Here is a 121,896-nt window from a genome sequence, read left to right as displayed (position 1 = left end):
AATTAAGCTTGCGCTTCTTTTGCAACTCCCAGACCACACTGAGAGTACACTGTGAATACAAACATCGGTGTAATGGGAAAAAACATAGCAGAAAATTACCACCACTGATGCAGAGTCAATTCAAATCGAAGTGCTGGTTTGGCTGGAGAGATTTCATTTGCAACTCTGCATTCTTGTTGGTATACGTCAAATTCTTATTGGCCTCTTTTTGGGTAACCACATTAAATGCCAAAAATGTCACGATCAAACGGCATATTGTATTCTGACTGCTCGGCACTATTTCTGCTCATAAATTCACCACAATAACACTGCTGCCAGCCAATGGGAGACTGAGACGCTGGTGGCAGTAGACATGCTGGTCCTTTTTCTAGATATTGCTCGTGCTCAGAACTATGCACGCATGCTCAAAACAAGACGCTCACGCTCAGAACTGATAAAAAGGACTGGCATGTTTGTCGCCACCAAGTCTCTCAAAGTCTCCCATTCTCTCCTACGTCAAATTCTGCGTGCCACTGGGCCTCATTCCAGTTCAAAACCCATTTCACAACAGGATCCCGTTTCGCCTAGTCCCCGGCTTGATTTCCAGCTCATCACAGCAAAGAGACTGGGAAGCCTAATGTTGTCACCCTGGTCTGCACACACCTTTGGACAATTTGGCAGACCAGATATATGCAGAACAACAGATCACTCTTTTGGGCGGTTAAACTAATATAAAACAGTGTAGGTCCTGTGCATCTGTGCTTAGACATGTTCCCTCATGCAGACCAGCCCTCCAACCAGTCAGTGATAATAAAAAAAAAGTGGTTTTAGTGTAGCTGCTATCCACTGTGCTATTTTGTTGGATGCTGAGTTCAGGGCAGAAGTAGGTCGGGTTTACTAGACCTTTCCCTCATCTTCATAAAAGAAAACCGACCAGAACATGCGGGTTGTTTACTCTCATTCGTTTGGAATGGTGGATCTGCAAACCTGCTCAAGTACAATCAGACCTCTAACGGGAGAGTGATTAGTGAATGATGACCCCCATCCACAGACACCCCCCCCAAAAACATAATTAGGGCATGGAAGAACTTGATCCACTTTGTTCATAGATAAAAATTTCTTCTGAGTAAGTGCTGATTCAAGTTGCAAACAACCTCACTTTAAATTCAGAAACCAACAGAAACGACACCAGGAAGCAGGCGCAAGTCTTCAGTCTCTCCCAATCGGATGCCATATTTTACTTTCAAATTTATTTCTCTTTACTCAAGACCAGCCCCACTCCCCCTTCCCCAAAAGATCTCTGAGAAAGAAATCCCCCAAACACAGTAATATCACTGGAACAAAAACTCTCCGACATTTGTACACAGATAAGAAAGAAAAAGTCAATGAAGTGTCCATCATACAACCATTGCTGACATGAAAACAAAACTCTTCAAATTGCTTCAGATTGCTTTTTTCCACAAAATATTCTCTTCTGATGGATACAGCATGTGTACATGTACGCAAGACTAACGCTTACCACTGAAGCAGCTTTCTTAACATCAACCCAAATTTACTGTCCCCCTTGCCTAAATATCACGCCTTCAGTTTTTTTGTTGGGAACCACCCAGCCACTTACTTTGTCCCCATAAAGCTATGTGCACATTAACTTTTTCTAACCAGTTCCAAATACCTGTGTTACCTTGACAACATTTTGACAAAAATCTGATCCTAGATGGACAGGGTACGAAAAATCCGCTTAAAAGTGAAAAAACAACAAGGGGCAAATTCCATGTAGCTGCCATACAAGAAATACTGCTGAGCAGGTTTATGCACTAAGCAAGTATCAGTAAAGAGCCGATCACAAGCAATATACACTGCATGGTAACTTAGCCGGTAACCTGTTCTCACAAAGTAAAGTACATGTAGTTCCCGTACGGAGCAGCTCCATGCAACTGGTCCCCTGTGCTCTGATAAATAATGCGAGCAGGTTGCAAGGATGGACTGCTACAATTCGTTTCCGGACAAAACGGCACCACCTTCAGCTGATTCAGTTAAACATGCTGAACTTGTAACATTGCTCCAATAAACTACATCTCGCAGAGAGAACCTTTCCACACTGCGAGGGTGGACTCGAGGTCCTGCTGTACATTTCATTGAAAATTCTTGTCAACGCCTTGGCAAGTTTGCCACAAAAGCAAAGTTGGACTGAGAACGAGCTTCCTGGTGTGCAGGCTACTTAAGGGTGTGGTGGGATTGTGGAAGGGGGCTGGCCGGGTCAGCTCGTGGGGGCTTGAGCAGCTCACTTCCCCATTCCCATCCCATCTCCACGTGGACACATAGGTCAAATGACAGCCCCTGAACCTGGGCATTCAGCCAATGCAACACAGGAAGTGGAAAGTACTACCAGAGAGTGGACTCCAATCAATGTGGGAAGTACACAGCGTCAATAAAGCTGGGCACGACCAGATACATTTGGTAACAGCTACCTCTGTCTCGATCCAGCCAGCAGACATGAACCGTTGGTTGATAGCCTATAAAAAATCCCCTTGAACTTTTGACTGGGACCCATCACTGAACATGAGCAATAAAATGCACAAGAACATAGGGAGGTTAAGAATAACATCCACTGCCAATGTATACAAGCAGTTGGCAGAAAAAGCCACTCTGCTACTGCTTCATCAAATGAAGGAAAAAAGTCGATGAAAAGGATTTTTGTGTGACTATGAGGGCAAACTGAGGTTATGAGAGAATTCACATTAACAGAGAAGGGACTGACCTGCTTTAAAAACTAAAAAAAAAAAAAATCTACAGTGTCCTATACTCGCTAACACTATTGAAACCAAAAATGTCTGACTCTGTTTAGTGAAATCCAATCAAGATGAAACTGGGCTGAACCAGTTCCAACCAGTGCTGGTGCATTCTCACTGGTACCCCGCTGATGTCTCTAATGATGCTTTCCTACAGCCAAGAGTTCTGAGATTCTGGTCCAGTCTGACCAAACACGGACTGAGCCACTGATCTGCCCTCGCATCAAACGACACCATCCTTGCTGAGTGCAAGTGGCTACTGACAACTGTGATTCCGTCGTCTACTTTGTCTAATACAAATACAGGATATTAGTGTTTCTCAGATTTACGCAGTGACAGTTGGAAACGTCGTGTCAAACTTGAGTCTACCCCCTAATTGATCCTATCATTAAGCCTAAATAATCGCTTTAAAAATAAATGAGAAATTTCAGGAGCTTTTGCTCTTGAAAATGAGGCACAAATATGTTTATTTGCGAGTGTGTTAATTCTACTATACACTGGTTTCATACACCTATGACATATCTAGTGATAATCAAGGTAGGTTTCGTTCGGAGCCAATAAGAGCAAAAAGAAGTCTGTATAAACCATTATCAGCATCTTATTAAAACCCCCTTCCACTTTAGGCTTATGTGCAAGGTTTACCGATACCGTTACTCAAACTGTTAACCCTCAACATCGCAAGCGAAAAAAAGGCAACTGAACTGGAACATTCATCGGGTTGTGACCCCGATGAATGACGAATTCATTCGCTCAGAATTGGTCAATAACCACTGTCAACTGTGGACAGAATCCAAGTAACAATCAAACAGCCCCGTGGCTTCATAAATAACACAAAAAAAGTGATATCAATTCATAAACCTCTAAACGTGGTTAATATCAGGTAATTTATAATTATTTTTACTGTCATAGAACCGGTTGAAACTGGTATAAAGTATGGTGATGCATTACTCCAAACTTGTTGAATTCAGCATCTCGTTTTGGTAAGCGAAGCCTGGACAGTGAGGTCCAACCGAATGTACCACTCATCCAGTCATGTCCAGTGACACACCAGACGACGCACATAGTGACAAACTGGTTGGCAAGTCCGGTGACAGAACAGGCTGACACACAGTGTGCATGCAATCAGCTGCTGCCCGTGCAGTGGCATAACGTTCTACACATACCGCGACATATCCGGTGATACAGAGAATTCCTTCTATCTACTTATTCTGAATCAAGCTCTTTGTTTCAACCACAACAAATCATATGCATTGATTTTACTGTTCTTGTTTTTTTTGGCACTTCCCCCAAACCAGGCGATGATACAAACCTGGTTTGAAGATTCAAGTGAGATATCCAGTCACGAGCAGGGTGACAGACAGGGTGACACACACACACACATACACCCCCTTGACAGACAGTGCGACAGATGAGACATGCGCCTCTCACTCTCCGTTGTCATGGTTTCTTTTTTACGTTGTTTGCTCCATTTGGTTTCTTCGGTAGCTTCCTTCACCTCTGGTCCGTCATTTGCTGGCGTTTCAGCAACTCCTCCAGAGGGGAAGGCTTGTGGGCGGAGCTTCCCAGGGGGCTGGACCAGATGGACTGCATTGAAATGACAAAAGGACTGACATGAATTTCACACGGTTTGGCGAAAAGCCTTTCATTCCAAAATCATCCGCTTTGAATTCAAACAACGGAATGAAAACTTACCCTAAAAAGACAATTGTGCAATTTCATTTCAAATATGAATTAACTACAGTACATGTATTTGTCCACATCCAAAATAAACAGAACCAAAATTCACCAAACACCAATGATCAAAAACTGAGTTCAGCATTCATTCAGAATATTACAAATAGATTCCATAGAAAATTCAGGTTTCACCCTCACTTTATTAATAGCATACACAGTGGCTGGTCAGATAATTCACTACTAAAGGTTATTGTGGCACAAGTCAAGAATTATGCTGCACGGGTGGAATTTGTGGGTGGATTTGACTCTGACTTTGCTAGAGGAATAAATAGAATATGGTTCCAAAAATGTATCAGTTTATCAAATTTTCAGAGAGATTTGGAGGAAGCCACAAATGTCACACTTTTCGATTTGATTCAATCAGATTCAATCAGGAGAACATCACTTATGTTTCCATACTTGTAAAAAGCAGGCACTATCACTAGAAGGACTAGTTTACATGGAATGAAGATATGCACAGGCATATGTCAGGGTTCCCACAGAGATCTGAAAACTAAATTCCATGAATTTTCCCAGGGCTTTCCAGGGCTAAAATAACATCTCCATGACATTTTAATGTCATTTTGCAGAGAAAGGTTGTTTGATATTTTGAACTAGGAGACTGCCACAGTCATTACTACCAACTGACAAGGATAGCCTGCAAAATGTATCATTATTCCATTATTGCATCAAAAGTGACCCATCAAAAATAACCCTTATATGATCTTGATTTCCATGATTTTTTCCTATGACTTTTTTCCTCGGACAACAGGATTCCAGGACACCCTGTTTTATCCCCAATTTTCTCATGAATTTTCCAAGACTGTCCAGGACATTTTTCCCCAGATTTTCCATGGCCGTGGGTAACTTGCATATTGTTATAAGCAAAGACTGACATTTCCCCCTCTACCCACCTGTATGGAGTCCGGCAGCAGGCCGCTGGTTGGGGAGCTTGAGAGCTGGTGGCTCCGGGCTGGTCGGCTGCTCCAGGTCCCCGCCCCACCTGCCACCCCCCTCTCTGAGCCCCATCCCAGGCCCCCGCCCAGACCGCCGCCCAGCTGGCTCTTGGTCTGGGTAGCGGGGGACTGGGAACGGGGGGAGCTGGGCGAGCTGGAGAAGGGGGAAGGGTTCAGGTTGTGACCTGGCGGAGGACAGGAGAGAGAAAGGGCACAAGTTGAGCTGACCGGCGGTCAAACTTAAATGTTCATGAAATTAGGAGAAACATTAGTATACCGGTAACAAAGCCCAACAACTCGAGTAAAACGGCAATTACCAAAATCTTGCGTTGGTGTGAATTAAAAGGAACACAAACATTCTCCACTCAAACCAGAAGAACATAAATCTGTGGCCATTAAAGCCTACATGTTGTCTCTAGACACAGCAACAACTGCCGAATATGGCCTGACAATGGACACGTCAAGATGGACTGGTCCCTGGTCCCTGCGTTATGGACTCTCAATGGACAGGAGCAAGATACATGTCCCCTGCTAACACCTCCCATCACACAACTCTGAATTCTCCTCAGCTGTCTGCTCTTAGTGAAAGTGATTGTGATACTTTGTAATTCATTCTTAAATATAATTATGAGGGATTATCCATTTTTTTTAAAGAACCCTTTCATGTGTTTGACACCTCCCCAACAGAAAATGGAACCAGCCGTCTCCTCATGATAATGTGGATGAGGACAAGGGTCGTTCATGATCCCCATTGGTGATTGACGGTGAAGTTATTAAGAACTAACGAGGTTCCTCCATCCCACGCACCAATCCGGAAGCTCGGCCTACCCCCGAACAGTCGTGACATTTGGTCTCCCGTAACACACCCCCCCTCCGCCAAAAAAACCCACCCAAAATATCACCAGCCTGCCTGCAGCAATGACGTACTTGATACTTTTGTGCTCCAGTAACCCCAAATTGCACACATGAATCAATGTTTGTCCGACAGCACATGACGACAACGAGGCCAATCGGTCGGGGCAAAAAAGACTGATAAATTAGGCTGGCAAGGTCAATTTTATACAAGTGAATCCCATCTTCAGCGATGCCAACATTATCAGACATAGGAAAAAAAGAGTTGGAGCGCCGCCTCTGCACATTTGACCCAAGAAATGGAGCAAATTCTGGCCACTGTAAGGAAATTAAGAAAGAGAATCACTTGTCTTTATACTGAAGGAAGTTTCAAGCTTTTGCATTCTGCTGTTTCATTCCACCAAAGTGTGCAAATTAATTTGCCGCCTCCTGCCACTGCCAGCAGATGTGCTGTAGTTGTGGTTTTAAAAAATGTGGCCAACTTGCTGGTAGAAATATTGCACAACGGGATAAAAAAAAAACCCTAAAAGCTTCTTCACTGTTAACATCATTGCTTTCTGTTAGAGTTTCTCTGACCATGGAGGATTCAACTCATTTTGTCTCTAACGGCAATGCGGTAGCATACCAAAATTGTGCCCACAGAAAAGTGTGCTTTTGTACTGGAAAAAGCTGTCAATCTGTTTTGAATAATTAAAACCATCTTTTAAAAAAAATTGTTACTTTGCATCTTCTTTGATATCTCCAACAATGTTACTACTGAATTCTGTCAAAAAGTCAATGTACTTTTGCAGGACGAAAGGAGGACACTTTAACTGAACTGAAGTGAGCTGTGAATGGAACGCTGTGCGGCCCAGTGAATACTGAACATTAACATTTACCAATCACCTGCCCATCCAGCCTTCCCATCCCCGATGCCAAGCTATTCTTATTGCTGCTAGGTGTGAAGGGCCTTAGGGTGTTTCCAAATTGACCGAGGGGCCTTTCAAGAGATTAGTTTTTTTTTTTTGTTCCCTCGGTGGTCAGACCATATAATACAGACAGACCACGAGCGCCGTTACAGGAGGGAGGAATTCCACTGTCCAGTTGTCTATGAACAGCAAATGATCTTATCTTTGTCGTTAAAGACAACTGATGCGGAGCGGTCGGGGTGGACGTCCCAAGTGCACCCCTTGAGTCTGATGTAAGAGTCTGCCCAGTCAAGATATCAGTTGTTTACATTTCATTGAAAATATGTAAAACCTAGTGTTGTATTCGAGTCCATCATGAGTCCTTTCACAAGTCTCTCCACAAGTCCATCACAAGTCCTTTCGCAAGACCAGTCTTGGGCATAAGGGTAAACAATGACAAAAGAATGCTTTTGTCACAGCTCATTTGAATAGCTTGAGAGTTGGTTTTTAAGACTGAATGACTAGTGATGGACTTGAATACAACACTGTTAAAACCTACTGTTCATGCACATGTTGACAAACAATGAACTTACAAATCTTACATTAATCTATGTGCAAACTGTGTCCCTGAGCCAAATTTTTAATCTAGGGTTGAGTAAACATGAAAGATAGAACACCCTTGTTTTCTCTCTCTGTGCATAACATTTCTTTTTTTCCCATCGTAGTGAATACCCGTGGAAACTTAAGCCACCTCAGAACTCCCACGGATTACCGAACCTGCCAACGTGCACTGCACAGCGGTTAATCAAGCAAAGCCACACAGACAAAGATAACAAGAAAGGGAAAAACTCCAGTACATGTTTCTTTTGCCGTTCATTAAATCTTTCATTTCGTGGGCTCCTTTTGCTTGGCTGACCATGATCATCAAACGATTCACCCAACTGATCTTTTAGAAAATACAAACCTGACAAAAGTACATGTTCACTAAAAAGTAAACATGATCTTTGCTAAAACCCCCTAAAACTCTTCTATGTTCAATAAAACTGCTCCTTTGGAAATTATCAACAAAGGATGCCACTCCCCCGCAGGTGTTTTTTTGCTGCCGTCACTGTCCGTCGGCCCTGACTCTTCATACTTAGGCTGCATCCAAATCTCGTCTAGAGCTAGGTCTAGGTTTATGCTCCATTGGAAATACGCAGGGAGACCCTAACAGTAGCTGTACCTCTCTAAGCCTGTTTCGTGAACAGCGTTAAACTAGCAAACTTTCACGGGTGCCGAATCCCGTGCAAAGTAACAGTGGCTGAAGAAGTCCCTCCCTGTGACAGGTATTCAATGACAGGTGGACAGTCATTCCAGGGGTAAGTTGACAAGTGGCATGACAATCAGGGGTAATACCCAGTCCCTCAAGTACAAGAGTGTGCAGGGGTTTGTAAACCAATGATGGCAAAGGAAACTCGGCATCGAGTCTTGAGCGCCCAATTGAGTGCCACGGTGAGTGACAAACCATGGGTTATTTACCTTCTTGCTTGCCACCGGACCACGGAGAGGAGTAGCTGAATAAAGAATAGCCTGATGACGTGCCCAGAGTGCTGTCTTCAAGGCTGCTCTTTCTCTCTGAAGAGTCCGGGAACAGACTGTTCCTGTTAACCAATCAGAAGAAAATGATACATACATCAAAAATTTACAGTCGGGTATAGTAGTTTTTTTTTTAAAGCCAGGATGAATGAATGAATGAATGAGAGTGAGAGAGAGAGAGACAGACAGACAGACAGACAGATAGATTTCTCATAAATAAAAAAATATATCTGACTAAACAAGAGACTTCTCTTCCTTGTTAAATTTACGGTTACTTTTCTTCTCTTTGGAGTCTGACAACAGGAGAAGCCAATAGGATAATGAGAAGCTGGAGCAATTACCCCTTATAAGTGTATTACAGTTAACAAACCTCAATTAACACATTGTCTACTGCAGGAACATAAAATGTCAGATAATTAGGCAGGTACATGTATCTAATGACCAGAAGAAAAGATCCACAGCATAAAACGTAGCATATTACTGATATATTACAAATTTCTTATGGGTGTATTGCTCGCATGAAGGGTTTGTGAACCCTCCGTCACTGTGTGGAGGGGGGGAGGAGGGAGCGGGACAGGGGGGGGGGTTGAAGCTAGCAGCTGGTTACATGTTGTGACCTTGAGCAAGCCACTTTACCCCAGCTGGCCTCTCTCTCAATCTAGGAGTATAATGGGTACATTGCGGGTTGAGCCCAGGTGTGCCCTGATACCAGACGCTCAAGTTGGTCTTGTGGCCTGATGAGCGGGGCTAATTGTAATTAGCACTATGAACAGGTGCATATTTGTTCCTAATGCATGCACGTTGTTTATCATTACTGTAAACTCCAACCTGCATCTGTTGCATCATCTGATGCTGAGTTTTTACACAAAGAGCCGTAAACAGCCCGGGGGTATTTACACAAACTTTCCCTGGTTCTTTTCAGAATTTGCTTTAGCCTCCACTAATGCCACGGCCAAGGCTGGAAGGGGGAGAGAGGGAGGAGGTATCAGATGATTTCTCTCCCCAAGCTCCGATTGAATAAGAGATCCCGGAACCGTCCATGATACAAAAAGCTTGTGTAATTTTCAAAACGGTCATGGCTGGTCGGCCAACCGTGAACCAATGCTGGGCTTGGCATTTGTTGAGTACGGGACGGGATTTCAAAGGGGCAACTGGAAAAGAGACAGATCGGGAGAAAAAAAATTTATGGTTGTAGATTTACAGCAAAAACAACATGGCACACGCAGATGGGTTCAATGGCTCTTCACGGTGACCTGCAGTTTTCATTTAATTTCTGAAGTGGGAAAGGGTAATATAATAGCGGGAGGCCTTGTGGAAGTGTTAGGGTCAGTAGATGGTATCCCAGGAAAGACCGGGTAGAATTTTACAGACAAATGCAGCTCTGTGGAACAGAGGGGAGTTGATCAATTCATTATTGGATCGGTCTGTTTTTCTCATTAATCAGGCGTGAGAAAGTGATTTTTCCCTCAATTCTGTACTATGGAGAATATTCACAATTTCGGTTGCTTTACTTCAATAAACCCGAACCACACCAATGTCCTAAATCCAACAAAGATACTGTGTAATTCTATGATTTGATTTACACTCAACCTCAGGGCCACATCTTCACCAAGTGTGAATGCCTCTTATGTCCATTAATAGCAATAAAAGTACATGTATATGCTCAGCCAATATAGCGGCTATTAAGCCAAACACCTGCTGAGAACCAGCCACTCATCCCACAGGCAACATCTGACATTTTAGCCGGTAACCGCTTTCTGCTGAGCAAATATTGTCTGTGTGTAAGTGAACTTCTGCACATAGCACAGCATCCCCCCCTCGACACTCTGCTTTATGACAGCTGCTTCAGAGCATTCCTGAATGGGCAAGAAATGTGGCATTATGCTTTTTTCCAGCTTGGAAGAACCAAATGCTACACAACTCCCGACACAGCGAAGATCTATGGGCCTCGAGCTGGACCACAAAAGGGCGCTATTTTCTGACCAACAAAAGCTCCGTTGGTCGGGACAGACTTTGGCTGGTTCACAAACGACTAGGAAATGTAGGCGTCAGGGTTGCATCATTACCAACACACTGAACACTCCCCCGCCAACATGGCTCTTTCCAACTGATGAGGGGGTGCTTCTGCTCGAGGTAGATACACCCGATGGCGACAAAGAATCTTAGGGTGGGGGGGTGGGGGTACACACAGGTACACATGGGCCAGGAACAACTCGGAGTACATGTACTACATGTACGTGCCATCTATCACAGCACTTGTCTCTGCCTAAACTCAAATATTGGCTTTGTGATAGCATAATTGCAGTACGCATGGTGAAGTGGGTAAGTTCAGTACCCCGTCTTTGGGATAGCACCTCCTTGTACATGTACCAGACCATTGATCCAGAGGTAATTATTTACTTCCACAGTCAGTGAGCAAACCCAGATCTTGCCAGATTCAGGGTGGGAGGGAGGGTGGGTGAGACCCATTCTTGCAAAATTTTACCCGTCAACAAACAAACAAACAAAAGGTTGCTTTCACTGAGGACCATGGATATGCATGTATCCTGGAGCAGGATATCAAGCCACGACAGCCGTCATATGCCTGGAAACAGACTGGGCCTTTGTTTGAGCTATCGGACTCAGAGTGGACTGGTAAATGAGCTGTAGGACCCATTGAGCGCCCTACTCTCAAAGAGCCATTGAAGGATACACTGAGCACACAGTCTGGTTCCTGCTCAATTATGCGTAGAATATGCAACTCATATTTTCAATAGAATGTGCACAAAAAGTAATGCCTTTTGCAGTGTTTACCACTGAAGGTGAATAGTTTTGTGGGAGTCAAAATGTCCGCGACAAACACATTTCCTGAGGCCCTCAAAACAACATTTTCTTTGGTATTCAGGAAACAGGCCTTGGCACATTAACTCATCGCCGGCAAAAACGACAACAGAAAACGCAGCAAAACTACGGCTACAAGCAATACATGTAGTTGCTGTACTTTGCTATTCACATCCAGCATCGTTCTCCTCTGCTCCTTTGTAATGGAGCAAGATTAAAATTGATCACACTGAATTGACCCAGAATGGACGCTAGCTCTCTTGCACGGCACACCTAAGGGTATAAACAGCCTTTCTGAATATCCCAAAATTGGAGATAAATTCCAAAAAGCAGCGTTCCACACGGGCAACGATGACTGGTACCATCACAGTTTATAAAGAGCAACACCATCACGATTCACTTTGAGTCTTCCCCCCCCCTCCCAATTCGGACATTTTCGGAAATAAGTCTGTATTCACATGCACATGTATCTTACAATCTCCCTTCCACTGCCAAAACCTCCGTGGGGATACTCTGAGAATTTGGCTGTGCAATGGCATCCCCCACACACTGTGATGTGAACTGCACCGTGTACACAGCACGGGAACGCATGCCCCCCCCGCCCTAATTTTTCTACCAAGCTGCCATTTTCAACCTTCCGTCACCCTGACAGAAAAAAAAAAAAAATCCTGGTATCAGACTGCCGTATAAGATCGATACAAATGGCCCAAAGGTAGACAGAAGCATCTATGGTCACCCAAATATTGCCCATTGATGCCTGTGCGGCATTCCTCCAACCCAACCCCATGAACAATTGAAACATTTCCAGAGTAAGATGGATGATGCGGATCTATTAAAGTTAATTCCAGTTAATTCCGACAGCTAAACTGCCTCCGCTAAAGAAATGTAGGAATAAAAGAGATGATTCGACAGGCCTGCACCTGGCCTGGATCGCATGAATGGCCAGGCCTTTGTAGCTTCCACTCTGTTTGCCCAATTCTTTCAGTGCCAAGGACACTGACAAAAAGGGGAAAAAATACAAAATACAAAAGGGGGAAAAATACAAAATACAAAAGGGGGAAAAATACAAATGACAAGCAGTGCAAAGGAGAGAAAAGAATGACTTCCCGGTACTTGCAATGGGTCTCTGTGACCCACCTCAAAGGTACTGAAGGGGGAATTATTTTGGGGATCAACTTTGCAGTTCAAGGTTGAAACTCAAGATTTTGTTTTTTTTTACAGATTGCTGGTCGTTTTACATTTGATACATATTTAAAGGGCCACTCCCTCCACGCAGGGTTAGGTAGTTTTTGACCATCTGATGTTGTTGATTTTCAACATGTACATTTTTTGAATGAGTACACCCGTCCTTGTTACCCTGGTCATTATGAGGACCAAAAACATTATGGGGACACATTTTGTCCTCACAACTGGTCATTACAAGGACCAAACCATTATGGGGACACATTTGTCCTCACAACTGGTCATTACAAGGACCAAACCATTATGGGGACACATTTGTCCTCACAACTGGTCCTCTTGAGGACCAAAAACATTATGGGGACACATTTTTGTCCTCCCGACAAAATCTTGACTTTCATAACAAATGAAACTGCCCCTAATAATGAAATGAAGGCCAACCCGTACGCACTTACGGCACACATTACACACCTGTTGAATGCTAGTTATTATAGGGACAACATTTTTTATGGGGACATGTGAAAGTCCCCACAATCCGGTCCAAAGTGTCCTTCAGTGTCCCTGCAATGTAGTACCAGCCAGGGGCAAGATTATGAACAGCTAGAGACAACGGACAAGAAGATACAGAAGATTTGGGTGCTTTTGCATTGAACGCAAATACTAGGAGCACTGTCACAAAGGGACTGTGTACCCAGTGAGATGAGTGAGCCAAACTGTAAACGGACATGCGAACAGAAACAAGGATGGAAAAGCCGACACATTTTAAAAAGAACATGAACCTCAGGGGCAAGAAAAAATAGAAAAAAAAATTTAAAAAAAATAAGGAGAAGAAACAAAAGCAAGAATGTTTATAAACAGGACTGTGACTGAACAGGACTGAAACCCAGTACAAAAGGTAGAGTTGATGATGGGCGAGGTCAAGGAAAAACGACGCATGCGACAATGTTAAATGGAATGAAAACAAGAACGCCATTCAGAATGTCAACAACTTTGGAAACAATAACCGAATAGAGAAACAACGCGCAAACATCCAACCACCAACAAAACCAAACCAAACCAAAACAGACAGCCAACATCTGAGCTAACACTTCACAAGATGCTAACTGTCAAACAGAAATTAAATTTCATCTTCATCACACATCCCTACAGCCAACATCACTCAAAAATGTTTGGCTAGAGCAAAACAAACCAAACACAGAGGCTCATAATTAGCTGTCAATTAATGATCAAATGAGGTGGGCAATCAACAATTACTCTCATTATTTCAGAGAGTGGACTTTAATTTTTTTCAACATACAAAAGAAATGTGCACTAATGAAAATTTAATTTGTTCAATCTGAACTCTCCTCTCTATGGGTGCACTCGTTACACTGCACGCCACCCGAGTAAATGAAAAAATGTGACGACGGAAAAAAAAAATTGAATACTAAAAAGATATATTTGAGAGGAAAAGGGTTCAAGTACAAAGTACTCTGTCCTCGGTCAATGCTCTGTGTGTTCGGTGAAGCCATTCACAGAAGCTCCGCCCATATATGACCCACTTCAAAATGACACACAGTGGGGGTGTTCATAATAATTCTCCTGTCTCTCCTGGCGCGCACGGTGTTGTATGGGGGGAGGGGAAGTCAGAACAGGGGAAAAAAACCTCTGACAACAGGGTTAGGTCTGTGGGTTCCCGGGGCCAGCGGTGCTATGCACTAGTTCACCTTGACAATGAAACGCAGAGTGGGAAAAATAAAAGAGATAAAGAGAGACAGAGTTCTTGGGGGAACAGAGAATTCGTGATCTATTGTTCCCACTCCATGGGGCTTGGTGAGGTAAATTTTTTCCCTACATTTCTTTCCTTTTTGTCTCTTTCTCTCTTGATTGTCTTTCTGGTCTGTGTCAAGGATAGGGCACGGTGGGAATCAGTGGGCTCTGAAGCGCAGCAAAGCCCTGGCAGCGTGGGGGGGAGGGTGGAGGTTGGAGAAGAAGGCAGGGGCTGAATAGTGCAAGACCGAGATGTCATTCCCGGTGATTGCACCTTTCGTCTGTGTATAAGGAAGGAAGGAAGCTTAGCTGTGCATATGTGTGCACGTGTGCAGACATGCTCATTAGCACGTAGGACTGCGCTTCACCGAACTGAGTCTGTCTACTGGCGGGACAAACAAATTGCACTAAGAAAACCAAATACAAACCCTCCAAAGCGCACAAATACGGAAACACAACAACAACAACAACAAAACCCAAATAGTGTTGAGGCAACATGCATGGGTTTTTTCAGGTGGAAAAACACGGCCGTGTCCAATCAAACCCGATGTACAGTCATCATTTCTTGATTTGTGCGTGTGAATTCACACCAAACAAAACCGGAATTTTTGAAAACAATTAGGCTGTGATTTTTATCCTTAATGTGGCGTTTTTGAAAGGGACATGTATTTTTCTAGTAACTCTAATGAATGCCATCAAGTGTGTCCAAGTCAATGTTGTCCAAGTCAGCTGGATATCTACATATCTGCAATTTGGGCAAGATTTCTCCACTTCTATTTGGGCACATTTTACGGCCGCAATATCTTTTTCTTTCGGTTATTAGGGAAAGAACTGAAGATCTGAAAAAAAAGGCAAATGCAGGGTTCCAAAAGAAATCTGCAAACCAAATCTCATGACTTTTCTAGCACTTCCCAGAATTAACAGATAACAATTTCCATGACAATTAATTAACCCTAACTCTCCTCAATCCTTCACCTGTTGGAGGACTGAGGAGTGTTAGGGTTACTGCCATTCTGCAGATACAAGAAGTCTGGTATTACGAACTAGAAGACTTGCAAAAGCCAAATGTATCGTTCTTCCATTACGACATCCAACGTGGTCCATTGCCCATGAAAATAAACCTTGCATGATGTTGATTTCCATGACTGTTTTGCCTGTGACAACAGGATTCAAAGAAATCCTATTTCCCCCAATTTTACTTTTCAATGATTTTCCAGGATGACATCTTCTCCCGGAATTTTCCAAGATTTTTCATGAATGTCTGAACTCTGTGAATGCGTGACTATGAAAACAGGCCAATGCTTACAAGCGAAAATGAGGCTTTGTATGTGGAGGCTTTGTATGTGATTTTACTTATAAACATGGAGGCTTGGAATAGTTCTTGATGTCTTGTCATGATCTGTGACGGTGTGGGACGTTATATGAAATAGATTGGCCTCAAATTTGTAAAAAGTCACTGGGGGAATCAAAAAAAAGAAAGATTACATACACGCCCTGAAAAAAAAAAAGTAGCTGGTTAGAAAAAATGGTTGCCAGTAGTCATTTAAATACAAAATATACATGCAACACTTTTCACTTGTGTAACACAAATTTTGTATTTTGTAAGGGAAATGCCTCGGGTGAAAAGTGCATTATTAGTACCAATGCATACATTAACACACTTTACATGAACTTCATTTATTTTTCTGCGTCTGTCCTGATGAAAGATTCATTCACCCTTCAGTAAAGAATTTACACATAAAGCCAGTTCGCAGCAGCTGTCCGTTACCTTGGGAAAGGAGTGGGCGGGGGAAAGGAGTGGGCGGGGGAAAGGAGTGGGCGGAGGAGGCAACAGTTGTTTATGGGGAGGGTGTGTAAGAATCATACTCATCTGATATTGACTACGATAAGCCAGCGTTAAAGTCAAGTCCATCACTTCTGAGTCTGAGTTTAACTGGTTTGAGTCCGAATCTGAGGCAGAAAAATCCAAGTCCAAGTCAGAAATGCCCAATCCGAGTCCTTCCACAAACCAAATATTCTCATACATACCAACAACGACATGACTAAAGAATGGACATGCACCCTGGTAGGAACAGCAGAAACTAAGTCCTATTTATGATCAGTAATTGCCAAAAGTTCACAGCGCCGCTATAATTATTCTGAACATACTTTTTATACAGGAGACAATTTCACAGGTTGGAGATGATAGAGAGGGGTTGCTGAAATTCTATGTTCATTTGCTTGTGTAATCAGAGCAGTGAAGGGACGCTGAGGAAAAAAACACAGTTGTGCCGGGCTCCAGTCTTTTTGGAGTTCCAAACACCAAGACCGAGTCTGTCACAAAGTAGACTTGAGTCTGGGTCTAGGCTCAATTCCTACAACATTCCATTGGGAAATAATTCTGTGATTTTTGTTTTGTTTTGTTGCATAACTGTTCCTCCTCTGTCCCAACTAAACTAGTCACGTAGACACCCCCCCTTGATCTGTAACCTTGTGAAATGACTTTTTATTCTTCAGTTAATTGCATTTCCAAGATTTGAAATTCTCCGCTCATGGTAAACAAAATCGACATGCAGGCAGATTCAATTAGTCACACCTTGTGAATCTGCATTTAACACAAGCAAATTTGCTGGGTGTCTCTTTTGTTGCCATTTGGTAACCTTTTTGAAGTTCATGTATATATCCTCTTAGAATTAACGCCAGGTGCAGAAGCCCACGTGTCAGCAAGGCAGTTCCTATTGCTAGCCAACTTGTTGAGCAACAAATAACTGTTGGTTGAACCCAGACGTGTCAGGTGCAGAAAATACCATGCGCCATGCGTAGGTGCCTCCTTTATCTCCTCTGGGAATATTTTACACTTTACCAGCATCACTGGCACATATTCAGGAATTGGGTCCGGGAGGAGCAAAACGAATTTTTTTTTTTAAATGACGGTCTATCCGTGAAATTTCTCATGCCCTCCCTGGTGATAGTACCATTTCAAAAGTGTCAGCCCTTTCAATTCCTTATAAAAAAAAAAGACTGCAACATGTCATGGGGATGAGGGAAGCTCCATGCCCCCTCCCCGGATGCACCACTGAGCATGGGACCATCAATTGGCCAATCAGGTAATAGGAATTTATTCAGGTATTGTTGATGCATGAATTTTGAACGAATGATATTGTTCTCCCTTTAGTCTTCTCAAAATAGACACAGCGTCACCTTCTCAAGTTTTTCTGGCACCTCCAAATTGATCCAGCCACAGGTAATTAGGCGTGGCATCACATCTGCATTCAGTTAGACCTTTCACACACTGGCGGCTGTTTTGGGGGCACACCTGTTCTCTACCTCCCCTCCCCCTGGAATCCATCAATATTTATAGTCTTGCCATCCCTTCAAGCAGGAGAAGCATGAGTCAAAGACTCCCCCCCCAGCCTCGGAGGAGGGGAGGAAGTCAGAGAACTGGGTTCTTTACTGATTGGCTTGGGGGGTAGGGGTAGGTACATGTGGGTACAAGGTTGAATGGTGAGGGCTTGGGATACATTTTGGGGGTGGGATGAGGTATTGACTGGTCACGACCTGACCTGCTTAAAAAAAAGGCCGCTAATCTGTCCCTCGTGGAAAAAATTAAACCAAACAGGTCATGATCTTGGAGTGCTGGGCTCATCCAAGGGGCACAGGTGGCCTCTTTGTAGCTGTCACAGGAATAGCTCATTTGGATGCTTATGGTTTTTGCTGATGGGGAAGCTGCTCACTCTGCCTTCCCTTTAGAGACGTGCCTGCCTTCAACTGCTCACCCCCCTCAATTCTTCATGACTTGATGAGTGCATTTCATTCTAAAGAAATGATCCTGAATGCTTAATCCAGTATTGGATTAAACAGCCTGTACAGGGCACAAGGTTTTCACTTCCTCACACAGAGGAAATCTCGTATTTTCATTTGTGTTCAATTTTGTATATTACAAATGAAAACTTGAAACCCGAAACCAAAACCTTCCGCGACAAGGTGTTCAGCACTACAAGGGCGTCTGTTTTGCATGTGAAAATATACCCCAGTTTAGTTGACCTTTGTCTCACTGAATTGGATACCGGTGGTGGTAACCGGCATTCTTCACTGACTACCGCACACATACATGTAGGGCCAGTTCCACGTAGAGAGGCTGAGCACAACGAAGTGAATAGAATTCCTGCTTAGCAAAAGCCGGTTACCAAGCAAACCAAGCAAAGATATTATACTATCTTTTGACTGGTTCATGGCTGATTGGTGCTTAGCACATAAGCAAAAGTTTTTATATTGAAAGCTCTTGAGCCTGGTTGATATAAATCAGGTAAAGGGCCAAAAATGTCAGGTGATATATGCAAGTACACTGCATCGGATCCTTTCTCTGATTTTTATCTTCAACTTGAGAAATGTCTAAACATCTGGCCCTGACAACTTAACAGGGGAAAATAATAGGGTCACGCAGGGAGACAAAAGTCAGAGAGAATCTGGGGGTAACAACAAGGTATAAAATTGCTAGACCTACTGCTTCCCTTGGCCAAGAAGACTGCGTGAGGCACGGCTCTGTGACTGCTCCAGACAGCATGAGTACAGCGATCTTTCCTAGAATCGGTGGCAATTCAAATCTTCCGGGAACGTCCAACAATAAGCCTGCGCCTTGGCTGCCAACTATAGTCGTGGCATTTGGGTCTCAAAATCCCCATGTCCCCCCCACCCCCACTAAATCTACGACTACTACTTTGAAGAACCCACTGTTCCCGGAAGCTCAGATGGCAGGATCGTTCCAATCTCAGAGCAAATTAGTCATGACAGTCTTGACTTCATTTCTGATCTTTGGGGGGGGGGGAACCGACACACATCTTGAACTTGTGAACTCCAAAGAGACAAGGTTCTGTGGCATTCCTAATTCTGAGTCCAGTCTTTGATTGGGAACTTCCTTGAAGAAGTCTGTCACTTTGCCTTGTTAGATTCCAAATTACATGTGTGCGGAATCTCAAGAAAGCCATCACTTTAAATAAAACAAAAAGGGGGGTGGGGATCACTGGGGGAGGGGCATTGATAGGATACTTTCCCTAATCGTAGATTTTAAAATTGAGTGACTGACTGACAGCAAAATACGTCACTGTAAATGCGCCGTTTAATGATGGAAGATGTTAGGAACCAAGCATCTTGAATGGTAGCACCCAAGTCAGCTGATACCCAGCCAAGGGCCCTCCCCCCATTTGGGATCCTTCACGGTTCGAAATTTCAACCAAAAATTACTCTGGCTATTTTCATTCTCGTCCAGTATGGGGCACATGACCAATTCTTGTGGTCACAAGCCCCATACCTCCATTCAGTTTGGTCTAGCGATGCACGAGCCACAATACTCACAAATGCAAATCCTCCCCCTCAAATTTCTCCTAACACTCATTCCAATGCAAACGGCATGTCACAAGGCGCCAGTCACCTCAACCACCCAAACCTGGCCTTGCACTTTATCCACACCCGGCCAACGATCAAGGGAAAAACCAGGGCGTCTCTGCACTGAACTCTGAAAAAAAAAAACACTCCTGGAAAACGGATCAAAAGGCGGATTTTGCTCCACTAATGAATACAACAGATGCGGCGGAAAGTAGCCATTTACTGCAGGGGCAAAGGACTACCAAGTGTCCCACATCTTCATATAATGCACATACAAATGCGCAAGTGAGCCCCAGGTTTAGAACCAAAGACCTGGAGAAAAGAAAAGGTTAAAAAAATCAAAAGCCTGAATATTCCACTTCTCATCTTTCTTTCTTTTCTTTGCTCAGGAGTTGGATGGGATTTACATGTCGTTACATGTCAGACAAAAACCACAGTCATCCCTTGTATAAAACTCCCATTTTGTCCTCTGCTCAGTTTGTGGATTCAGATGTACCCCTGCGCTAAGATTTAACTCTCCTGTGGTTTGACCTTTCAAAACCTTGCAAAATCTGTTTGCTAGGTGGACGGCTAAAAAAAAAAAAATCATGGACCTTTTAAAACACTCCAAAATTTGTTGCTACTGCACTACCAAAGCTTTCAGAACCCTTTGAAAGGTACTGAAATGTAGAAAAATTGAGCTATGGTACAGGCCTACCCCTACGATAAAGGTATGGAAAGTCTCTCAGAAAAACGGCCACACCCTCCAAAACCTTTCGAAAGGAATTGAAAGGTGAAGGTATTGCTTAATGGTTGAAATGTGCCTACAGTATACATGTACACGTGTGTAACATCAGACTGTAAAATGGTACGGTTGCCATGGTTGTGATGGCAATAATACAGGAGGGAATGACTGTAGATTCCAGCTGGGATGCCTGAGCATCTGAAACTGCAAACGCTCTCTGCTGTGTTCAATTTTTTTTCTCTCTGTCGATCTGAAAGCTGACAAGTTACACAGGTGATGCTGACAACCAGGCCTTGGGTTCAAACAGCATTGCTTCATTGGGGGTTATTCTGACATTCCACATTTGACCTTAAACTAGAAGCAAACCCGTGGCCGAAGCAGCTAACGTTACTGGACAGAATTATGCAAACTTTGACGGCTAGCAACAACCCCCGCTAAGTTGAAACAAAACATGGGGTGACAGAGGGCTGGATCTCCCTCCCCCCAAACAAACTCCACTCCCCTGGGGAAGACTTCACAAGCCTATTACCCTCTCCCCCCCCCCAAAAAACCCTTTTGACTGCAGGGTCACGTTTGTCTGGAGGCTACGGGGTCGGCAAATCCACACATTATAGAGCCATGGACCCTTCCCATCAATAATCAAGGGACCAAGCGACATTAACAGATGACTGAAACACAGGGAGAGGGCCACAGAGAGGGAAGCGATTGAGGCTGGCTCATGCATTTCATGGAGGGCCGAGGGCCACAAGTCAGATTATCACACCTCGCAAGGTGCTTGACATTTTCCTGGGCCTGGAAATCTCTCCAACCTGCTATTAATTGGGCCACTTTTTCTCACTCACTCCCTTCCCCCCCCCCTTCACCACCTCTTTTCCTTTCTCAGTCGAGGAAACTAACAAACTGATCCATCATTTGGGGGGCCGCTGACCCCAAAAACTGTTACCTTAGAATGGTTCTGACACCTTCCAAGGTACAGGGGGGAAAAAAAACCACATTCATAAAAGAGGAGAAACAAATATTCCAGCGATAATATGCTCAGGGCAAGATTTTCTCTTTGCAAGTTTGGGTGAAGATCTTCACACCCCTGACAATCTTCCACGGAGAAGCAAATTGAACAAGACAAATGCTTCAGCATATTTTTAACAAATGAAGATAAGTAACGAGCAAGTCTGGAATAAAACACAGACGCTAACAAAATAGCCCCGGGTCAAGGAAAGCCGCAGGAGTCTCCATCACAACAACCTTCAACTTTCCAGTCAACGCATTTGAAATTTGTGCCTACTTTGCAAGACAGAACTACCTTCCCCCAAAACAGTACTCAACCAGCAAACAAGGTCATTTGTTCCACACACAATTTTCAAAATACATTTGGAACATCAGTCTCCTTACTCCAAGAGGAGGCTAATCGGAATGGACAGTACCATGCATGGAAAATGTTTCAGGATAAACACTTTTGCGCCAGTTTACTGAATTTATGTTTGAAATTAAGTTAGGAAACAAATTATTCTACCCCTCCTTTTATATCCCCAACCCCTCCACCCCACCCCCCCCTCCACCCAGTACGAATTGACCCAGATCAATCTATTCCCTATTGGGTGCTCGATCCCCTGAGCGACAATCGCATCAGTCAGCCAAGATGCACATTTCCTCCTTCTGCGGGCACCTCCGAGAGGACGTTGCCACATGAACTGGCTGGTTGACCGTGGATTGCCAAGGGGCAAGTATTCTTTGTGTTTTTAATGACACAGATGAAGGGGTGCGCGGGCCCTTATGGTTCGACTCCACCAGACAATCTTTCTGGGGCACACCTTTTGTGTATGTGACCTCCCTAAAGTGACCAAAGTGACCAATGGAATTCACAATCAAACCCTTATGAAAACTGCATCACACCAACCTTTACTCTTTCAAGGCTGGTCAAGCTGGCAATAACAAACATGCCTGAGGGACACGGTCGCAGCTGCTAGCCAGTGTCTTCCGCAAGTGCACATGCTTTCCAAAGCCATAGCCAAGTAGCTTTTTTATACACCACAAGTGCATCGGCAAAATACATGTGCGGTGCTGGCACCTATTCTACCGGAATCTCTCTACATTTTACTGTTTCAACAAGGTGCAAAATACGGACCTTTGTTTGTGAACACTAAAGGACAGTTTGTTCAGGCGGCCATCCGTGTAAAAATATCAACCGCGGCTGACAAAATTTTAGGAGCCAAAAGGGCTACCATACTGAAGTAGAATCTTTCCATTTCATTTTTAGTGGCCTCCTTTGCTTGTACAGCGTACGCATTCTACAGCTGGCAACATGTTAAGACTCTCTTTGAGTTAACAGTTCTCTTTCTCTTTTTTTTTTCAGAAACTGCCCAAACTTTGCCATCCCATGGCGGGAAAAAAATGCACTGTGACTTTGAATAGCAAAAGCGTAAATTGCTTGACTTTGATGCGACTCGTGGCGTATTCAAGGTCCTTGCCAACAGGTTTATTGGCTAAACATGAATATCCCCTGCCCCAAAAAAAGTAGGGAATGAGCATCAGAATATGATAGGTACCAAGTGAAAGCGTCATGACACAAAGACCAAGAAATGTTGATCGCCAAATTTTGTCTTTTATCTGTGGCAAAGCCTGTAATGCTAAATACCAGAATAGACAGGTCTATTTTAGTAAGGGAATAAATGTGTGCTTGGCCGGTCTTGAAAGTGCGGTCAAGATCGGCTCAGGAGTGTGACTAATGCCTGAGCAGCAGGCAAAGGCATTATCAGCATTCAATATCTTGGGCCGCTTTCAAGCACATAGTCATTCCCATTCATAAATACTTTTTTCAGTCAGAGAGTCAAAAGAAGTTGACATATGGCAGATTTCTAACGATTTTGTTGTAGAATTTTACTTTAATTTTCCTGAACACCCCTGTCCATTTTATTTTATATTTGTCCAAAAGAATCTCCTTATACGGACTTGGCACGCATGTGGCGAGCCGCGGGCACACAGACTCTTGACCAATCAGAATTGTCAGAACCGTCTCGTATCCAGGCGCCAGTGTGTGATTTATGATTTACAATCACTTCTCAGCGGGCATTATCAAATGTTAATACACGGTCAAGTTGCATGTTAAATAGGGAGACTGTCTGAGGCATTGTGAAAAATGTATTAAACTACAAAACAGAGCATGACATCACAAATTTTTTTTTTGGGGGGGAAGGGAGAGACTTACAGTGTATCTGTGAGCCTTGTAATTTCAAGGCTTGTTTCCAAGAAGGAAAAAGGTTAGTAGATTGAACGGAAAACACTGTGTGCGCTCGGCACAATTACTAGAAAACCAGTTGAGGGTGCATTAGGGAAATCCCACAAAGCACGACCACAGCTCAACCTTGGTCAAAGTATCAGGATTTGTTTTCTTTGTCCTCATATTTATCTCCGCTTCCAAAATGGCTGAACCTCTGGACAAGCATTAGATTGCCATTTGTAGAGATATCTTTGGGTTTCATGGGGAGGGGGGCGCGCCAAGGAGGGGAGCTCCTTTTCCATGGCTAGCATGGACAGTGCACTGGTAAGTGATGGGACAAATCACGCCCTCCAACACAATTACAGGAGGAAATTAATGCCATCAACTGTATTACAGGTATAACAGTGCCGCACCTGAAGCCAAGGGCCAAGGTCATCATCTGTCATTTGATACAAATGACCCCGGTGGCCCATTTACAGTGGGTGCAATCATTGCGATGGTTGACCTGTGCCACAATCGGTCCTTTGGAATTCGCGCAAGACTGAGCTCTTTGATGTCAAGCATGGGTAGCGGCTGGCATGCCTGCCATTTCAGCGAGGGGGTGTGAAGTCCCTTCTAAAACTGGGGATAATGACACCAGTTTTCAAGGTGACACGCTTAATGGTTCCTGATCACGCCACCATTCACTTCAACATCCCCCCACAGAGCCTTTAAGAACAGATCTGTTAAGACTCAGTTTATCTGTGGGGAATATCTACAGGGGAAAATTTGGACTTGTATAAATACATATGCATATGTACATGTGGACAGTATTATTTTTGGATGTAAAACCCGACTTTCAAAAAACAGTCAATACGTCCTCTCTTAAGAAGCAGTCAAATACTGCCTTGTGAAGGGAATTTGAACACTATGCATACCAGGTCACAGTTTGTCACAGTCTGAGGACTCGACATGGAGCAACCGTGGCCAGAACAGGCCCATGTACAGTACATTGGTCAAGTTCATATTTAGCACACAGTCAGCCTGACTGGCCAGGCTTGAAAGTGTGCATGCTCCCACAGAATACAGTGTCTCCAGGGGTGTGGGGTGGTGGTGTCATGCTGTCAAAGCTTCAGGAGTGAAAGTGGCCCGAATTAATTGATATTCGCCTCGCGAAGTTGGTGGCACAACTGAGTGCACGAATATGTGCAGGAGACCCATATCCCTGCTCCAAGAATGGCATGACGGCAACTACAGATGTACCCAACACGTCCTCACTTTACAATTGCTTTCTCATCAAGAAAAGGTTGGAGTGTTTTCGAGGGTGTTGTTGGAGATAATTTCTGTACCTTCCTCTACAAAACAGGATCGGTGGGAATACCTGAAGAGAACCCTTCAACTCCCCTCCCTAGGAAATTTCGCCATGAATCTCTCTGAATCCTTAAAGTCAACCAAAATGCATGAAAACCCACACTGTAACCCTAACCCCTAAACTTCTGTACTAGAAATACTACTGGTACTGGACCTAACTAAGTTCAACAGAGACAAGTTGTATCTTCGTGGGGGTCACTCTAACTACTGGCATGCGACTGGACAGAATCCGTTCAACTCCTGAAGATCAACAGTGTTGAAGTTTGAGTCCTTTGGTATGGATAGGTCTCTGCTGTTTACAGGTGCCTTGCAAAGTACCAGTGCCCAACCCGACAAAATCAAGCACAGTTTAATACACGGCACCCACTAACCAGTCACTCCATGGGGCAACCCGTTTTGTGTCCCCACTCCAACAGAATCCAATACCATTACCGCCGGCTTTTGCTCCTCAATCCGATGAATTTGAACAAGTTCATAATGCATAGTAATAAATCAGCCAAATCCTGACAAAACCTACAGTTGAAGTTGGAGGGACTTGGGGGTAGTTAGGGTTGAACTTTCACACATGGCACCAAGCCAAGGCAACAGGGACTGTGCTCTGTCGCTCAGAACTTCCTGATTGAATGTTGAAAGATATGGCAGGATTTAATAGAGTTGGGCAATGGACAAACATGTGGGCGGGAATGATAAAGCCACTAACATGTGAAGAGTTAACAGGTACAGCTGTAAGGGGAGAAAACAAACTCACTAGCCCAACCCTTTGATTTTATCGGTTAATTTCCTTTGGGTGAACAAACCACCACACCGTTCAATGTGTGCCAGTTTGCCGTTCCGAGGCTATTTACAGGCTTGGTCGACCAACCAGATATAAGCGTTATTTACAGGTGAACTAAAAACCTTTCAAACTTTTCTGGAAAAGGTATAAAAAAAGGGCAAAAAAAACCCACAAAAGGCTGACTGTTGACAAATTTCTCGACACTCTTTTACTTTGTATAATTGCCTGCACGACTAACAATGACAATCTTTGGAAAGACTGTCAATTCCACAACACAAACTATTACACAGCTTCAGACTCGTCCCCTTGGACTTTTAACATTAAAACCTTACAATTATCACAGTCAATAACATCAGTAAGAAAAAAAAAAAGAGAGTCATGCGTAACATCCCAAGTCAGAAACTTCCAAATTATGGTTTTTCTGGCAAACACAGACACATATTTGGCATGTTTCCAGACTACACATTGATCTTGCATATTCATGACTTCTGAAACCTGTAACTGCCAAAGAAAAGATATGTCACTGCGATTTAGATTACAAAAAAAAGAACCCAAACTTACCCTCCGGTGTCAAATCGCCCACTGGTGGACTGGGTGGAGCCAAAAGAGTCCTGTCCAAGAAACGAAGAGGTGGTTTGACGGGATGGCTGGGAGGACGGGGTCGGGGACAGTCCAAGACTGCCGCTGGAGCTTGCAGTGCTCTGCCAGAGAAGAAGGGAATGGATTCTATCATTGTACTTCTGTAAGGAAGAGAAGTACTGTGGTCTCTAGGGTTGATGTGGAAGGCCAACCACGAGCCTGAACTGTTCAAATCCAATCCTGCAAGACACATCAGTGCAGTGGGCATAGAAGTATGGTGCATTTTGTTACAATTAGGCAATCCAGCGGCCGAACAAGCTACCCCGTTTTGAGTCAGTGAGAGCCGGTCCCATTAAACCATGCCACTGTTGGATCTTGTGGTGGCCGGCAACCAGAGACTCCCAGGGACATCCGGCCTTGGGGATGGTTGACCTTGTTGGATCTTGTCACGCTGGGCAGGCAAGCCAATTTGAAAAAAAAAAAAATGATGCACACCGAGGCATATGGCAGCATCTCTAGCCAATATGCCCAGGAAGGGTTTACACTTCTCTTGTCCACTCCCTCTGTCTGTTGTCTGCCTAACTCAAAACCTTCCTGACTGGAGGTAGGGGCTAGCTATTTTGGCTTCACATGGGGGTTCACACCCTTTAGCCGTTCACATACAAAGCTTTTGCCACTGGTTTCCTATAAAGCTGTGGACACTGAAATATTCATGTAGGTTCCCTGCATATTTGCCCAGGATATTAACATTAATGTATTCATGTACGATGACATTTTATTCCTTTTTTCTGATACACATGGAGATGACGGAGGTGTTTCACGCTGACTAAAAAACAATGACCAAGGTCAATGGATTTAAATATGGCAGAAATTTTACATATTCATAATGTTACTGTTTGCATTGAGAGATGTCAAAATCTTACTGCACAACTAAAGCACTTCCAAGATTTAAGATCAGAATTAAGATCGAGAGATTCCCTCTGATCAAGATTATTGGCTGAGATTATATGCTTGACAGTCATAAGTTTAATGGAACATAAAGGTTTGCTCACCAGGAGTGTGGGCACATCTCTGGTTCTGTGTGGTTGGTATTCATCCATGGAGAACTTGTCTGGCCAGGTTGAGAACCCCGGCATCTTCTGCATCTTGCTGACCTCCTCGTTGGTTGGGAAGAGAGTAGGGGGTGAGGAGGGTGTCCCGCGCCCGTTTGATCCATCCTCGATACTCCAGTCGGGCTGGAGTCGCTGCTGCTGCGGCTGCAGGTGGTTGCTGGGACTGCTCCGGAACAAGCCAGACTGATCCTTGAACTGAAGATCTTCGAATTTGGATGGGTAACCCGAGGACTTGTGCTCCGCAGCGTGCTGGGGATAGGGGAGATGCTGAGGGCTCCGGTAAGAGGTGCTGTCCTCTCCTGAGAAGGGGAAATCAGACGAGCTCTTGGAGAGGTCCGAGTCGTAGCTCCTTGGGGAGGAAAAAGCACTCGGGTAGGGTTTCTGGACAGGGCTGGGTTGTTTCAGGGCCGCAAACTGATCCTTGTTTAGACTGGATCCAAGGAACCTCTGGCTTGGGGTGTCACCAGCGCTGGGGCTTTGCTGGTTGAGCTGGGAGAGTAAGGACATGCTCTGGGAATCTAGGGAGTTGCCCGTCAGGCCGGATCCCATCTGCGGCTCACGAGAGGAGGGCTTGAGGCCAAGGTTGCCGTCGCTGGGATCAGAGGACTGCTGCATCTGTTTCTGCAGCGTGGAGAGGAGCTCTAGGATGTTCTGGTTGAGCGTGTTCTGGTTGATGAGCTGCTGGGCCATCTGAAGCGACTCCAGGGACAGATCCTGGTGGGGCTGGGGCGGCTGGGTCGAGGGGGCGGGGAAGGAATTCTGCAGGAAGTGCTGGGCTTGGGACACCTGCAGGTCCTGCTGCTGCTGGGCCTGCTGTCTCTGCCGTGATAGAGCCGGATCAGAATGCTGCATAAACGGCTGTTGAGGTTGCTGTTGATGCTGCTGTTGATGATGTTGCTGCATGGGGTTCAGTCTTCCAACTGGTCCTCTACTTTGGTTGGGAATCTTGCTGGTGCTTCCTCCCCAGCTTTGGGATGTGGAACCATCACCGACGCTGCTAACAGCTGGGCTTTTCGGCCACAGGCCATGGTTGGCAGGAGGGTGTGGCTGGGATGCATGCTGCGGCTGAGGTGGGGGTGGCTTTTGGCCAAACTCGTAACCAGTTACTCCATCCTGATCTTGGGGCTGCTGCTGTTGCCAGGTTGGATTTGCTTTTTCCCCTTGGGGATAGGTTTGCCTTTGATGCATGGGGGCTCCAGGGAAATTGGATCGGGGGCCTTGAGAGGGTGGCATATGGGGTGGCAGGCTGTGTGACGGTGGACCAGAAGAAGATGGACTTTGCATGCTAGGAGGGGGTCCGGGTGGGTGGCTTGGTAGAGGACCCTGCATGTTATGTGGGGGTCCATGGGGGTGAGAGGGAGGTCCCTGTGAGCGTGGTGGACCGTGCTGCCGGTGAGGAGGTTGCGCCCCAGGGTGTGGGGGTCTGGGGCCCTGTGGGTGGGACCCTGGGGGCACAGGGGGATATGGTGGGACATGGTGACCTGTAGGAGGTGGGGGATGGGACAATCCACCTGGGTGTGGGGGAACATGCTGTGGCGGATACGGCGGGGGACCGTGGGGATGGTTGGGCCAAGGTGGGGGAGGGTGATGCCTCATGGGCTGCCCCACTGGGTGCCTAAACCCGCTGCTCGGGGAGTGTGTTGGGGAGTGGTAAGGGTGCTGTTGTCTGCCTTGGCCTGGGGAGTGGATGGGGTTTTGCTCTTGGAGGACCCTGCCGTCACCTTGCCGGTTGTGTGCAGTGCCTGGAATTGGGATGGGCTCCGTTGACTTGCTGGCTGTTTCTAAGGCTTTGGACTGACTTGGTCTTGGCAGAATGGCCTGTGTATCAATATGTTTTAAAGGAAACAATGAATCTAATCCTATTTTTCCAACCTACATACTGCAACAGGAAGTGATTACAATTTTGTACTTTTTCCAAAGTCAGATAATCTTACTTGATGTGTATAAGCATCCATTAGAAAATGTCTGACAATGTGATGGCAACACAGGGGTCCAAATAAGAACAGTGTTACAACACACTATTTGCATTCATGAGTTTAAAAACAGATGTGACGCCTTAAAGGTACAGTCCATCATTTGCAGTTATTCAGAAAAAAACTGATCAAATTATTGTTAAAAAGCACACTTGGTTTAAAGATGGTTATGGGAGTAAATTCCCTTCTCTCTTATTCTCTCTGGCAAACTGTCATTTTCTAAGAAAAAAATGAAAGATCATTTCCTACGATGCACCTTAAGATGCATTTTTGGAAGATTGCCATGAGAATTATGAGAAAGCATTGACAAGACACATGGACATTGGTGGTTTCTATAATTCATCGCTTCACTGCGCGGCATCATGCAGCTGCATTTCACTGAATGTGAAAACGTGTCCTTAAAGCTGAATTCAGGCAGAATTTGCAACTTTTGATCTGAAATCGAAATCTTAAAATATTGGTTATTTGGGAATAAAAGGTGTTGGCTAAGATGAACTTTCGTCAGATTTGTTCTAAGGTACTCTTTTTTGGTTGCCTCAAAGGTACATAATGCACAATTGACAAATGATGGACTGTACATCTTAAGACCATCACAGGGCCCTATACACTATTATAAGACCCTCCGTTCAAAATCAAATCTTAAGCTATTCAAATGAACTGTGACAAAAGCATTCTTCTTTGTTCACCTGGTTACTTATGACTGGCACTCTGAGTAGCCATGTAATGCTTTCAATAAGGACACAAATTCAAAAATTAAACCACTGTATTCCGATCATCAAAACCTGCAATGTTTTCATAAAAATGTGACTTCAGGACCTTACATAAGGAAAAAACCAAAATGTCCACACGTGGAACTAAAAGTCGAGAAAATCTGAAAATAATCTGCCCACAGCGTATCTGCTCTGTGTGATGAAAGCCTACCTGAATGGCAACACTGTGCGTCTTGTTCTCCACACTCCCGTCACTGCCCTTTCGGCCTCCACCGCTACCCTTGATCGTCCCCCTCTCGCCAATGGCCGGCTCCGTGCTGCTGTCTCTCTTCTTGGGCCCCTCCCTAGCCTTCTTGGCCCCACCCCGGTGGGGGCCGGACCCTTGCCCTGATGGGGCCTGCTGGTGCTTGCTCTGCTGGCGCTGCTGCTGTTGTTGTTGTTGCTGCTGTTGCTGTTGCTGCTGTGACGTCTTGGACTGTTTCTGTTTGGGGTGGTGTGGCCGGCGCGCCTGCTCTTCGCCGCACTGGCTGGTGAAGGTGAACTTGGCGGCGTCCTCGCTTGATGGCTCTGTCTTGAGGTGACTGGAAGAAAAAAAAAAGTATGGGTTATTTTGAAATATCCGTTGCATCCTTTCAGCATTCTTGTGCTTTGTAACGGGCAACTCCAGCTCATTAACAGATAAGTGTATAGTAAAAGAAGAAATTACAGTAATTTTCGGAATATAAACTGCGGCTTATAAGGTTGAAAAATGTCTCTGTGACTCGACAAACTTTGAAGGATAAAATCAGTCACAAAAGCCACGGCCCGGCCACGGGTACCACTTGCAGGTGGCACAGTCACGTTAGTTGCTGTTTACATCTGGAAACTTGAACCTCGGAGAATAAATAAAATTTGAGTTGTCCAGATTTCAAGTTATTAATGGAATACCCCAAGTCATAAAGTCAAGAAACACACATGTAAAATGTGTACGTAATCTTAAACTTGCCGTGTGACAAGAGTTTTTAGTGACTATTTCAGCATTTTATTCAATCTAATGGTGTATTGTTGCAGACGAATGATCATTTTACTGAGATCATTTTATTGTTGTAACCTAAAGATTTCTTTCTACCGTTAAAAAAATCAATCGCTTCAACGGTGCACCTTTGCGAAGCAGATCTTTCGTCTTTTCGCCGATTGTGTTCAGCGTGACATGCCACAGAATTTTTTTTTCTTTCACTCGGGTTTTCTGATTCCAACACTTTCTGTGGTCACATGGTTATCAGAAAGAGTCAGTGATTGGATTGTCCATGAATGCATCTTTGGTAACAGTCAGGCTAGCCTGAAAAAAGGGTTTGCGTAATCGAAGTGGTGCGTGCAGTGCGTGTGTGTGCCATGCCGCGTGCAGCATGCATGCAACACAAGCGGTTCTAACGTGACGACTCGAACCAAGGTCTCGCGGCAGACTTTTCATTTTGAAGTGACCTGGAGGTGTTTTCTTGATCAGCGTCGCAAAAACTGTGAGATAACTGGATGTAGTGTTGTGGACAGTTACAGAGGTTGTTTTTTTAAAAAGCTTATTCATTTTGGCAGGAAATAATCGAACTACGAGATGAAACGATCTCTCGACTTATTACTTTGAGTTACCAAGATTTTATTGTACGTCCAAAACCCCATAAATTTTGCTGGCCACTGGAAAAAAAGACAGGAGCTGATGCATGGCCCACGCAGGACCACCATCCAGTCCGCAAAAAAATATTAAATATGAGGACTTAAAATTCACTTTTATGGCGACGCTCGTTCGCATTTTGTTTTATCCTCTTTAGGATTGCACAGGTAGTGGAACCACGGATGTACTGTACATGCTGTATTGGTTGGATCATCAGCACTGCGGTGCGGATTATATGCTGACTTTAAATCTTAATTTGCTGTTTTTTGCGTGCTGCGGCTTATACACTAAGCAGCTTATATTCCAAAACTTACAGTAGCCTATACACAACAAGAAGCTAAGGCGTCTCAGAAGTCAGAAATGTTTGCATTTCATTGGACTGTTTCCACTGGAAATCTAGCGTTCCAGTGGGAATGTTATGTTTCCCAGCAGAATGGCTGTTCCAGAATGAGAACACAGCATTTAGAATGGATAGCTCCGATCGGTCTGCATCATAATATGCTCCCTAATGATGACCTACAAATGGAACTTTCACTCAATGTCCAATGGACAATTAACATGTGATTCCAACAATTACTTTAACTTTGCCTCAAAGTCACAGAGAAGAAAACAGACGGCATTAAGTCAGGTCAGCCAGGCTTTCCAGGCATTCCTTATAGCCAGAGAGGGGAGGTGACCTAAACAATCTTTAGGAACCTTTTGCATTCTCTCATCCTTTCTTTGGAACCTTATCACAAGCTTCTTCAGCCAACATACACAAAATCAGGGAACAATCTGGAATGTTCATCTCTTTCTCTCTTGCTCAAATGCATGAGGGGTGCGTGAGGATGCTGAACTCACTCTGGGTACGTCTCTGCTACCAGTCTGCCGTGGGCCAGCAGCCTGTTGGCCCTCTCCGTCCACTGCGTCTCCTGGGGGAGTGACTGCTGGTTGGCTGCAAACTCTATGGATCTGTGAGACATGGGATTTCCAAAATCAAAAACCATTACAACACTGCGCAACTGAGGTGAAACTTGCTCCAACTGCTTCATTCTATGGAACCAAGTAATGATGTTCTTATAACTGTGGGGCTTGCACGACAGTCCTCGGCTCTCCCTTGTCAAGCCGATTTAAGAAGTAGCACTCATGAATGGCCTTTATTAGCCCCTTACACAGCAAGAAAGTCAAGCAGTACCATTATTGTTTTATGGATCGCACTGCAAGTTAAGGTGTTCGAGACAGGATGGCATTAACGTCCAGTAAGAAATGGACTAACAAGTCAGTATCAAAATCCCTCTTGGTACGTGTACGCCAAGTCCAAATTCATTTGGCTAGAGACAAAGTCCCTGTTACGCAGTACAGCCAGGGAAGCATCACTCTGACAATCACTCAAAAGGAACATTTGACTTTTCACTTTTCAGTGAGGGTAAAGTGAACAGGTTGTTGTCAGAGACAGTTGAGAAGACTCACCCTTGGGCATCTTGCAGTGGCAGGAATCCATCCAGGCTGATGTCCTCCGGCAGGGGGACCCTGCTGTGCTTGGGGGAACTGCTGCCGCTGCTGGAATCGACGTGGATGCTGTTCAGGACCCTGGCAAGCTTGCCCCACAGCCTAGTCAGAAAAGAACCGCACAGAGCACATTGAGAACCTTGAGAGGAACCCCACCCACTCCTTACTTTGATTCCAGTATCTCCGGACGAGTCTCCACTACGAACGCTGACAGGTGTACAGAGATGACACGTGGTGCCAAGATTTTAGAGGGAATCAGATTCTTCTTCAGTTGGGCTTTGGGTCTGGTTCCAGACCCATTTGTAGGCACCTGACACTTAAATGAGCCAAATGCAAAGACCTAATATGTTGGCTTGGAACTGTGAAATTCCACAGTTCCTACGGCAGCAAGCCGACTACACAGTTTGAGCCCGAATCACAGTCGGGGGTTTAAACTTGTGAAGCTGGATCCTGAAGCTGGAAACAGACATAAGGACTCGGTTCGAAAAATAGCCTGTATCTTCAAACAGAATCAACAACAAATTGTTTACTAACGTTTCAGTGCCCCGGAGGGAACTTGTGTAAAGACATCAGTAACATTGCAGTAACATTCATGCGGTGGTGATAACAAGATTGTGGCTTACACAGATTTGGCCGACATAAAGGGGTCTTGGAAAAGGCTAGGCTGATGGACCAACCAATCCAGAAGGACCTTGACTGCTGGTAGTCCGCACCACTGCAGCGGCTTGCCATCCATCTTACCAGGCGTATAGTGTAGCATCAGTTGCAAGAGGGTGACTACGGATGGCACAAGACGGACGAAGGAGTTACACATTTCATCTATGACACAACTCACTGTAACCTTCACTTCCGAGACAGAGTTGGTAATAAAGCTTTACGAATCCTCAAAATTCCAATGCTCGGTAGTATTACCAATGAAACATTCTTCGGTTTGTTTATGTCCATTCCTTCTGGTAATGGCAACATAGGGTCCCTAAAAAAGTACACTGGCACTGAAGCCTTGCTGCCTGAGGAAGCTGAGAGAATGAAGACGACCACGGAAAGTTCAGTTACAGAGGTGGGATTCACAGGAAGAAATAACTAAAATGACAGTCAAGGGAAACACCGTGGAATCAAGTAGGGACTAGTAACCCAATCAAATTGCGGGCCGGGGAGGGAGTCAAGCCCAGATCATGGAGGTGGAAGGTGAGGAAAGGCTTGACTGCCCCAACCTGACTCCCTAATAACCCCCCCCCCAAAGGGAACATCAAGCTTCCCTCCTCTATCTACCAGAGCATCCAATCCAAATACTCACTCGTCAGGCCAAACACTAGACTCCACGTCCTGCTCTCGTCGGCGGCATAGCACCCGTCCTGGACAGCCGCCTGGCTCTCCCCCTGAGCCCCCCTGGCCGTCTCGGCCTGGGGTGTGGGCTGCATGGGCTGAGTGGGCGCAGTGGGGATGGTGACGGTGCCCTCGGGGGCTTCCTGCTGGCGCAGGCAGATGCAGTGCAAGGCAAAGAGGTTGATGGCAGCAATCTGGACCAGCTGCTGGGCACTCAGGGTCTCCTGGGACAGGTGGCTGCGAAAGTTCTCCTCCAGCTTCTCCTTGATGGCCGTGGCAATTTGTAGGTCTGGGGGGGTACACCAAAAAATAAAAGAGGGTGGCATTCTTTGGTACCGACCCAAATGAATTCAGGTTAGTGATTATGTTTAACCCTGAATACTTACAGAAAGGCCACTAGGTTGTTACTTAGAAAACTGTAGTCAGCAAGTCATATGTACAGGCTCTGTATGTGCACATTTTCCACACAAAGTTTGCACACTACAATGGGGCATAAAAGATGGAAGTAAAATCAGCTCAAGAACTCCAACTAGGTTTGACAACTTGAGAGAGAAGGTGACTCAAGTGAACTGCAACTTTCTTCCATTAGATGATCATCAATGATATCGAGCCATCCAACTCAATAAAACGATACTGTTTAAAATGGATGCAAGTCACTAAATCTCTGCAGGGCAGACACCATAAACCAAAATGCCTTCCCGATGCCTGAGAGAGCACGTGCCTTGGTCCCCCGCAGCTAGGTAGACGATGGCGTGGAACTTGATGAAGAAATGGATTAACTCAATCTCTTTCATCTTGAATAGCTTCACCTCATCCCTGAGAGAAAATGGAGTGAGGAAGTCATATCATTAGCAAGCAAAAGAGAGCTAGGAGGAGCAGAACTGGAACATGATGTGCACAATATTGAGCTCACTGAACATAAGAAAGAGGCAACGTTTTTAACTTTCTCAACTCGTAATCTGAACTATGAGTTTCTTCTTCACTATTTCCTGATTTCACGACGCGTCTAAAGTAGGACTAAAGATGTGCAGCTTTGGCAAATGAAAATGCTTTTAGAAGTGTTTTACTGACTAATTAAAAGTACAACCTTCACAGAAGCCATGGAATGCAGGTCAATAATCTGCCTTTGAGGCTTTTTGTCCCTTGGAATGTGATAAGCAACAGCAGTGTCTGGATGTCCGGCCCAAGGCTGCAAATAACACTGTTATCTATGAATGTCAAGGACTTGTGCCCGTAACCCAGTTATGAAGAACAGTCAGGTTTTGTTAGACAGTTCCCACTGCAGCACTAGCATTCCATCACAATGTGGAACAGTCCACTGTGGACATAGACTGGTCTGTGGCAGTGTTCCGAAGAGAATGCTGTGTTCCAATTGGAATGGCTGCCCGTTCTGAAATGGGAACAAGGCGTTCCAAGTCAACCATTCTGAATTGTGACAAGCGCCTTATATGATGTGATCTTAGTACTATGTTGACGAATGCCATCAGGGTAAGAAATCAACCCAGCAACTCTTATGGTCTAATTAACGGACACTCTTGTGCAGGATGACCTAACTGCTACATTTCTCCATCAGGTCAATCTTCTCAGCACACCCAAAATGCTTGCGACTTTTTTACGTCCTTGAATCCTTCCTGGATTGCTGCTCACCTGTCCACCAGCTTGGAGAAGGTGGTCTGCAGGTTGGTGGCCGCAGCTGGGAAGGGATGCTTGACAGCGATGCTCCTGATGTAGTAGAAGGTCATGGCTAGCTGGTCGGCCTTGGAGGCTGCCACGATGGCCAGCTGGTTGTAGGGCTGGCCATTGGAGGGGACGAGGTGGGCAGCCTGAAGGTAGTAGCTCTCGGATTGGTTGGTCTCGTTGCGGTAGCGAGCTGGGGGGGAGGGGAAGATTGGGACAGAATGGTGATGCTTATCAAAAAGTTTGCATGGGCAGTTGGAATACCAAAGAGGCTGGTCAAATCCAGAGCACTCACCTAAGTCTCCCAGATGGACAAGACAGTGCTGGCAGATGTACAGAACAGACGCAGTGGCGGGAATGGCCGCCTTGTGCTGGCCAGTGCTGGTGGGTGCGGTAGGCTCCGAGGCCATACCCAGGCGGGGCGCCCTGACGCAACAGGGAATGTCCAACTGGAAGGAACTGCACAACTCCTGGAGCAGCTACAGTCAAGGAGAGAGTAAGACATGTTATCTTCATTCTACCAACAAGCTGGCATCAATTTCATGAAGACCAAATAACCACTGTGGAACCCTGGCAGCTGGTAGGCTTTTCAGACTGTGCCTAACGAAACAGGGTGGTCTGTGAAGATCACTACAAAGGCTAATGGACAAATCTGGTGAACGAGCACCTTTAACCGCATTCAGAGTTCCTGGCTCTGATCAATGTAAACTTTATACATTTAAAAGCCACCAAGGGGCATTAAAAGATAATCTCAGGATTGGACGCTGAGCCATTTGCACTTGGGATACATGGAATTTTATGCAACTTGAATGTACAAATATAACAAAAAGGGGCCAAAGGTTTCCTACGATCCCCAACGATGGATTTTTGGAGGATTCAGGGAAAGGTTCCCCCTCAAACATGCTCAGGGGGGGAAAAACAAAATAAGTAAGCCTTCAACGTTTCAACACATTCAAATCAGACGCTGTATTTTTGAACAAATAGTAACATTTCTAGCTAACGAGAGAATCCCAATTTTCATATTCCGCAAAACCTTCCCTGTAAAATTTCAGAGCTCATGACAAGTTGTTTGACCAGTTTTGTGGACATTCTTGCCTCTAGAGCTTACAGTACCTGCAAGTAGAAACCGCTACCACTGTCAAGGAAAAGGGTCAACATGGCTTGAACTTCACTGCGTTTGGGATTCTGTGACAAGAACAAAACAATCTTCATTATTCAAGCACACCGTTGCAACTCAAAAAGGTTTATAGTTAAAATGTAGGCCTATGTATGTTGATATCTCGTTTAACCCTAACCCTACATAATACTACAAATTACTACTAATGTAATGGGTTAATGTTTTTCAGCTGATTTTCTTTATGGCAGTGCATTGGTAGAGCTTGTAAAATCTTTGTGAGAGCGAAACCAACACTAAACAATAAACTAATTCCTCCTTTTCTGCAACAGGCTGTACACTGAAAAAAAATAATTGTCTTGGCCGAAAGCCGATTTTACGGTGATCTTGGCATGCATTAACCAAAACTGGAGCAGTTTTCCTCAGCAAAGTTCTTCCTCAAAATATCATGGGATGTCTATTGCAACACAGAGGATCTCTTTTGGTTTTTTTGCCAATTTAGAAGCCTTCTTGCTTCCAATGTTCACAGGCACGCTGATCCCAAACCGCACAAAACAATCATCAAACCTGGGCCCGTAATTTGTCATGCTACCAAGTCACAGCCATCTTCCGAACAATTAGTCTGACCCCATGTACCATGTTTTAACCCATCACTTTGGACACAAAATGGTTTACATTACCTCATGAACAACCTCATGTCACAAGTGTCTGTACACAGCTGTTATTTTGGCTGGACACAGGACAGTGATATCCTGCCCAGTGATGGCCCACATCCAAGTTCCCACCCTCCCCGTAACAAAAACCACTGACCGTTTTGTCTTTGGCTTTGCGCTGCAGGGCTGATATCTGGTTCTTGAAGGCATGGTTCCACAGGTCCTGCTCCACTTTCTTGTCCAGGGCAAACTCCAGGTCCGTCACCAAGAGCTGTTGGTACAGCTCCCTCAGCTGCTGCCGAGTGACCCAAGGGTCACCGCGGCCTTCTAGAGGTGACAAAAGGAGGCGAAAGACAATATTCATTCGGGCTATTTTAGCTGCGGTGGCACCAGACTCTACAATTTTGGGGGAGGGGGAAGGGCAAAGGGAGGGGGAAGGAAAAAAAGGGGGGGGAGGAAATCTTTTGGGGTAAGCAACATTATATCTGATTTTCAAAAGCTAAAATAAGTTAACTGTGGGACTGAGTGAAATTAACATCTACGTTGCAGTCATGTGGTAGAGCATTTTGCATAAGCGAACTACAACCTAGAGGACGTTTCTCTTTCTGTTATCGATTGTTCTGATTCTGAAAAGTAACAGAGATTAACAGAAGCAATCTCTATCTACAACGGGGTGTGTGTGAGTTTGTTTCTGCATTCGATTGGGGACCCTGAACGACAGAGGACAATAAGGTCCCCGATTGACAGAGGGTCCCCGATTGACAACTGTGTACAAAACATATGGGTGGTCTTCTAAAAAAGTTAAAGTACAAACAAAAGAGGAACAATAGGGGGTCCCCAGTTGCAGGCAAATAGATGAACACACTTGGGTGTGTGTGTGTGAGGGGTCGAGAAACTGGGGGAATGGGGAGGGGCAAGAGAAGACTCTGGGGGAGGCAACAAAATGTCCCCCTTGTCCCAACTGATTCTCTAACATGAACGTCAAGGGGCCACAGTATAACAAAATGAGTGAATTGTTGTATTCTATTAAAATTGACAGAAAGCTATCGTGTCCAGCCTCCCTGACTTGACAACTTCATGTAAACAGCAGCAAGTTTGAAAAGGGGTCAAAGATCTAACAATGGCCTCTCACCTTGGGTACTGACCCCCTTTCCTGGCTAAAATCCTTTTTCAAACTTGTTAGTGTCAATGAAATTTGTGAAGGTCGAATGTGGAACTCTTTCCTTAAAAATAAAGTAGATTTTATTGTATCTGGTCGTGAGTATTCCTGACAGTTTGTAATACCGCATATTACCTGCTGAGTTGAGGGGCATTTTGAAGATTATGATCGTATTCACCGTTGATAATTCAAGTGAGTGTAATGATAAAACTTCAATTTCAGTGGCCTGTGAGATTTGATTTTTGTACACAATTCTCTCATCTTACCGATAATCTCAGCCTTGCGCTCATTTGCCTTCCTGTCAAGAAAATCGAGAAAGAAGTTACTTGGCAAATTTTCTGCTTAATGCAATTCATTAAACAAGGGTAATTCCAGAAATTAGGGGTCCATTTTTGTGTGTGTCCCTGTCACATCTGACATATGAGTTTGTAAGTTCATAGAACACATTTTCTAATTTCCAAGAGTGACGAATTAATGCAAATTACCTGCCAAACAAATAGTAATAGTTTGAAATCAATTCTGGTGATATTCCGAGGTCAAATAACAAAGGTCAGATGTAACAGGGACACAAAAATATCACACTTTTGGACCCCTGATTTCTGGATTTACCCATAGGCAAGATCATGACACAATTTTTTCTTGCTGGAAACAGCAGTCATAATCTTCAGTATCCAAACCGGTGCTTTTGAAGTCTAGGTTCAAGTCCTCAATTCAGTCATTTGCACGACTCTCATACGAGCCTATCAACAGGAAGCAGGAAATTGATTAGCATAGCCAGTTAACTCATGATTCATAAATGGCTCTTTTTCACTTATTCTGACTGCTCATTTAAATAGTTGCACATGTCTATGCATGTTTTCAAGATGTATTTTTGCGTTGGGGAGATGTTAATTATATATAACGGGTTTTGCCCTTACCCAACGTATATATTAATAAACACTGTAATGCTCAGTGCTTGTCCGAGAGCTTGCGGAAAAAACAAACCTCACAAGCTTACTCGGGTGGGACTCGAACCCACGACCTCCTGCTTACTAGTGCAGATGTCTTAACCACTCGACCACCGAGCTTGCCGGGGTCGGCTGGTTGGTCGCAGTCAAATGAAGCAGCTGGTACTGCGAACTATTTTCAAGATGTATTTCTGCATGTTGAGTGAGAGATTACTACTGTGTAAATCTATTGGTATTACATGCGCAGCCCTGCATGCGACAAGCGATGGCCTTGTGGCCTAACCCCTTGACGACAGGAATTTTTTTCCGAAAGCCGACTCCAAGAATTCAAGCCTCGCTTGGCCACGAAGGCCACCTGCCAAACCGCAAATTCTCGGTCTGTGGCCCTGTGTGCTCTGCACGCTTTGAATTACACAGTGAAAAAGCTGATTGTTCGGTGGCATGCCGCTCTACTCACGCTTCCACATTCCCGTTGCCTCTTTTCAAAGTGGGGACTATTGTGAAGCTGGTGATTATGATGCAAATTTGGTCTTTTCATTTCTGGGCTACAAACAAAGGCCAATCACCATATATACAAGAGCCAGGGTCTGCCTTCTTTCACCGTGTTCGCTCGAGCATGGGCCGAGAAAAATAGCTGAAAAGCGGGCTGAGGATCTCAATTTTTACGGCGGCTTTTACCGTCATCCGTCGCGAAGGAGTTAATATGTCAAAACCCAAGATAATGTGGGTGTTTCTGCAAATTTATGGCAGGGGTCTCCGTGCTCTAGGTTCTGTTCAAAGACACTCAACAGATGGGGTTAACTGGGTATGTTCCAGAACAGAAGTATGTCCGGGCTGAAATGCAGCTTCATATTCTATAGACCAAAGGGCTCCATGTATATGTTGGACACAATCGGCCGATCTGCTCGATCGTGCAATCGCTTTGAGTGATTGGTCAATCCTGCACGAAATCTCCAACTTTCCTTTCCTTTTTTGAAACAATCTTTCACAACTGTCAAGAAAATGCGATTGGCTGATGGCAGATTCATTGACAAAGTCATGCACTAAGATCATCTGACGATGCAGAGATCTAGCCATCTTTGTTATAGAACAATCCAGAGCAACTACATGTACATGCAGTAAGAAAAAATAAAGATTCAAGGTCAACCCTGCAAATTAACGAAAGGGCAAACAATCATATTCTGTTTTCTTTCTACACATACACATACATGTGTAGTTCTCTTGTATAACGTCAAAAGTTCCATGTTTTTGTCTTGATGATATACGGTTTTTCAGTGAGGAAATAATCTCAAGAATGAAAAGGTCAATATTTTGGCAGTCAAACGAACCTAACTGCCATCTAGGCTGAGAGTTTTTTGCAAATATATTCCATAGACAATTTTGAATCAGCTGCGCACTAAACGCAGTATAAAGCCTACTATGTGGTTTGAAGTCGTTAGGTGTGTATACCCACACGGACTTGGCATGCCACGAATTTACATGTATGATTTTTACAAGCCTCCTTTTCCAGTCATCACCGTGAACTTAAAACTTTTTTTTTAATTTTTGAGCAGCTGATGAATAATTAGAATGATCCCTGGACCCCATGATACATCAATACATCTGGAACTGTATATGTTGGGCGTGATCGGCTGATCTGCGCGATTACCCAATTGCTCTGTGCGATTGGCCGACCTTGTATGAAATCTCCAACTTCACTTTCCATTTCTGAAACAACTTTCACAATTGCAAATTGGAAAGGAATGGTGATTGGCTGATGGTGCAACTGTTGACAAATCATGACATGCATAAGATTCACTGAGCAAAGATCATGTGACTGCACAGGTCTTCTAACCCACCTGACATATGAAGATGGTGCAGCACGAGTAAAATTATTAAAAAATGATCCACAAATGTCAGGTTCAGTCCTCTTTGAAAGTGGGGATTTATCTCACTTAATTTTATTGAATCCAAGACTGCTATGACTTGAGTAAAAAAGTATTTTCAAGATGAAGGCCGTGTTTGTTTCACATGGATCTAAATCATGATCAGTGATCCGTTGTTGGTTTACAGACACCAAAACTTGCCCAATGAATGGATGTATACCAGCGTTAGGATCACCTATTGAGATCCAGATCTGTGTAAAACAAACAGGCCAGGGTAAGGACATAGACTAGAACTTTCGCTTCAAAATGGGTCCACCTCTCCATGTCCCAGGTCACTTGCATGCATAAATTCCAAACATGGCCTCGGTTGGCACAGAGTACAGTGTGAAAACGTGATCCAGAACTGTCAAGATCACTGAGTTGTAAAACGGGAAGCAACAATTAATTTGGCCTATGCCTAACATCATCTAGGCCTGCATGTTAAAACTGACGTCAGTCAAGCCATCGGATTGGATGTGTAGCAGAATACAGCAATGCTAAGGATTTTTATGAACAACACTGACGTCTCCTTGAAAGTACATGTACTGCACGATTCACCCAGACTACAAACAAAAAGAGGGAAAGAGGTCCATATATGGACCACACTTGATGCCCCTGTGTACGACCCAATGATGTGTTTTCTAAGTAGGCCTACTAGGCCTAACTAAGACAGTAGCCTAAGATAAGAATAAATGCTTCAGAATTTTCTCAGTTAGGTCTAAATTTCACTTGTTTTGGACATGTTGTTATTACTTTCTGTCGGCTGTCATGGCTGTTATAACATTTCAAGGGAAAATCCGTGTTGTCCGTATATGGAACTCTTTCCCCACAAGAGAATTGGCGTCCCCTCTCCAACCCCTACTAATCTTACTCGCCCCGCCCATTATGAGTAAAATTAAAAGTTCGCGACCATCGCTTTGCTTACGTTGTCTGACTGTCATGACTGCTGGTGCACCATGGAATGCAAAAATAACCTGACATTTTCCATCATTTCTCCCCTTGTCTCTCCGTATATTCCCTCGCTAAAACCATAGTATGGCGCAACAACCGCCTAAACAACAATGACAACAAGAAATTACCGTAGTAGCTGCTCACAAAACATCACATTTCAGGTCGTAAATTCTGTAGTTTCGCCGCTACATCGACGTCTCATCGTCCGCCATGTTTCTGTGAACTCCCGGCTCCCGGAAGTTCACAATTTATGCAAATTGTTTTCTATTTCACTTGAAGGAAAATTTCACTTGAAGGGAATCTTCAAATGACCTGAATAAAAAGCATGGCAAGTTTTGTTGTCAAAAATGAAGTACTTCCTGGTTTCTTTTATCGACAGAAAGTGTTGAGAATTGATCTTTCATAACTTTAGGGTCAAGTTCTATTTCCCGCATAGACCTTGAAAAAGGTCAAAGGTTATTTGAATACACGATTGCACATAACCATCGAACGACGAAGACCGAGCCAGCGACACATCTTATAATTTGGGTGTTAAAATGAACAGTGTGAAGACTTGAACTTTGCTGAAAAACACACAGGGACTCTTGTTTGTCATTCCAGATGGCCCGATCTTCTTTGGTATATGTGATTTTTGGTACGTGAAACCATGAAGGAATAACACTCCGACCAGCTGACTGTGCTGCTGCGCGGCTTCAAGAGCCCAACGGATCTTTGTATGCAAATGCATTGTATTCACACACACTTTGCGGGCGAACAGCTGATTTCTGCCAATCCGTACGGTGCTGTGTCTCTTCCCGTCCAGCTCGGCTAGCTGGGCAGTGTCAGCTCTCCTGGGCCTGGTTTGGACGGTTCCCGGACTTGCATGAGCATTTCTCATCGCGGCACCGATTATGAGGTTTTCTGAGCATTTGGGTGCCCACATCACGCCAGAATGGCGCAAACAGTACATTAGATATGAGGTGAGTGCACTCTTGTTCTAGCAATAGCGCAACAGAATTTGCAGACACGCCATTTTTATTCTTCATTTCTTTTGAATGTTTAATGATAAGTTGTTTCTTAAATTTGACATGTTTGAGAGTCTAACATGCTAGACTTTGATGCAGTTTCTCTGTTTTTTGGTACTAGGGGCCTATTTATCTTTTCCTCGCAGTGATATTGTTACGCCCCAACTAACTATAGCATGCAGTCCCAACTATAGTTGGGCCCGTCCCAACTAGAGTGCTACAGTTGGGCTGGCTCAACTAGCAGAGAGGTCCTGTGTGCATGATGTGCCCAACAAGTGCCAAAGTCATATTGTTAACAAATGTCTTGTCATTGGTCATAGGGCTAGATAAACAGATGAAGTGCCACATTTTAGATGATTTGTGTCAAGTGCGAGACACATTGACTTATAATGTTGAGACATTTCCCTCAGACTTAGGTCAACAATAGTTGGGCCAGCCCAACTGCAGCACTACTGTTGGGACTGTCCCAACTATAGTTGGGACTTGTGCTGTAGTTGGGGTGTAACAATATTGAATATGAAGGAAAAATGTTGCATCCTGACTCCACTTCAGCAGTTGTGTACAAAGTCTATGGGGAGTGAAGACAGTTTTCCACCTATTTCCCAACAACATCGGTGAATGTTTCTCAGTCCAGAATTCGTGTCTTTCCAGCATTTCTGTAATTATTTACTTTATTGAGATGATGAGAAAAGTGGAGTCAGGATGCAACATTTTTTCCCATATGAAACCTGCAGGCACAAAATGAGCATGATGAGCTTGATCCAATGGACCATTTTTAACATGTTGAATGTGGGCACGATCGGTTGGTCAGTTGTCCTGCACTGTCTGACTGTTGGTTGATCTTGGGTGAGATGTGTTGGTCCTGTCACCACAAGCCAATCTCTTTGACTTTGCATTAGGCTGTATGGATGAGACATGGAGGTAGAAGAGTATTTGAAAAGGGAAATGAAAGTACATACATGTACTTTGAGGTTTTGCTCAGGATTGACCAATAGTAGAGCACAGTCGTCGATATCGATCAGCCACATGGATAAATGCGCTATATTGGTAATATTTGAGGTTTTAGATTGGATTCAACAGGATGATTTTTTCATCGGTCTGAAAAATTCAATTTTATATTGATCATACTTGAGGTTTTAGATTGGATTCAACGTGATGATTTTTTCATGGGTCTGAAAAGTCCAGTTCTACCTTGACAATTTTGTGGTGGAGAGTACGTATTTGAGATTTTAGATTGCATTTCAACAAGATTGATTGAAAATGATTTTTCACCAGTCTGAACAGAGTGATAGCTACACCGGTCGGTGCCGGTCAGGGATCTCCACAACAGCATTCTATTGTCCGGCACTAAGCTTGATGAAACAACCCACCGACCGGCACAAAAATCCTTAAAAAACCCAGAAAAAAATCAGTCACTATTACCTGTAAGAATTTTAAAATCTGAACTCTTGACCAATGTGGAAAGAAAAACTCCTTGACAAAGCAATCTAGAGCCCCCTTAAGTGGCCCCTGGGCCCCCTTTTTCACGTTTTTTTTTATTGCACTAAAGCATCAACTACTCTATAGTATCAGTCCTAATAACCGTAATTGGGATGGCTTTGTTATGTCCCACCTATAGCATCAGTCCCAACTACAGTTTAGACCATCCCAACGACTGTATAGTGTTTGGGCAGGCCCAGTGACAGTACAGAGGTCAAGTGTGTGCATGTGCCGAAGTCATTTTATTTATATCAACAAATTGTGCTTGCAGAAACAAGCTTTTATTTATGTCATGCAGGTAGATGAAGTGCCATATTTATCAGTGAATTGTGTCAGGTGTGAGCTGCATAAACCTGGAGGAGGCTGAAAAATTTTCTATTGAAATTTGCTAACAAGTGTTGGGCCAGCCCAACTGCAGCATTGTACCAGCAGTTGGGACTGTCCCAACAATAGTTAGGACAGATGCTGTAGTTAGGGCATAACATTTCCAGCATTAGTGCCGCAGTTTGGCTCAACTCGCAGTAATCACCAATTTTTTGGTGAAAATCTCTTCAGTGTTTGTTGAGTTTCACCCTCCCCCAGCAGAAAGTATGAAAAACTCATTGCCACCGCCTCACCCGTGAAGCGCAGGTGAAAATAATGCTAGCAGCCCGCAGTCACTGTTGATACGTTCAAGGAAGGATTGAAAAGACAACCCAGCACCTCGCTGATGTTCGGCCTTGTCTCCGGACATTGCCCCATTCCTGGATCCATGCAACAGATAAAAACCACGAGCAAACAAACACATCCCCTGAGAATGAGGTTATACATGTGGTTACAACAAATACACCACAATCAGAGATGCATCCCCTTAGAATGGGGAGATTGCTGGCAGACTATCAGAGATTATAGCGATTAACTAATACTGTTACATGTACATGTACAGTAGGTCCATTCATGTAGCACATGGTGTGATGCCCACCTGCATACTACATGGACACATATATGTATGTACGGTACATGATCATACGTTTTATACATGTCACTGATACAGTTTATCGTAGTGGCCAAATTGCACCACTGAACTTTGGGACTGCACCAACTACAGTTGGGACTGATGCTCTAGTTGGGTCATACCAACCACACATAAGATCCCGTTAGTCCACGTTTTGAAGTCCAAGAAAATGATTATCTTACGCCCAACTGTGGTCCCAACTGTATTTCTGCCAGGTCCAGCTGTCATGGCTCTAGATTGGAAAACATGATGCATATGTACTGTAGCAAAATGCAGCCATTTCGAGGATCCCAATTTGCCTAACTTTCATGGAATGCAAGACTGGGACCTATTCAAGCGTTGTTACTTTTCTACCAACATTTAATTATCGGCCACAGAATGCACATGAACAGAGAATTTACTAGCCTGCCGCCTTATGGGCAATTACTCTATCCCAAGTACTGTATTATAGGAGGAACCGTTGCCGTAGTTGGGAACAAGATTGAAAGCATATGATCTGTTTAAAACCTTTAGGATGTTCGGCCTTGTTTCAGGGCATTGCCCTGGTATGTGCTGGGCCTAGACAACAGATAAAATCACAAGCAAACAAACACATCCCTTGAGGTGGTTGATAGTGGTTGGTCACATTATCAGAGATTACTGGGATAACAGGTATTCTTCTCAACTGTGACAGGCTCAAAATAAATTCATGAGCTGATCATAGAAAACGTCTGAAAATACGGTTATAGTTTTTGGCAGTCTCAGTGCCAGAGAAAATACCATAGACTAATCCGATTAGATGCCATAACTGCGATGGCACGGCACTCAGACACACATTCTTCAGCTTGACACGTGAAATCACGTCACCCTATTTGTCAAAGAAGTATGCAACACAGACATACCACCTGTCCACAAGCAGTGTGCCATCGCAGTAATGGCTTCAAATTTTGATGTCAACTTATGCCTCGGATGAGTTGCACAAAAAATGATGAAACTACATGTGCATTTACTAGCAGTTGAGATACTTGCTACAAAAAAGTGCCAGGAATATTTAATTGCCTACTTAGTCTCTAGGGAAAGAAAACAAAAATGGAGAGATTGCGATAAAATTATTTGCTGCATGCACTAACTAGGCTAAAAACCAATTGTACAGTTCAAATAAATGATGCAGGCATTGTCATTCAGTCGTTCAAATTTGTTTGTAGTGCAGAGCTACACATACGGGAACTTTGCCTCACCGTCCAGTAATCTGTGAGGGTGAAATGTCTATGTATGAATTGACTTTTTGCTGGGGGGGAATTCAATTCAATTTTAATTTTCTTTTTGTTTTGTTTTGTTTCACCAATGCAAACCTTCTTTTGTGAAGAAAGGGCAGTACCAGACCAAGAAATGTAGTAAAAATTATCTTGCAAATGTACACGTACCTGTACCCAGTATAAACATAAAAAAATCCCACATTTACATTGTAGGCAGAGTGTGCAGATTTGTAACATTCAAATACATGTAATGGGACCTTAATGTTATGTTTTTCTTGCTTATGGTTGCAACAATGTTTTTGCTTGTTTTATTTTCACTTTTAGTGAAACGATCAATGAATATTGTTGTAGATTGCTGTCACTTACAGTTTCATTCGTTTGGTAGAAGATACAGGTGTCAATTTCATGCTTAATGTAAGCAAATGAACTTTAATTCTTTTATATTGATCTAGGAGTTTGAAGCTGTGAGGGCATTGACCAGTTCTGTCTTTTTTTCCCGGTTAATGGGTCTAAAAATCATCAGACAGGTATAAAATCCAAAAGTCATTTTCTTTGCACTGAGCATGTTAATTAATAACGTTGCAGGGGCATGTACCAAAACTAAATGCCTCACACCAGATGTTGCATATTGTCAGCATCATTAAATTGGGGATTGGGGCTTGCTTTGACATTTATTTTTAAACAGTTGAGATAAGAACGGTGTTTTTGGAATCTGCTGCATGTTTTATCAGGTATGCGTTTAAAAATACATGGACATGTACTGAGGAAACATTGCTACATGTGATCAGCCAAGCTAACAAAGTCTGAATGCCAGAGCCATTGAGTTTGGAGGTCTTTGAAAGAATCTTGCACAGAGTCAGGAATCCTTAATATTCTTTACATACAAAAGGTCCACTTTCATCAGGATGATATGCTAAAAATAAGGAGTTCATTTTGCTCTTTCTCATGTGGAATCACATTTTGTTGAGTGGGGACATATGGGTCGTTCCACGAAGTTCGGGCACAGTTTGTGACGGCGTCCCTTGTTACATCAGTGAAAATAAACATCTTTTTTCCCTGCATGTGGATTCTAAATTGACATTGTTCTCAATCTTGCTAGGTTCTGGTAGTGGTGTGCTTCATCTGTGCCGAATAATATGACTTAATCTGTTGTAATGTGAAAATAATGGGCAATGAAAGTTACCGATGTAACAAGGGACGCCGTCACAAACTGTGCCCGAACTTCATGGAATGACCCATATACATACGTACATGAACATGTACCGGTATGTAACAGTAGCAGACACAGGAAATGTCAGTATGCTTGTGTGTGTTGGAAGCCCCTCAATCATTATAATGATTCCACATTTCAGTATTGTCTTTGTGTTTTCCTCAAAAATTGAGCACCCACTGAACTCAAGGTTTCAGACAGATGTCTCAAAACTTGCTCTGGTGATCTGGGGTTACAAGAGTTTTGTAGACCTGTGGATTGGAAAAAGTTCATGTGCACAGGAAGAAAATACCTCTTTCAGTCCTCAGCGCTCCAATTTGACTGCAAAACAAATGTCACAAATCCTTTGAGATTCAGAAAGATGATTTCTTCAATGGAAGAATAATGCTATGGACCTTGAGCAGTATGAATGGGAAAGCCAAATGATGCATGGTGTGGCGCATCCAGTGCTGAACTCTTGACCTGTAATGTATGCGGGTTTGGTGCATTCCATCTGAGCCCTCCTGGGGTGAGTCCACCTTTGGACGAAGGGGTCACACGGAGCGCTCTCGTGTCATTTCTCAAAAGCACGACCAGAACGTGCCTATATCCACCCGCTCTTTCTCGTTAAGATACAAATAGGAGAAAGGCCAGAAACAGAAAGGTTGATGCTTTTTAAACCACCCCCTCAAGATCTTTCAAAATCTGACGGGAGATTTTGGATAGACATGTTTGTTGTGGAAAAGTTTTAGGGGAAAAAAAACCAGCGTTGAGTTTGTCACAGGTCCTTTGTAAACTCATTTTGCAAGTCCTTTTGCCAATCCTTTTGCAGGTTCAGTTACATGTAGAATAATATTAGCTCGCAATATGCTTTTTGTCACTAGTCCATTTAATAGCCAGGACTCGACTTGAGGTACATGTATGACTTGTGAGGGACGTGCACTGACTTGCGGGGACTTGTGATGTGCTCCGACTATAACACTGCCATCCTCTGGTACATGTACATCGCTCAGGTCCCTTGATGCCCCTCAAAATGTAAAGTGCCAAGAATATCAATTTTTTTATGTACAGCAGTCAAAGAGGATTCAGGAAGGATTTTGACAGAAGTGCTCCCCAAGGTTTTTAAGGATAATGGATAATAACATGTCTGCTGCGATTGCATGACAAGTGTCTGAGCAGCCAAACGATGAAGAATGTCCTGCTGCAATCAAGGAAGCTTTTGTACGTTGTGTTAAATGATGGGGGAGATGCATGCCTGAAAAAGTGCAGTGAACTTGGCGATCTTGGCACCTGTATCTGACACATTTGCAGGTTGCATGTCACTGCAATTCATCATTTGTTTTATGAACACTGGACAGCAAAAGAAACTTGCCACTTCTTTCAAAGGCCACACATAAAAAGATTAAGATAATCACTTACTTTTGGGCATGTGATTAGGAAGGGGTATTGCAGCATAGCTGTGTACAAAAATTGTTTATTTCTGTGGAGTGAATTTTTATGTGTGGCCTTTGACAGAAGTGGCAAAGTCTCTTTTGCTGTCCAGTGTATATTTCAGGAGTGTGTACATGTACTGTATGTATGCTGTTGCCACCTGAAAAGGCACATGTAAGTTAAAATCCTGAAAAAACACGTTCATATACTGGTATCAAGTCCTGTTTACTGGTACTTGACTTTTTGGTTTCGTTTGTTTTTCAATTTTCAAGACAGGTGTAAAAAATTGTCAAGGGAGGAGGTCTTTTATTTGTTTGTGTTTCTTGAAAACACAAATTCTCAAGTGATTAATGGGCAGTAGAGCCATAAATTGGGCAGTTGCACATGGCTGGTTTGGGGAGGAGAGTGGGATGGGGGAGGGCAGGAACTGCAAGAGTACATACATGTACATTGTACATGTACATGTATACCATCCTCTCTGTTCTACTCCGAAATAAATATATCAGAAGCTGGGGCTAGATGGAAGTACTGTGCTCCATCCATGATGTAAAAAAAAACAAGAGAGGTATAGTACATGGCTGAGAGACACTTGAATGCCGTAGCTACTGGGTGTCCCCGGTGCACCCATGTGCAGCATAGACATTACCAGGCTTGTGTACGTGGAGTAGTTTCTGACGGTCGTGTGTTGTCCACGCCACTGGCATGAGAACCACCTTGACCTTCACTGGTTGTTCTCATCAACAGTCCATGCAGTGTTATCTTTAGGCTCTGTCCCTCAGTGACCAGTTCATAATTGTCTATATATTTTTCTTTTTCAAGCTGCCCAGCTTTTGTAGTTCTCAACGGTTGGATGGTGCATCTGACCCGTCCACTGTTGGGCCGTCCAAAGTCTGTCAGCTCGGAGTCACCCCCTTCGTATTGATAATAGTTTGCCGAGCTTGCCTCTGCACCTTCACCAGTTCAGTGACTCAGGGAAGGTTGAGAAGAGATAGATAACTAACTTCCCTAATACACCTGTAGACACGTGACGCCATTAGTTATCTACCGGCATGATTCAATCTGCATGATAAATTGATGATTAAGAGGGTATATGTACGCAGCTCTTTCTCCTGTAATCTCCACATATAATGCAGCTACTTCTGTTACAGAGGAGTTTTAAAGACTGTCTGTTCATGGTTTAATTTTACTATCCGTGCAAGTGTAACGGTGTTATTCATTTTCTATAATATTATTGATTTTTTTTTTGTCAAAAGAGGCTAAGAGAGCTTTTGTCCGAAATCTGTTACACACAGTCGAAATGGAAGAGTCTCCCAATGAGTGGACCAAGTCAATTCTGTAAACTGCACTGGTACATGTACCAGTATAGTCAGCAAAATCCACCTGGAGTGTGGAACAACACCTAAATCCTGTGTACATTGTCGGTTTGTTTGTTCAATGGAGCTCGGGAACAAGACCCTTGCTCTGTGTTTGTTCCAATCCATGTGCAGGTCCAACAAAACCCAACTGGACTTACATGTTACCCCCCCCCAGTGGTGCTCTGTGCACCACACAGGCTCATGTGCCTGTACATAATAATAGACATCAGATGGGCCTCATTTGTAAGCTTCATGCATAGAGCTGTATACTTCATGCTGCCCCACAATGCTCCCCAGTTGGGGGGAGAACCAGCTGGCGGGTTAAATTCATTCAGGGAGACTTGTAGTTCCAGTAGTCATAGCATGGAAGAATATGGTTAGAGTGGAACTTAAACACTCAACTGCTTTTTTGGAACCATCTTAGAAGGGAGGGGTACCGGGTGGTTTTTACCACCGCTAACAACTTGGCCATCCTGTACCTGATTTTTTTTTTTTAACTGGGAATAGAAACACTTCTGACCGGTACATCTGTGGAGCCGTCAACTCAATCTTGCTTATGGTCTTCTTGTTACGGTCATTTGGAGTTGAAGGCCACACACGCCAGCCCATGTGCATTGAGCATGGCAGTGGAAAAGCATACATTTTCAGCTGACCCGTCTAGGGAAAAATGGCGGCTGCCAAAAAATGACGGCAAACAGTTACATACTAAATTTCCTAAAATCTCGGCTTGTGAAAAAATGCACTGTGGAGATATCAGAAACACAGTTGGGGGGAGAGGGGAGATTGTTCCCCTCTGGCTCCTTTAGGATGTAACAGGTCAGTTTCTGCTTTGAGGTGAATTTTCTCTTGCATTTAACATTTATTTCATTTCTTAAGCGTCATTTCTTTTAACAATATTCAATAGCACTGTAAATATCAAAATAGCAAAAATAATATGATTATACAATAACAATTACATAAAACTACAATTAAAATTATAATTAAAAATTACGAAACTACATGTAAATTACAGGTTCAACTTATGCTTAATAAAGCATAAATTTATATGAATAAGACCTTGTTAATTATAACATTTATTAAAAAGGTGCGTCTTGATCCAACGCTTGAACTCGTTTTCATTTGTAATATCTTTCAACTGGTTTGGCAAAGAATTCTACAACATCAGTCCAGCTATAGCAAATCCCCTGTTGTTAAGTTTATTATACGATCAGGGAACCTGAAGACTCAAGGTTGCATTTGACACACTTTTGAATGAAAGGTTTCCCCCTGTTACTCCTGGTGAGCTTTGAACGCAGGAAACAGTGACTAAGTTTGATAATTGGTTCTGTCCTTTTTCCAGGAACTGAAGAATCTACTGTATGAGGCCCAGGAGTCAGCCCCAGACCCCGAGGGTGAGTGCTGATGTGCTATTTGCCTCACGTTTTAGGCCAGGCAAACAGATTATGTTTTCAAGTTATCCAACCCAGCCAGTACCCAATTTCATGGCGCTACTACTAAGTACTGGTACATGATTATATGCAACAGAGGTTACAAGTATTTCAAGGAGACCGTAAGCAGTAAGCTTGGCAGAAGGCACATAAACCTGGAAGGAAAAATTTGCTGAAGCGAGACGTAACACTGGGCATATGTACATACATGTATGCATGCATAACCACAAGCACATTCTAGTAAGCACAATTTTTCTGCTGTTAAGCAGCTCCGTGGAAGTGCTCAGAATCTTTTCTTTTTTTATTTGAAAAGTTGAATGTGCAGAAAACGAGGCCATCCTCGGAGGAAGGAATAATTCTACCTTATATTTTTCGACCAAAAAACATTAGATTAAAAATGCTTCACCCCTGTATCCACCCTAATTTTGTTTTGATGTACCAATTACATGTAATACAGCCATTTTGGGGACAAAATTGATGCCAATTTTGTGGGGTCTGTAGTTGCCCGTTCATAGCTTTTCTTCCCCTGTAACCGTCACTCGCCAATTTGAGGTGAAACATGAGCCATACTTGACATATTTAACCAAAAGTTAAGAATTTGAATGCCTTAAATCTTACTGTATAGCAATATTGATAACACAGTTCAAACGTTTTAGATCTTCACTTCACAAACACTACCAAAAAATGATTGGGAGAGAGATAGGCAAAATATATCACCAACCTACAGAAAGAGCCTAGATACAGGAAAAGTGAGACTAGTATCTCAAATAGCAAACATGGTGCTGATTTTTGTAACTTTTGACGAAAGCATGACAGAAAAAGCCAAAGATAATGCTGTTTTGGGCATTGTAATATCTTGAGCCTGTTCGGTCTTTCAACAGCACATGCCCCAACTGAAATGCATCTGAGGTCATAGGCCCTATCAGTGCCGTTTAGCACAGCCATTCCCTGCCTCACGCATGTGCTTGTTCCCATAAGACCTTGCCTTTTTGAAATACTGGACTGGCTCATTATAAACAAAAAGCTTTGATTGAGTCGATGCGAACATCATAACGGTTTGCACCTAGATTTTCAGTGGATCTATTGCCATCGATTTTTAATTCTAGTTTCAATTTTGAACTCAAAGGATTTGGAATTTTTGAGTCCCCCTGGAAGAGTTTCTCAGTCGTTAGACAGAAAGTTTACTTGTGTTTGAATGCCCGAATGAACCCAATATTGATTGCATAATTTGGCAGTGTCTGGGGAAGCCATAGTGGAGAGGCATTATGCCAAATTCGAGGAGACGTTTCTGAAACTCTGCGAGAAAGAGCTGACCAAAATCAACACATTCTTCAGTGGTAAGTTTGTCTACAAATCTTGTTTTCATATTGGTAAAAGTGCATAAAATACATGTTTGAGGCCGCATCTGAATCTCTTGTCTAGAGCAAGGTCCACATGTAGGTCTTCGCTCCATTGGAAATGCGTGGAGACGCACAGACAATAGACCTAGCCGTAGCTCTGGAAGCCCGTTTCGGACACGGCCTGATTCAGATGTACTGGTACCATATAAAAATGGAATAATGTAGTTGTAAAATAGATAGGTACGGAAAAAATTGAGAAGGAATAAAAGACTAGCCCCGGTAGTTTTTGAAAATAACATGGACGGGAAAAATTCAGTCGTGTGGTTGTTCTCATGTATAGTTTCACCCCATGGGAGGGGAACACGGGACAAGGCTAATCTGATTGTCCCTTAACAGCTGATGCTAGGAAATGATCAACTTCCATTTCATGTGTCAGTTCCGAGCTCCTGCGGCAGGGTTCTCCGAGGCTTCCAGGCATGAGGGGATGATTTGTAGACATACTTGTGGGGTCCCGCTGTCAGGTGTAAATATCGTCATCATTTCCTCTGTGACAGGGAGGAAGAGGGTAGCACAGATGGGACAGTAGGGAGGTGAAATACATGTATCTCCATCAGGGGTTGAATCACTCAATTGCCGGGGGAGGGGGGATTTCCAGTTTTCCCTGGATGGCTTAGATTTAGGCTTCTTCCTGCAATTGTCATTTTCTTATCTCGTCTGTTTTGATATGATTGGATGTGATCGGAAGACCCACCTTTTAAACAACCTGTTCTTAGAAAAACGTGTTGCATCTTTGGGTCAGCAGGGGCAGTGACCTCACAGTCATAGTGCCTCTTTTAACCTGCTGTGGACTGACGCACAGGTACAGGCTTGGTGTACCTTTTTCGGACATTTGTTTAAAAGAATAAAATTCCTGTGGGCTACACATTTTTGGGCACATTGTTTCAAACCCAGTGATAGGCCCCTTTCCTTTGTATGCAAAGATGGTCTCTTACATGTAGACATGGTAGTAGTTATTGTTATGAAACACCAGAGACAGCTTGCTCAAGGCTCTCACTGCGGATATTCTTAGATTTGTAAATTGCAAAGCTGAGGGTGTTTTGGGGCATACTTGAAAAAGGTAAAACAAGGAGCTGAACCAGGGGTTGTACAGGGTAACTGTCCAATAGCGCTGGATTGCCAAAACATTCAACCGGTGTCCAACAAAACAGTGATACATGTACATGTAGCTCAACTGGTGTTTAACAAAACAGCAATACATGTAAGTCAACTGGTGTCCAACAACTGAAACAGTTATTGGCTACACCTGCCGAAAGGCACCCTAAATTGCCTGAATTAGGTTCACAGGCACACGGGCACAACTTCAGTGTGTTGGAAATTCTTCACCTTGTCTGATTTCTCTTCCCGTGACTTCATCGACAGAGAAGGAAGCGGAAGCCATGCGGCGCTTTGCGCAGCTCTCGGATGAGCTCCGGCAGGTGGACTCGCAGACGGTGGCCAACAGCGCCACGCTGCGCCGTCGCCGCAGCAGCATCTTTCTCCTGGACAACAGCGAGGTCAAGGTGGCCAAGTCGGACCGGCGGAAGGTCAGCGACCTCAAGCTGGCCTTTAGCGAGTTCTACCTCAGCCTGGTCCTGCTGCAAAATTACCAGGTAGTCTCTTTTTTTTAGATTAAGCTGTGGGAATAATTGGGTTTGAGGACTCAAGGGACTCACCTTGAGTAAATTGGAGGCTGCTGATTGCACTGTAAGACTGAGGAAGATAGTAGAGGTAGAGAAAAGGATAAAAAGAGCAGGGTCTGGCCTGCGATCAGAGTCGGGCCAAAAATCGTAAACTGAAAATCAAGTTTATAAATTGTTTATCTTGAATGTTGCTAGCAGCCAGTCACTCCCCCACAGCCAGGTGCATTTCTGTTTGGCAGAATTTAATTTTCTTTAGCAAGAAACATTTAGTTGATTTCAAGTCTGGTGCAAAAGAGAACTTCATGGGAGGGGGAGAAGTAATGCAGGAAATACTTCTGTCTCACAAAATAGTTTCTTTTTTCAGTTTTCAAAGAATTTCCATTATTTTGGATGATGAATTCTAGAATATTTAGAAAAAATAGGCTAGTGATCCTGGAGTTTCTTAAATGCAGCCAAGTTTTTCCATATTTGTGATTTAACTTCTCCAGCAATAGTACATCATTTCAGTACGTTGCGAGTTCTGCATGAGAAAGTATTAATCTATTTAATGATGCTATTTATAGCCCTAGCAAGCCCTGCATGAACGCTGCGTAACTAGATACAGGGATGTATTTACCAGCTTTTGTGCATGATCAAACATAACATTAACACTCAGAGACCCCCCATGAGTTAATGGTATGTTTTATGTCGTGGCTACACTGCACCTTTCATGTTCAACTGTTTACAAACTGGAACCAAGTTACATGTATGTGAACCAACTAACTGTGGTTCCTTGAAGAATACAAAGGACTGTGTACATTATACTGAGCTGATGGAAAAAGTTGGAGATATCTTTTGGAATACCTGCTGCAGACTTGATCGTGAAGAACAATTTTGGAACATTGCTAGTTTATTATCATTTTTTAAGCAGAGCCAGATGGCTTTGAAGCCCCTCTGTCCTTCTGCCGTGAAGTCAGATGATTTTTGTGGTTAGAATCCCGTTGGATAAAATCCTTAATAAGCGTAACTGTAGAAGTAGGATATTAACAAGGTCCAGGGTTCGCTGTTCTTTTATCATCTTTGGTCCTTTCTCCTTTGCCGCAACAGAAACTGAACTTCACAGGGTTCCGGAAGATTCTGAAGAAATATGACAAGATGATGAAGAGCGTGAAAGGGGCTGAGTTTCGGATCTCAAAGGTGGAGTCAGCGCCATTCTACACCAGCAAACACATTGACAATCTGATCCTTGAAACAGAGGTAAAAGGAGTTTACAGAACAGTTTTCAGAGGAAGAAATCAGAGAAATTGTGCAGAATGCAGGGATGAGAATGGTCAATAAAGTTCGCAGATTCCGATGTTGCATTGTTAGTACTATTTTCCTGGATACCAAGATAATAATTCCACAATATTGCTCATGGAGTTCAAACCAAACCTCAAGTTTAGTGGCCTAACCACTCACCCACTCGTGGTGGTTAAGACAAACATCCTACAGTCTCTCTGAGTAGCAGGCCAGGGTTTTTATGGGGTCTAGTGTCTTCCTTGCAGACGTCCTACATCAACGACTTAGAGGAAGGCAACAGACAGAAAGCTATGAACAAGTTACGGGTACCTCCTCTAGGGGCAAAGGTAGGTTGACAACAGTTTATCTCGTCCCTTCATAATGTGACATCACCAGTAAAATGGGAATATCACCCATGAAAAAACCAAGAGAGGATAAGGGTTTTACCAGCAGTGAAGGAAGCAGCAATCGACTTTTCGTGTCCTCTGAGATAATTTCATGATGCTGTTTTTCTTATTTTCCTTTGATCAGGGAACCAACTGGACCACATTTCGCATGGGCTTGTTTTCAGGAATCTTCCTTGTCCTGCTGCTGCTCATCATACTAGCAGGTAGATCACTTTATCTTTTTTCTCCTCCCATGAATCTGTAGCCTAGTGTTCACTCTTACGAATCGATGCCAATCAAGGTCCTTTTGAGTTGTGCTGCCGGGACTAAACAAGTGTAGACTCACTGAGCCTGGACCATTTTCTCAAACTCTAGCTTTGTATCTATCTCTTGTACCATCTCTTGCTGAGGAATCAGTGGAAAGCTTTTGATATCTGAAACCAGATGGAAAAACAGTGAAGTAGTTATGTGTCCTGAAGCAGACCTCTGAGCTGTAATGTGACAAAGTCCTCCAAAATTGTGGAAATGAAATTTCACAAAGCCACTGCCAAAGATGTCAGGAATTTGAAAAACACTCCAGCTGCGGATCTTAGAACGCTATCATGAATATCGTTATTGACCCTGCTAAAGTCCAGGGTCAGTGCTAGGGTAGAACTAGTGTTCAGGTTGAGATACATGTGTGAGCCTGTTCTTCATTCATTTCTGGACTTGAAGCGGGATTTACTTGGCCTCGGTTTTTATCCTGAGATCAGGTTACAGGCTGCATCCTCAAAAATGTTTCATAGGCTCCTCACTTGGTTGTTCATGACTCAGTATAGGCCAGCCCTCTGCTGCAGGAATACCAAATCTTACAATTAGCAGCCAAAGTTTTGAAAGGCATCAATTCTAACACTCGAAGACTCTAGACATTTCACTCTAGACATCTCATTGACTCAAGGACCAGTGTTGTAGTCGAGACCTTCACAAGACCAGACACAAGACCATGTGCAAGACCATGCACAAGTAACAGGTTGAACAATGACAAAGGAATGCTTTTGTTGCAGTTCATTTGAATAGCTTGTGACTTGAATGCAGACTGGAGGTCATGTGCTGGTCTCGTGTGGTCTTGTGAAGGTCTTAAGTGGTCTCGACTACAACACTGTCAAGGACCAAAGAGGACGCCAAAAGCTGTTGCCAAAGTTGAATGTATTGGGAAATGTTGGCTGTTGTCCAGTCTCAGTCCTTGGGACATGACTCAACTGTAATGCTTGTGCCACTGCATCGTGCCTCTCCTATTTTAGGTGTCCTCATCCCAGTCAACGAAGACTGTTGGCCGGCCGTAAGGATGTACCGAGGAATGTTCCTCATCATCCTTCACATCTTCCTCCTGGGGCTCAACACCTACGGCTGGAGGAAAGCCGGCGTCAACCACGTACTTATCTTTGAGCTAGATCCTAGGAATAATTTGTCGCACGAGGATTTTATAGAGGTGAGTCTATTTGCATGTGCCGTGGGATTAATAAGCATTGGGTTTTTTGTTTGTACAGGCTAAGGCATACTTGTAAAAGGCAGCAACGGTGTGGCTGTAGTGGCCAACAGTTGTAGAGACAGGAATGAAGTTTCAAATTTTGCAGATGCTTCAGTGAATTTTCATTTTTGTCGATTTCCGTCTAGATGTCAATGTTTTTTGCGGACCTGTGGGCCATCAGCATTTTAGCTTTCATCTATTTGAGTTTACTGCCCAGTGTTCCGAGCTACATCAGTCCGCTCATCCTAGCTTGCGTGATGGTGGTGTTCTTGCTGAACCCTACCAAGACGCTGAACTACAGGGCTCGGTTTTGGCTCCTGAGAATTCTGGTGAGTTTTAAACTGAATTATCACATCACTGGGTAATTTTTGCTTTAAAGCATGACCAGTTGTTTCCTCAATAAAACTGTCACGGGGATGCTTAGGCATGGAAAATGGAAGAAACTTAAGGATATTGAGGTGGGAGGGAAACCAAGGAAAGAGATTTTTTTATTGCAAAACCCTAGGAAAGCCGAGATGGAGAGAAACTTGACCTTTGCGTACCGAGATGCATGTTGGGAAAAGTACTGCTTCATGAGTCTTACACAGCAAAAGATTATTCCGTCACATAAAAGATTCATAGGAACCCAAATGCCAAATGTTGAATTTTAGTTTTAGTTTTTTCCCCACATAACATGAATTTGTTTTTCCTATCTTGCAGGCGCACATATTAATCGCACCATTTCACGCCGTCGGCTTTGCAGATTTCTGGCTGGCCGATCAGCTGAACAGTTTAACAACAGTTTTGTTAGACCTAGAATTCCTCCTATGTTTTTACATCTGCGAAGTAGACTGGGTACAGACTCAATGTAAGCATCCAGTTTTTTTTTCATCTTTTAACCTGTTAAGAGAGTTGTGATGGATCCTGAACAACTTGCCACTGTTGCTAAGGAACCAGTCGAAGGTCACTTGGTCATTACTGTGGCAACTTGTTAATGCTTTTTGCTACATGGACCAGCCATAGCCATCGCAGTGCATGATACAGTATAATAATTTAATAATAATAATTTATTCATTTATAAAGCTCAAATTTCAAATAGATATCTTCAAATGCACTTAACAATGAAAGACATTAAGTATGGAACAATGAATACATTTAAACATGGTTGAGCCGATGGCATACAAGGGTGTCTCGGGCAGCCGCCAAACAACCCACATTCACCAACATCAGTAAAGGGGAGACAGTAAGAAGCAGTTACAGTTTTAGAGGTGGGAGGAAAACCCCAGAGGAATATTCTGGGTAAAACCCACGGAGTCGGGTAGGGACTGAAAACCCAATCCACATGTGGACCGGGCCGGAAATCGAACCCGGGACCACAGAGTTGGAAGGTGAGGAAAGAACTACCTTGCCAACCTGACTCCCCAATGACTCCTTAATGGCATATCCAAAGCCTTTTGTAGTTCTAGGAAAGTCAAAAAAAGGACAACAGTGTTATGGGCAGAAACCCTGCAGGAGAACTGTGTTTCATGTCCTAATATGTGCCCTCACATTTAAACTTCGTGAGAGAGATTTCCTCTTCAAATACAGTACAGCTGAGACGAAAATACTGTTCTATTATACACGAACTGCCTCCAAGGGACACTCACATCATCCCGCTGATGGCAATGACAGTGGAAAGTAGACTTATTGTCCACTTGAAATTTAAACTCAAAAACAAACTCGACTCAGTAATTTGTGTAAAGACGTCTTGTATCCTGTCTTCCCCCCTCCAGGTTATTTTAACTGCAATACCTATTCGTATTTGGCAAAAGCCCTGGTAGCATGTCTTCCAGCCTGGTTCCGGTTCGCCCAGTGTCTTAGGAGGTACCGGGACAGCAGGCAAGCTTTCCCCCATCTTGTCAACGCGGGGAAGTACTCCACAACATTCTTTGTAGTTTTATTCGGGTCCCTCGTTTCAACTACAAAAGGTAATCTTAAATAACAGTGCCCTAAGGAACCAAACTTCCTCTCAGAAAGTTGTTTACATTGTTTACCTTCACCCAGAGGAAAATTTCTGGAAAAATCTGAAATATGTTTTTAAAGGGAGATACGATGGATGTAGCTTTGTGATGAACGATTAGCAAGTAACACCGTGTGAGGTCTCTGTTGTGGGTTGTTGAGGTTCTTCAGAGAATTGGGGTACTTAACGTTTTGGACACTCTGCTCTGGCTGTCTTCAGGTGGACTCACTTCAGCACCCCACTCATTCACAAGAGAGACTTCACAGGGTGCTACTGCAAACCTTCATTACGAAAATTGGAGAAGTGTCAGAAGCCCATTTTTGATGTACCGGCGCAGTTGCATTCGATTTTCAGTTAATCCTTACAAAGGATTTCAGCTGACCAAAATTTAATCGTAGTCAAAGTTGTGAAAGAATTCAAATTTTGTTGCTTGGCAATTTGAGAAAGTTTTGTATGGAGAAATTTGTATGTCCAGACGTGGTCAGTGGTTATTAATAAAAGTTGTAAAATCCCTTTTTTCTTTCTTTTTCTCTCTGTCAGAGAAATATCCGTCTTTTTACCAGAATCCCTTGTTCTACATATGGATGCTGAGCCTCTTCGTCAGTTCCTGCTACACGCTGACCTGGGACCTGAAGATGGACTGGGGCCTGCTGGAGAAATCCGTGGAGAACAAACTGCTGCGTAAAGAGATCGTCTACTGGGACAAGGTGAGGGAAGGTTCCATCAGCGAGACACCCAAGACGCGTCTTACCTTACGCCGACGGATTTCAAATGAGTGGCTTTAAGAAAATGGAAGTGCTCAACCTTTCAAAAAGGTTCCATCAAGGAGAAATTGAAGCTCTTTCTTCATGTGATTTCTGCTTCCAGTTGGAGGATTTCAAATAAGAAAATTTAAAAGCAGAAGAGCCCATACTGCTTTGAGAAAAAAATCCCTTTCAATCAATGGAGGTCTTTTTCCTGACCGATACATTTTCTCATTGCCTCTTTAGTATTACTACTTTGCCATGATGGAGGACTTCATTCTACGGTTTATATGGACCGTCAGTATCTCCTTAGCGCTTCTGGATGTGGTGCATGCCGAATTGCTACGAAGCATCTTAGCACCCTTAGAAGTATTCAGGTTAGTTTCACAGAGACCCCCTACCTATCCCAGAAGGAAAAGAACTTGAAGTTCTCTCCTCTAAATGGTGCCCTATATTGCAAATTTTATTCACAAGAATTTCTGGCAACTGATGCCCAGTAGGTAAACATACACAGATTTTATTTTGGAACAGTGTCTGCAATGGACAGAATCATCAAGTTTCAGATTGCTCTCCCACCACACCCTAACTAATATTTTCTGGCTGGAAGATTTCAGATCTTTTTTCAGGGTGGACCTCACCCCTTCGTAGCTCAAGATATTAACCATATGCTGCCGGGGAGCCCGGTTTCAGGCACATAGGCTTTATACACGAAACCGGGGAGCCCGAAACCAGACAAAAGAGCTGGGTCTTGTAACAAAAGACCTTACTCAGAACAAAAGACTGAGCTGCTGGGAATTGCCAACATTTTTTTCAGTTGTCGATGGCGGAGGAAATCTGTCCTTATTTTGAGAGATTATATACCACTGTTTGTGGCATTCAACATGAGCGGATTACCACCGGGGACAAAAGCGCTCTAGTGATGAGCGATACAGTACCGCTGGATGCTAATCTGGCACCTATTTGAAAAGGCGCCAGTAGCACACCGTGCCAGTTTCAGGAACAAAAGAAAGTTACATAACACTGCACAATCTGGGCTCGTTTTACAAAGCGGCAGGCCTGGCTGAAATAATGGGGCGTCCATAGATGTTGTCTGTCAGATTGGTCACCAGACAGTTTTTTGTGAGGGTGTAAACGTCCAGGGAATGAAGCCATGATTTTTTGAAGAATTTTGAAAACGAAAAATCTTTAAAATCACCCAGTTTTACGTCATGCAACTTCAAATTCCACCCGGCAGCAAGTGATTAATGTTTACACAGCTCTTAATTAAGCATTCTTATAATTTGTACTGTACTTAACATTCACCATAATGCTAAATTATTCTCTCTGTTATGTATCGTATGTTGCATATGAAATCGCCTTGGAAATATTGTCTGTTCAGCCGTGCGTCTTTTCACAGAAGCCTAGTCTTAATGACGGGGACCAGTTCAGTATTCCTACAACGTACAGCACATCCGAGGTCATTTGGGAACAGCAGTACGCGCTCAAAAGGTCTGCCATATCAGCATGGCCATGCACCGAATCGCCTGCATGCTTTGTTCTCGAATAACTTTGTCATTTGGAATATCATACTGGGTCATTGATCAATCTTTTTTGGGGGCCTCCGTAGGAGATTTGTGTGGAACTTCTTCCGTCTGGAGAACGAGCACCTGAACAACTGTGGTCAGTTCCGTGCCGTGAGGGACATCTCCATCAAACCGGACAAGGAGAAAGAGGAGGAGAACCCCAAGCGGATGGAGGACATGATGGATGACGAGGGTCAGGTGCCACTCCACAAACACAAAGAGAGCAGAGGGGAAGTCAGGTAGGGTACCAGACTTTGAGATAGGGTGTGGGTGCTGAACACGAGGGTCTTATATCACTCTGCTCACTCAGGGATTGCAAAGACAGAGTCAAGTAGGTACCAGACCGTGAGAAGGGGTTAGGTGCCACACACAAAAGTTTGATGCCTCTTTGCAAACAAAATGGATAGCAAAGTAGTCAGGTAGGTACCTCGTTGTGAGATAGAGCACAGGTGCTGAACTTAAAGGTCTGGCGCCAAGTGCAAGGTGCCAGTTTCTTCGAGGAGTGGTTTAGATTCCGGCAGGTCATTCCAGATACGATAATGAAAGCTGTATGACACAAAAAAGTGAGGTAGCTTCCATAATGAAAGACTTCAAGAAAACAGGAATAATTGTTAGATATCAGATAGGAGATTGGCCAAAATTTTTCACGGGGGGAGGGGGAAACTACTTTTCCGGGGGGGTGGTGGTTTCCAGGGGAAGCACTCATCAGCTAAAAAATGATGAACAGTTAACGCCTGGAGGTGGTCGGTGTTGAGGTTTTTTATTGTTTTTCAAGCAAATTGGTGATGCTCATCTCTCTCTTCTTTTCATCTCTTTCCCTTTTTTCCTATTACTCCTTTTCAATTTTTATTTCTAGGGGGTCAAGTACCCCCCTTGGCCCTCACATCATGACATCCATGCAGGAAATGTAGTAAGAGTCAGTTGCCACAATAAATGAATGAGGGAAGCATAAGGAATGTAAGGTCGAGTTCGGGCGGCCTGTTCTTGACACAGGTTTCTTGTTCTCACGCTCGAACGGTGGGAACACGACTCAAGAACACTGTGCTCGGAACAGGATCACACACCACCTCCTCGTCAAGGTTTTACAGGAACACACGGAAAAACTCGTGAGATTTTGATTTTTGAACAGCTGCAAAAAGTAGAGAGATGGCTTCCAAAGCCATAGACCATGTAGACAATGGGAAGTTTTGCAAAATTAACATTAATTATTTTCCGAAACACAGAAATGAATGTTCCTGTTTATATAGAAAAGAACTCAGCCCATCCAAACCTTAACTCTCGAATAACGTACATGCACGCCGCCGTGTTGCATGTTGCTTGTAATAACCGGTTGTTTGTTCCCGGCGTTCGAGCGGCCGACCTACGAACAATAAATCGAGCTCTTCGTGAACATACTGAAACAAGCCACCCGAACTCAGCCCATGGTCAAAATATATCTCTACTCACAGAAAGTGAGTAGGTGATATTGCACAATTACAGATTGCTGTAAGTTGATTGTAAGACCCTGACAAAGTGGATCGGTTACATCAATGAAATCCTCTATCTTCCCAGGTTTGACGAAACGCAGCTGCTACTGAGAAACACTTCGTCTGAGGAGACACATTGCAAAAAGAACAGCAGTCTTATGAGAGGTGACTTGAGCAATGGCCCACAGGTGTGCAACTCGGTCACCAGGATACGGTTCCAGATTGGAGATGACGAAGGCAGGATTAATGAGATTGATGTGTGAAAGGGTGTGGCCCCTATTGGGCACAGCCTTGAATGGGCGTTGCCTTGAGTGGGCTTGGCTGGATGACTGAGGTCCGTCAAGCACCTGCCCTGGAGGGGAGACGGCCTGTGATGGGTGTTGCCTGTGATGGGTGTGGCGTGCAGTAGATGGTGCCAGAAATGGGTGGTGCCTGGAATGGGCATGGCCCCAAATAGGGAACGGTCAGTAGAGGAAGTTCATTGCATGCCTATGCATGATGAGAACTGAACTGCAAAGAACTCAAGATTGCCGATGGAACTGACAAAATGTAACAACAGCTTAAGAGCACAAACATGCTGCAGGTGCATCGGGGGGTGTGGCCACCGGCATGCTGAACGGATAGACGTATGCATCTAGTTTGCATACATGAAAAAAAGCAGCTAACCCGAGTCGTATAGAGGAATCCGACGAGACACCGTTCTGAGGGGCGCATTTACACTCACACAGCTATCTCAATCTGAGCACGCGTACACTTTGGCAATTGACTACTACCTATTGGTCAAGGAGGAATTTCACTCGTGTGCACTGCCTGCGTGCAGACAGGATGGCCCGTAGTAATGGCTTCTAATTTTGGTTGTCGGATTTGTCTCTACTGTCAAAGGAAAAATGTCAAATATTCCAGTTTTGCTGAAGACTCACCTGTTCCTGTGTCTTTTTAAAAGCAGACATGTGAACAAGTTGAAAGTTAGAGTTTAAATTATTTAAAACACCTGTTCCTTTTTTTTTGAGTGGTTAACAGTGAATTCGTAACCACAGTTTTGGCGGCATCTTTTTTGCTAGCATTTCATGGGATGGCATTTCCCATGAGTCCAAAAAATTAATGCTCATTTATTTAAAACACCTGTTTCTTTTTTTTTTTTGAGTGGGTAACAGTGAATTCGTAACCACAGTTTTGGCGGCATCTTTTTTGCTAGCATTTCATGGGATGGCATTTCCCATGAGTCCAAAAAATTAATGCTCATTTATTTAAAACACCTGTTTCTTTTTTTTTTGAGTGGGTAACAGTGAATTCGTAACCACAGTTTTGGCGGCATCTTTTTTGCTAGCATTTCATGGGATGGCATTTCCCATGAGTCCAAAAAATTAATGCTCATTGATTCCTGGATCTATGCAAATAGAATCAACAAAACTTTGGTTAAACGAATAACTTTGGTGCTCATTTACCAAGTGCAATTTTAAGACTACTTGATGTGTGTGCCAAAAATGACTATCTCCACTTGTGTAATAACCACATGCTCCCGGGTGAGTTGAAAAATGCAGTGCACACATACGGGCGAATTTCAAGATTTTCAGTTTTCAAAAATCTTCAAAAATTCAGCATTTCAATTAATGGACGTTTACACCCACATGAATTACTGTGTGGTGGCCACTGTAGCCTGACAGACAAAATCTATTGACGCCTGAGTATTTCAGCCAGGCCTGCAGCCTTGTAAAAAGAGCCCAGATTGTGCGGTGTTATAGAATTTCTTTTGTTCACGAACCTGGCACAGTGTGCTGCTGACCTCTTTTCAATAGGGGCCAGATTAGCGTGCAGCGGTGCTGTGTGGCTTTTGTCCTGGTGGTAATCCACTTGCACTAAATGCCCAAAACCGTGGTATACTGTTTCAAAACAAGGCTGGATTATCTCCACTATTGAGACTGAAAAAATGTCGGTAATGCCCAGCAGCTCAATCTTTTGTGCCGAGCGCAGTCTTTTGTTACAAGGCCCAGCTCTTTTGTCCCGGTTTCGGGCTCCCTGGCTTCGTGTACAAAGCATATGTGCTCGAAAACGGGTCCCCCGGCAGCAAGTGGTTAATTATAAATGTATTTGTGTCAGCATGCAGCACGTAATGGAGATACCAAATAATCTTGATTGTTCCGCTGTGGAATCAGTCAGCGCTGTACATTCAAGGTGCAAGGTGGAGACACTGTCTTGGACATCTCTTTTTTGTCTTTTTGTGCAACTTTAAATTCGTCAGTGCTTCAAAAACAATGAGAGATCCTTTCGGAACTAAGTGGGCTTTACTAACATTTAAAATTTTTCCACGCTTTTCTAGTTAATAGAGGGGGCTGTTGATCAGTTTGTCCAAATAAATTGATTGTGCCTGCTAAGTCATGTGATCTACCGGTATAGTGGTTATATCAAACATCAGCAAACATGGCATTCTCCCATAGCCAAGTCTGTTTAAGTTCATAAGCTTACTCAGCACTCTAGTACTCTCAGCACTGCACAGACCGTCAGCTTTATATTTGATATAGCACTTATAACACTTCTCTACTGGAGGACACCATGTGCGCTGATGTTTGATACCCACTCCAGATCACATGATTTAGCAGGTGCAACTAGTCAGTTGTGAACCCAAAATTTGACTTTCAGAAACGTTTCAAGAAAGGGTAGCTTGCTGGCCTGTTGCTCAAATAACAATCATCAATCAAATGATTCCACGTATTTTAACAGAAATGCTTCGCATAGACCCTTTGAAAGTGTGGAGGGTTTCAATTCTAGGGAAGGAAACCAGCTATTACCAATGGGAATGTGTATCATTTCACATGGAAGAAAACCTGGAATTACGGTTTTCTCATCTTTGTGTTACACGACCTTTCTTTTTTGAAATTTTCACCTCGCGTAATTATAAACATCAGAACTTTTCAGTTATTGTTTACTATCAGTCAAATGTGAAAATATCCTGGGGCACTGGTATTTTCAACATTTTCAGTCAACTTAGTTTGCCACCAGTGGGTGAAACTAGGGCATGCTGACCACTGGTTGATTTTCCCAGGTAACCCATGCACAAAATATGTATATCTTGGGTACCAGGCAAAGGGACCAGCATTTGACAAAATTGTCATTGCTCAAATTTGCCTCAAATGGTTGGAATTTCAAATGTAAGACTAAACTGGCAGTTAAAGGACTAGTCCATTGTCTAGTCTGACTGCACTACTTGTGAAGGGACCCCACAGTTTGGAGACAGGGCACCCAACATTCCAAGGACGCTCAAGTTGCGACCAAATTACTTTGCTGTGGTTTGTAATTGCACACAGGTCTATGGTTCTGGCTGCAGTCACTTCTTGTAAGTGCATGTAATTTCAAGTCAAAGCCTTGCTCAGGCCAAATTGGGCTGGCTTTTCACATTTTTGCCGTCTCATTGTGCAGAGATTTTTAAATACACGTTGACCTATGTACTAAAGATGACAATCTTAATTTACTGTTCGCACTTTCCCATAGAACCAGTGGGGCCCACCGTCTGCTGAGCACAGACAGAAAGCACACAAGTGAATCAAGTGTGGTGTCACCAATTCATCTTTTTATTAGTTGTGATGCATTTGCCCTGTCTCAAGCCAGACAACTTGACTTCCCTTTTGACATTTGCATGTGGTCGGCTTGTAGATGCATTGGCCTACCTTATATTAGCTTATGCGCACAATTACTGCTCAGTGCAAAACCATGGCCAAAACTAGTTTGGTTTATTTTTTTCCTCAAGTTGTTGTGTCACATTTTTAGCTCATCATTTGTTTATATTAACCAATTGCTGCCGGGTGGTTTGAAAAATGCAGTACACACAAACAGGACATTTTCTAGATTTTTAGTTTTCAAAATTCTTCAAAAATTCATCATTTCAATTAATGGACGTTTACACCCACACGAATGACTGTCTGGTGGCTACTCTAGTCTGACAGACAAAATTTTTTGATGCCCCAGTATTTCAGCCAGGCCTGCAGCCTTGTAAAAAGAGTCCAGATTGTGTGGTGTTACACAAGTTTCTTTTGTTCACGAACCTGGCCCAGTGCACTGCTGACCTCTTTTCAATAGGGGCCATATTAGCGTGCAGTGGGTTCTGTGTGGCTCATCACTGCGATGGTGCAGTGCTTTTGTCCCCGGTGGTAATCTGCTCGCACTAAATGCCCCAAACCATGGTATACTGTTTCAAAACAAGGCTGGATTATCTCCACTATTGAGAGTGAAAACATGTTGGTAATGCCCAGCAGCCTGGCCTTTTGTTATAAGGCTCGGCTCCCTTTGTTCGATTTCAGAGACCCGGGCCACATGTATAAAGCATACATGTCTAGTACTGGAATCCCCGGCAGCAAGTGGTTAAGCAGATATCTCTTGCATATTGTCAGCCTGCCTTTGCAAGAACTTGATCCATGTATTCCTGATCCAGACGGAAAAGATAAAAGAAATGAGGACTTGAAATAAGTGTGCGCGGAGATGTATTTTTATGAAAATATTCCTTAATTGGGCATTATGGTGCATGCTAATCCCTGGCAAATATCATACGAGTCGCTGCCGGTTATTTTCCGAGTCGGGGCTTATATACCTTGACAGTCTGGTGCCTTTGTCAATAGCTTAACTGCCCGTGATAGGGAATCTTACAAACATGGCAACAGTGATTGTAGTTTCAGACTTGAATCAAGGCTAAGTTTGTTCCAGACTTGAATCAAGGCTAAGTTTGTTCCAGGTCTTCCTGCAAATGAGGTTTCATTATCTGTAAATGATATTGACAAAAAAAAAAAAAACAGAAGAAAAAATCCCATTCCAGTTGAGATGGTGTGATTAGATTGTATAAATCAGTGTTTGAGTCGTGTTTCTTCGCATGAAACTGCTTGTACAAGATGCAAGCAGATAAAATTGGTCTACACGGTTTTATTAACATAACACTACCAACCCAGTGTGGGTGTAACTCCTTCGTTTTGTGTAGTTTAGAAAACTCGGTGAAAATACTAATTTTTCTTGTACTGTGAACTATTTTAAAGCTGGATATTCGCTCACGATTTTCCTTGACTGTTCCTCTTTTGCTATGGATAACCCTGGCCCCCAAAGTGCCTCTAAAACTGTTCTCCAGAAAGGGTGTAACATTGTATGGACCTGGCTTAGTACTCACAAGGTTCTCACAACCTGCATTACACGGATCTCTTTTGTTCACAAGTCTGCACTAGGTATGTAAGGTTGGCACGCACTGCATGCACAGGTGTCACTATCGACTGATATATTGAGCTGCTGTGGTGATTAACACCAGATTGCTAGAACTATGTGTTACTGGATGGCCACGCCCTTTCTTATTACAAATGGCTGCAACTTTCATTGCATCCACCTTATTTGATAGCAATACCAGTGATAAGCACTAGAATTGATATTAATTTTAACAATCAATCTGAAATTTTGACAGCTAGAGACGTGCACTGCTTTAATACCATATATGCAAGTTCCAGGAATGAGTCACATGTGTAATGCATTGATGGTTTGAAGAGTTTTTACCAAGGCCAAAATATTTTTATACAAATTAAGGTCACTACGAATGTATATACATGTATGTAATGTATGAGCAACTTCGTGTAATGCATATTGCTACACATTGAAAGAATGGACAGTAAAGAATAACTTTGGACAAGAAAGTGTTTGAATGTGCAATTTTGCAGTCTGTGTTTTTCAGAAATGAGTAAATAGGCAGGACAAACGTCATTGTTAATACGCAAGAATAAGACAGAACATGAGCACTCAATAGCACTTTCAGTGAAGGTCGTTTCTGACGTATCCTGAAACCAGGCCGAAGAAGGTAAATGCAATGTTCCACAGTTCCTCTTGCCGACTGATAATCTCATACCTCAAAGTGATCCATAGTTAAATTTTGTCTGTCAAAAGCTTGGGTTGTTGCAGGCTTTGAAAGTTGCGGAATTTGCAGTGTTCTTGTGCATACTGGTGTGATTTATCCAGCTCATGGCCTGAAGCCTTCAGCCTGGTTTTGGAGCAGTGGGTCACAATTCTCCCAGCCCAACCAGGCCAAATCCACTGTAGGGATGAACTCTGGACTGCAGACCACAACGACACATTGTGTAATGACCGGCACATTTATTCATAAATACAACTACTGAAATTGGTAATATACTTCAACAATTCTCACGTTTTGTTATTGCTCGTAGGTAATCACTTCCATAAAGTGCATCACAGTTTCCATGGTGAATTAGGCAGCATTGAATGTCTCTCGCGGTAAAACAAGGCACAGATAACTTGGGGGGCATCTTCACTAGGAATGTTTCAGTCTTATTAAATACAAATGTACCAATGACACAAAACTGTACAAAAAGGATGGCACTCAGTAAGGCTAGTTAAGGCATTTCTCTTCAAATACTGATGTACATGTATTGCTATTCTGAAAATGCTATAATTCAAAACTCTTGAAGCTACGGCTACTGAATACACTGTGGGCTGCCCTCTATTGTCACTTGTTCAAGGCAAAAGATAATTTTAAATTGAATCACTGTTGAGTTTTGATTTGGAAAACGGCCCCCTGGCTGAGAGCTATTGGTGGCGCTGTGTGACCAAAGGAGGTCTGAGAAAAAGCCCTTTACATATTGCTGAAAGCTCACGGGCATCACGGATCACTCGCGCAGTTTCTTTTAACAGATTTTTATTTTCTGCAGAATGCGTACAAAAACCACACTGGGTGTTGTGTCCATCAGAGGTCTGCAACTCAGCACAGATGCATGACTGCAAAATGATCTTGACCTCATCGCACTCCTGGGAAATTTTTTTATGACCTGTCCTCTGAATAATCCTTTCCAATGATAGAGGGCGCCCTTTATGCACACAGCAACCAATAAGACCACAGACATTCCCTTAAGAAAGTTCCTTTAACTGTCCTCTTGGTCGTCTTCTGCTAGAGGATGCCCTTCAAATGCAGAGCCGGCCCAGGCAAGGTCCCCCCTCCCTTCTCTGTTTTTTTTGGTTCTTCATCCGTCGTCCGGGTCCTTGCCCAGGATGCGATTGGTGATCTTGCGGGCGTGGTCCCTCATGTTGTACAGCTGGTCGTCGATGCGGCGACGCCTCTCATCGTTGGCCCGCAGCCTGTCCTGCAGGTCGGCCATGCTGGTAAACATGAAAGCACAAATCCGGTAAAATGTAAAACTCCTGTGGAGGTTCAACAATGTGACACGGCATCTATTATGAATCTGAAGGTCAATATCTCTCACTGCAACACCTATTCAATTTCTGACGATGCCTGCACTGGCATGCAAACAATCAAGGGTCAACGTCCACCCCATGCTGTGTGCAACCCAATTAATCTCCTCTACCCCAATGAAATTTTTGTTTATACCAGTCTTCCGGTTTGAGCGGTGTCTCCTTGGAAGGCTTGCCGCTGACGAGCTTGGCCCGCTGTGTGGCTAAACGCTTCTTGAGAGGCAGTATCTTTGGAGAACCGTCTGTGAATGAAATTGAAATGTTGATTGCAAATGGACTACAATCACTTGGATTCATTAAGAAAGCATGATGAGCAGGGGTAATTTTACAGGTTCAGAAGTCGCATGTTGGTGGATATGCATATGTCATAATACTGCGTAAATAGTTGTTACTCTCTGGTATGTTCTTACTGGTTGATTTCATGATCTTTGGTTTGTGGCCCTGGGTCCTCCCTCTATCTGGTGATTTGGATGATGGGGAGACTCCCCTACTCCCTGCAGAAGTCCTGGATCCGCCCCTCCCCTTACTTGGGCTCCCCCAGCGTTCCCCTCCAACGTCCTGAATCTCGGACAGACTTAGTGCCAGCTCCGAGTCCTCTTGAGTCAAGCCAATCAGAGAGTGCCCATGCTCCGTGAGACTGGATAGGTTAGGGTTGGGGGAGTGACTGTGGGCGGCGGAATCTTGCTGCTGTTGACTGGCGATGTGACGGTTCACGAATGCCAACATCCCTTGCAAGGTTTCCAGGTTTTCGGCATCCTCGGCACTGTCAGTATCAGAGAAGTGCCCCAGGGAGGCCGGCTCCTTCATGACCCTGTTGCGAGAGTGGACATCTCGCAGCTCGTACCCCACCATCGGCTCCTGCACGTCCCGACTTCCGTACAGCCCCAGCGAGTGGTAGCCGGTGTCTGTCAAGTGTCGGGAGTGGTTCCCACGGTGCGGACTGCCAGTTTGCAGGTGCATGTCTCGGAAGCTGTTGCGAAGGCCGGCGTCCACCCCGATCCCGGACGACGGCAGGTTGTGATCTGAGGCACTTCGGCGTAGCACGATTCTCTGGGACTTGAACAGTGGGGATGAGGGGGCCACTAGAGGAGGTATGAGGTACGGGGCAATACCCCTGCTAGGGGTGGCTGAGGAGGAGTGGTTGGGGGGCTCGTGAGTTGTGAACTGGGTGCCAAAGGTGGCCCTCTCGTAGCCTGATATGCGGGCATTCAAACGGGCTACCTCCGCTTCCTGAATGGGAAATCAAAGCAAATTTCAGACTCTAGGAAACTGTATGTTAATGTAACAGACCATCACACCACAATGCTACAAAACGGATCAAATGTCAACGTGGAAGCTTGCTACTTCTTTTAACTTTCTTAATTCAGGCAACCATCATTTGAATTGGGGATGGCATATCACATTCTCAAAATGATTCCTGTCATGATTTTTCTGAGGCACATTGTTGTCCATCAAAGACACTGAACAAACTCAAAGTCTCCTGAGCAGAACAGCAATCGAGAACTCAGGTACTTGGTGGCTGCCAGGATTAACTTGGGTGAGTTCAGGTGCTCCTAAACCAGCAACCTGGAGTCTATCATTCACAAAACGCCACATACCACTATCAACATACTAAAATCCACATTCTCAAAGCTCCACAACCAAGAGCCACTGCCCAGATCCTAAAAATCTATAATCCCCATGGAAAACATCCACACTCCAACACACTTAAGATCTTTTCTCCAAACCTGTGCAACCATGACAATACATCCAAAGACCACAAATCCTTCAAATAAAATCCCAGATCTCAAATGCACAATCCCAATATAAGGCTTGTGCGCATTCTGCTGAGAAACTGCCCACCTTGATGACGATGGCCTCGTTGGCGGCCTGGATCACCTCCTTCCTTGCCTGCAGCTCGTTCTCCAGCCCGGTGACCTTCTCCCGGAGGGACTCTGCCTCCTGCCTGCCCCTGGCCTCTGCGTCCTTAAGCCGGCTAATCTCTAAACGGTGGCTGGCCTCCAGCTGGTTCTTGGAGGCCAGCAGCGCCGCGTGGCTCTCCTGCAGATGCGCCAACTACCAAAAAAAGAAGGAACATCGGTAAAATCAATATTTTTGGTCATTTCTTCCCTTCTGTTTTCCACCTAGTCTTGATCAAATGTTTTTTATAAAGCCAGAGAGTACTCTAAAAAGTGCAGACTATAACCACCATCCATTTCCACTGAGCCCACATGTTCTGGTGTATCTCTTTCATCTGACAAGCATAAAGGTTTGTATTGTGCACATTCAGTTAAAAATGGATACAAAACTTTGTTGTACAACTTATACCTGTGACTGGTGAACACAAGTCAAAGTGTTCTTCCTTGGCTGTCATAAATTGGCCACATATACAACACTACACTCAGTATCGTCACTGAGGCGTTTAGTGACTTTATTTGCTCTTGAAACTTCAGTAAAGAATTGGATAAAAGACTCGGGACTCAAGATAATATTTTAACCACTTCATGCTGGGGCATTTTTCAATGTTGATGATGTTGGGCCGGCATGACTATCATTTTTTCCGTTTTCAAAATCCTTCAAAAATTCATAATTTCATTTAACGGTCGTTTATAGCCGCACGAAGTAATCTTTAGGCACTACTCTAAGCAGCCTGGTCTTTTATTCGGAGTACGGTCTTTTGTTACAGGGCCCTGTTTCCTTTGTCCGAGTTCAGAGACCCCGGCCACACATATACACCATACGTCTCTGATTCCGGAGTTCCCGGCAGGAAGTGGTTAAGCCAGTCAACCTTCCATCTGTGAGTAACAAAGATCGGCTCAATCTCATTTATGGAAAGCCAATTTCTGTCAGTAACATACCTCGCGTTCTTTCTCCTGCATCTCCTGCAGCTGGAGGTCCCTGATGCGCTCCAGCTCTGCCCCAAAGTGGACCTCCGTCTCTGCCTCCCGTGCCATAATGGCGCCGTGCTCCTCAGCCAGCCGGGCGTGGTCCTCGTCCTTGGTTTGGCAGAGCTGGACAGCATCCTCATAGTCTCGGGCCAGCTGGTCCTTGATGGGAGAAAAATAATCAGAAAATGGCTAAGGGTCTATCAGCTCTAAGCGGGCACTGTGGAGGGCGCAGTGCGAACTAATCATGAGGTCCAGGTTTTCAAAATGGGTGGCTTCAGGCTTTAGCCTTGCTTTGTCTGGCAAACAAGCTAAGCCGAAGCCATTTAAAATATGCCCCGTGTGTTAAAGTCAAAGCATTTTCGTCACGCACAAAACCAGTTTTCAACGGCAGGTGCATAAATGTCTGCCTGGACAACCAGTAACTCAATTGTAGCACAATTGTGGCACCATATTTTATGCCCACTGGTTCAGTGTCCAATTAAAACACTGCACAAATGGTGCATACTACACTTAAACAATTTTCAGTTGAATGCACACAAATGTTTAATGGCAAATGCAAGCTTGGAATTTCAGTCAGACGCAGCATATTTCTGCATTGAGAGAAAACTCTCAGCTACTACAGTTCTTGACAGATGGGTAGAGCAAGAGAAGACGCCGGTGTCCCTGTAGTGCCACTTTAGCAGTCCTAGCCACAGCTTAATCAGAATCCACTGTCTAGAGCTAGTTCCAGGTCTAGAGCTAGTTCCAGGTCTAGAGCTAGTTCCAGGTCTAGAGCTGGTTCCAGGTCTAGAGCTAGTTCCAGGTCTAGAGCTAGTTCCAGGTCTAGAGCTAGTTCCAGGTCTAGAGCTAGTTCCAGGTCTAGAGCTGGTTCCAGGTCTAGAGCTAGTTCCAGGTCTAGAGCTAGTTCCAGGTCTAGAGCTAGTTCAAGGTCTAGAGCTAGTTCCAGGTCTAGGGCTAGTTCCAGGTCTAGAGCTGGTTCCAGGTCTAGAGCTAGTTCCAGGTCTAGAGCTAGTTCCAGGTCTAGAGCTGGTTCCAGGTCTAGAGCTAGTTCCAGGTCTAGAGCTAGTTCCAGGTCTAGGGTTAGTTCCAGGTCTAGAGCTGGTTCCAGGTCTAAAGCTAGTTACAGGTCTAGAGCTGGTTCCAGGTCTAGAGCTGGTTCCAGGTCTAGAGCTAGTTCCAGGTCTCCTTACATAACGAGTGCATAAGAAGACCCTGAACGACGACCTAAGCCTGCATCGGATGGGGCTTAAATCTCCCTCACCTAGCCCTTACCTTCTCCCGCTGGACCTGCGCCAGTTGTCGCCGGGCCTCGGCCAGCTCTAGGTGGTGTCGCTGCATCTGCTCCCGGGTCAGTCGCAGCTGTTGGCCCTGGGCCAACTCCTCCTCCCTGTGGCTGCTGCACTGCTGGCTCAGCTCTTCAATCCTCTGCAAGTTGGAGAGAAACAAATTTATTTCAATCCCAACAGAACTATGTTCAATTGACAATAGATTTCAACCCTCTGCAAGGTGCAAAGTAGCACGTTAATTAGATCTCAAGACAACAATTGCAAACTACTGACCTTAAAGTCTTGTATGTAGTAATATGAACTCTAACCTCTAGGGGCACTTGCAGAGTGTCACTTTTACTCGATATCCCAACTTTTGAAAAAGGAATCATATAGTGGTGTACTTTTAAAATGCAGCGAATCACAACAAACATTGACTCTTGAGAGTCATTTGACCACTATTTGTACAAAATTAATTATTACCATAATTTCTTAGTATGCTAAACTAACGAGCCGTGTTCAACAGTCAAGTTCCAAGTTCAACACATGATCCACCTCAACAGACTTCCTGAATGGTTAAATGTGTATGTACAAAACCAATGGAGGATTCAAACATGAATAAATGTCTTTCGCTGTAGACTCACCTAATGCTTCGTCATTTTAAGCCTCCACAGATAGGTTATATTGACACATCCTGAGGTGTGAAGTGGTTGGTGCTATCTTCTAGCACCTCAGAATCTTTATAAAACCTCAGCCCTTTCGCTTCGGCTGTCCTCAAACCTACCTTTTGTAGCTGTGTGATTTCCGCAGCCTTGTGGCCGATCTCGTTCTTCTGTCTGCTCACAAGTTGCTCCAGTTGCTGCACCTGCAGGGCTCGCTCTTTGAGCGTTTCCTGCTGCTCGCCGCATCTGTCGTCCAACTCGCCAATCTAACATGAGATTCAACAACCGTGCTAGGCGTACACACGTACAAATGTCGCTGAAGCCATGTGCCAAATTTTACTTCAGTTCTTCCATTGCTATTCCTTCTTGATGCATACCAATAGTAGTGTCAAGTCTATTGAGGGACTAGGGGCCATTTAAGGTGACAATCTTTGGAACTCGAGATGTGTAGGATGAATGCTACCTTCAGAAACTAGATAACTAGGGTGCAATAAATTTTTTTTTTAAGAAACGGAGGAGAGCTGCTGTAAATTTGTCCCAAGGAATGCTTCACAGGCTTTGCAACTTCTTCACGCCCCTATCTGCTTTGGAATTCTTGTATCAATTTTTGACCGTCACGAGAAAATGAATATTCCACATCAGCCAAAGGCAGCGTATGTTGAAAATGCAAAATACAGGCTTTACGCTCAATCTAACTTCAATCAACCCATGCTCAAATATCATTTTTAGTATAAAACATTAAACTCTCTACTCAACCTCAGTGTTTCGGTGCTTGAGAGGAGACTAGTTTGCCAGCCTTCCTCAGTATAGGGAATATGCTTCATGCTTTTCAACAGTTCCTTGCTATGTTAAAGTAATTTTTGCTGAGTACCAACTGCAAGGGGCCTGTACCTTTCTGGAGCACTGTTTCAGTTCATACTGGCTCTTGCTGAGGCTGTTCTCCAGCTGCAGGATTTTCTGGTCGGCTTCACTGCGGTGTTCCTTAACCACTGTGTCCAGCTGGCTCACCTAAAACAAAATTAAAATGAATAACTGTACCACTAAGAAACAATCAAGCTGGTTGACACAAGACGATTTCCCAAGAGGCATGACTACCAATGCACAACGAGTGAAATATATTTTCCTGAATGCTTTAATGAGAAGAAGCAATTCCTGAATAATGTCAGAATGATGATGTAAGGCCACTATCCATCGAAGCTGTGGTCAACTACTTCACAAGCACTTGACAAGTACTTAACATTGCTTCTTAAGTTTTTATAAGTACCCCACCTCTAATGAGGACCACAAGGTATAGATCTTTGTCATCGGACACCATCTTCGTAGGAAATTGCAGCTACGTGTTCAATGCCATCGAGCACATATACATCCAAATATCCTTGAAATATGGGCACAGCCAATGCACGTCACAAAAATTTGACGGAAGGATATCACGTGAGGGAGACTTGTTGATGAAAATGCAACAAAGACGTTCCTTGTCACTGTCTATTTATGGTTGGTGAAAGTGCTTGCGACAGCACTCGAGATGGCTATGTTTATACACTGTAAACTAACACTGACCAGACTGACTGACCCAGCCTACCTGGGTGGCTCTCTGCTGCAATTCTCGCTGGCTGCTCTTCAGCGCCTCGTCCATCTCTGCCATGTCCTGCTCACGGTTCCTGGCCTCGTTCTGACTCCGCCTGGCAAGATGGATGATTTTGAAAAATGTGAAGTACTCCTGAAGTACTAGGGAAGTACTCGACTATAACAACATGCTATTACACCTGAGGTTGTCAGTGAGTTCCTGCATCAAGTGCTGCTTCTGTTTGACCTTGGCCGAGTTGCACTGCAGCATTCACCTGTTTGAAGTACTTACGAAAGTACCTGTAATCATTGTTTAGTGCTAGTGTAGTACTTAACAATAACATGATGCTTACCTCAGCTCATTGGTGAGTTCCTGCATCCAAAGCTGCTTTGCTTGGCCTTGACCAAGCTCAGCAGGCACTTTAAAGTAACGGTTATAATTGGCAAGTACTTGTCGTGCGGTACTTGTGTAGTTTTAACGGTAATACGGTACTAACCTCAGCTCATCGGTGAGCTCCTGCATCCTCTGCTGCTTCTGCTTGGCTTCAGCCCGGCTGCGCTGCAGCACTCGCTGCAGCTCTGACAGCTGCTTGGTGGCTGTTTGCACCTCCAGCTGGGCCCGGTTCAGCTCCCCGTCCAGCTCCAGCGACTGCTCCCGGTGGGCCTGGTTCTCCTGCCTGGTGGTCTCTAGGGCCCCCTCCAGGTCAGACACTGAAGTTCACGAAAAAATAACCCAACCAATTCAAAGATATGTGTTATTGAAATTATGTGGCAAGCACCCACACACTCTGTGGGGCATGGCTGTGGCTACGAGCTGGTAGCTTCCACATGTGTGCATGTTTTCTTTCCAGCCATAGCTAACTGATTCAGACACTGTTGTGCTGACCAAGAGCTGCTTTATTATATCGTAATCTCAGTGAAGGTAAAGGCAAGCACAGATTTGTAACTTCACAGCATACGCTCCTGCTGAAAATTTGTTCAGCTCCTGTTCAGTTCCGCAATTCATCCTGAATTCATTTCATTCATGTTCACATTCACTTTCTCGGTGAGTAGGACTCAACATTTACCCAAGAAATCTCAATTCATTGGATGTATTGACCAGAAGGATTCTGACAGTAGCCGAAATCCAGAATCAAATGATTACAAATCAAACTACAAATTCACTGAGCAACTAGGACAACAAACCCTTTGTAAAGTCACGACGTGAGAATGTAACAGTCCTGGTGAATGCAAAACCAAATTTGCAAGATGGTTATTCCACTAAATAAGACGCACACAACTCTGGGACCTTTTTCCACGGCCATGGGAGCGTGCAGATTCTTCAGACAATCTGTTGGGTGATACAGCATGCGTTCCCAACTACGACAGGGTCTATCCTAATGAAACACTCCCTGAGCATTCCAAGCCTCAAGACCCTCCCTCGACCGCCGTACTCTCGGAACACTCAGCTTCATCCTGACCTTTGGCCGTCATGTTCTCCAGCTGCAGCTTGGCCTCTCTCAGTTCCACCTCCAGCTGAGTTGCCTTGGATGCATGGTTGTCGCAGTCCTTCTTGGTCTGGCTCAGCTGCAGCTCCAGGTCGGCTGAGCGAGTGTCAGCCTCAGCCAGGTCGGCCTGGGTTTGACTGGCGCCGGAGATGGAAAGGAATGCAAAGGACTGAATAAAATATCAAATTATATAAGTCTGATGTACAGTAGCTACTCTAGTATACAACAAGGAAATCATAAACATGAACATTTAGAACTGTGCAAGACTGTACAAAACTACTTGAATATTTAATGCCAAAAAGGGCAAATTAAAATCAGAAGGAATTTAAATACTGGGTCATGGTTGTGAAGTCAAAACTTCATATATGAGATTACAGCAATAATGATATTGTCACACTAAAATAGATTGTAAATGTGGTATACCGTGGAGTCTTAAATTGAAGTGGGCATGTCAACCTCAGAGAGTAACGGTAAGCAATATTTCTTACATTTGTGATAAATCCATGTAGAGATGATTGTACCTCCCTCCAATTTAGTCAACTTGACCATGATCAAACAAAGAAGGATGCTCGGAAGTTTTCTAGAACCTCACAGCATCTCAGATCCTCTGTATGTGACAATTTTCACTCCTTACAATCAAATTGGCAGGGACCAGAACTAAGAATAGATGTGTCACAGCATGCGTACACGGATGCATATAAACATTTAGAATAAGTGGATTCAGAGAGGCCAAAGGCTCCTTAGTTGCTCCTTGATTGGCTGACCAGTCTCTCATCTAGTGCCATATTTAGGACTGGGGTAGAGTCTAGGCTCACGGGTTCTCTTTTCCCAACTACCTGAGAGCCTGGGTTGCTTCAGTCAGCTGACTGGTCCGATCCTCCAGGTCCATGCAGGCTTGGTGTAGCTTCTTCTCAATCAGGGCTGCATCCTTCTCGGCCGCGACAGTCACATGGTTTAAACCTTTCTCCAGATGGGACACCTGTCAAAAGACACATCAAAAATGACATACTTGAATGGCATGTTAAGTTTCGATTTTTATGTAAGGTCCTACTTGTTGTCTTCACCTAGGTTGTTAGTTACGGCCCAGACATTTCAATTCAACTTCCTGATATGACATGAAGATTGCTCAAAAAGTTTCAATAAAATTGCAGCAGAGCCCAATTTCTTGGGTTTCTAAACAGAAAATGCTACTTAAGAACTTTACATGTTCAGCAAAAAGCAGCTGGGATCAAGTCACACCCTAAGTACATTGCATGACGTTTTGGTTGGTAACCAGCTGTATTTTCCTAAGCCCAAGTTTCCTGGGTTTAGGGACTCACCTGGTGTTCCAACTGCCCTTCCTTGTCCTCTAGCTCAGCCAGGCGCGCTGTGCTCTGCAGCAGCATTTGCTGCCGTTCCTCCAGGGCCCGCTCCAGCTCCGAGACCTGCTCGGCACTCTGCGCCTGCTGGTCCCTGGCCTGCTCTAACTGCTTCTCCAGCTTCCTTATCTGCTTGGGCAAAGTATCAAGTGCCAGTTAGCATCTACACAGCGTTATTAAGTGCTCAACAATTATACTTAACCTTATCAGCCGACATCTCATTCACCTACTGCATACTAAGTTAAGCCCTCAGAGGTACCAGATTGCTTGGAGCATACGGATGTTATTGCAGTAAAGCAGACTGCTCAAGGACATAAGAATGAACTGTGCCAGGGTTTATGAAGCTACACGACTGTTGCATTAATTCAACTTAATTTGGAGACTCTGATCATTACAAGTCTATATCACCTGCTCTTTTCTCTCCTTCCTCACCCCATTTGTCACAGTGTCTAAACACCTAGTGCTCATCTTGGTTTATGGCTTATTATCCTAAGGTCTGTTTTCATTGCCCTGTCTTTCTTACTATCCGTGACCCTATTTGTTACGGTCTCAACGCACACCCCTCTTGCGGTCAGTAGTTTACCATAACAGCCATCGTCCAGTCTGTCTGTATGCCCGCGTCTCTCTGCCTGTCCCCCCACCCTATTTGTCTCTGCCTCCTGTACCTCACTCTTCTTGGTCTGCAGCTCCTTGTCATGTCTGTCCCTCATGTCGTCCAGTCTGTCTATGTAGCCGGTCAGCTCCTCTTTGCAGACCACAAGCGCAGCCTCCAGCTGTGAGATGCGGTAGGCATCATCCTTGACCTGGAGCTGCAAGGAATGCGTGGCCTCGCTGTGCTCTCTGGTCTTGTCTTCAAGTTCCTTATAGGGGGACAAACAAATGGAATGCCTTGCGTTATTATGAATGCCTTCAAACCCCCAAAATTAAGACAAATTAGAGGTATGAAATTTATCTTTTGAGGATTACAACTGACTAACTTCAAAGCTCTGCGCTGCCTCTGTCTCTCCTTGGAGAAAGGGACTTAGCTGCAGAAATTGTGCCAAGTGTATAACTCCCAAGAGCTATTTGATCACACGGAGAGCATAAACAGCATTGAGCATGTGAATGATGTGGAGTGTTGGTGGCCATTTTGTATTTTCAACTGAATGGGTAAAAATATGTCGCAACTTTGCATGAGAGGGTCATGCCTGAGTATATGAAGCCATGCGGCAAAAATGATGCTGGAGAGTCCACACGTGATTGTCTTGTTTCGCTTCTTTAAGTAAGGCACCAACTCCATGGACAAGGTGCCTATTACTTGGTTCAATTTGCTTTTTAAAATCAAAAGGCATTCACTGAAATACAAAGTCCACAGAACACATACCCTTCTGGTCTTGTCCAATTCCTCTTTGAGCTGTTTGCTGTGTGTCCGTTGCGTTGTCAGTTCACCTTGGGCTTCGTCAATGGACAGGTTCGTGTTTTCAAGCTGGGTGGATAGTGTCTCTTTGCTTTCCAGGAGCTAGAAAAGTCCAGTATGAAAAAAATTCAAAGATTTAATTTGGAGGAAGATCCAGAAAAACTAACCCTCTGGAACTAAATATAGCTTTCCTCAAATCTTCTCGGAAAAGTCTTTCTCACTGAACAGATGCTGAAGCAAAGATTGGCTAGCCTGAGGTAAGCTAATGGCACAGAATGAAAGAAAGAAGTCGATTCCCTGGAAACTTTGTCAGTGTTTCAAAAATAAATGAGCCAAGAGCTGTGCCAACATGGTGACCGTGGCCTTCAGTGGTTTGTAAATGCTCAACTCCTTGGCAATCTTTTATACTGCAGCTGTAATATTTACGATGAGGGCAGCACCATAGAGACTTGCAGTGAGCATTAAACAGATGTCAAGGATTTATTCATCGTGGTATTTGGACTAATGATGCCGTGCTTACAGATTCTATCTGCTGCAGCATCTCTTCACACTGCTGCGCGTGTAGCTCCTTGACCTTGGTCAGTGTCTCGCCGGTCTGCTCTGCCTCCTCTGTCTTCCGTTCCAAGTGGGTCTACAAGGAATACATGCAATGTGATTGGTGCCGTACTTAAGTTGAACATTAGACAAATCCCAAGTCAAATGGATGACCCTAAATAGAGACCTCCACGGCAGTTCAGAACCTTGGCGAGTTTGAGACTGCATCACCATCTTTTGTTTGTGACTCGTGCCTTTGGAGGATTTTTTCTTCGAGGCAAGTCCAAGAACCGTACCCTTTGTGACTGAAAAAGAAAGCTACATGATCTGGCCAGTTTGACGATGAGCCGCCAGAGTCGTGAACCCAAAGCGGCCAAAGAATGACCAAACCGTTCTGTTGAAAACAGTTCACTTCAACAGGCTATTGACTTTCGATTTGATGACAAGTGACAGTGATGGACTCTGGCTCCCTGCAAGCATTCTCACTGGTGCCGACAGATTGAATACACAGTCAAATGAAGGGTTTCTGAGATGTCAACATTTGGAGACACGCTTTGAGCTTTAAGGGGCTAGGCTCACCTGGAGCTCCCGTAGCTCGGACATCTTCTTCTCGAGTAGCTGTTCCAGCTCAGTTAGTTTGGACGTGCATTCCTCAATGGAGGCCGTCTTCTCAGAGAGATGCTCCTCCAAGTGGGCCACGAGGCCGTTCTTCTTCCCGAGCTGAATTTAAGGTAGAGACACACAACAACCTTTGATACGCATGCATGCATGTTGGCAATTCACAGCACCCTGCTGGTCAAACAGGTACTCAACCTTCCTATATTAACTGTTCCCAAGTGTGGTAAATGGCTTCCAATTCTGCTTACTGAAGCCCTTTGAGTTAGCCGGCCATTTGCTGCAGCGCTGTAAAACTATCCTTTTAGTGTACAGACCTTATTTGCATGTAGACTGTTAGGGGCTTAACCCTAACACTCCTCAGTCCTCCAACAGGTGAAGGATTGAGCAGGGTTAGGGATAATGCAAGAAGGCACTGTAACTGCAGAGGCACTGTGCTCGTATGCACATTGTTTAACTGGATGGATGCAAAAGAACATTTTGGGAAGTTGCTAGACCCTATCAGTGGAGTACAATGCACAGAGGTACAGCCTGCCCACAGGTGTGGAGCCCACTGCAATTATAGCATCTGATCTTGGTGCCAAACTAGTCTACTGAGGGAGATTCCGCCCACCTCGGCCTCCAGCGTGGAGACCTGCTTCTCCTTCTGGGTGATCCCGTCCTGCAGTATCTTCAGCTGGGCGTTGTAGTGGTCCAGCTGAGACTCCACGGCTGTGCTGTGGGCCTCCTGCTCCGTCAGCCGCTCCTGCAGCTGCGCCAGCCGGCCGGCGTGCCTCGTCCGCTCCTCCTCGAGACGGTTGATGATGCCCCTCAATTCCTGGGCCTTGCGGTCGCCTGATGAGATGGCAAGAGCAAAGTAAAGACTGCAATGAGGAGTAGGATGGCATCGGGTTCGATCTGACGTTATCTGGGCACTTTTTCTGCCTCTCATGAGCAGAGATACTGATACCTTGGGAAGGAGCAATGGTGCAGCATTCTTGAGGTTGCAAGGGTTCAAATCCCAGTTTTTTCGGCAATTTTTTTTTCATTGTACTCGGGTTTATGACCTCTAGCCAGCACCCAGATATTGAGACCTTTGCCAATTTGGAATGCACTGGCACAGTGTTCTGGAGGTCCTAGGTTCAAACCCTGCTGTAGTCAATATTTCTGACATCTCTTTTTCAATATTCCAATGTTCTTTTAGGAACAATTGCGATCAAAATATCGCGGATGAAAATGGGAATGATGATAACAGAGATAACAATAATAAAAATAACAAAACAGCTAAACAATTAGGACGTTACGACAGAAAATAACAGCCACAAGATACAATGCACTGAATGAACCTTCCTTTTCTGAAATGGCACATTTTTTCTGTTGATTACTCATTCCAAGTGATCGATTGCGAATAAAGGACTTGCAGTGCTGTTTTCAAGGGTACACTCACCAATTTTGTTCTTCTCCACCAGGGCAGTGAGTTCTGAGCGCAGTCCGTCCATTGTGCCGCTGCTCGCCAAGGAAACGCCTGCGGAGTCGCGCTGCCGAGCCGCCTGCAGTCGCTGGTTCTCTGCTTCTTTCATGGCTAACTTCATCCTAAGTGCAAGAGCAATTGGAATCTAATTAACATTATTATTAATCAGTGCGGCCAAGGTGGCTAATTTCAACATGGGCGATTCCCAATAGTGCACCTCCAAGAGTTTGCAACTCATTGGCCAATCACAACGCGCGAAATCTGTCGACCCTTTCCAAATGCGCATTGGGTCGACAGGCTTTGTGCATCGTGATTGGAACCATGCTGAGCTGGTTCAGTTGATCACCACTTTGGATAATATGCGTACTAATGCTGACAGGACCACAGTTTTCTTGTAACACGTGGGTTTGAACATGCCGGGACGTGAACCCTGAAATCACAACTCATCTCTCAGAATAAAACTTTCCATTTGGACAGGAAAGAGACAATATTGTAGAGCACTCATGTCATACCGACAGCTTTCTCCTGCCATGACTGACAATATTCTGGTTTCTAGTTGCACATGTTAAATACCTTTCATTGTCAGGCGGCATCCCCTAAGAGCAAGATAAACTATCACAACACATGGATTATGTCTAGTTGTATTTTTATTCACTGCAGCCGTCCTAAGTAAACTCCTTGCTGAAAGTGCCGTTTAAACTATATAGCCTGACTCATAAGAGCACTCCAGCTGAGTGCAGATACCACTGACATGACAAATGAAAGTGTGTCCTTCAAACTGCGGCTGCATATAACACAGCTGCCTGTGGAAACCCCAAGCTAGCAGCTTTCATGCATTTCTCACAGACTCCTGCGTTATGTCAAGCCGCAGCCAAGCAATTTGGACACAGCCATATCCGTACTTGAGCTGTGCTATCAGAGCCCTGTTGCTTCCAGCACCGACAATTCCCCCCGAATCCACGTCGTCGCTCCAGGTGGTGTTGTGGGCCTGGTCGGCTGAGAGGGCGCTAGGCGCCGGGCTGTTATTCCACTGACCCGGATGTGTCCCCTGGCCTGGGTCTGAGTTAGGGCTGCTGGTACGTACCGGGCGGGGTACGTCGTAGCCATTATTGAGGGTGAGCGATGAATCTCCAGAGCTTCTCTGACACAGGAACAAGACAGTAATATGTGTTGACAATGTGTTATTTATTTAGATCACTGTATATTAGTGCTGTAGTCGAGTTCATCACAAGTCCTTTCATGAGTCCTTTTACAAGTCCTTTCACAAAACCAGTCACAAGTAACAGGTTGAACAATGACAGAGGAATGCTTCTGTCACAGCTCATTTGAGTAGCTTATGACTTGGTTTAAGACTGAATGACTTGTGATGGACTTACAGGGACTTGATGAAGGGACTTGTGATGGACTCGACTGCAGCACTGCTGTATATGTTGCAGACATTTGTGGGGCAACAGTAAAACCAGCGGATTTCGCACTGTAATGATGCCACTGGAAATATCGGCATGTAAAATGCCACAACTGTAAAGTGTGCAAGAAGCAGGAAATAAGAATCTTATTTGCCCTGAGCGGAACAAAGAGAGGGCATAATTTTCCAAGCAATGGATGCTCCTTTGGTGGGAACAGGTACTTCACTGGTTAATGAATGACACTAACTCCCTCGTTGACAGCGCAGTCCCATTTCTTGGACTTACCATCTGGGCCTGCAGCTTCCGTGCCATCTCTTCCAGCCGCTTCAGCTCGCTGTGGCTGGCCTCAATGTCCCGCTGGCAGTCCGCGAGCCGCTCGTTCTGCCGCTGCGTCAGCTCTGTCAGCTCCGCATTCTCCCTGCCCTTAATGTCCAGCTCCCCCCTCAGCTGGTCCAGCTGATGTCGCAGGCCGGAGATGGTGGACTGCAGGTCCTGGCTGGACGCTTCCAAGTCCCGCGCCGACTCCTCCCTCAAAACCCTTGACAATAAATTGACCAAATTAGACTCCCATTTTTTTTCAATCATGTAAGACTTCTAACATTGAACATTTTATCTTCAAACTGCAGGACATGCGTGTATCCATTTGAAAAACAGATTAAATTTTTCCACAATTATGAAATACTACAGAATGAAAATATAGAATTTTTTAAATAAATGTGAAAGTCTTTTATGATTGAAAAAATGGGAGTCTGATTTGTATTTCTTATGTATCAGCTTTTAGCTTGTTTATGATATTGTAAGAAAATGTCTTTCTTTTTAAATTTTTTAATGGTATATAGTGTACAGCGCTTTGTGATGTCGTTGACATGGAAAGCATTTTTAAATAATTCATATTATTATTATTATTATTAGAATGGGTGAATAAAACTTTATTTTTTGCTGTGTTAATTTCCAGAGGGTGGGATTCTTAAAGGTCCAAAAATGAAATTTTGGACATAACTCTTCAATTCTTCAGCGGAGTTTGTCACCCTAAACTCCCTGTAAGCTGCTACTAAGTCAATGGAGAAAAATAAAGCAAAAGGCAATTTCAATCACTTGCATCCGTACTAGCTTACCCAGGGAGGTTAGGATTGAGTTTCAGGTGCTAAGGTGATAGGGGTTACTGAGTGGGTTTTTACCAGTATGACTACGGACAGAAATTGATTTCAAAACCTATTTTTGAGGGGACAAGGGTTAAAACTGGACAGACTTTGGCATGGCCATTTCTCCCAATCCCTTGGAGTATGTGTGGCCAAAATGTTCACACAACTCAGAAATTTCTGCCATTCTACCTGAAGTTTTCCCTGGAATCTTGTAGCTCTTCCTCCAGGGCTGTGGCCTTCTCCAAGAGCTCTTCACGCTCCTTGTCACAGTGCAGCAGACTGTCTCTGAGATGGTCCTCCGTGCTTTGGTACTATCCACACATTCAAGATAAAAAGAAACCACAAGATCTAAAATCCTTTACTGTTGACTAAATTTGGGGAAATCGGTCTTGTTTGAGGATCTGATCATAAAGGGTTCATTAAATCATGGAGCACATTTCTACACAAAGGACTTTTGACTTTTTTTTCTTTAACTGCAGCAACTTGAAAACCAAGACTGTTGGAGGTCATTGAGACAAAAATGAATAAACAAAAGCAAATATATCATACCCTCCCACCAAAAAAAGAAAAGAAAGAGAAAAAGAAAGCAATTGTTACTAAATGTCCATCCAGTAATGTTAACTACCTTTTTAAATTTCTCCTTGGTCTTGTTCCTATACTCATTCAGTTGGTCGCTGAGGTCTTCCAGATTCTTCATGGCCTCATCTCGCTGATTTTCAGCCCTATAATAATTGGTGACAGGGAGACAGGATATAAGACAGGTTTGAAGACTGGAAACCCCACAAAGATCACCTCTTAGTTGTAGAAATTGTTATCAATAATGGGAGCGGTTCTGCTGTAACTGGCCAACTGGCAATCTGGTATTCAAATTCTGCATGATGAGTGGATTTCCTCCCCCTTACCTTCTTCTCTGCTGCATCTCAAAAGTCAACTCTGACCTGACTGTCTTGGTCTCCTCTCGACCTTGTCTGATGAGAGAGTCCTTCTCTTGGAGTTCGCGCTCATATTCCACAAGCTTCTGATCAGCAGACCTTACCAAATGAGAGCATATGTTTAAGATTCTACAGTTTCGCATGGCGTGTAGAGATTGGCTCCAAAAATCAGCACACAGGAACGGCTATTTTACACTGCCTGAATCACTTCGAATGCAGAAGTTTTAATGATAAACAAGAACACTTCCAATACCTATTACATGCTGACCGATGCCTATTACATACTACTGACTAACCAAGCACCTGTACGTATACCGCAGTGCTGAGGCTGCATCACACTAAAGTGCCTACCACACCTGTTGCACAAACTGTGCCGCTATTTTGGCAAGTATACACCACAATGATTGAGGAAGCAGTAAACACGTACGCATGTATGTGATCTGCATCCATGGAAAGCTTCAATGGCACCACTTCCAGTATATAACGTCCTCTAACTGCAGTTAAAATGTTGGCATCTTGTTCCAATAGCAATGCCACGAGCCTTACTTCCATACAAGCCACTTACATTCGCAGAGTTCAATTAATGCCATTCACCAAATATACTCTATATAATTTCCACACACATTTTGACTTCTGATCTCACATGAACTGAACATACGGCCATATAGCCTACAATATCTCTGGGGCAGGATATGATGTTACAGCCCAGTTTTAGCCAAGGTTACTGCCCGGTGGACAGGGTTAACAATGAAGACATAGGATTATGGGGTACCTGAGTGCCTCGTCGTCTAGTCGGATGCTTGACTCCAACTTTGCAACTCTGTCCCGCAGTGAAGGCACTTCCCCCTTGGTAGATTCCAATTCATGGCTAACAGCTTGCAGCTGTGGACACGTGTCAACATTTACATTAACCGTTGATGTTGACAAGAACAAACGATACGGGGATCCTTTACAATTTTCACTTATCGCTTCCAAGTAACTGCAGAAAGTTTTCAAGCCTTTTTGGTATACAAATTTGATACTTGTTAACAAAAACACAGGTCACTGGGGAGACACGAATAACTTTTTTTTTTGCACTGAACTTTCAAGGAGCATTAAGGACCTCATGACAAGCAATTCTAGCTGGGCTCAGTGCTTCATAATCCTATAAAATTGTTCAAAACCTCTTAGTAGAGTTTGAAAGCTCTTAACATAACAGACAACAAAATCCTCGGGGGTCAAATAGTGTACAGGGCTACTGATGGCCAAAGTCATTATTCTCAGTGAGATCGATGTGAAATTGACGTAACGAAAACCAAAGCCTAATTTTACCTGGGTTTTGGTTGAGCGTAGCTCATACTCAGTACTCTCCAACTTGTTGAGTAACTGGTGGTTACTAGAGACTAGCTCAGAGTTTTCATCTCTCAGCGCTTGCAGCTTCTTTCTCAGCGACTCGTTTTCAAAGTCGTGGGTAGACGGCACTGAACCCTGCACAGACCCGTTCTGGTAGCATGAAGTTTGAATATCATATATTTGTGTGTAGTAAGCATAGGAGAATTTGTGTCTTCACTCACAAAACATGACATTAAAGGAAAACAATGTCAAAGTTCATTTAGGAGAATTTCAAAATGGGCAAATTTGACTATTTTTTTACTGCACTCTGTGAATGTTCACAGTGCTGGTTTGTAATTATCTGATGCATTTTGTCATGATTAAGTGTTTCTCTGGAAAACTGGACAAATGTAACTGTGACAGCAGAAATTTGTAAATTTTTTCTTTGTAAGTCTTTATAAGTGCTTTTTCTTTTATAAGCTCTTTTATCAAAACATCAATCTGCTTTTTAAAAGAAAATATGTGGCTGAATGAACACATTTTGTTAGACGACGTGCAATTTCTCTCCCCTCAAAAGGCAATGCATCAAAACCCAGGTGTGATAACACTTTTCAAAGTATATTTCAGCTCAAATAGTCCTGTGTTATGCTGAAAAAAAAAAACTACCATTTTGAGCTGCTGCTCTGGGCCGGGAGTCTGCGTGCTGTGTGCCCCCTGCATGGCCACAGCGTCACGGTGGAAGCTGTAAGGGAATCTGATCCTTCTGTCTGAGGACCTGATGTCCAGATAGTCTTCGCTGAGGTCGTCCAAGGTAAGAGGTTGCAGGGTTTCGTCTGCCAGCGAATCACCGTCAGAAGATGCTGCGTACCTGTGCAGAGTCAAGCGTCAAAAGATCAAAGCAGGAAAATAAATAAAGCTGTAGAGCGAAGAGCGAGGCCGATGCATGATGTTCTCCTCAATGCTGTTTTTCATACAGGGCTTGGTGATGTAAACACTGTCCAGTTGTGCTTTGCTGCATGAGATTCCTACAGATCAATACAAATGTAACAAGCACCACAAAACTTTTACAATGCTAGGATCAAAGCAATCAACCAATCCAGTGATTACACCGTTTGTGGGGAAGAGTAGTCATCCTTTGGTTGAAAGCACTTCTATGACACAATTGGCCGCAGTAGCATTTGGAGGAATACCAAATCAAAGACTAGGGACACAGTGCTGATGGCAAAACTGCCTCAGCGAAGTTGTAGTGCTGATAAAACGTACAAGATTACCACTGTACATTCTGCACTTGCAAAATAACCGTATCTCCGCTTTACCTGCACAACCTGGAGAACTACATGTACATGTACAATTTAGTTAACTTACTAATCACAAGCAATTAACAAATATTCCATTTCATACCTTTACAGATCCAAATTGCATTACGATACTCATAGTTGTCGACCTGAATGCAACCGATGATATAAAAGTCACAGAGTCACCATTAACAAGCTGAGTGTGCTACATATACATAGCTTTTCCTCAAACGACATCCAACACGCTTTCCAACGATACCATAACAACTGTCCAATTTCTAAAGGAGTCCCTCTTGTTTACCCACGCTGAACTCCACTTGAATACACACGTCCACCACCGGGAGAACACTTAACAGGCATTCGATAGCTTTTGAGTTGGGAAATGCAAATACGCTTCACCAATGGGAGGTGGTACTCACGTTTCGCCAGGGTCATCTTTCTACTGGGCTATTGTAACTTGTGTTGACAGAACTCATTGATAGCGCAGAGGATTATTTTTCTTTTTCTACTGTTTGCTACCCAGCTATGGAACAAACCTGTATGCTCATTTATCACTCTTTTAATAAAGTTAACAATTTATCAAATCACACTGTGAAAATATTTACCTTTACATCAAACTGGTTTATGCTTTTTACACATGTAGGTCAAACTTTGCCAGGTATAACATTCTTATTCAGTTTCATTAGCAGGTATATTATGTTTGTCTTCCAAATGTCAATGTGGTTTTCAACACAACCCGTGGGGTTGGGGAGAAAGTTTACGTTTATTTTATAAATTGTAAGCAATTTGAGTTTGGCAGTTTCCACAAAAAATTCTTAATTGATCAGTAACAATGATAACGATAAAAAAGGTAATAATTCATTAATTCCTTGAAATACAGAGTATACCAATTCAAACATATTGAAATCCACGGCAAACGCATTTCAATCATTATAGTTACTGTATTTTATTATATTCATTCAATTATTATTATCATATTAGACAAAAAGTAAATTTCAGACTAAACCATGTAAACCACAAAGACTGAGAGATGATTTGGCTATTCTTCAAAATATGATAATGAGATGAAATGGACACCTGCTGCATGCATGCTAAATAGGCAAATCCAACTTCCTTTGTGAATGGTTGAGTATCCACGTAACAAAGGACTCCATTCATGAAACCACACTGGGCCTTTCCGTCCAAGGAAATTAAATTCATAATGACACTAAAGAAAATCAATGATCAGCACCTTGAATCAAAGGCATTCCGATCTGTGGGATAATTTGAGTCATAGAGTATTTGATATCTAAAAAGTGACTTTTCCTGTTGGTTTTCTCAAAAATTTGTAAACATTTATAGTGTAATTGCAATATTTCAAATTTGTGAAAAATTTCATGCTTTGAAAATAAACCCTTCACTGAATAATGCAATTTTTTCGAAAACACAAAACTACATAAGTTTAGATTAAGCTTGAAAATTGCACCGAGTATATTGTACATGTTGATCATGCATGTACAACCTGACGCTATTACACCCTGGATATGGGGCTCTTACATGTACTGTATAGGCGTTCACACGGCATTAAAACTTGTAAATTTTGGTGAGGATATATATATATATATAAATATATATTGCAATGGGAGAGGGGGCAGTCACGGTTCAGAAAAATACCTTGTCTAAAGTCAAGTTCCGTTCTTGACATCTTTGGAATTGGAAGCATATATAGACAGTTTCTTCTAATATCAAGTTTATATTGTGCTAAAAGCAATTTTCCAGAATGTAAATGTGATGTAGCACCCAGAAGTTTTAACTTGGTGGCAAGATCTTACAACTTAGTGACTAGTTATATAAACATGGTACAAGACAAGCAAAACGTGGTTGGCTGCCAAGCTATTTCTATAGGTTGGAGAACAGTGTACATGGAGTGAAAAATGTAACACTACCAAACAACAATAATAATGGATAATTATAAGGCACGCGTACATGCATCCTCCACACTCAAAAAGCCACATCATTTACTACCCCTGCTCACTGGGCCCACAAACATTCCTAAAATCAATGCCATCATTTCAGGTGTAAACTGCAAAAACACAAAGTTATCTCTGGCCTCCCGGGTACCCATTTCTACTCCTGTGTGGAGAGAGGCATGGAATAAAGTGACTCACCCGGGGTCGTAACATGCGACCAGCAGCTGGATTCGAACCCCTGCTTAATTGTTCTCAACTTACAAACCCTAACCACTTTGCCTCTTGCCTCCGGATAGAATGAGGGGGACAAATTGTGATATCAAGAACAGACTGCTGAGTGGGTACCTGGTGTCATCTCGAGGTGTCTGCAGCATCTGGAGGCTTCGCTCCGTGTGCAGAAGTCTCTTCCTGATGTTGCTGACGTTCTTGAGTAGCAAGTCACCGTCTGTATCCGACTCAGACGTCATGCTCAGTCATCTGAAGTAAAACAAAAAAACCAAGGCTGTCTAAGGGTTGTCAAAAATACCCATCAAAGTTAAAGGTGTTCAAACCTTTGCAGAATAATGTAGCTGAAGGGAGAAAACAAAAACGACCAAGCATGGAATAAAAGTATCGCACCTTCCACGATATCATCCATATGGCAGTTTACCAAATGCGAATGCCTCAAAAATGTCTCGCTGTTAACCTTAAAAGGCTCTGGGAGTAGCTGAAACACGAAAGTCAGAGAGGCTTACAGAGAGAAATTTTTAAAAAGCACACAATTTTTTCCATAAGAAGTACCCTGAACTGAAGATGAATGTTTCTTAAAGTGCAAGGTGCATTTTTTGGAAGGCTTCCCAACAGCAAGTGTTGCATCAATGACAAGTAAGCATAATTTGTACTCATAGCCATGGATACATTGTACTGATGTTACCAGCAGGTGTTGTCTCATTCACATGTGGATTGAGTTGGTGTCAATCAGCTTGTGTGATGCCACTTTGCAGCACCTGGCTCACTTCCTGATTATCCCAACGATAACACCTCAATTTTTTTTCTTTTAGAATTCTGTATAATACAGTGAGGCAGGACTCCATATGAAAAGTTTACAAATGCATAGAGCTCATTCAGAAGAGAATTTATATTATTCAGACACACAAATTATTAATCACGTAAATGGCTTTTCCCCATTATTGAAAATTAGTGTCTGCATTTGAGCATGGAGCTATTGTACACAGGAGTAAACACGTACAGAGATCAAAAGGGTCAATGATGACCACCGCCAGCACTGCACGTGCTGCAAGGACAAAACAAATTATGCGCCGCTTGCGGGCTATAAGGAATGCTTGCAGATGCATTGTAGGTACCGCGCATGCGTGTCCGTAACACTTCCGCATGTTCAACATGGCCGCCTTGAGATGGAAACCACCGTCATCGGAGACTTAAATTTCCATAATTTTAGTGATTGTTCTGATATTCCAATGACAATAAAAGTCTGGTTACGTCTTTACATCCCCAAAATGTCTCTCTTAGCAGTAAACAGAACTACTAACTAATACAAATTCTCCAAAAATACGCACAAGAAAACTGAAAGAATGTAGCTGGTCCAGAGTAAAATAAAAAACACACAAAAACAATGGGAGATGGGTAGTCCATTCTGTCATTTTTCACAACTGTCTCAGTATGAAACCTCACCACGTTGTCAAATGCATTTCTGCAGCATGTTTCCACCTTCTTTTAATCGTAGGAACCACTAGGATTGTGACTTATGATATAAATATCGAAGTTCATATTTTGGGTATTTGTTCTCTACCGCTGGAACCGCCTTTGACTCTAAAATCATCCGGCGTTTTGCCAAATGACCACTGCCGATTCAGAATTTTTGAGCGCATCTGCGGGGATCACTCGCTGGCTCCTGAGGACTACGCATCTTCTTCGTGCGTCATTTCCACCATTTATTTACTCCAGCATGCCGCAGCGAAACACAGGGAGTATGTGGGTTACCAGCTAACTGGCGGTGGCGATCACTGTGTACAAAGAATGTCTAAGGGTCTTGAACACTGGGGCGGGTAACAGCGCCTTACCTGTGGAGCCGACCCGACCAGTTAATCGCATTACCATCTGTAGGGGCTTCGTTCTAATTCCTTGTGTTTAATAGCTCCATAATTTGAGTTCTTATATATCTTTGGCAGTCCAGGCTTTGAATAGCTAAATGATGCAATTTTCTAGTAGCTCCCATCAACATCAGTTGTAACAATAGAAGCCCATTGCCTGGAGCTTGCAATGATAAATTGGTCTGTTTATTCTAGCCCAGTACTTTGACATGCATGGATGACTTGACGCCAAAGGGAACTGGACATATTATACAAATTTTTAATTTTTAATCTTGGTCAAAGTGGTCATGCATCTGGCACTAGTTATAACAATTGCAACATGTCAGCTGTGTGTTTAAAACCCTCCTATGCTAAGACACATTCTTGACACAGTTGTCATATCAGTCAAAATCAGTCAAATTTCCCATACACTGTATATGTCTATGTACTGGGGGAAATCAAGTGGAAGGCATTTTTGACTGTTTTTGATGGTTAAAACAGAAGGAGGGTTTTAATTAGCAAATTTTACAAAAACAAGAAGTGCAGACACTCAGTATCGACATGGCCAGACATGAAACTGTTTTCCTGGTCATCGTGGTCATGAAAATTCATGTGACTTTTATGAACCAAAAATTGGGAGAAGAAAAATAAAGCCATAATGGAATTAACGAATGCAATGCACCAAACTGACATTGATCATGCATCACAAGCATGACATAACCCTGCATGTATCCAATAGGCTGATGCAGTGATGTGGCTTTTCAGGCTGTTCGCAAATGTTGCTTGAATTCCACAAGAAATATAATGACATCATTGTATAGTGCCATTTCTTTTATATGATGTAAATATGAAGCATGTTGTTACTTCACGACACGTTCATTTGCATCATTTTCAAAGCGAAATGATTTTGCATGAATTCAAATAATAGTCTCTGATAATATGGATAAGCACCCTGCGGTCCTTAGGAAAAATATGAACAGCCGGTACTACACTTTACTTACTTTTTTTTTAAAGCTTGGTGATAGAAATTCATTTAGCTAGCTAGCTTCGAACCATATTATGTCGTCTGCAAACTTTCCACTTTTTGAGTGTATCCGCCATTTTGAATGATCAAATAGCTCAAAATTTTGATTGGTTCAGAGAATTCGTTTAGGCAAACTCATAAGTAATATCCAGCTGTGGATTAATGTGGAGTAGTCTTCATATATAATGAAGTTATTTCTCAAAAATAATTTTATTACCAATAAATTATATTATTTGATTTCAAATAAATCTAACTTTATTGGTAAAGTCTTCCAAACTAATAGAAAACCTTACTATATTTATTTGGTACGCATGCGCACTCAGATCAACCTTTTCATTTTTTGGTCAGCCCCCAGCCGAAGCTACCTTGAGTGGCCTGTAAAAAGGGCTGAGATTTCGCAAAATGGTACCGTTTTTTATTTGAAATAAACAGCTGGATATTATATTTGATATTTACATTATACATTTACTTACAAATTAATTCTTTCAGAGCTACAGAAACTGAAAGATCGGACAGATTTTTAATCGTGTTGGGCCCTAATTTTGCTGGTCATCATTGAACTGTTCACGTTCCAACGTGGAGGCATATGCCACGACTTTTTTTTTTTTTTTTACCGAAGCAAGCTTTCTGTGCTCCGAAAGTATTTAAACTTGCCCATGTCTGTGGTCAGCTTTGGAATAGTAGAGTACCTTAATTCCTTATCTTTCCGTGTGTGGTATCAAATGCATAGTACTAGAGATGAAACATTAATAATTGGGAAGATGGGAAACTTCGACAGTCATGACAGTGTTCAACATGCTCATAATGTTCAACAATAGGCCTTCAACATGTTGAAGGGGGATGTGAAAATCACACAGCCACTGACTGACAGCTGACATGACTCAGCCAGCATGGACATGCATGACATGACAAAGCTCCATGCAGGGATGTTGGACAACTTGACCATTTAACCAACTCGACTTGAATAACCCAACCGTTGAGACAACTCCAACGGTGGGTCAACTCGACCGTCTGTTCAAAATGGACAGACAGCTCAGCTGTTGGGAGTGGGACAGACGGTTGATTGATACAAGTTGACTTGAAATGAGTGCGCTTGTGCTTTACAGTCCTATTGCCCACACCGTTTTTACAAATTAAAAAAGAGAAAGGACTGGGGGACAGATGTACTGTCTCCCACACCGGCAGAGCAACTGATTATCAATGCAGCCGAGGCACCTGTGTACTATACTGTGGATGGTGCACCATGCATTCCAACGTGTACGCCAACATGCACCCTGTTCATGCTGTCGAGTTCTGAGTTGAGTTGGCAAAGGGTCGAGTTGACCAAGCTCCCATGCAGCCAACAATGTCAGTGGCAATGAATGAAGTTATCCCTGTGACACGCATAAAAAGCATTGTGCCAACCAAACCTATTCATCTGGTGAGGGACCAAACCACAATCTAGCGATGTCCCTAGCTTCTGCTTATGTCACGTTTGCAAGCAGCAATGATATCATTTTTATCAGGTCACGGTAAACAAAAAATTTGCCACAGTGAATCGATGGAGAATTTTAGTGGCAACATTTTCATGCATAAAGTAAACTTTGGCAAAGCTTTATTTTTTTCGTGGAAACGTTTTCATCGGCAGAATTGGACTTGCCTGCCCACCGAATTTGACACATCCAGTGCAAGATTCGACCAAAAAACCTCCTCGATCCACTTTTTAGGTAACAAGTGGGAAGCATGTTTCTTGTAAATTGAATCAATCGGAGCAATTTGTATTGAAGTTTTTGGCTGATAAAGAGATCGGTGTCGTGTGAACTGTGATCTAAAAATAGTTCAAAAATTGTGTCTTCGTTGCACAAACGAGCTGCGTATGCATAGTCTGGCGTTGCCACTAGATTGTTGTTTGGTCCCCGACCTGTTCACTTGACACAACAGCCTTACATGTAGTCAAGCAGTCGTGAAGTGCAGGCATTGGCACTCATGTTTGACAATCAGCACAAGTCTAAACTTACGGTCATGCTATGTAGCATCAATAAGCTTCAACAAGTGTCAACACATACAAGTAGTTTCAACAGAGCGTCAACAACTTGAAAATGTCCTTTAAAGATTTTCAAAATAGTTTTATCATATTTTAGAGACTCCAACATATTCCACTGTGTAAGAAAAGCAGGGAATTTTCGTTAAGATTCACACAGGAGAATGAAAATTTTTCACTGTGTATGGGAGCCACCATCTTTCTTTTCTCTGCTGACTGAGTGAAAACAAGATGGCGGCTAGTTGGGCTGCACGAGCAGAATCAATTTTGTTGCTAAAATTTCTATCATTTTGTATAAATGTGATATCTTGAATGTGATATGCAGAAGCCAAATTAATATTATAAATATTTTTCTTTTGCATAAATATGCTTGAATAACTTGCTGATGCCAAATGGTATGACTCCAATCTTCCAGTGTTCCAGAATGTCTTTTACTAGTTTAGAGCGCACAAGTATTGCTGGCCAAATTATGTGTGCATACAAAATGTGCAATATCCCACGATCACAGATTGAAAATCCTGCAAGTTTTGCTGGGGTTCAGGGTTTCATCTAGGATATCCAAAACAGCCTGCCCTTGGTAAATTTCAAAAGTACCCTCCCTTCTTGCAGTATCTTGATCCACAAAAAAGCATGAATACCACAGCCTGTACCTACGCGTGGGTGCAAATACACGATACAGTGGAATCAGTAGAATATTTTGCAAGTAACAACATAATGGGCTGTTGGACATTATGTGATCGGCTCTGCAAAAAAGGCATTAAGTCGCGCGGTGCCAAAACAGGTAATGGCTTGTTCTATTTGGAGAGGGTAAAATTTCTTCAAAATGTGAATTTTTGTTTTTCCTTCAGTAGCTTCTTTAATATTTATGGGTTAGAATATGTGACTACAAACATGGATACTGATGAATGTGAATAAAGATGAAAAATTGATCATTCAGTAAGAACTCCTATGTAGCATTGTGTTTCCAAGCGCTATACTTCATGAGCTTCTTCTCGAAAAGGGCTTTTATTGAATCCGAAAATGTGGATATACAAGTGTCCATACATCTCCTGAACTCAGCGTACTCAAGGGGTCATTGTAGCTTTTGATGTAGAGAATCCAACCATATCAAAAGTTCATTACCTGAATCTGGCAACTTGGTACCCTGTCTCCTAGAGCCGGTCACAAACATTTGTCTAATATACTGGTACTACCCCGTCTGCCCTTGAGCCTTAGAATTCATAATGCTTTGGGGTTTTGAATGCAGCCCTGGAAAGTCAGATCAATTTTGATCAGGGTACATTTACTTCACCCGAAGATTCAACTTTCTTGATCAAATCTTACCCGCAAAAGCTGTGTTTTGGACTGATCCGCATCCCTCAAACTTTTGACCAAGTGACCATTGTGTACATGTATATGTGAGACCATTTTTGGATGGAAGGGCGATAGAAACTTGTTCTCATTGCTCGACTGTCCTGTGCAACTGTAAACAATAACAATCCCAGATCCTCCAACTTCAATATGATACATAAGTCTGGCTTGTTGTATGAAACTTGAATGTGCGGGAATATCCCTTCACAGCAATTTACAAGCAGAGGTATTTTCTTCTAAACAAAAATACAGTGTAGGTGCTTCAGATGCAGTGGAACGCAGCTATAACAAACACTGCTTTACCGAACATTCAGGTGTACCGAACACCCTTCTTGGCTTATGAATTTTCTGTGCACTCATTTCAAAAATTACAAATTTGTTTTAAATAAACATATTTAGAACTGATGTTAATAATTCAAAGTTGAGGAAAATCACACTCTTGATAGAACAACAGTCAATGCACGAGGTCTGTATCATCTGGTTAACCTACGTTGCATGTAATGTGCCTGTGTCCACAGGCAGCCTTGTAGAACAGCTGCTGAGTACTTACATGCAGCACTGGCCTCTCTGATGCAGGAAACTGTGCGTGATAATCACTTCAAAGCTAGGTGATTTGACCTCAAAAACAATCACCAAAACACAAAATGAATACGCAGATGGACCCAAGCATGTTCTTATTTAACTCGCCAACATCTTTGACAAATATCTTGAAAGTTTCTCTCATTTTCAGAAATGCTTGCTTAACTTTTCATTGCCAAATTGCGGACGTACATAATTGTGCCCCTAGTGTCAATTCGAGTGGTGCCAGGTGCGGCCCATTTTCGAAGTGCCATTTAGCCAATGGGTGTAATGTAACTGTGCTACTTATGGTGATTTTTAAGTGATAACTCAAGGAAACCTCGATTTCATTTTCACGATTCTGAAAGGTAAAACAAATGCAAAACATTGGTGCTGAACATACATTTAACAGAATGTAGAAATTTCAATGGTGTCTATTTTGAACTTTTTGCATGTATTGACCCAAAATCATTTTCCCGAAATGTTTTTGGGGCAGGCTGGCACGTTTGAAGTTGGGCTGGAGTACAGAATGGGTCGGTGTATCCGTGACTGAAAATCTGTATACTGAACGACCGTTAACTGAACATTTTGTGTGGATCCCATCAGTTGGTTATAGCGGTATTCTACTGTACATGTACATGCGTGATTTTTTGCTAAAAATCCACCCGTCTTTTTACTGTCCAAGTTGTGGAATTCTACATTTATTGTCTGTCCAAAATTGTACACTGCCCGGCCAAAAGTCATGAGGTTATAAGACTGAAGGAAAATGAATGAATACGTCACACGCACACTTAATGTGTAAAAGGCATTGGTGCGAGAACCAGCGTGTGAAACAACACGCGCACGTACTCCATTCGTTGCACTGCACTTTCTGGTTCACAGTGACGTCACACTTCGGTACTCTATAGATGTGATCTTATGCCATGGTAGCTATATTATGTTAGGGCCCCTTTTCCAGGGTGTAAGGCCCATTCGTATTTTATTAACTAGGCAAAAACAGCTGGCTAAGTGATACTGGAAGATATGCTGGTGCATTTGACTTGATCAAGACAGCAAAATCAAGTTTCAAAGATGTGAAGTAACTAGAAGAAATCAATGCTTTATTTTTTTGGCACCTAAAATGGGGTTGTGCTGCCCTGAAACTATCCGAGTGTCATTTTATTAATAATTTTCTTATTTCAGTTTGGAAATATATTTTATGGGTGTTTCCTTTCTTTCTCTCCCAGTTTGTGAAGGTGATCAAGAGCAAGGCGTACTTTAAGCGCTACCAGGTCAAGTTCAAGCGTCGTCGCCAGGGCAAGACCGACTACCAGGCGCGCCGCTTCCTGGTCGTCCAGGACAAGAACAAGTACAACACGCCCAAGTACCGCATGATAGTGCGCTTCACGAACAAGGATATCGTCACGCAGGTGGGTTGAAAGGCTCAGCTTGCTGTCACGTTTGTTGGATTTTTACCTTGGACGAGTTTTTTTTTTTTAACTGCGCTCAGACGGAATTAGTTGACGTCAGCATGTATAGCTTTGCGAAACAGATTTAAAAGGAGTTTACCGTTGAAAACTTCATTCAGTTTCAGTACATAATCTAAAGGTTCTCTTGAACGCTTGCCTGAGTGCCAAATCCTTGCACTCGTTTGTACTACTCGGAGCCCTTTGAAATTGTGCGAGTTGTTTTGTATTCCCGCAATGCCTCTAATCTGTGGATGTCTCTCCGGATGGAGGGGACATGGAATCAAGATTGGCCATCGAGAGTTGAAGGTGGAATTAGGCAGCTTTTGGATGAATTTTTATGGATCTGTGGAGTTACCACATGATTTGGGTTCTTTGTTTTTCTTTTTCATTCTGTGATTTGATGCATCACAGATAGCGTACGCCAGGATTGAGGGGGATGTCATCGTATGTGCTGCATACGCCCATGAGCTCCCTCGCTACGGCGTCAAGGTCGGGCTGACAAACTACGCTGCAGCTTACTGCACAGGTCTCCTGTTGGCCCGCAGGGTAAGTTCTGTCACCCCCCCCCCAAAAAAAAATTTGGTTTGATAGCTAGTTTTAGCCTTCCTACAGTAATTTGGATGAATCTGCCATTAAGTGACTGCTTGCCCATCAGTTTAATTCACCTATCATTAAATTCACAAAGTATCTTGAGTAAGGTTGTAGCATTATCCTGATTCAAGTGAAATTTGATCAGAATTTTTTCCAATTAGACCGAGGAGTTGTTTGGTAATTCTTCCGTGTTTTTTTTACATGCAGACATAGGAAAGCCCTCTGGCACCATACAGATTGCCCATACAGACAGTGTTATCATGATTCTTTCGTGTTGCTCCCACCTGTACAGATCCTGAAGAAATTCAACCTGGACTCCCTGTACGAGGGCCAGCCAGAGGTGACGGGTGAGGAGTTCCACGTGGAGAGCGTGGAGGGCCAGGCAGGTGCTTTCCGCTGCTACCTGGATGTGGGGCTGGCCCGGACCACCACCGGCGCTCGGGTGTTTGGCGCCCTCAAGGGGGCAGCGGATGGTGGCTTGGACATCCCGCACAGGTTGGTCGGGGGGGAAAAGCAGGAAGGGGATGTTGCCTTTTCTATTCAGTAATATTGGAAGGTGGGTCTTAGAAGCCTGTTCTTGTGTTGGTTGGGGATTTCTTAAAATGCCCCCTTGTAGCCCTAGTTATGAAAATAGGAGCTATAAGTGCCACAGTGCTTGAATGGCTGATCGCTATGACGGCAGATATCATACATTGTAAGAAATCACTAGGAGTTTAGTTTTTTGGCAACAGGCTTCATTCTTTTTTCACCGTTTGTTTTTCTCTGTGATGAGATGCCATTAAAATATAGCTGGAATTACCGGATGATTCCTCCTGATTAGATTTGGCCTCTGAGAGAAGACTCCTGAAACAATCTGTCACATATAGATACAGTCGAACACGGTGAATACGAGCTCGAAGGGACTCCCCAAAAACCTCGTCTTACAGTGAACCTCGTGTTATACATGTCGACACTCATCCCATTCATAGAGGGCAAGTCTGGCATCATGTACCGGCAAGCATTGTTACACACTATGGCGTTGTACTGTATGGTACAGTATATGCAGTGGATTAGTATTTGATGTACATGTACCAGCCTTTAACTTTTTAATAAATTTGAAATTGTATTTATCAATATGATTCGAATGAATAAAACAAAGGTTTCAAATACTCCTTGTTTGATGCGATAGCAGAGAACTGCAGTGTTAGTGGCTGTCCGCGCCGTGCCGTGCATCGTGGCCAAGCGCGACCTGGAAACTGATGCCCGATGTTGCACGGAAGTAAAGGTTTCTTAAAGTTGAGAACCAGTTCATGCGTGGACATAAAAGGGTGTTGACAATGGGGAATTTCTGCTGGTTTTTAATTGGCAGGAGGGAATCTATTTTGCTGAAATGTTCTTTTAATTTATGGACCAGTAACTTTCATTTTTAATGTGCGACAGAGTGGCCGGAGTTTATTTTGAAAGGGGAATGTGAGACATCAGTTAACTGTAGGAAGTTAACTTTAAAAGGCTGTAATTTCCAATACTTTTTGAAATTTTCTTTCCATTGGCCATGTGGGGTCTTGATGAGGATTGTTTATGCATTTGTTTGCAGCAGATGCTGCAGGATTTGGAGTCCGCAATCCTTCAAAAATTTTAAAAGTAGTGGATTTTAATGGACTTTGAAAGTGTTGGGTCAATGTGAATGTGGATAGTACCTCTTAATACAATATCCACGGCCTTGTATGAAACCTCTTTCAGCAACAAGCGCTTCCCTGGCTACGACGCAGAGAGCAAGGAGTTCAACGCCGACGTCCACCGCAAGCACATCCTGGGCGGGCACGTGGCCGACTACATGAGGTCGCTGGCGGAGGAAGACGAGGAGGCCTTCAGGCGACAGTTCTCCCAGTACATCAAGCTGGGCATTGAAGCGGACGGGGTGAGTCCTTCCCCAGCCCCCCCCCCACCAAACCAGAATCCAGCATCTGAATCACTTGGCTGATGCTTCTATGAAATTGCTTCCATGGAAACTGGCCTCGGTTATTGCTATAGGCTGGTGCATAATTGTTAGCAGCAGCTAAGTAATTTAGACACAGCCTTAGGTATCAATGAAGTTTGTTAACAACTAAGGCCAATACTATGATGCTGTTTGTACAGAATTCTTCAAAGCATTTAAAACTCAGTAGAAGATGATTACCAGCTGAAAATTCACACGTACAGTGCTTCTCACTGGTTTCCAGCTTATTTCTGATTAACACATAAATTCACCTGCTAATAAGTTGGCAAACTCATGAAATTGGGTATCATTTTGCTACCTTTAACCTGACCTCTAGCCAGTGTGTAGAAAGTGGTCCTGTGTTCAGCAGTCTCCGAGTTGAAACTGTAACCAGTACTGTTGGCTCTTTGGCCTTCATACGAGTGACATGATAGCCTACCTCTCTTTTACTGAAGTATCTTCTGAAGGATTTGCTGAAAGTTTTGTGGATGGGTTTGGGAGGAATGGGCGGTGAAAAGTTTGACTTTTTTCTCTGTGATGAGATGCCATTACAAACAAGCTGGAATTACCGGCTGATCGATCCTGATTAGATTTGGCCTCTGAGAGAAAGGGAAATGGTGTATGTTGTTAGTTTCTGTGGTAACTATTCAGTGTTATCGTAAAAACTCATTTGTAGAACCCACTAACAGAAGGCAGTGTATTCTCTGTTTTAAGCACTTTAGATATCCAAATCGTAACTGTAGTGATTATTATAAGAGTGAATGCATGGAACAGACCTGGTTGCGGCAGTTTCATGGCCACTCCCCAGTATGCAGTACCCCCAATGCGCTTGCTAGCCAGAATGCGGATTTACTAAGGATCATGAAAAATATTGCTGTGGTTATCTAGCTCAGTTTTAACCCGTCGTTGAATCGGAGTGTGGTCATTTCTGCAGTGCGGATTACTATCACCACACTGCCGTGTGAGTTGCCCTCGCAGTGAAACAAGCCTTCGGCTGTCTCCTGAGGATTGGCTGGTGCCTTTGGTAGGAAAGCCCGGTCTTACTGACTGGTGTCAGGGAAGAGAACCGGGGTAGCAGACCTCTGACAGCTCTAAGAAACATAACGAGAACATGATTTGTCTGACCTAGATCGAGGAGATGTACAAGAAGGCGCATGAAGCCATCCGCGCCGACCCAGAGGCCAAACCCAAGGAGAAGAAGGAAGTCAAGACGAAGAGGTAAGGGGAGAATTCCTTTTTTAACTGGCGGTAACTCGAGGTTGACCCCGAGGTAACTCAGGGTTTTTCACGGTACCTCCAGGAGTTCTCTATAATGAGCTCATTATCTCTGGGTCAATGCACACCAAGCACTTTGGTCATCAAAATCTGGCTGCAAACGCACACAATAGAAACGCATGATTGCACCTTAATCTTCTTGCTAATCCGCAATGTCCGCGGTGACATAAGAGGCTTAGAAGTTGAAAGACAGTCTTGGGGGGGGAGAGTTACCTTGGGGTTCAACCTCAAGTTACTGCCGGCTAAAAAAGGAATTCTCCCCCAAGACAAACCTTTTACTAAGGTCTTGTAAGGATGAAATGATTATAAGTTGATTAAAAGCCCATTTTTGAAAAGAATGAGTACAGACCAATCAAAGATACTTTAAGAGTGTGGGGTACTTTATGACCCTCCCCAAATATTTAGAGTGGAATTTTGAGCCCTTTATTTGCCCGTCATCAACAAGCATTTTTTTAGTTTCCAATCAAAACAGAACCCTGGATTTATTGGGGTTTTTCCGTACGTATTTAAAAAATTTATCCATGCACTTTTGTTTCTCCTCAGATGGAACCGAGCCAAGATGTCCCTTGCCCAACGCAAGGACCGCGTCCGTCTGAAGAAGGCGTCTTACCTGAGAGCCAACCAAGACCAGGATTAAACCCAGCCTGCCAAACAACCAGATCCACTCAAGCATCTAAAACAGGAAAACTCCAAGAGTACAATCTGACCAGTATCTTACTTTCCACCCTGTACTTCGCGAGAGTCTAATGAGTATTGCCCAGAGAGAGAAGAGAAATGAGATTAAATGCCTAAAACAATTGCAGGGAAAACAGCTGTTGTTGAGTTGTGTGTCTTATTTTATAGTTGTCTTGTGGCGTGTTTAAGAAAGTAAAAGCGATAGGAGTTGTGTTGAGAGCCGAGGCACTTTTAGATCGGCACCATTCAGTTTGAGTGGATTGTTGGATAAAAACTGTGAAGCATGTAACAACATATAGATCGCTTTTGACAGCATGTGTAAAGTTACAAGCATTTCCACTGAGTTGTCGATTTAAGAGAGACATCTATGGGGGTAGTTGGGCTGTTTGACAATACTGCAGACGGACTGAGAGGTTGCGTATCAAACTCGAGCAGAAGCACCCCTCGTGGGTTGAAAAGGGCCACGTTGGTTGGTAGTGCTCATTTTGTTGGTAAAAATGCAACCAGGAAGCGTGCATTTCCTCGTCCCTATGAATGAGCGAAGCGCAGCTCTGACCAAAGGAGCCTCTGTTGCTAAGAGAATAGTGTCCTCTCTTGGTCAAGATTGAGGTCCATCATGTTGTCGAACCAAGTACACATCCAAATTACAGACCAACCATGGTATCACACAGGAGGGGTCTAAAAGTGTGTCAGCTACCTTGGGGGACAAAAAAATACTAAAATACATGCTTTGATGAATATCAAAATGAAAGGCTTGGTGCTTGATTTATAAGTCTGTTTTATTTAAATACATTTATAGCATAAATCCGGCTCTGGACCGTTTAACATAAGCTGCCATTATTGTGCTGTACATCATAAATATTTGGACAGAGTCACTGTAACCTGGAAAAAAGACACACAATGGGGGAACTCGCGAAAACCAACATGAACCAGGGATCAAAAGGAAGAGTCGCAGGATATTCTCAAAAAGATATGACAAAGGAAGATCAAATTTGATTTCAACAAGCAAAGAACAACAAAAAAGTATTTATTTCAATGTGAACAAAGTAAAAATCCAAAACAAACCTCTCAATCAGGACCAGTAATTTTAGCTGTGTTTCTTAGATGTACAGACCAGGAAATATACTCAACTCGTAACCAATTAACTTAAACCAACAATACTGCTTAAACCAAGACAAACGTCAACCAGTACCAACACAGACTTAAATTATTAACCAATACCGACTTAAATTATTAGCCAACACGGACTTAAATTATTAACCAATACCGACTTAAATTATTAACCAACACAGCACTAGTAAATAGTCGCAAAATTAAAGCAATCAAGCAAGAAACCTGCAAAAGTACAAGAAAAGGAAGGAAAAGTCAGTAATGATCCAGGTTTCAAAGTCATTAATCAAATCAAATAAAAACATGAACAGTGGTGAACCTGTAGTCTGCAATCATTGATCAAAAGTTTAAATGAAGAAATACAATTAAAAAGAAGAAACTCTCTGTACATAAAATCCAATGCCCCAAAACCTTGAACATCACTGCTCAAGCTTAAACAAAAACAAAAAACTTGGCTATCACACTATTTTACATGGGCTACAGGTGAATGACCTGGTCAATTAGGCAATGTTCAGCACAGGCCAAGAGCTTTCTCAGGAGATAAACAGTCAAGTCAGAGCTTTCTCAGGAGATAAACAGTCAAGTCAGAGCTAGAAGGGCTTAATCCTTTCTGCAAACAGAGGGGCTAAACTTGCACAAGTCAAACTGAGTCAAACTCTGCAGGGCACCATAGACTTAACAAGTAACTTAATACAGGGCAGAGTGCAGCTCTCCTGAGAACTGATAAACCAGTCTATTCTAGTCATGAGTCATGCACCATCTCTAAAAATTACATCATCCTCATGCCCTCCAAGCATGGACAAACTATGCCACATGGACAAACTATGGCTGAAACAAAGAATACTGGGGTACTACACTACACTGTACATGGGCTGAACTCTCATAAACACCATCAGCTTGAATTTAGCTTGACTCAACATTATATACATTTCTCACAGATTTATGCCTGCATAAGAAGTTTAGCACAAAAGGACTTTTCAAAATGTGGCAAAACTGCAGTCAACTAGCTAAAAAAAAAACACAGTAAGACTAAAGTATAAACCACAATTCCTCTAGTGAACTAGATGCATTCCAGGGGCTTCTCGTTTTAAAGCTTCAAGCAAAACGCAGTTTCTCTGGCCAGAAAGTATTAAAACACAATCCATATGATTCAGTAGTCAAGCAAAAGTACAAAAAGCAGTCTAGTCTTGTAACAAGCAATCAATTGTTATTGCTAAAAACAAAGCAAAAGAGTGTATTCCTGAGTTCTAACAGTCTTATGCACTCAAAACTTCACAAAACCAAGAGTTCCATCGAAGTTTTCAGCTCAATACTCCATTGGTTCGAAAACATCAAAAATAGTACAATCAAGATACAATGTAAGAGAGTCCTTAGAATTTATAATCTACAAATTCAACTCACCAAGTTCACAGCAGACCAAAGCTGAAGGCAGAAGTTGCTTAGTAAAAAAGCTGTTAATGTGGATGCTGTGGTCTCTCTTGCTGCCGGTCCGCATCTGACTATATCTAAGGAACTCACATGCATCAGGTCTTGTGCAATGGGGCATGACAGGATATTTACTCTGGGGATTATTTTGGAAAGGGGGGAACCACTCCTAGCAAATTCAGGGCAAGCTAACCAGAAATTCAATGTTAAAAGCAGGGGGACAACTCCTATATACAAGCAGGTAAGCAAAACAACTAAGTGAAAAGAGTCCCCTCTACATCCACGCCCTGTGAAATCATTGCTTTCCACAGCAATGTCTAAAGAAATAATTCTAACTTGGCTTTGTTCACTCTCTAAGAGTTCAGTTCCAGTCCCCAAACCTCACTGGTGGTCTGATGTTCCTCTTTGGGCGCCGATAGATAGACCTTTGTGAACTCTCTGAGCTGGACGAGTCAGTAGCTTCATCGATGTCGGTGCCACTTGAGGTAGATGCCTCATCATCCATGTCGCTGTACGGGCTGTCCCCTGTTCTCAATACATCAGCACACACATCGCTGAACTGCAGTGGTGGAGGGAATGCACAAGTGCCATCTGTTGCCAAATCTTGAAACTGCAGTGGGGGTGCAAGAGAATGATCATTCGTCTCCGGGGTGTTCCACACATCTTGAAACTGCGCTGGGGGAGGAAGAGAATCGATGACGGATGCTGGCTCTTCTACGTCAAAAGGGCAGATAGTAAGAAGGTTCCGATGAATGTTGCGCGTCTTTGTTGATCCGAGGAGTTGCACCGTGTATACTGGTAGGTTTCCCAGCTGACTGAGGACTGTGTAGGGTACCGACTCCCACCTGTCTTTCAGCTTACACCTACCCCGTAGCGACTTGTTGGCCACCAGTACAAGGTCACCGGGATGGAGGGCTAGATCTTTCGACTTCTTATCATATGTCGCCTTCTGTTTCTGCCTGGCCACCTCTGCCAACTGCTCCACCCTCCTTGTAGCTTCTTGTAGCCGTTCCCCAAGCTGCTGAACATAGGTGGATTGTGGGTGGACATCCTCTGCTTCCTGAAACCTTGGCTGAAGGAGGAGATCGACTGGCAGACGAGGCTTTCTCATATACATCAAGTAAAAAGGGGAGTACCCCGTACTCTCGTGTTTGGCACACTTGTAGGCATATGTGAGGGTCTGGAGGTGCATTGCCCAGTTGGATTTCTGTGCTGGCTCAAGGGTTCCAAGCATCGACAATAATGTCGATTGAACCTCTCTGTCATACCGTTGCCTTGTGGGTGGTATGGCGACGTCTTGCTCTTCCTCATGCCCAGCAGGTGACACAGCTCCTTTATGACTGCCGACTCAAAACTCTTTCCTTGGTCCGAGTGGAGTCGCTCAGGGATGCCGTAATTGGCGATGTACCTCTCCCATAGGACGCGCGCTACGGTTGTTGCCTTCTCATCACGAGTCGGGTACGCCTGTGCGTATCTGGTGTAGTGATCAGTGACCACAAGTACATGCTCAAAGCCTCCTCTTGACCTCTCCAAGCTTAGGAAGTCTATGCAGACAAGTTCCAAGGGCCGTGTTGTGTTGATACTCTGCAGACTTGCATGCCTTTTCGTGTCTGACGTTTTTCTCAGGGCGCATCTTTTACACTTGTCGATGTACGACTTCACATCAGAGTACATACTTGGCCAGAAGTACCTATCCCGGACATGCTGATAAACCTTCTCGAAGCCAAGATGTCCCATCAGGTCGTGGACATGCTGAAGGACAGGCCTCTTCATCTCCTTGGGGAGCACTATTAAGGTTGGTGTCTCACCTCTGTCTTCCTGGTCCTTCTCGTAGACCAAGACACCTTGCCTCACAGCCAAGAAGTCCCATGCTCGAAGTAGGGTCTTAACTTCTTTTGTTTCCCGTGCCATTCTTCTTCGACTTGGCCTCCCTGGCTGGGCTGACTTCAACTCCACAACACGCCGAGTTGTTGGGTCCTCTTGCTGTGCCTCGAGCAGACAAAGGCCTCCTGGTAGATCAACACATGTGCCCACCTTGGCTCCTTCTGAAGAAGACTTGGCACCTACTTCATTGCTATCTCTGTCTAAGGCTGCATCGGAAGAAGACTTCATGGGAGATGGGCGATCAGTAGTGTCACTGCTGTCTGATGTTTGCCCTATGCTTGGGGTTGGTGATATGCTACTCCTCGTACCAGTTGTGAGCTGATGGACATGCCTGACAGCCTTATCTTCAAGGTTCGCCCTCGGCTGCTGTTCCTGCCCCTCGAATGAAGCCATGCCATCTTCTCCCTGACTACCCGCATCTGTTTTGGCTGCTGATCTTTTGGCGTCCCTTGTTTCCTGTCTTCCATTTCGACCTCTGCTACCCTCTGTTTCGTCCAGGATCCTCACCACATCAGATCTTGGAATGCGGGACAGAGAGTCCGCATTGGCATTAGACTTGCCTGGCCGGTAGATGATATCCATGTTGAAAACGGCAAGATCACTAACCCAACGTTGACCGGTAGCATCAAGCTTTGCCTTGTTCAAGACATACGTGAGTGGGTTGTTGTCAGTCACCGCGGTCAGTCGGTTGCCATACAGATACTCTCTGAACTTAGTTGTTACCGCCCAATGTAGTGCCTTGAACTCTAGTTTGTGAGCGGGGTACTTTGTCTCTGCTTCTGTTAAGGTGCGACTTGCGTATGCGATGACCCTTTCTTTGCCATCTCGTTCTTGAGTCAGGACAGCTCCCAGGCCATCAAGGGATGCATCTGTCTGCACGGTGAATGGTACGCTATAATCTGCAAAAGCTAGTATTGGTGCTGAGGTCAACTTGGAAACCAGGGTGGTGAACGCTTTTTGGCACTCATTGCTCCATTTGAAGGGGGGGTCTCTCGAGCCTCGCTTGCCTCCAATCAATGCGAAGAGAGGAGCAGCAGTTTTTGCATACCCTTGAACGAACCTCCGGTAGTAGCCGGTGAGCCCAAGGAAGCTGCGGACATCCTTTTTGCTTTGTGGAACTGGCCAGCTCTTCACTGCAGCAACCTTTGCCTGATCAGTGGCGATTCCCTCTGCAGAAACTACATGGCCAAGGTACTGCACTTCTCTCTTAAAAAGCTGGCATTTTGACGGCTTCAGTTTCAGCCCGTGTTCCCGTAGCCTGGCTAGGACTCTCCCAAGGCGATCTACGTGCTCCTCCACAGTGCTACTGAAGACGATGATGTCGTCGAGGTAAATTAACACACTCTCAAACGCCATGTCGCCAAACACCACCGACATCAGCCTTTGGAACGTGGCCGGTGCATTCACGAGGCCAAATGGCATCCTCGTAAATTCAAACAAGCCCATCGGGGACGTGAAGGCCGTCTTCGGTTGATCCTTAGATGCCATCTTCACTTGGTGGTAGCCTGAGGTCAGATCAAGGCAGGAGAAGTATTTGGCCTTCCCAAGCGCATCCAAAGCTTCGTCTATTCTTGGGAGCGGAAACGCATCTCTCGTTGTCTTGGAATTCAGCTTCCGGTAATCGACGCAAAGTCGAATTTTGCCATCTTTCTTCTGCACGATGACAATCGGAGAAGCGTACGGGCTCTGACTGGGCTGGATGACCCCGGCTTGTTTCAGCTCTTCCAAGTGGCCTCGGACCTCCTGAAACTGTGAAGGGGGGACTCGTCTGTATGGTAGTCGGAAGGGGGTTGGGTCGGTGAGTGGGATTTCGTGCTCCACTGTGCTGGTAACACCCATGTCGAAAGGGCTCTGCGAGAAAACATCAGCATTCTGTCTGAGTAGCTGCTCAATTGCCTCCGTTTGCGATGGGGTGAAGTCGACACCTTCAAAGTTCACATCTGGCAAACTGCAAGAGCCACCTACCGCTTGCTCCATAATAGCCACATCTTGAGAGGGCGTGGTCACTGGCTGGACTTCGGTAACACAACAGAGCGTCGCCACCCCTTCATGTCGTCTTACCCTCACAGCATGGTCAGATGTGTTGCACAGCCGAACTGGTACTCTCCGACCTGTTACATCCACCAACATCTTCCCTGCAACTAGGCCCTTGCGGTTGGTGCCCTCTACTAATGCAGTGAAGCTTCTCCCTCTGGTGTGGTTGGGTACTCTAGCTGGAACAGTAGCTTCTGCACCAGGTTGTATTACTAATGGACGTCTCCCAACATAGCGCAGAAACCCAATTTGTCCATCCTCGCCGGCGAGGTCAGCCCCATCCCTATTAACGAACTGGAAGGCCTGAAGCCAGGACTGTGACAGCCCTTTACTCTCCATGAAGCGCTTTCCCAAAGACGACTTCATTTGATCTCTACATGCACGAATCACATTGGTTCCAACGAGGGCTGGGGTGTCTCGCCGAAACTCGGTTTGTGGCACCACAAACGCTGGGACTTTGCCTATAAACTGACCCATGGCGTGAACATCTACTGTGATGACCCCGAAGTGTTGAACTGGCTGTCCTCCAGCTCCCTTGATGGACATCTCTGTTGGTCGTGGCCTCTGGCTGCTAAGTACCGGATGCTGCTTGACAAATTCACAGGTAATTGTGGTCACCTGGGACCCAGTGTCCAGCAGTGCTGTACAGTTGACTCCAGAAACCTTGACTTCAACTCGGTTAACTGGTCCAGCCAATGGTAACTGTGCGGATTCATGGTCATTTGTAGAGAGAGTTGGGGAGGGGCGTTTGAACTCAGAACCCGCGGATAGCCCTACATCCGTGGGTTGTTCCCGTTTAACGACCCACTGTGGTGAACTGGTGTTGAGGCTGCCTGTCGAGGAATGAACGACTTCATCTGGGGAGCTTGCTGGTGTGCTTGGCGCTGATTCTCTGGACAGCTCCTTGCCAGGTGCTGCTTGCTTCCACACGTGTAGCAGCCTGAGAATTGGGGTCGCTGCTGCGGCTGGCCAGACTGGTGGTACCGCTGATGCACTTGAGGTGCAAAGACAGCCTCTTCCAGCTGTGTCAGACGATGGTTCAACAGGCTCTGATCCTTCTGCACTTGTTGAAGGGTCTCCCTCTGCTCTAGACGCATAGCTTGCATCTCCTCCAGTTGTTTGGTGATAAGATCTTGCAGATCAGTCCCACCTTGCATCTTCCTTGTCGATTCTGACAAAGACTTGCTCTTCGGTCCTTGTTGCGCAGGGCTGCTGGCCGCCGTGGTTGGTTTTATAGGGTCTTTGGTGGCCACCTCACTCATGGTATAGAAGTGATGGTCATCGTCACCCCTCATCCTTCGTCTCGTCTGTTCGTCGCTGTGGTGTTGCTCCTCTGCTATAACACGCAGCTCAGCTCTGAGGTCTCTATAGCTCATTCTCCTTGGCTGCATCGGGGCAAGTCTCTGCTTCGTTCTACCATCCCGCAGACCGGCCATGAATTGAGTGGTTAAGAGGACGTCTCTGCTGTCCCCAAACAGGCTGCGGCGACCCTGCTGTCGGCCGCGCTCCTCAATCCTTCGCAGGAGAGTCTCTAGCGCCACGGCAAACTCACTGGCCGTCTCGCCTGTCTTCTGTTCTCTTGAATAAAACCGCGTCATAGGCGACGTGACAAAGCCGTCTTCCCCAAACTCTTCCAGCAGTTCCTGGAAGGCCTCCTCTGCCGTCACTCCTGCTAGTGACCTGCCCTCCAGGTTTAGGATGACGTCACGAGCTCGTCCGCTTGTGTGGCGCAAAATCTCCTGAAACTTGACGCCATCTGTGGCCAGACCCTTGGCTCCAAGCAGATATGTCATATCCCGAACCCAGTCCTCCACTCTGATATTTTTGTCTCTGCCAGAGAAGGTTGACACCCCCTTCAGCTGGTGGGTAGTGATGGTCCTCGGATTGACGGAAGGAACGGCTGGGATGCTGGTGGCTTGGTTCGGGATGGGGTCGAATTCATGGATCTCAGGTACCTGCTTTGGAGTTGGTGGTGCCAGCATGTCTGGGGGACACGGCGGCGTCCCCATGACTCCTGTAGCTGGCTGCAGTGGTTGTGGTGTCAACCCGTGAAGATTGCCAAAGTGTGTAGGCGAGAACATGGGTGAACTTGGCACCGCCATCATGCCAAAACAGTGCTTCTATCACCAGAGCCGTGTTGGTTAATGACCGAATAACTAAGACCAATTACGACCACCTTTGACCACCCTGAGAATATCAAGCTAAGTCCTACAAAAGACAGTAATTCCAACCTGGATTCTCCACCAAAAATTAAAAAAAAATGTAACCTGGAAAAAAGACACACAATGGGGGAACTCGCGAAAACCAACATGAACCAGGGATCAAAAGGAAGAGTCGCAGGATATTCTCAAAAAGATATGACAAAGGAAGATCAAATTTGATTTCAACAAGCAAAGAACAACAAAAAAGTATTTATTTCAATGTGAACAAAGTAAAAATCCAAAACAAACCTCTCAATCAGGACCAGTAATTTTAGCTGTGTTTCTTAGATGTACAGACCAGGAAATATACTCAACTCGTAACCAATTAACTTAAACCAACAATACTGCTTAAACCAAGACAAACGTCAACCAGTACCAACACAGACTTAAATTATTAACCAATACCGACTTAAATTATTAGCCAACACGGACTTAAATTATTAACCAATACCGACTTAAATTATTAACCAACACAGCACTAGTAAATAGTCGCAAAATTAAAGCAATCAAGCAAGAAACCTGCAAAAGTACAAGAAAAGGAAGGAAAAGTCAGTAATGATCCAGGTTTCAAAGTCATTAATCAAATCAAATAAAAACATGAACAGTGGTGAACCTGTAGTCTGCAATCATTGATCAAAAGTTTAAATGAAGAAATACAATTAAAAAGAAGAAACTCTCTGTACATAAAATCCAATGCCCCAAAACCTTGAACATCACTGCTCTAGCTTAAACAAAAACAAAAAAAACTTGGCTATCACACTATTTTACATGGGCTACAGGTCAATGACCTGGTCAATTAGGCAATGTTCAGCACAGGCCAAGAGCTTTCTCAGGAGATAAACAGTCAAGTCAGAGCTTTCTCAGGAGATAAACAGTCAAGTCAGAGCTAGAAGGGCTTAATCCTTTCTGCAAACAGAGGGGCTAAACTTGCACAAGTCAAACTGAGTCAAACTCTGCAGGGCACCATAGACTTAACAAGTAACTTAATACAGGGCAGAGTGCAGCTCTCCTGAGAACTGATAAACCAGTCTATTCTAGTCATGAGTCATGCACCATCTCTAAAAATTACATCATCCTCATGCCCTCCAAGCATGGACAAACTATGCCACATGGACAAACTATGGCTGAAACAAAGAATACTGGGGTACTACACTACACTGTACATGGGCTGAACTCTCATAAACACCATCAGCTTGAATTTAGCTTGACTCAACATTATATACATTTCTCACAGATTTATGCCTGCATAAGAAGTTTAGCACAAAAGGACTTTTCAAAATGTGGCAAAACTGCAGTCAACTAGCTAAAAAAAAAACACAGTAAGACTAAAGTATAAACCACAATTCCTCTAGTGAACTAGATGCATTCCAGGGGCTTCTCGTTTTAAAGCTTCAAGCAAAACGCAGTTTCTCTGGCCAGAAAGTATTAAAACACAATCCATATGATTCAGTAGTCAAGCAAAAGTACAAAAAGCAGTCTAGTCTTGTAACAAGCAATCAATTGTTATTGCTAAAAACAAAGCAAAAGAGTGTATTCCTGAGTTCTAACAGTCTTATGCACTCAAAACTTCACAAAACCAAGAGTTCCATCGAAGTTTTCAGCTCAATACTCCATTGGTTCGAAAACATCAAAAATAGTACAATCAAGATACAATGTAAGAGAGTCCTTAGAATTTATAATCTACAAATTCAACTCACCAAGTTCACAGCAGACCAAAGCTGAAGGCAGAAGTTGCTTAGTAAAAAAGCTGTTAATGTGGATGCTGTGGTCTCTCTTGCTGCCGGTCCGCATCTGACTATATCTAAGGAACTCACATGCATCAGGTCTTGTGCAATGGGGCATGACAGGATATTTACTCTGGGGATTATTTTGGAAAGGGGGGAACCACTCCTAGCAAATTCAGGGCAAGCTAACCAGAAATTCAATGTTAAAAGCAGGGGGACAACTCCTATATACAAGCAGGTAAGCAAAACAACTAAGTGAAAAGAGTCCCCTCTACATCACCACACTGTAAACAGTTGCTCCAATGAAAAACATGTTTTCCTTAGCTTTGTTGTCACAGAGGTGTGATGATAAACTCTTTAAGAAGAGTAAAAAGCTAAAAAATAAGAAGTATGGAAAATAAAAAACGTGGTTCACCTACCAGAAAGTGACGCCAGAGAGGGAGTTAAAAGGTAAACCCATCTTGCCAAAGCCAAATTCACAGAAACTTGTGATAACATTTTCACCACCAATCTAGAGGCTGCTGCAGAAATGAGCAACAGCTGACAAACAGAATTATCAAAAGCGCAGTACAAAAATATTGGAAGCATGAATAAGCACCAATTTCACACCAAGGTAAAAGCTACAAAGCTTTACTTGGACGCCTGAGGTCATTTCTTGACAGAAAGCTGTCATTCTGGAATTCAAAGCCTATTTGCCCCTCATTACTGGCACTCATCCACCACATTAATCCTTTGAGAGTTCAAATTAAAATCTGATACACTGAGTTCTTCAAATTCAAGTGAACATAACATGTTGAATTCTCCATACTAAAGACACTGTTGCTCTATCTCATGAATCCGGCAAATTTTTGCTTACTTGCATAAGATATGCCACCAATATGCCATTTTCAATGGATAAAAAGGGCCCAAAGGAACCAGTCCAGAGATGGTGGTTGCTATGCAAAAGCTTACCCTGTATCACAAGGTACAGCAACAGTGTCTTTGGTCAGTGGAATTCAAAATATGTTGATATGCAATCAGACAACTCGGTGTACCAGATTTTATTCAAATTTAATTCGCAAAAGATTTATTGTACACTGGTTACTTCATTAACTGGTGAAACTTAATTTGCAGGTGAAATTGACTCACTTGGCTAGCAAACGTGCCCGGTCTGTTTCTTTGATTAAACTAATCCTTTCTGTTCATGTCAAGACCAGCTTGTGTTCAAGGCTTTCTTGACCATAGACAAGAACTGTTGAAATGGGGAAATCAGCCCTCAGCCTGTGTAGGTGGTTTAGAAATACCTGTACCAGTGTTTTAGTTGGTCTGTCACAAGTCCTTTTGCAGGTCCCTTCTCAAGTCCAGTCACAGTTCCCTGCATAAGGCCTGTCATAAGTAACAGGGTGCACAATGACAAAAAGAATGCTTTGGTCACAGCTCATTTGAACAGCTTGTGAATTTGGGTAAGACTGACTGACTAGTGATGGACGTGTGATGGACTTACAGGGACTTGTGATGGAGTCGACTACAACACTGACGTGAACCTTGTTCACGTCAGTGTTGAAACTGGACCTCCAAAAACTGGAGGAAAAAATCATGGAACACCAACCGTCAACTGCCTTTCAACAATTCCTCAACTGGTATTGAAAAGTCAACGCCTTCACAATTCAAATATCACAGAGTGGAAAAGAGGACATGTTCTCCATGTGAAATGTAAAGCAGAGAGCAGTTCTTTCATAGTGTTCTCTCGCCAATATGGTAAATATAAACTGCATGCTGATTTATAAAGATGGCATTATATGTAACAATGGCAAAGCACAACAAATGTTTGCCAAATACAAGCAATGTAGCAATGAATATTCAACATCTTCAGCCACGTAAAGCACCTAATGAACTATTTCACACACAAGGGCTCCCGTGCCTACAGTTTATGACATAAAATCCCATGCATGATCACTGTACCTATCTGGATACCACATGGAGTCATCGGTACCCAATAGAAAACTAGATGGTAACTGGTCCCTTGTTTGCTGGTTTAACAAAATTCCTGCTGCAACGCTATTTTTCATTCTCTTTGGCACTGAAATTCCGTCCAAAGGATACATTTGCTTAACATGTAGAATGAATCTTATGAGATATAATAAGGCATAGTTTGTAGTCTGCATTCAGACTTACGTGCAGGATCTGCACAAGGGCGATTCACTCGCAATGTGGCCGTGTCTTAATTACTTTGCTGTGGCTTGACATTACACGTCAGTCTATGGCTGTGGCTCAGCCACAGTCCATAGAGTCATGTGTATAAGTTCAAGCCATGACCAATTTATTCAAAAGCAGCCTGTGTTTGGCCTATGGCGCAGCATGTGCCTCAGGAAAACATGTTCAGCACACCACACTTCTTCTACACTCAATCTGGAGAGAGTTCCACACATGGAGCCTGTTTGGTCACATGGATCTGGACGGCGATTAGTGATCCCAGCGCTGCTGGTTCACACCATCCACGATGCAAGTTTCGGTGTCTGCAAACCAATGACCGATCACCCAGTCTGAAACAAACACGGCCATGGACATCACTCACTTTTCCACTCCTGTCGTAAATCAACCACCAGACAGTGATAACGTCCTCAAAAGTCACATTCAGCAGGCAGAATATTGAACAAGTTACTGAAGAAAGTACTTGGACTTTTTCAGACCAGTCTCATAGGGTTTGTGCACAGGGTGTCAAGTGATGACCATGTATGGGACTCTTCCCCAGTAATCTAAGCTCTACCTTTCATGCCACGTTTACGCTAACAGTGTCATTCTCATTCACATGTTGCAAAGAAAAACATTCTGCACACTGTTCTCTTTCTTTCCCGTGGTCACAAGCCAAAATCCTGCATCTGTGCTCTTTTATAAAACCCATGCATTGCTACTAAAAATGAATCAAAATCACAGAAAAAAAAGATTTAAACTGAAAATAGAATTAATCGTCGAAGTCCCCATTTCTCCGAGTTGCGAATCCACGCTACCCAGTAATCAGAGTTGTAATGACTCAAATCAATTCGAGTCTCAATTCCTGGCAACTTGACTCAAGTGCCACTGAATAAATGTTTCAACTCGACTCACTGTGAGCAAAATGACTCACTTCGACTCAAGTCAAAAAATTCAGTGACACACCACAATACTGCCAGAAATACAAAATTGAGTACACTTTGGTTGGGATTTCTAAGGGCGATGAAACACTCATGTCTGAGCACTGCCACATTAAAGACTGCTAAATACATTTTTGAATATAGCTCTGAATCTGAATATACAGAATAGAATTGAATTGAATGAATGTGGAGTGGGCCAGGCACCTATCAGCTTTCCACGTCCCAGTCAAAATCGCCATCGGAACCCCAGCCATCACCCTAAAAATGAAAGATAAACAAGACAGTAGACACTTTCATAAGAGCTGAGAGTTTGGATGGTTTGCACACTTCACTTTAATCTGCATTTCAGTTTTCCCTGGTATTTTCAGCCACACGCAGATGGTAATACTGTGCGTCAAAAATACGGTAAGCTACACGGGCTGCCTTTTCAGATGCCAAATGCCACAGATGCCAACTCTGTCATTTGTGAAAAATTTGTTCATTACCTCTCAGCGAGACCACGCGTTTTGCAATACTCAGGAGTGACTATGCCCCGCAATACTTACATCATCATCAGGCTCAGCAGAAACTGCACCCCTGTTGAAAGCCATGGAGGTGGATCTGGGCTGTTCCACGTGGGCTATGGGTGATGTCTGATTTGTCTGATAAGCTGCTGGCCTGGCTGATTTTAAGTTGCTTCCTTTCTTGGTGTCTTTTGCCCTCGCGGAAGCAGTGAAGGAAAATGATGGTTCCATGTCAGCAAAGAAGTCTGGTTCTTGACTCGTCTGCTTTTGGGATAAAATGATGTCGGGTATAGAAAATTCGCTGCCAAGTTCTGAGGATATGGGGCTTTGGGGGACCTTTGCGGGCCTTTTCGGAACAGTCTTGGAAGTGGATGGCTGACTTTTGGGGTTTTTTGCTTCCGTTTTTGGTTCGGGAGAAACTTTTCCAACTGGCTGCTTTTTGAGTTGTAAAGACTTTGACGGCTTTTTGGAGGAGGCATGTCCCTTCTCGTTTGCATTTGTCCAATCAGAATCTGCCTTACTCCAGTCATCTTGCACTCTGGACCAATCAGGTTTGACGACAGCATCACCACTCACTGCTGGTATAGTTTCTACTGGTTCGGCTTTGACCGGTTCCTGTCTCTCCCTACTAGTGAGTAACAGGGATCCTGACTGGTTGATTTCAGAGTCTGGACTGGTAGAAACTGCTGATTGGTCAGCACGGTCTACATCCTCCCAGTCTGACCAATCATCTTTGTCCTGATGATTTACTTCATCCAAATCCCCCTCTGGTAAGATAACACCTTCTTCTGACCTTTCTTCACACTCAGAGGAATTTGTCTCCTCAAATGTTGGAGACAGTTCTTCAGGTTGAGAATGTCTGATCGTTTCCAAAGAATCTTTGTTTAAGTTGGCCATGGACAACAAGGTCACTGTTCAGGGAAAAGAATAAAATTGTTAAATAAGAAACAAATTTCCAGCCAATGCAAATCTGTCACAGTGAGATAAATCCAGTACAACCCATGAAACTAAACTAAAAAATAAAAAGAGATAAAACCCGGTTTCAACGAAGGTGTGTTACATGTCACTTTTTTCCATTGGCAGTGCAAATATTTTCACTCAAATCCACTCAGAAATAAGTTGTCAAATTTTTCGGCAACAGTTTTTAGTCATGCCTTTTTTTGGCAATTTCCCAGGCACAAGAAATCATGGCCAAACACAAAGGTTTAAGTTCTAAGTCTGTCACTTTTCCAGGACTTTCCGGAACTAAAGGAAGAACAATTTCCATGATATTTAATGCCCCTTTACAAAGAAAAGTAACC

General features: G+C 43.7%; 5 protein-coding genes and 1 long non-coding RNA gene across 10 annotated transcripts in view; 2 read left to right on the top strand and 4 right to left on the bottom strand.

Annotated features, from left to right (window-relative positions):
• Window positions 1-1,187: 1,187 nt before the first annotated feature.
• smg7 (SMG7 nonsense mediated mRNA decay factor) lies at window positions 1,188-43,442 on the bottom strand. The gene is made up of 17 exons (XM_087143312.1): window positions 43,287-43,442; window positions 39,623-39,654; window positions 38,355-38,524; window positions 37,544-37,615; window positions 36,726-36,909; window positions 36,401-36,623; window positions 35,475-35,569; window positions 34,725-35,042; window positions 34,054-34,207; window positions 33,392-33,532; window positions 32,783-32,893; window positions 30,509-30,878; window positions 27,555-29,432; window positions 26,485-26,624; window positions 8,695-8,816; window positions 5,396-5,622; window positions 1,188-4,352 (listed from the first exon to the last, which is right to left on the bottom strand). The coding sequence occupies exons 1-17, from the start codon at window positions 43,307-43,309 to the stop codon at window positions 4,260-4,262; spliced, it is 4,353 nt and encodes a 1,450-aa protein (XP_086999438.1). The 5' UTR covers window positions 43,310-43,442; the 3' UTR covers window positions 1,188-4,259.
• Window positions 43,443-43,628: 186 nt separating this feature from the next.
• Window positions 43,629-70,844, top strand: xpr1 (xenotropic and polytropic retrovirus receptor 1). The gene is made up of 15 exons (XM_022250584.2): window positions 43,629-44,117; window positions 53,185-53,236; window positions 54,508-54,609; window positions 56,032-56,261; window positions 57,378-57,527; window positions 57,815-57,895; window positions 58,080-58,158; window positions 59,215-59,402; window positions 59,588-59,770; window positions 60,141-60,288; window positions 61,193-61,387; window positions 61,960-62,126; window positions 62,409-62,539; window positions 63,769-63,963; window positions 65,276-70,844. The coding sequence occupies exons 1-15, from the start codon at window positions 44,049-44,051 to the stop codon at window positions 65,451-65,453; spliced, it is 2,148 nt and encodes a 715-aa protein (XP_022106276.2). The 5' UTR covers window positions 43,629-44,048; the 3' UTR covers window positions 65,454-70,844.
• Window positions 70,845-71,278: 434 nt separating this feature from the next.
• Window positions 71,279-96,825, bottom strand: ccdc18 (coiled-coil domain containing 18). 5 transcript variants are annotated; one of them, XM_087143307.1, is made up of 29 exons: window positions 96,711-96,825; window positions 93,986-94,117; window positions 91,063-91,264; window positions 90,397-90,567; window positions 89,858-89,967; window positions 89,056-89,184; window positions 88,779-88,875; window positions 88,343-88,464; window positions 87,297-87,549; window positions 86,508-86,746; window positions 85,582-85,727; window positions 84,769-84,989; window positions 84,120-84,260; window positions 83,527-83,637; window positions 82,974-83,108; window positions 82,276-82,470; window positions 81,572-81,739; window positions 81,089-81,231; window positions 80,226-80,389; window positions 79,263-79,476; window positions 78,782-78,881; window positions 78,094-78,210; window positions 77,325-77,468; window positions 76,548-76,700; window positions 75,246-75,434; window positions 74,251-74,463; window positions 72,819-73,638; window positions 72,545-72,650; window positions 71,279-72,315 (listed from the first exon to the last, which is right to left on the bottom strand). In XM_087143307.1, the coding sequence occupies exons 2-29, from the start codon at window positions 94,105-94,107 to the stop codon at window positions 72,180-72,182; spliced, it is 5,061 nt and encodes a 1,686-aa protein (XP_086999433.1). In that variant the 5' UTR covers window positions 94,108-94,117; window positions 96,711-96,825; the 3' UTR covers window positions 71,279-72,179. The 5 variants fall into 5 exon arrangements, with proteins under 5 accessions (XP_086999433.1, XP_086999434.1, XP_086999435.1 ...); XM_087143308.1 differs by lacking the exon at window positions 96,711-96,825 and adding an exon at window positions 94,554-94,671; XM_087143309.1 differs by lacking the exon at window positions 96,711-96,825 and adding an exon at window positions 94,259-94,277.
• Window positions 96,826-97,048: 223 nt separating this feature from the next.
• rpl5 (ribosomal protein L5) lies at window positions 97,049-106,740 on the top strand. Its single transcript, XM_022250582.2, has 7 exons — window positions 97,049-97,138; window positions 101,888-102,070; window positions 102,521-102,655; window positions 102,993-103,195; window positions 104,420-104,597; window positions 105,784-105,872; window positions 106,473-106,740. Exons 1-7 carry the CDS (start codon window positions 97,136-97,138, stop codon window positions 106,564-106,566), a joined length of 885 nt encoding a protein of 294 aa, XP_022106274.1. The 5' UTR covers window positions 97,049-97,135; the 3' UTR covers window positions 106,567-106,740.
• Window positions 106,741-107,364: 624 nt separating this feature from the next.
• On the bottom strand, window positions 107,365-110,038 carry LOC147797480 (uncharacterized). Its single transcript, XR_015427163.1, has 2 exons — window positions 109,116-110,038; window positions 107,365-107,939 (listed from the first exon to the last, which is right to left on the bottom strand). It is a non-coding gene; the product is annotated as an uncharacterized LOC147797480 (long non-coding RNA).
• Window positions 110,039-118,013: 7,975 nt separating this feature from the next.
• The window catches only part of scyl3 (SCY1 like pseudokinase 3), a 13,561-nt gene continuing 9,678 nt past the window's right edge, over window positions 118,014-121,896 (bottom strand). The window contains exons 10-11 of the mRNA XM_087143172.1: window positions 120,638-121,506; window positions 118,014-120,350 (exon numbers count right to left, since the gene is read on the bottom strand). Of these exons, the coding sequence (XP_086999298.1) occupies window positions 120,300-120,350; window positions 120,638-121,506 (920 nt within the window). The 3' untranslated portion in view covers window positions 118,014-120,299. The remainder of the gene's footprint in view (window positions 120,351-120,637; window positions 121,507-121,896) is intronic.

The sequence above is a fragment of the Acanthaster planci genome, linkage group LG11 (genome assembly GCF_054643075.1).
Source record: "Acanthaster planci isolate LZ-2023a linkage group LG11, COTS_SCS, whole genome shotgun sequence".
Classification (NCBI taxonomy): Eukaryota; Metazoa; Echinodermata; class Asteroidea; order Valvatida; family Acanthasteridae; genus Acanthaster; species Acanthaster planci.
This window is presented reverse-complemented; position numbering and strand designations above follow the sequence as displayed.

Coding starts and splice junctions, on each gene's coding strand:
- xpr1 (XM_022250584.2), top strand. CDS start 44,049: ATGAGGTTTTCTGAGCATTTGGGTGCCCACATCACGCCAGAATGGCGC. Junction 56,262..57,377: donor TCCTGCTGCAAAATTACCAG/GTAGTCTCTTTT, acceptor TTGCCGCAACAG/AAACTGAACTTCACAGGGTT. Junction 62,540..63,768: donor GCACCCTTAGAAGTATTCAG/GTTAGTTTCACA, acceptor GGGCCTCCGTAG/GAGATTTGTGTGGAACTTCT.
- rpl5 (XM_022250582.2), top strand. Junction 102,071..102,520: donor ACAAGGATATCGTCACGCAG/GTGGGTTGAAAG, acceptor GATGCATCACAG/ATAGCGTACGCCAGGATTGA. Junction 105,873..106,472: donor AAGGAAGTCAAGACGAAGAG/GTAAGGGGAGAA, acceptor GTTTCTCCTCAG/ATGGAACCGAGCCAAGATGT.
- ccdc18 (XM_087143307.1), bottom strand. CDS start 94,107: ATGACGTCTGAGTCGGATACAGACGGTGACTTGCTACTCAAGAACGTC. Junction 83,638..84,119: donor CCGAGCTACGGGAGCTCCAG/GTGAGCCTAGCC, acceptor TATTCCTTGTAG/ACCCACTTGGAACGGAAGAC. Junction 79,477..80,225: donor GGAGAACATGACGGCCAAAG/GTCAGGATGAAG, acceptor CGTGAACTTCAG/TGTCTGACCTGGAGGGGGCC.
- smg7 (XM_087143312.1), bottom strand. CDS start 43,309: ATGTTTTGTGAGCAGCTACTACG. Junction 34,208..34,724: donor TCTAGTGTTTGGCCTGACGA/GTGAGTATTTGG, acceptor TGCCATCCGTAG/TCACCCTCTTGCAACTGATG. Junction 4,353..5,395: donor TGCTGCCGGACTCCATACAG/GTGGGTAGAGGG, acceptor ATTTCAATGCAG/TCCATCTGGTCCAGCCCCCT.